The sequence below is a fragment of the Heptranchias perlo genome, chromosome 29, assembly GCF_035084215.1.
Source record: "Heptranchias perlo isolate sHepPer1 chromosome 29, sHepPer1.hap1, whole genome shotgun sequence".
Lineage (NCBI taxonomy): Eukaryota > Metazoa > Chordata > Chondrichthyes > Hexanchiformes > Hexanchidae > Heptranchias > Heptranchias perlo.
Genome location: NC_090353.1, coordinates 30,540,642 through 30,684,820, shown reverse-complemented (window position 1 = coordinate 30,684,820; position 144,179 = coordinate 30,540,642). Strand labels below are relative to the sequence as shown.

The 144,179-nt window shown below is 43.0% G+C and overlaps 1 protein-coding gene across 1 annotated transcript; it reads left to right on the top strand.

Moving 5' to 3' along the window:
- The first annotated feature begins 36,836 nt into the window (after window positions 1-36,836).
- apc2 (APC regulator of WNT signaling pathway 2) lies at window positions 36,837-134,187 on the top strand. The gene is made up of 14 exons (XM_067968398.1): window positions 36,837-36,989; window positions 64,466-64,556; window positions 71,774-71,966; window positions 75,775-75,883; window positions 78,131-78,244; window positions 84,704-84,781; window positions 111,218-111,298; window positions 112,681-113,059; window positions 118,339-118,434; window positions 119,970-120,109; window positions 121,642-121,719; window positions 122,913-123,029; window positions 124,871-125,085; window positions 127,684-134,187. The coding sequence occupies exons 1-14, from the start codon at window positions 36,849-36,851 to the stop codon at window positions 133,517-133,519; spliced, it is 7,668 nt and encodes a 2,555-aa protein (XP_067824499.1). The 5' UTR covers window positions 36,837-36,848; the 3' UTR covers window positions 133,520-134,187.
- Window positions 134,188-144,179: the final 9,992 nt, after the last annotated feature.

Sequence of the window (144,179 nt, the reverse complement as noted above, 5' to 3'; positions counted from 1 at the left end):
AGACGAACAGAAGGATAATGAATGAAAGGACAAATAATGACAGAAAAAACAAAGGCAAAGAGAGTGAAAGAAATATGAGCATTTTTTTAGTGCCTCTCAGAAATGTCTCAATGCACTTCACATACAAGGGGTTATCTATCCCACCGTCCACAGAGGGTCACCAACTCTGGTTGGACTATTCCTGGAGGTTTCATCAGCTGATCTCCTGCCTCCAACCTGCCCCGCCCAGTTAAACAGCCTTTGTTTCTTAATCCTTCTCTAATATTTTTATAACTAAGAAACGAAAATGAAAATTACAATTGTTTTAATGCCTCGATGATTTTTCCTCCCGGGTTGCTGGCAGCAGTGTCCTGGAGATTAATGTTTAATTCCCGCAGAGTCCAGGGCAATCCGGGAGGGTAGGTAAACCCTAAATCCATACTCCCGGCAGGAAGCTGTGTTTGCAGGGAACGCAGGTCTCTCTATCAAGTAGATTCTCTATCAGGGCTGCAGCGTTGTCTCTCTATCTCTGACCCACCTCTCCACGGCTTCTCCACTGGGAAAATCGATCTCGGGAAGACCCTGACAATGGATTACTTTGAACTACAGTGACTGTTCCGTAGTGGAGAGACGGGTTTCGTAGGAATAACTTGCTAAATTAATAACAAGGCACATCCATAAAAAAATGCCACCAGATGTTATTTTGTTCATTTGCTTGTGGAAAGCTTCATACATTGAGGTTATAGGTCAGGGGTTGCTTGGTAAAGACACTCAGCCTGTGTTCTAAATACTTGTAGATGATTAAAAAAAAATCTGATTAAACCTTTGATATTTGAGATCAGAACTGCGCAGAGGTGGATTTTAAATTACATAACATCTGGGTTAGTGCAGATCTCAGGGTAGCTTCGAATAAATATGAAAGATGCAATGAAATGTTTAATCGTTAGAAAGCTGGATCCTCTCTGAATCTTTAAAAAATATGCTCAATTTATTACATGGACAAAGGTTCCCCCCCCCCCACCTTCTCAGGGCGACTAGGGTGGGCAATAAATGCTGGCCTTGCCAACGACGCCCGCATCCCGAGAATGAACAAACAATCATTTTTAAAATAATGCCTGTTAAGCAATTTGCGGCTCACCCCACATGCTGAAGATTACTAAGAGGATCTAAATGCACAGAACTAAAGATTCCTTCATAAGCAATACTGGCTCTTGGAATCAGGGCTTTAATGTTGTGTAAGACCTTCGGAACCGTGCCCACGGGATTGCTTCAGTCTTGCTGCCTGTGTTCAGAATCTGCCCACAGTCTCACCACATCCCAGAATCACTTCCCCTAGAAGCAGTTCCACAACTTAATGCTCCAGGGATGCGACAATAACATTTTGATAGTGGAAAACAGCACTCAACAACAGCAACAACAACGAATTGCATCTATATAGCGCCTTTAACGTAGTAAAATGTCCCAAGGTGCTTCACAGGAGGGTCATCAACCAAAATTTGACACCGAGCCGCACAAAGAGATATTAGGACAGGTGACCAAAAGCTTGGTCAAAGAGGTAGGTTTTAAGGAGTGTCTTAAAGGAGGAGATGAGAGGTAGGGGAACGGAGAGGTTTCGGGAGGGAGTTCCAGAACTTAGGGGCTCGGCAGCTGAAGGCACAGCCGCCAACGGTTAAAATCGGGGATGCGCAAGAGGCAAGAATGGGAAGTGCGCAGACATCTCGGAGGGTTGTAGGGTTGGAGGAGGTTACAGAAATAGAGAGGGGCGAGGCTATGGAGAGATTTGAAAACAAGGATGAGAATTTTAAAATCGAGGTGTTCCTGGACAGGGAGCCAATGAAGGTCAGCGAGCACGGGGGTGAAGGGTGATCGGGACTTGGTGCGAGTTAGGATACGGGTAGCAGAATTTTGGATGAGCTCAAGTTTATGGCCAGGACAGCACTGGAATAGTCAAGGCTAGTCTTTCAACACTTAACACTCAGAATCTGAAAGAATGTGTTTCATTGTGTATGAGCTTCAAGGCTCTCTCTACATTCCATTTGTACGGGGCTTCATAGTCCAATGTTACGGCGTCTCCGTGACATTTCCGCCTACAGTTCTTTCTACATCCCTACATTTTTGCTGTAGAACGTTTCAGAGAGTTATCTTAAAGAGATAAATTGGTTCTCTCACCCGTTGACTGGCCAACGTGGAGGAGAGCGACACAGACTAGAAAGGTTCCAGGTTTAGACCAGTGTTGAAATAGCTGATCTCAGCTGAGGTTGGTAGTAGGGGCCACTACAGTTGGCCTCATTGCCACCGTGGTGGGCAGGGGTAAATAAATCAACCAGGTTATCAAGTAACTCCGGCTAGAGAGTGTGAGTGTGGGGACTCGGAGTGCGGATGAGGTCACGCTCAGTTGAGTAGTTTGCACTCGGAGGGGGTGAATTTCCTTGGGGTTTTCTGCCGTAGCTTTGGTGGAAGAGCTGTGGAAAGCCCAGAATAATGGTGTAAACGCTGGTCGCGCTGATTTTTTTCCTGGGGTGTCAAGCGGGGGAACCCTCCTCCCCCCACCCCCCCAGAAATTCACCCCCTTATTTTCTAAGCTCCTACACGAATAGCCACTTGGGTGAGACGCTTTAAAGTGCCTGGTGGAACCAGATCCCAACAAGAGTCTATGCCTTCAGGAGAGGAGGGGAGAGCATTGATAAGGACCATTGACTACAAGGATCTTGAAGTGAGAACCTACCTGCGATCTGAAACTGTCAATAAGTTGCTAAAATCAATGCGGTGTTCAGTCCAGTGATGGAAATAAATCTGTAAGCATTAAATGGAACAATGGAGATTGAAATCACAATGATGAAATGTTTGTATATATTAAATCTAATCAAAATCTCTGCTAGTCTGGAAAAGAATTATAAAGTCTTGCCTTGCATACTCATCTCCTATTTGTACACCCCTCGGGGTATTGTATCAAAAAGGATGTTACACTCAAGACCATTACTGTAGCCTGCAAACACGTAGCCGTTCATTGGAAATGTCTGATCTAAGTACATAATTCCAATATATCAAGTCAGCATGGATTCATTCCTGTCAGATACAAGCAGAACATCTCCTAGGCAAATCAGGTTTGCAGACAGACGAGGGAGTCAGATGGTTCAAAAAAGCTGACAGAGCCGTTGGCATTTGTATCAAGACTTCCTTGCCAGGCTGCAGCTGAAGTGATGAACCCCACGCTGTTAGACCTTACTCAGAGCGTGTGTCGTGAGTGTAGGCTGGAGATCTGTGCGGAGCAGGGCTCGTTAAAGTAGAAAGGTTTACTGTGGGGACTTAGCCACGTGACTGAAATCTTCAGTGGAAAGAAGATGCTGTCGCAGCCGAGTGCAATACTATCCCCAACCATCGTCCACTTCCCAGCAGAAATCACTGGACAGTGATTTTACCCTGGTAAAATAGGCCCCCGCCTGCCCAGAGCGTGCCCCCTCCACCGTCGTCTTATGCCCCTCCCCCGCTCACACACCGTTCCCGCCAGGCGGAGGGAGGTGGGTTCAAATCTACCCCTACCAGTCTCAAAGAATGTAAACCAGCACTGCTCGTGCAGAGATTGCAAAATCTACTAATTTTGCTGTTGCCTTATTTTTTACAAAATGGAGGATTATTGATTTAACACACTTAAAAACAAAGGATGGAAGCTTCAAAATATTTGGGGAATAAACTAAATGATCATTAATATTTAATAGCGCTGAAATGTAATTGTGATAGTAATCTGTTTGATTTATGTAAGCAAGAGAGCGCAGACACTTTAAAGGCCTGCTGGGACTGAACATGTCACTCTTGTTGCCATGGTTATGAAAATCCCATGGCAGTGAGTGAAGGTTGTAGAACCCTTGGCTGTAATTCTTTATGACAGAATAATTGACATTTGCCACAGGTTGAAAGTCTGTGTGTTGAGTGCGTGGAACCAGATCGTTAAAAGTCATTCAGTTCCATATGGTCTTGTAACAACCTAAAGCGAACCTGCAGTTTTAATCAGAGATAGATTAAAATTGGTTCACAATGGAGGAGACTAAAGCTAAACATCAAACCTTAACCAACTGTTAACTGTTCACACCAGAAATTGGTTGATATTCGCTCAGTGAGCTTGGCTCATTTGGGTATGAAGAGATGGTAATTTTCATCCAGCTTGCATAAATAGAGGATGCAGCATAGGAGAGGGGATGGTCTCTGCTGTACCGCTATTTATATTGCTGTTGAAATTATTCCATAACATGAAGGGGGAAAGAAAATCATGTCATATTAGTGTCACAAGAAAGAAGTGCTTGAGGAAAACTTCAAACAAAATGTCTGTTGTTGTGTCTCTCTGAGTCTGAAGCGGTAGAAAGCCTGTCAGAATTATGCAGGAATTCCCCGCAGACAATCACCGATCATTCTTTATAAGGGAAAACTTTAGGATATACAGACACCTACACTGTGTACGTGTTCTCCTCTTCAGTTTTCTCCTTTCCTCTCCTGAAGACACAGGTTGGGTTCTAAGATTTTAAAATTTAAAATTTTAAGCTTTTAAATTCTCATCCTTGTTTTCAAATCCCTCCATGGCCTCGCCCCCTCCCTATTTCTGTAACCTCCTTCAGCCCTAAACCCTCCGGGATCTCTGCGCTCCTCCAATTCTGGCCTCTCGTGCGTCCCGATTTACATCACTCCACCATCGGCGGCCGAACCTTCAGCTGCCAAGGCCCTAAACTCTGGAATTCCTTCCCTAAACCTCTCCGTCTCTCTGCCTCTCCCTCTTCCTTTCAGACACTCCAATAAACTTGCCTCTTTGACCTAGCTTTTGGTCACCCGTCCTATTATCTCCTTATATGGCTCGGTGTCAAATTTTGTTAGGTAACGCCCTTGTGATGTGCCTTGGGGCGTTTTACAACATTAAAGGTGCAAGTTATTGCTGTTGTTGTGTATGCTTTCTTCTCTTCAATTTCCTCCTTTCCTCTCCTGAAGATACAGGCTGGAGTTCTCTGTTTCTGCGCTCACCCAACCCACAGTTTTCTGTCCATTAAAGTGATCGGATGGAAAATCGGGGGGGTGGGGGGGGGCAAGTGAACGCAGAAGTGGAGAGCCCCAGTCACTGACTCTCGCTGGAACACAATTCCATGGATGCCGGTCAACTTCCAGTAGCTCGCCCAACTGGTCATTCTTCATGTGTGAATCCAATTGGTGAATGTTGGTAGGTTATTCAATCATTAAGGGGCATCACGGTGAGCCCAAATTATTCCTCACCTGATGTCCACTTTCACAAAGATGTCATGGGGCAATGACCGAGAACTTAGCACAGACTGGGGATTGAATTGATCTGTTTGGTTCAGTGCCATGTATTGACTTATCTGGAAGGTTCCTGCCAAAATAACTAATCTTTTAACGTGGATGCCATTACGCATCAACAACATGGAGCACATTGGCCATTGGTGTCTGTCATGACAGTTCCAGCAACAATTCTTCTACAGTATGTATGTTATAAAATATAGACGCCATGGTAGTTACAAGGCTAAAGAAAGAAAGACAGAACAGTACTGAGTGAGTGCTCCACTGTTGGAGGTGCCGTCTTTCCGATGAGACGTTAAACCAAGGCCCCATCTGCCCTCTCAGGTGGATGTAAAAGATCCCATCCCACTATTCGAGTTCTCCTGGCCAATGTTTATTCTTCAACCCAGCATCATTAAAACAGATTATTTGGTCATTATCACATTGCTGTTTGTGGGACCTTGCTGTGTGCAAATTGGCTGAGGCATTTCCTACATTACAACAGTGACTACACTTCAAAAAGTACTTCATTGGCTGTAAAGAGCTTTGGAAGGTCCTGAGGTTGTGAAAGGCGCTATATAAATGCAAGTCTTTCTTTTTATGTCGTACGATGTATTCCTGCCATTTTCTTCTTGTTATAACATGTTTTTGGGTGGATGTATTATACGCTCAACATCGTTTCCAGCAGAAAATGCCAGTCAGAGGAATGCAATTGGATCAGATTAAGTCATCATTCACCAAGATCATCAACAGTAATTTCTGCTGTAAAAATTTGTATCAATGAAATGGTTAATCTTTAACAAAGTCTCCACTGTAAAGTGCCTGTCAACCGTACACAGACAATCTTTCATTAACCAACATTTCTAGTGGCTCCTAATGGCTCTCAGATTTTGAGGGCAGATATTCTACACTTTAAGTGACATATGATTATTCCATCAATAGCCACAATATCATTATTAAAGACCCTTGCTCTCGGCACTGGATTTAGCTGCTGGAACTCCCATTAAGCTAGACCTTTAATTCAGTTATGGAGCATGAAACTGAAATCTGATGGAAGCCCCTATTCAAAAAAAAAGGTCTCACTAATACAAATAGAGCAGATGCGCGATGAGGCTGTAAAATCTTCCTGCAAAGGTGAAAGGCAATGGTAAGAATCATCGGTTTCGTTGGTGGGCACACCTTATTTCCAACAATGTATCTGCCAGACTGAGTGCAAGCATCTATTGAAATTGAAGAGTTTTTCCCCCTTATCATTGAGTGATAAAGCACAGAAAGAGGCCATTCAGTCCATCATGCCTGTGCCGGCTCTTTGAAAGAACTACCAATTAGTTCCACTCCCCTGCCCTTTGTTTGGGGAGTTTGGAGGGAATGCCACAAGCTATGTTTTCCAATAAGCTGGTTCAAAACAATTGTTACAACTCCACATAGAGGCTGGCTATCTCGATAGCTCAGTTGAGAAATTCACTGCTTGGCATGGATGTGAGTTACACCAAATCAGGAAGATCGCAGATTCGATCCCCAAATTGGTGCTCAGTTAACTGGGACATCAGCTGGGGCCGCTGCAAATGGCCTCATTTTCCATGGACTGGAGACAGAAAACAGATCAGCCAGGAGCCTGCTCCTGATTGCTATCCAGTAACTCCTGCTAGAAATGTGGGTATGCCGGGGGTGGATTGGATTTTTAATTCTGGGGATATTGGCATCATTAGCGAGGCCAGCATTTATTGCCCATCCCTAGCCGCCCTTGAGAAGGTGGTGGTGGGCCTTCTTCTTGAACCGTTGCAGTCCATGTGGTGAAGGTACTCCCACAGTGCTGTTAGGAAGGGATTTTGATCCAGCGACAATGAAGGAACGGACGATATATGTCCAAGTCAGAATGGTGTGTGGTTTGAAGGGTAATTGGAGGTGATGGTGTCCCCACGCACCTGCTGCTCTTGTCCTTTTAGGTGGTGGAGGTCGCAGGTTTGAGAGATGCTGTTGGGTTTGGGCTTAGCTGTGATCTCCACTCAATCAAGTAGCCAGCTGATGCTTATCACTGTTGGTACAGTACAGGAGGAGGCCATTTGGCCCATTGTGCCCGTGCTGGGTCTTTGAAAGAGCTATCTTTGAAAGAGCTTAAGGTTAGATTTTATGAATTTGTAATTTAATTTTCTGTTTGGAAAATCCTGCTTGGCCTCCTGAGCTCCAGGCCTGAATTCCTGACATGGCGCTTGGTGTGAAAACTTCCGCGCTGGGACCTTTTAATGCCTAGGTTCACACATGAACGATGGCCTCTTAGGCAAGGGACTGCAGAATTGCCCAGCCCCATGGAGCTTTACCCCTACGTGAGTCATTGCCTTCAGGAACTGAGCAGAGAAAATTGGAGATAGAGGCAAACTGCACAAAGGAAGGATGTTTCAAGTTTGCACTTCATAATTTTACGATGTTGTAAAAAAAACTCAAACCTCGTGAGCTGAGTTTACAAATTTCCAACCAAATTCTCACTTGGCATAAATCCAAAGGCCCCAAACTATTCCGATACCTTAAAGAGATAAAAGGACTTACATGCGGTGGGTTATTACATCCCTCCTAAATGTTTCAACGTGCTTCAGAAGCAATTATTTACTGCGACTATTGTTATGTAACCAATCTCTTGACCATTTTGTGCACTGCAAGATCCCATAATCTGCAATTAGATGAAAGACTGATTAATCTATTTTTGATGGTGTTGATTGAGAGGGGAAGCTGGAAGGCTGCTCTTTTTTTTGCTGTCACAGGGTTTTTAATATCCACTAGAACCACCTAAGTAGGCAGATGAGACCTTTATTTAATATGTCATCAGATGACACCTCCAACAATGAGGCACTCCCTTGGTACTGCACTGAAGTATCAGCCTAGATTATATGTTCAAGTCATGGAGAGGGGCTTGAATACGCAGCTAGTATTTTACTGATCTGATTGAATTGTTCTCAAAGAAGGCATGAGGGTGGAGACTATGGGTAATGAGACTGCCACACTGATGCAGTAGGGACTACTCTTTTGACTTTGACATATGGCACACTGCTGGGGCAGCGCAGAGAGAATTTGTATTGTGCCAACTTGATATGTTGCTCGTCTAGGACATGGTTTATGCTGCCCAAGGAAAAGTATTCAGTTTTCCAGCACCGCCATCCCTCACCTTGATGATCCGACACACACACTTGAAAAGCCCTGTTGAGAATACACAAAACATGTAGGCAAGACTCAGTGCAATCATGATTTAAATTTCTGTAACAAACTTAATACAGCAGCAAATCATCTGAGAAAAGCAATAATCATCATATCATTTACCAGCATAGTGAGGGATTAAATTACACTCCTGTCTAGACTGGAAGTAACATTTTAAGAGACTCATCACCAGAATAAGTAGAAGCTGCTTGGTGCGGCTACCATCAGAACCCCTCTCGTTCAGTTCCAATCACCTGAATGGAATGATTCTACTCACTAAAGTAAATTTATTGTACCCAAAATGTTTTTTCTAATTACCATCACAGTGTGCAGTTTCCTCTTTTCCTCCCGTGAAGGCTTTTATCCCTGCTGCGATACATTTCCACAGGTATCTGGAGACTTCTTTGGCCCAACTGGCTATCTTCACTCGTGTGTCAGGGGAGTGAGTGTCAGGAAGCTATTCAACCACAGAGGGCATCACTCTTTTGTCCTCTCATAATGTCTACACATGCAAACTAGGCAACGATTGGGATTAGAAACCCTGGCAGTGAACACAATGGTAATATCCCAACGGATGTCTGGGTTGAGATCAGCAAACTCGAGATAGATCAGAAATCAAACTTTGGACCTTTGTGTCTGTATTGCATAATATAAACACTGGGTGATTTCCCATTATAAATATGTTTTTTTCTTATCTTTTAGGTTCTGAAATGGGGGTAACACATTAAAGTTGTAGTGGATAATTCCTTAAACCTGCAATATAGAGGAATACAATAATTTAATCCTAATCATGTTTCTTTTTATTGATTGCTATAAATTAGATTCTGTATCACTCCTAGGAGACAGAGTTAATGGTTGTTTTGTTTGATTGATTAATTGATTGTTTGTGAATTGTTCCAACAATGCCTTGATTTTTAAATTCTCATCCCTGTGTTCAAATCGCCCCACGGCCTCACCCCTCCCTATCTCTGTAACCTCCTCCAGCCCTACAACCATCCGAGATCTCTGCGCTCCTCCAATTCTGGCTTCTTGCACATCCCCGATTTTAATCGCTGCACCATTGGCGGCCGTGCCTTCAGCTGCCTAGGCCCTGAGCTCTGGAATTCCCTCCCTAAACCTCTCCGCTTCTCTACCTCTCTCTCTCCTCCTTTAAGATGCTCCTTAAAACCTATCTCTTTGACCAAGCTTTTGATCACCTGTCCTACTATCTCCTTATGTGGCTCGGTGTCAATTTCTGTTTGATTACACTTCTGCGAAGCACCTTGGGACATTTTTACTACGATAAAGGTGCTATATAAATGCAGGTTGTTGATCCAATTATGAAATTGGGATGAAGAGAACTGTTTTGGAGAGGGAGAGAAAATGTAGACAGCATAACAAAAACTGGATAAAGGCAAGTGACACCAAATCTGGTTAATGCTCAGAGTATTCCAGATTAGAAATATGTTCCACATAAAATGGTATTCTGTTAAAATATTCAAATATATTCATGGAATATCAAGTGGAAGGTTTTAACCTGTCATTCATCCGAATAACTTCAATCAGAGTTTGCATTAAATTGTGTCCCAACCAAATTTGTCAAAGATGCATAAACCAGTCTAAGTAAAAGGCTACAGTCCCAGTGTATAGGGAAGCTCAATAGATAGCTCGCTTCCTTCCTTCAGATTGAACAGAGCCATAGCTGTAAAAGGCTAAGAAGATAATACCGTGACAAAATGATGCATTTTTGTCTAGCTTAAACTTGGCAGTGGTTCCTTTAATTCAATCGCATTACGTAAGGGTGGGGGGAGGGATGAATTTCCTCACCATTTTCAGCATATTTCCAGCACATAATCGGGACAAATAAATATTTGTGGCAGGAAATTTGCCACTAGTTGTTTCCACCAGTTTTCTGCCATTAAATCACTTACCCTGAACTTCCCTCACGCTTTTTGGCTCTACCCCAAAACAGGTTATAACGAGAGGAAAATGGCAGGAATACATCGTACGACGTAAAAAGAAAGAAAGACCTGGGGCTAATTTTAACCCCCAAGGACGGGTGGGTTGGGGACGGATGAGAAGGTAAAAATTGTAAAAATGTTTTAACGGAGGCGGGTTGAGGGGCGTGCCTCCATTTTAACAGCATTTTTATTTTTAACTCCTGGGGGTGGGATTCCCGGGTCTTGTGATTCTTGCCACGTAAGAGGAGGCAAGAAGGCCCGGATCAGCTGGTAATTGCCTTAATTGCACTGCTTGTGGGTCAGGAGGAGCAGGAGTGCTTCCCCCCGGCCCAACAAGCTTACCTGCCACGATCCCACACACTCGATCGACTGACAGCCCTCTCATGTCCGACCCCCCCCCCCACGATCTCCGACCCCCCCCACGATCTCCGAACCCCCCCATGACTGCTGACCCAGATGACCGACTCCCCCGATATCCGACCCCCCGATAACCCCCCCCCACTGATGACCGACACTCTCCCTCAACCTGATAATTGGCTCCAAGCCCCCCGATGTCAGACTTAACCTGCTGGCATCCGCTCCCTGGCTCTTTTCCCGTCCGAATGACGCCAGCCTGTCAAACTGGCTGGCTGTCGCGAGGGAAACCTACAGAAAAAATTTGAAAGATAACCTTACTTCAAAATTGTAAGGGCGTCCAGGAAAACCATACTTCTGAGTGTCCCGTCCAGAAATTCCACCCCCCACCCTCTTGCTGCTCCGAGCAAATATCGGGACCTTGCATTCGTATAGCGCCTTTCATGCCCTTAGGATGTCCCAAAGCGTCTTACAGCCAATGGAGTACTTTTGAAGTGTAGTCACTGTTGTAATGTAAGAAACACAGCAGCCAATTTGCACACAGCAAGCTCCTACAAACAGCAATGTGATAATGACCAGATAATCTATTTTTTTAGCGATGTTGGTTGAAGGATAAATATTGGCCAAGGCACCTGGGAGAACTCCCCTGCTCTTCTTCGAAATAGTGCCATGTGATCTTTTATGTCCACCCGAGAGGGCAGACGGGGCCTCAGTTTAACGTCTCAGGTTAACAGACTGAGAATGATATGGCGCAGTCGTTGCCAGGATCAGCGGATGTGAAGAGTTTCTGAGTCTGGAGAGTTTGACCAGCAATTTCTGTAGCTGGAAATTACTTTTTGCAGTGATTTTCTTTTGCCGTTCTTCCTACACACACCTGGACCTGCTTCTCACTGCATCTGACAGGGTCAAACCACTAGCAGATTTTCACCTCCCACCCCCTGCCACTTTGGGGGCTCCTCAAGAGCTGGAATGGCATTCCTTATGGGCATACCCTTGTACTATATTATCATGGAGGAGGTGGGGGAGGAACAGCACATGATGGAGGATAGGAGAGTCATGCAATGTTTAAGAAGAATGCATCATCAGATAGTAATTGCCGTTAGATCATCTGGGTAGCCATTGTGCAAGATCCTGAGTTTGAGCCCCTGTAACTAGAGTGCACTGTGACAGGTTAGTTGTACGTGTTCCTTTAAGAGGATAAAGAGGAAATCCAAAAGGCTAATGGAATGTTGGTCTTTATCTTAAGGGGATTGGAATTCAAAAGTGAGGAAGTGATGCTTTAGTTGTATAGAGCCCTGGTCAGACTGCATCTGGAGTACTGCGTTCAGTTTTGGGCACCAAACCTCAGGAAAGACATATTAGCCTTGGAAGGGGTGCAGCGCAGATTCACCAGGGCTTAAGGAGTTAAATTATGAGGACGGGTTACATAAACATGGTTTGTATTCCCTTGAATTTAGAAGGTTGAGGGATGATCTAATTGAGATGTTTGAAATGCTAAACGGATTCAACAGGGTAGATACAGAGAAACTACTTCCTTGAAGGGCGAATCCAGAATTAGAAGACATAATCTTAAAATAAGAGCTAAGCCATTTAGGAGTGAAATCAGGAAGCACTTTTTCACCCAAATGGGTAGTGGGGTTGAATTGCCTACTCCTGATCCTATGTAAGAGTGCGCTGATGGCCTAGGAAGAAAAGGGAGACTGTCTGGTGTGTTACCTTGCCTGCCCTGGTGAGGTCATTGAACTTATTGCGGAAATGACCTGCACTACTGGGGGTGAGCGTTTGCACTCAGTGCCTCCTCCCTCTAGGTAGCACGAGAGAGATTCCTGGCAGGTTACCTGTCCCGGAAACCCAGCAGTCTGTGCCTCCTTAGCTCTAGTTCCTCGATAAGGCCTTGGAGGTCAAGTATGTGAAGTTCTGGGTCCTTCTTCTATGCCCGGGCCATGTGGCCGAAACTTGGGCTGTAAAAAGACCTCGGGATGAAATTCGACTTGGGCGGAGATACAAAATGGGCGGTATTGCATCTGCTGCCAATTATATTGAAACTGAATATTGAATGGGGCATATAATGGGCGGTAGATGTGAAATTGCCCGTAGTGTCCCCTCCCTAGTTGAATTTTATCTCCCTCACCCATTATAATGCACTGACTTGTTAGTCCATTGACATTTCCCAAACTCATTTTACTTAAGGCCACTGTGGCAGTCAGAGAGAAGAGAATGGTGTGAAAAGTGTTTGAACGCAGGTCCAGTGAATAACAAAGCAATATTCTAATCTATGATATCGCTTAGGGTAGGTTTCGGGAAAATGCACCATTTGCAACTTCTGTGAAACCTTTCATAAGATGCTTGATAACCTTTTTTCCGTTTCTTTTTGTCAGGTTGTCTCTTGCTTTAAAACTCAATAAAATCCTACCTTACAGAACCTAAGTTAGAGCTTTCGTGCAAATCGGGGTTCATGGACTTTCTGTGGCCTGATCCGTCACAGATCAGCAGTTTCTCTTTTCCTGATGCTCTTTATAGGTCGCTGAGTTTAATGAAGGTCTCTCTGCAGATTATTAACTGTCTTCCTTCAAATGCCAGGAAAATCAAAATGAGTAATTTCACAGAGCTAATTGCCACTTATTCTGATTTCGGTGTTGTATGTGTACATTGTGTTAACAGGGCACGTACATTGTGTTAACAGGGCAGAGAGGAGCATGTATATGCGTAATTTGATTATTATACAGTGTGACATTTAAAACTCAGCTGTAAATTTTGAGATGGCAGGAGTAATATTGTTGAGACACTTTCTTTTAAGGTTTTGAACGAAGGGGTTGAATCAAATCAAATTTACACCTCAGCATGAACGCATTGCCTCTGCTAAATGACTCAATTCTTTGTGTACTTGAATGATGAAGCTGCTGTGAAAATTACTGTGCATTGGGTTAATCACTGGCCTTTGATCTCTGGGACCCGGGGTTCAAATCCAGCCTAAGCTGATGAGACAAAAATTCTCTGCCTGCTGGTTCTGACTGTCCTTTGTGAAATGTGTCTCAAACCCCAGTGGGCGTTGGTCCACCACACTCATTTGTCAGTCTCATTCAGAAAGGCCAGAGCATTGTAGGAAATGGGGAAACAAAAGTCACACTGGTGCAGTAGGAAACAGTCTACTGAAATCGGGGATGAGGCAGATTGTTGGAGCAGAGTAGAGAGAGTCTCACATCTGACTGTGCTATTCTTGCTCTAGAATTGCATGCAGCTGGGAACGGGGTTGCTTGAAATGGAAAGTGCTGGCATAAAATTCACAACAAAATTGTATGATTCATGCACTTTACAAGCATTTAGAAATAAGAACAAAATACCATTAACAGTTTTTTTCCCAACATGTCACCGATGAGCATCAGATCCGTGGAGCACTCATTTTTAATTCCTCCGCTTTTAATTGCACAGCGTTCAGCAAAGTATTAACCAAGTGCAGCTACTTGGGAGAGATCTCCAGCTGTAACCAAAACACAAAGATAACGGGGATTAACGTTCGTCAATGAGTTGCGCCGCAGAGTGGCGCCTCCCGATTTTACAGAAAATGGCTTTTCAATTTGTAGTGGGATGTTTTACTACGTTAAAGGCGCCATATAAATGCAACTTGGTGTTGTTAGGCTGTGAGTGGAGGTTTGGTGTTGCAGTACAGAGTGGGACGTGGGGAGAACTGTGGGATTAGTGACCGAGGGCCTGAACTTTGGGTTTTTAATAGAATGGTTTCTCTCTCAATTGTTTCACAGCAGTTTCTGCAAGTAAATCTTGTTTCCCATAACCCAGGAGCTTTATCGTCTCAGTAATCTGCCCTTGCAGTGTTACGTGGTTGTAGGATTCAAACTGAGCTATTTGCAATAACCTTTGTACTGGATTAACTATAGCCTCACACTACGGTATCACGCTCTTTGAATTGGCAATACATTAAACTCAGATCAGATTTTGTACAAACTAAAGTAGCTAAAATATTTATTTACAAAAAACAGATGCATTTAAGGGGAAGCTAGATAAACACATGAGGGAGAAAGGAATAAAAGGTTATGCTGATAGGGTTAGATGAAGAGGGGTGGGCGAAGGCTCTTGTGTAGCATAAACACTGATTGACCTATTTCTGTGCTGTACATTCTATGTAATTCTATGTAAGATGAGCATAAACAAATTGGGGGAATGCTAAATGGTGCAACGTGCAAACATCAAAATAATGGGTTAATTATCCTTTTGGTTAACTTCTCCTGAAACACTTTAAAAGTCTTTTCCATCTTGAGAACCAAATCTTAAAAAATCCATTGTAACAGCAATCTTTGTTCTCTTGCTTTGAATACATTCTCAATTGCAACCAATTTTTAGACGGCCCTAATATTTTTCCAGTCTCCTGTTCTTTAACTGCTCGATGCTTTTGAAGTTGGGTGACCAGATGAAACTTAACGTCCTTAAATACAATTAACAATGCTCGTACCACATTATCTGAATAAATCCCTACTCAAGTGCAGTTTGATAACATTTGCAGGATCCAATTAGTATATTATACAAATCTGTCTGCGAAGGGGTCAAACACCTGTAAAAATTTCCCATCAATCATTAATGGAAATGAGTCATTTTGAACTTACGATCAAACATCCTTTTCATTTCTCAAATGAAAGTTCCCATCTGAACTCTTAATTGAAAATGACCCATTCCAATCCGCACATTTGTGACAGGGTCGGTTATGGAGTAGCATTGACAGTGCTCTCTAGCCTCTCAAATGGGCAATTGTATGTTGTGTTGTTCCTCAGGTACAAATGAATTAAATAGTCTCTCTTGAGAGTGGACTAACCACTACAATACACAGCTATCAGTGCACCATTCTGTTATTATGTACACAATAACAGGATCATCCGAATCATACAGATAAAATTTCAAGATTTTGAATTATATATCACTGAACTTATTTTTGCATGCTCAATTATAAAGGCTGGTGGCTGATGTGGTGAGGAGGATTTAGGATCTGTTGAGCTAGTCATTGTTCTTTATTTTAATTACAATGCCCAGAGGGATTTTCAGCTTTTAGAAAGACTTGCATTTATATAGCGCCTTTCACAACCTCAAGATGTCCCAAAGTGCTTTACTACCAATTAAGTACTTTTGAACTGTATTCACCATTGTAATGTAGGATACACAATTTACACACAGAAAGCTCCCACAAACAGCAAAGTGATAATGACCACATAATCTGTTTTAGTGATGTTGGTTGAGGGATAAATATTGGCTAGGACACCAGGGAGAACTCTCCTGCTCTCATAGAAATAGTGCTATGGGTTTTTTTATGATCAATTGAGAGGGTAGACAGGGCCACAATTTAACATCTCATCCAAAAGATGACACTGTCTCAGTACTGCACTAGATTTTGTGCTCAAGTCCCTGAAGTGTGACTTGAACCCATGATCTACTGACTCAGAGGTGATACCACTAGGCCACAGCTTCATGTCTTCAGGATGGGAATTAGTCACAGGAAGCCTTCACTGGTTGCAGTGCATGGAGGGTGTAACCTGTGGCAGGGAGTGGGACTGCGTGTTATTCAGGTGTCGTACATTATTATCATTTTCACTGGTGTGTGTCAGGAATTGTAAAAATAGCATTCGTAGATGTTCAATGCAGTGAGTGCCAATCTCGTCACAAGAGGTCAGTCTTGCTCCATGTCACGTTAAGACAGTGAGAGTCCTTCATTGGCCCATAACAAATAGTAAGAACCAAAAAAAGAAATTGTCCCATCAGCACTTTTAATTTTCATCTTAAATGTCTTTGAAAGGATACCAATCTATTTGAACCATGCAGTTTTTATTAGAAAATAGAAGGCGGAATGTTATTGATCTGATATCACTCCATGAGGGAGTTCAGATATGTGGAGAGACTGGAGAAGCTGGGGTTGTTCTCCTTAGAACGGAAAAGGTGAAGAGATTTGATAGAGGTGTTCAAAATCATGAAGTGTTTTGATAGTGTAAATAAGGAGAAACTGTTTCCAGTGGCAGAAGGGTCGGAAACTAGAGGACACAGATTTAAGGTGATCGGCAAAAGGGCCACAGGAGACATGAGGAAACATTTTTTTATGCAGTGAGTTGTTCTGATCTGGAATGCACAGCCTGAAAGGGTGGTGGAAGCAGATTCAATAGTAGCTTTCAAAAGGGAATTTCATAAATACTTGAAGGGAAAAAATTTACAGGGCTATGGGGAAAGAGCAGGGGAGTGGGACTAATTGGATAGCTCTTTCAAAGAGCCGCCACAGGCACGACAGGCCAAATGGCCTCCTCCTGTGCTGTACCTACGATGATACTATGATACACTCTGAATGTTGCAAAGGTGGATTTGATCAGTCTGTGATGTTACACCTGACCATTCCATCTCATCGTACGAAGATACAAAAAGAAGCATGAGAGAAGATTGCTAAGGCCACCCTATCCCACTAGATGGTGCAAACTTATGCCCCGCCCTCCTCAACCATTAGTATTGTTAATTCCCGGGAAGGAAATGAGGCCAATTTTAGAAAAAACAACACACCTGAAATTTTCTCCCTCACTGCAGTGGGTCTCCATTTTAACTCCCGGGTGGGGAGTCTGCAAAGTGAGCCAGGTGCCCGTCCGGGAGTGGCAGCAGGCTGGAACAGCCGATTTTAACGGCCCAGCCTCATTGACATATTGACATTTCCCGACCAAAAGTCCGGGAGGTTGGCGGTTAGCGGCTGCACAGCCGTTAAAATCGGGCGGCAGGAGGAGGCCGTCGCCGGGGACCCAGGGAAACAGTTTCCGGAACTGGGAGGGGGAATCCTAGTTGGGGGAGGGAGTTGGGGGGGGGGTGGGGAAGCCCTGATAGCAGGGGAGGTGCCATGGTTTCCTTGTCAGGCCCAGAGGAGCACTCCTGCTCCTCCTGGCCCAAGAGGAACCTGAAGAAAAATGGTAGGCCTCTTCTGGGCCTGGCTCCTGTTCCTGGTGGCGAAGCCATCACTGCTCCCCTGCGTTCAGGCCTCAGGTTAAAATACCAAATCGAGCCTCAATGACATAATTGGAGCACGATCCGCATATTTAAAGAGGACCCTGCCAGCTTTGGGTGAGTGACCCTTGCCCATCTGCAATTCAAAATTGCTGTCGGCCAGATCGGGGTGAGAAAGGAGTGGGTAAATCCCTAAATGCCTGGTTTCTGCCAATCTACCCCGTGAAACAATCAAAACAATTTTGCTTTGCTCTTTCTGCAATGCCATTTAACTCCCATAACAAAGGAACTTGCATTTATATAGTGCCTTTCACGACCTCAGGATGTCTCAAAGTGCTTTACAGCCAATGAAGTACTTTTGAAGTGTAGTTACTGTTGTAATGTAGGAAACACGGCAGCCAATCTGCGCACAGCAAGATCCCACAAACACCAATGAGATAAATGGCCAGATAATCTGTTTTAATGATGGTTCCATGCATATCTATCCAGAATCATTTGCCATGGCTTCTCTTCCCGCTCCCGCACTGTTACCTCTGGTGTCCCCCAAGGATCTATCCTTGGCCCCTTCCTATTTCTCATCTACATGCTGCCCCTTGGCAACATCTTCCAAAAACATAACGTCAGGTTCCACATGTACGCTGACGACACCCAGCTCTACCTCACCAACACTTCCCTTGACCCCTCCACTGTCTCTGATTTGTCACACTGCTTGTCCGACATCCAGTATTGGAAGAGGAGAAATTTTCTCTAACTGAATATTATGAAGACTGAAGCCATTGCCTTCAGTCCCTGCCACAAGCTCCATTTCCTAGCCACTGACTCCATCCCTCTCCTTGGTCACTGTCGGAGGCTGAACCTGACTGTTCGCAACCTTGCCGTCTTATTTGACCCTGAGCTGAGCTTCTGACCCCATATCATCTCTTACTTCCACCTCTGTACCATCATCCATCTCCGCCCCTGCCTCAGCTCATCTGCTGCTGAAACTCTCATCCATGCCTTTGTTACCTCTAGACTCAACTCTCTCAATGCTCTCCTGGCCGGCCTCTCATCTTCCACCCTCCGTATACTTGAGCTCACCCAAAACTCTGCTGCCTTTATCCTAACTTGCACCAAGTTCCGTTCACCCATCACCCCCACGGCTCGGTGACCTACATTGGTTCCCAGTCTGGCAATGCCTCGAATTTAAAATTCTCATCCTTGTTTTCAAATCCCTCCATGGCCTCGCCCCTCCCTATCTCTGTAGCGTCCTCCAGCCCTACAACCCGCCAAGATCTTTGCGCTTCTCCGATTCTGGCCTCTTGTGCATCCCCGATTTTCTTCACTCTACCATTGGCGGTCGTGCCTTCAGCTGCCTTGGCCCTAAGTTCTGGAATTCTCTCCCTAAATCTCTCTACCTCTCTCCCCACCTTTAAGTTGCTCCTTAAAACCTACGTCTTTGACCAAGCTTTTTGTCACCTGTCCTAATATCTCCTTATGTGGGTCAGTGTCAAATTTTCTTTGATAATCGCTCCTGTGAAGCGCCTTGGGACGTTTTACTACGTTCAAGATGCTATATAAATGCAAATTGTTGTTGTCGTTGGTTGAGGGATAAATACTTGCCAGGACACCAGGGAGAACTCCCCTGCTCTTCTTCGAAATAGTGCCATGGGATCTTTTACGTCCACCTGAGAGAGCGGACGGTTTAACGTCTCATCCGAAAGATGGCACCTCCGACAATGCAGCACTCCCTCAATATAACAGTGAGGAATTGCTGGGTGGCTGCTTTCGGAATAGAGGGGTTAACACCACATATCTACATCAGGGAGAAATTGATCAGTACAAATGATCAATTTCAATGCTGTTTACAACCATTTCTCTGGGAGTTTCCGATTATCTTCGGCCGAGGTTACAGTGGATAATCAGGAGAACTCCTGCAGAAAAGCAAACCCCTAAGTATCTCATATATCTCTACAAGGTTCCCCCCCAGACATCTCTTTTTTTGAGGTTGAAGAACCCAAAAAGCTTATCTAGACTTCACCGCAAAAAAAAATAAAATGTTGTTACTTCTGATAGGAGACAACGAACCTTTTGAAATTAAAGATCCAACTTGTTTGCCAAAGAGGAAATTATGGGATGGTTCTGAAGGAGGTGAACCAAGGTGTGACCTTTTTTTGACATCACTAACATAATTCATGGTGACCTCTCACTCTCTAGCCTTTGAGGAGGCTTATATGCCATCTGTACAGTTTTATATTTCTGAAGGCTGTTTTGAAGCAGTTCATGCAGTGCTTATTATGAAAGCTACTGCAGATTGTGGAGGTTTTTATTTGCATGAATTTTTGCACTTATCAAGGTGAGGGGTGTCAGCGTTGGGTAATAGAACACTGTTCCATTTTGGGAAGTGCAGTGTCAGCATCAAGTACAGTATTCCCACGTCGGGTATAGCATAGCCATATAGGTAGTCAACCTTCCAGAACTCTGCCCCTACTGCAAACACAAAGGGCATCTTAAACCTACGATTGTTATTCCCTCTCTCTGTTCTTTGGCTTCAGTTTATTCGCGCTGTGAAAATCTGTGCAAGGACAAAGAAAACAAGAACGCTTATTGATTGCAGTCTTTCAACTTAAAAGATAAGTTTGTGCTATTCAGTGACTGGGCACAAATGTTACTATTCCAGTGAACAAGATTAATCTTCTCGGACAGCTGAAGTTACATTACCCAGAGCTCTGGGCTAAGGCCGAGATTGCTTTGCTGTTTCTTTATTCCAGTGTACTCATTAACCCTTCCATGTGACTGGGATGAACAATGGGATTAGCTCTCTTACTGCTAATTTATCTCAATTGGCGTAGTGCGTGCACGAGAATCAAAAAACAACATTTCTTTTGTAGTAACATAACGGCTATGTAAGGTCCTATTGGGTAAGGTTTGGGGCACCACCTGATGGGAAGACTACAAAAGCAACGGAAAAGGTGCAGCATGGATGTTACCAGGGAACAGGGATACACTTATGAAGGGACACTTGAGAAGTTAGGACTTTTTTCACTACAGCAAATCTTTGAGGGTGGCAGAACAAGTTAATAAAGCTGTTCAAAAGCATATTGGATCCTTGGCTTTATAAATAGAGGCATAGAGTACAAAAGCAAGGAAGTTATGTTAAAACTTATAAATCACTGGTTAGGCCTCAGCTGGAGTATTGTCTCCAGATTCATGGCACCACACTTTAGCAAGGGTGTCAAGGCCTTGGTGGGGGTGCAGAGGAGATTTTTCAGAATGATAGCAGGGATGAGGGACTTCGGTTATGTAGAGAGACTGGAGAAACTGAGATTGTTCTCCTTAGAGCAGAGAAGGTTAAGGGGAGATTTAACAGAGGTGTACAAAATTTTGAAAGGTTTTGATAGAGTAAATAAGGAGAAACTGTTTCCACTGGCAGGATAGTCTGCAACCAGAGGAAACAGATTCATGATAATTGGTAAAAGAACCAGAGGGGAGATGAGGAGAGAATTTTTTACGCAGCGAGTTGTTATGATCAAGTCCATCGTGCCTGTGTAGGCTCTTTGAAAGAGCTATCCAATTAATTTCCACTACCCTACTTTCTCCCCGTAGCTCTGAAGATTTTTCCTTTTCAAGTATTTATCCAGTTTCCTTTTGAAAGTTATTATTGAATCTGCTTTCACCACCCATTCAGGCAGCGCATTCCAGATCACAACTCATTGCATAAAATTTTTTTCTCCCCATCTACCCCCTTGTTCTTTTGCCAATTATCTTTGCAGGAACAGGCTGGCTGTAATTGCATACCAGATTCGTAGACCCACTGTTTCGTTTAGCTGACGGCAGGAGACCCAAACATCTGCAGTCAGCTGCACTCCTATAATTAAATATTGCTAATGCCCTAACCCCATTGCATATTATTTGAATAGCAAAGTGTTCATGTATTGGTACTCTTTATACTCTTGTGAAAATAATGACAATCTCTGCCTAACAGTGACTGATTTTTGCAATTCTCAAAAAAAAAATAGCTGGGCCTACTTTCTGATTAATTCACCTTTGAAAATGATAATTTATAAAACTAGTTGACCTCCTGTGGTGATGCTCATTGGTAGTCTGGAGCATGGGTGTTTACATGCTGAGCTGCAGCTGTGTTTAACCTGGCCTGACCCTTTATGGCCACTATTCAGGTGCTCCTTGTGGGGAAGCGGTCTACATGAGCACATCCTGAGGTCAAGTTGCAGCTAATTGCTGAGGGATGTTTCTGTAGGATGGCAGCTGCTTGTATATCCCTGCTCCTGACCTTGGGGAGAGGCCAGGTTATCAAGGTCAGAAAAACCAATAGGAATTAACTAAATGACTGGCTTTCTTTTACTTACATTTTTCATATTTAGAGTGTGAGGTCTGAGGTATGATGGGCCAGACATATCTGGGTGTGTTTGTAAATATTATAATATATATATATCGCACCCACATGTAGATATATATGCTTATATATATAAAAAGCAAGAAAGAATTGCATTTACATACTGCCTTTCATGACATCAGGACACCCCAAAGCGCTTTACGGCCAATTAAGTACTTTTTAAAGTGTAGTCACTGTTGTAATGTAGGAAACGCAGCAGCCAATTTGCGCACAGCAAGATCCCACAAACAGCAATGTGATAATGACCAGTTAATCTATTTTAGTGATGATGGTTGAGTGATAAATATTGACCAGGACACCAGGGCAAACTTCCCTGCTCTTTTTCGAAATAGTGCCACAGGATATTTTGCATTCACCTGAGAGGGCAGACAGGGCCTCGGTTTAACATCTCATCCGAAAGACGGCACCTCCGACAGTGCAGCACTCCCTTGGTACTGCACCATATACACACTTTTTACTGTATTTTTGTACGTTGCGAGAGGCCTGTGTTGCTGAGAATCTGCTCTGCATATCTTATCATTTATTGCACAAAATCATCCAGAGAATAATAAAACACATGACAAATGATTGTGGTAGAATATTTTCCCCTCAGATCACTGTATTGATATTAAATGTGTAATCATTTCCTCAGCTGCTCTGCTGCATCCACCAGCTAATTTCAGCCTCATACATTCTACATGAATTGCACAGGGCAGCTTCCCATGTTGTCTTTGAAGTTTTTATTGCTAATCTGAGAACATAAACATCGAGAAACCATGGCAGTCGTGCTATCACTGGCAATTATCTTTGCACACACTACTTGTTTCGACAGTTTCTCTTTTATTGGAGATATTATAAATCAAAATAATTGGTAATAAGATCTGGGGCTAGTAGTCTTTTTAGAAAGTGTTATTTTCCCAGCTCGATTTTGTGACACCACTATTCCCGGCCAGAATGGAGATGATTGTGTAATTGCCCCGTCAATCACGCAGTCGCATTGCTGTAAGTGACTAGGATTGATTTCATGCACATATGTAACTATCCTCCAGTCACTGCATTTTGCTGGAGAAATCACCCTGTTATTATCGAGAGAAGTTGCTGCAGTTTCGGTCATGCGTTCTGTTTGCTGTAGTTCGTAGAGACTCTTTTTAAATAGACTCTGTAGACTGTTTGCTGTAGTGCGCTGTTTAAACAGACTCTGTTTGCTGAGTAAATAGACATTGTTTGCTGTAAAATACACTGTTTGCTGTGAGTCCAGCCATAAGTCCCACCCCATCTCCAACTTATTGGCTGACATGGTGGTGTCAATAGACACTCTGTATTTTCTCTGCTCTTAGAACCGCACTTCTGTTAGTTTAAAACTGGTGCAAGTGACAAAACTTATCAGAACAAAGGGAAACTCCTGGAGGCATACATTTGAGAGTGACAGTGAAAGTAATGTATAACATTATGGTGTGGCTGAGTACTGTTAATGCCCATCTATGACAGATAAGTGAGGACACTGACCAATGCAGGAAATTGTATATAATACTACAGAAGGCTTTCATATCTTTATATATCACTATACATTGTTAATGACCTTGGTTAATGCATGTTTCAAATGCTTAAAGCCTGCATGATTCATCTCCTCTAGTTTATCTTGTCAGTCCCATACATTTTAAATGAACCCAGCAGCTACTCAATATACTTAGATTGATTAAAGAACTACATCCCCAAATGGAGCACTAAGTTAACATTTAAAAAACATTTAACCCTGAAAACACCGAAAACCATTGAGAATTCTGGTTTGTTCATTATGGTTAGGTTTAATAGGAAGAAAAGGATGGATAAGTGGGAATAATTGGACGGGTGTTTTTCCCCTCATCCTCGTGCCCTGAAGGAGCTGACTCTGGGATATGATTCCATAGGCAGCAGCAGTCCTCCTGTACCTCACCCAAATGGCTATTCTTTGTGTGTGAGCCTAGGCAGTGAGTATTGACAGCCTATCAACTGGGACGGCACCACGACCAAACCCGATCCTGTTCTCATTCGATGTCTGCACGCGTATGCCTTCCAGCAGGGGCCGCTAGAGCAGGAGCTTTTCCTCTCCTCCTACCCGGAGGCACTGAGTCCAATTGTACTGTGTTGACTGCTGCCGTGGCGGACATACAAGTGAATAGCCTAATCGGGGTGTTCGGATGCTCTGATAAACTAGGGGAAAATAAAACAAAAACCCCGAGCAGTTCGTACATAACCTTACACTTCAGATGCTGCTGACACTTAGAGTTACATTATGTAAACTCCTCCACATACAACACCTTGTAACACATCTGGAAATATCTGTTACCCTACATGTAGCAGGTCCCACATTCAGTGTTCATTCCATGCAAGTCTCGTAACTAAAGATCCATTCTTTCAGAGCAAAGTGCATAGGATTAGAAATGAATCATCTTATTATGATTCATACTAGAATTTAATTAAAGTGCTGAAGGAGTGTTGGTGAAAGAGGTGTAAGGCTGAATAGGGTCAGAAGGTAAAAGCAATACATTAATCATAGAATCATTGAATTATAGACAGGTTACAGCATGGAAGGAGGCCATTAGGCCCATCGAGTCTGTGCCGGCTCTATGCAAGAGCAATCCAGCTACTTCCACTCCCCCACCCAATCCCCGTAGCCATGCAAATTTTTTCCTTTCAAGTACTTATCTGGTTCCCTTTTGAAAGCCACGATTGAATCTGCCTCCACCACCCCCTCGGGCAGTGCATTCCAGGCCATAACCACTCGCTGTGTAAAAATGTTTTTCCTCATGTCACCTTTGGTTCTTTTGCCAATCACCTTAAATCTATGTCCTCTGGTTCTGGACCCTTCCGCCAATGGGAACAGTTTCTCTCTATCTATTCTGTCTCGACCCTTCATGATTTTAAATACCTCTTTCAAATCTCCTCTTAATCTTCCCTGTTTCAAGGAGAACAACCCCAGCTTCTCCTGTCTATCCATGTAACTAAAGTCCCTCATTCCTGGAATCATTCTAGTAAATCTCTTCTGCACCCTCTCTAAGGCCTTCGCATCTTTCCTAAAGTGCGGTGCCCAGAACTGGATACAATACTCCAGTTGTGGCTGAACCAGTGTTTTATAAAGGTTCATCATGACTTCCTTGCTTTTGTACTCTATGCCTCTATTTATAAAGCCCAGGATCCCGTATGCTTTTTTAAACGTTTTCTCAACCTGCCCTGCCAACTTCAACGATTTGTGCACATATACCCCCAGATCTCTATGTTCTTGTACCCCTTTTAGAATTGTGCCCTCTAGTTTATATTGCCTCTCCTCATTCTTCCTCCCGAAATGTACCATTTCGCATTTTCCTGCGTTAAATTTCATCTGCCACGTGTCCGCCCATTCCACCAGCCTGTCTATATCCTCTTGAAGTCTATCACTGTCCTCCTTACTGTTCACTACACTTCCAAGTTTTGTGTCATCTGCAAATTTGGAAATTATGCCCCGTACAACCAAGTGCATGTCATTAATATATGTCAAGAAAAGCAGTGGTCCTAGTACTGATCCTTGGGGAACACCACTGTACACCTCCCTCCAGTCTGAAAAACAACTGTTCACCACTACTCTCTGCTTCCTGTTACTTAGCCAATTTTGTATCCATGCTGCTACTGCCCCCTTTATTCCATGGGCTTCAATATTGATGACAAGCCTATCATATGGCACTTTATCAAACGCCTTTTGAAAGTCTATATAGGCCACATCTAAACCCCAAGAGCGGGAGGAGAGTCCAAGAGGTAAGCACAGTGTAAAAGGAGAGTCCAAGAGCGAGAATCTAAAGCCCTCCCTCCAGCACCATCTCTCCAGCCACGCATTCATCTGCTCTATCCTCCTATTTCTAAACTCGCTAGCGCGTGGCACCGGGAGTAATCCGGAGATTACTAACTTTGAGGTCCTGCTTCTTAATCTCTTTCCTAACTCCTTAAAATCTGCCTGCAGGACCTCATCCCTTTTTCTACCTATGTCGTTGGTACCGATATGGACCACGACCTCTAGCTGTTCACCCTCCCCCTCCAAAATGTTCTGCAGCCACTCAGTAACATCCTTGACCCTGGCACCAGGGAGGCAACATACCATCCTGGAATCACGTCTGCAGCTGCAGAAACGCCTGTTTGTTCCCCTAACTATAGAATCCCCTATCATTATTGCTCTCCGGACGGACCTTTCTCCTCCCCCCTGTACAGCTGAGCCACCCATGGTGCTATGGTCTTGGCTCTGGCCACACTCCCCAGAGGAACCCTTTCCCTCAGCAGTATTCTGGTTAGAGAGTGAGATGCACTCAGGGGACTCCTGCACTACCTGCCTGGTCCTCCTTGTCTGTCTGGCGGTCACCCAGTCCCTCTCTGTCTGCACTCTCTTAAGCTGTGGAGTGACCACTTCCAGAAACGTGCTATCCACGAAACTCTCAGCCTTGCGGATGCACTGTAGTGACACCAGCTGCTGCTCAAGCTCCAAAATCTGGAGCTCAAGCTCCTCCAGCTGACAACACTTCTTGCACCTGTGATTGTCCAGGACATGAGAAGTGTCCTGGAGTTCCCACTTGGCACAGGATGTGCATTCGATGGGACTGAGGTACCCTGCCATGCCTCGATTTATTTTATTATTAACTAAACTTAACTAAAATAAACTTAAAGACTTAAAAAAAACTCACCAGAAAAAAAACATTCACCAACTACTCACCAATCAGCTCCTTCCCTTGTGCTGACGTCACTGTAGGTGTTTTTTTCACCTCTCGCCCTGACTCTCACGCTCCTTCCACTCTCGGGGCCTCCTTTTAAACTGCGCTCATCTCTCGGACTCTCCTCCCGTTCTCGGATTTTCCTTTTACAATGCGCTCACCTCTCGGACTCTCCTCCTGCTCTAAGGACCCCCTTTTATACAGTGCTCACCTCTCGGACTCTCCTCCAGCTCTCGGACTCTCTTCCCGCTCTCGGACTCTCCTCCCACTCTCGGACTCTCCTTTTACACTATGCTTACCACCCGGTCTCTCCTCCCGCTCTCGGCACCTTCTTTTACACTGCGCTCACCTCTCAGACTCCAAATGCTCGGAATCCTAACATTTTCTCCCATGTTGTTCAATTTGAGTTGTTCTCAAATTGTCATTGACCGGGAGAGATGTAAAATATGTGGCCGATTCGCTATCGCCTGTTTTACACTATCGCCCAAAGTCAAAACAACCCCCTCTGTTCCTACTAAAACTGTTCCTTTTCCTCTTTCTTAAGCTCTGACTCAGTAATTTCTTCCTAACTCTGTTCTGTTTATGCCACCCTGGCTGTATTCCCTCGCCTCTTAGTTTGGTTTGTCCTCTATTCTTCTTGGAATAACACCTGTGCTAATGGTCTCTCTTTCTCTCTCTCTGTACAATATCCATTTGTCAGTAAAGCCTCTATACACAAAAGAAAACTGCAAGAAATAATCCTTCTGACAGGAGATAAATTATGGCCAGTGATGCGAAACTACACATGACAGTAATTCTTCCAAACTACATTATAGAGTCTATGTAGTAACTGAAGCCTTAACAGGATATTTGTTTCTTCAATGCTTCCTCCTCCATGCTCTCTCCAGAAGACCCTTCTCCTGCCTCCTGGATTGCCACCCTACTCAACTTCCCATCCTACTCCCATATTGGTTCCCTTTCCTCAGGCATCAACCCCCTCTTCAAAAACTGATCCTCATCCATCCCTCCTTTCCAGTTACTGTCTCAATCTCTACCCCTCTCCCTTTTCTCTCTGAGTTTCTCAAACACGTTGGTGTCTCCAAGCTCTACGCTCATCTCTCTCAAGATTTCCCCTTTAAATCCCACCTCTCCTCCATTGTCCACTCCATGGGACTGCCTTGGCATAATTCCACTCCAATCTATCTCCAGCCGTAGCTTCTCTCCCCACCCCCATACAGTCAACTCCAAAGCCCAACAAGCTTCTATTCTTGGTCCTCTCCTTTTCCTCATCTACTTGGCAACAATATCTGGAGACACTGGGGCAGCTTTCATGTGTACGAAGATGACACCTAACTTTACCAATTGTAGCATCACCTGTCTCAGTCCTGTGACCACCTCCATGCTGTCAGACTGCTTGTCCGACATCAAGTGATGAATGAACCACAGCTTTTTCCAACTGAATACTAGGAAAGCTAAAGCCATTATTTTTGGTCCCTGTCAAAAATGCTGCTCCTTTGGCAATCATTCCATTCCCTTCCTTTGGCTGCTTTTAGGCTGAATCAGTCAGTGTGAAAACTTAGCATTCTGTTCAACGCTCAGCCGAGTTTCATCCCCCACATCCAACCCATCACCAAGACTGTCTATTTCCATCTGTGCAACATTGCCCACCTCCATCCATGCCTCAGTCTCTCTGCTGCTGAAAGCCTTAGCAAGCTTTTCTCACCTCTGGAATTGAATATCCCAATGTCCTCCTTTCTGGCCTCCTATTGTCCACCCTGTGCAAACTCCAACTTGTCCAAAATGCAGCCGTCCATGTCCTGTCCTGCACTAAACCCCAGTAGCCCATCACCTCCTGTCCTTGCTGGCCTACACTGGCTCCTTAACCCAAACATATTAAATTTAAAATCCTTATTGCCCTCACCACTCTTGCTCCCCCCCCAACCACGTGGACCCTTCAGCTGCCTTGTACCCACTCTCTGGAACTCCTACCCTAAACCCTTTTGCCTCTCCACTTCTCTCTCCTCCTTTAAAAACCCATCTTTTTGACTAGTCTTTTGGGCACCTCACCTAATCTCTCCCTCCATTTCCTTTGCCTATTTCCATTCGTGAAGTGCCTTGGGGTTTTTTGTTATTTACGTCAAAGGGTGCCATATAAATGGAAGTAGTTGACATCGAGAAAGTTTTTGAAGGCTGGCGGCCATGTAGCACACCAGAGGGATTTAGGAAGAGAATGTTCGAGTGCAAGCAGCATGTTGAGGCTGACGGCTCTTCCATCAGTGGTGGAGCAGAGGATCGGAGGACGCACGACAGACCACTGTGGGAAAAGCAGAGGGTGTGATGTAGGACTTGGGCTGGATGAGGTTGCAAAGAAAGGGTGGGATTCTTAAGTAATAGAGAAGGATTTTGAAATCAATGTACTGGGTCCCACAGAGAGCTAGTAGAGGTCAGTGAGGGCAGGAGTGGTAAGCTGCAGGTGACAGGGTTTTAGACGAGTTGGGGTTAATTTAGTGTAGAGCTGGTGGAGCCAGAGAGGAGAGCGTTGGCGAAATGTAGTAGCTAACGGAGAGATCAGGACAGATAGAAAAGATGCCTTTAATCAGACTTTGATCCATTATGACTAACTGGCTCACTACTTGCTATGTGACAAATACATTGCCATTTGGCACCAATTTGCATAAATCAGGATTGGATTTGACTATAGTTACTCAGCAACATTATACTACTTTCCAGTGCTAATCTCCACTGGAAAAAAAAACACATTTACAATATTGCAGGTTTTTATCAAAGAGGATATTACTTTCCCCTCTTTGTTCAGTATTTCTTGGATACTGCAAGCAAATGTAATGGTCGGGAAAATAATGACAGATGTAAAGCAATATTTGAATTGCCTAGTTGGTATCTATTTTGCCTTCTATCAAATGATGGAAATGTTTGAGTCCCACAGGTGGCCAGTAGTCAAATCATCCAGCAACATGTATGATGAGATAGAATCATAGAAAGGTTACAGCATGGAAGGAGGCCATTCAGCCCATCGAGTCCATGCCAGCTCTATGCAAGAGCAATCCAGTTAGTTCCACTCCCCCGCCCTATCCCTGTAGCCATGCAATTTTTTTTCTTTCAAATACTTATCCAGTTCCCTTTTGAAAGCCATGATTGACTCTGCCTCCGCCACCTCCTCGGGCAGTGCATTCCAGATCATAACCACTCGCTGTGTAAAAAAGTTTTTCCTCATATCACCTTTGGTTCTTTTACCAATCACCTTAAATCTATGTCCTCTGGTTCTGGACCCTTCCGCCAATGGGAACAGTTTCTCTCTATCTACTCTGTCTAGACCCTTCATGATTTTGAATATCTCCATCCAATCTCCTTTCAACCTTTTTTGTTCCAAGGAGAACAATCCCAGCTTCTCCAGTCTATCCACGTAACTAACGTCCCTCATCCCCGGAATCATTCTAGTAAATCTCTTCTGCACCCTCTCTAAGGCCTTCACATCATTCCTAAAGTGTGGTGCCCAGAATTGGACACAATACTCCAGTTGTAGCCGAACCCATGTTTTATAAAGGCTGATCATGACTTCCTTGCTTTTGTACTCTATGACTCTATTTAGGAAGCCCAGGATCCCGTATGCTTTTTTAACCACTTTCTCAACCTGCCCTGCCACCTTCAATGATTTTTGTACATTTTTCCCCAGATCCCTCTGTTCCTGTACCCCTTTTAGAATTGTACCCTTTAGTTTATATTGCCTCTCCTCATTCTTCCTACTGAAATGTATCACCTCGCATTTTTCTGCGTTAAATTTCACCTGCCACGTGTCTGCCCATTCCACCAGCCTGTCTATATCCTCTTGAAGTCTATCACTATCCTCCTCACTGTTCACTGCACTTCCAAGTTTTGTGTCATCTGCAGATTTGGAAATTGTGCCCTGTACACCCAAGTGCATGTCATTAATATATATCAAGAAAAGCAGTGCTCCTAGTACCGACCCCTGGGGAACACCACTGTACACCTCCCTCCTATCCGAGAAACAACCATCACCACTACTCTCTGCTTCCTGTTACTTAACCAATTCTGAATCCATGCTGCTACTGCCCCTTTTATTCCATGGGCTTCAATCTTGGTGACAAACCTGTTTTGCGGCCCTTTATCAAACGCCTTTTGAAAGTCCATATACACCACATCAACAGCATTGCCTTTATCTATCCTCTCTGTTACCTTATCAAAAAGCTCTATCTAGTTAGTTAAACATGATTTGCTTTTAATAAATCCGTGCTTGCGTTCCCTATTCTATCCACACTCATCCAAGTGACTGTTAATTCTGTCCCGGATTATCGTTTCTAAAAATTTCCCCACCACTGAGGTTAAACTGACTGGCCTGTAGTTGCTGGGTTTATCCTTACACCTTTTTTTGAACAAGGGTGTAACAGTCACAATTCTCCAGTCCTCTGGCACCACCCCCGTAACTAAGGATGTTTGGAAGATCATGGTCAGTACCTCCGCAATTTCCACCCTTACTTCCCTCAGCATCCTAGGATGCAGCCCATCCGGACCGGGTGACTTATCTACTTTAAGTACAGCTGGCTTCTCCCATTCTCAGTCACAGCAATGTAGAATCGGGAGTAGGCCATTCAGCCCCTTGGGCTTGCTCTGCCATTCAATTAGATCATGTCTGATAACCTATCCATCTCAGTCTTGATAGCTGCAAATATCCCAGCACTGACAGCCTTTTAGGGCGGGGGCTATTCCAGATTTTTACTAGTCAGGTGTGAGTGGAGATACCTTGTGGAAGGAGGGCTTCCTCCTCTAGTGGAAAGTGGGCACCTTTTGTGCATCTCTACCAGTAGTAATTGGATACCTGCTGGCTGCTTATAGAGAAGTATTGGCATCGGAAGATAAGGAGGAACTGGATCCTCCTGGCTGCCAACGTTTATAAATAACAGTGATGAAGGTGGCAAGGGAGGAAAATGGACGAAAGTACAAGAGCTACCTTCCACATGGATGTGGCTGTACAAAAGTTCTCCGATCCTTACTACCCATATATGTGAAAAAAGGTAGAAAAAGGTGTGTCTTGTTCTACTTCACCTGGTTGTCAGTATTCCTTGTATCTATACACTCGCTGTAACATTTGCCCGTCATAACCTGAAACACACCTGTGCCAAATCCAGGTGAAATTTCAAAGCCCTTCCCGTATAAATCGCATGTGTTGACCCCTCCTCACACAAACACAACAAGAAACAAAGCAGACCATTCTCCCCTCTCCCTGGTGTTAGTCATGGCTCAGTGGTAGCACTCTTGTCTCTGAGTCAGAAGATTATGGGTTCGGAGTTCCACTCCAGAGATTTGAGCGCATAATCTAGGCTAACACACTTCATTGCTATTTTAAATTCACAAGCTTTCGGAGGCTTCCTCCTTCCTCAGGTGAACGTTGTTGGTTTTTTTACCAACAACGTTCACCTGAGGAAGGAGGAAGCCTCCGAAAGCTTGTGAATTTAAAATAAAATTGCTGGACTATAACTTGGTGTTGTAGAATTGTTTACAATTGTCAACCCCAGTCCATCACCGGCATCTCCACATCACACTTCATTGCAGTATTGAGGGAGTGCTGCACTATTGGAGGTGCTGTCTTCCGGATGAGATGTTAAACTAAGGCCCTCTCAGGTGGACGTAAAATATCCTGTGGCACTATTTCGAAGAAGAGCAGGGGAGTTCTCCCTGGAGCCCTGGCCAATATTTATCCCTCAACCAACATCATTAAAACAGATTATCTGATCATTATCACATTGCAGTTTGTGGGAGCTTGCTGTGCGCAAATTGGCTGTCGTGTTTTCCACATTATAACAGTGACTACACTTGAAAAGTACTTCTTTGGCTGTAAAGTGCTTTGGGACGTCCTGAGATTGTGAAAGGCGCTATATAAATGCAAGTCTTTCTTTTGCTTTCTTTCCTGTCCCACTTTGAGCTCTTGTAGCCAGGATTACAATGAGTGTCACACCACAACAGCAATATACACATTCAGGGAGCATCAGTGGAACTATCAGAATCATTTGAGTTTCCTAACTCATTTCCTGATGATGAACTACTCACTAAGAAAGTTTACATTGCCTATTTATATGCAAACAATATTGCTCTAGGAAAATGTTTGATTTATATACAAGTGCCCCTGGTAAATATGGTCATTGCATCTTCATATAAGGGTTTTTTTTCTTGGCTGGAGAATTATGTTCTATTTCTTATTAGCAGTTGCTAAGGAGATCACTGCACACCAGAGGTCTCTGGTCTACTCTGGGCCACATAGTCACCTTGGCCATCGTGATTCATTGGGCCTGAGGGAAATCTGCGCTGATTACCTTGAGCAAAGGATTTGTTCTCCTTCACATAAATCATTTCTATAGATTATGTGTTGACTTTGAAATGAAATCAGATTCATTTACCTTCTCTCACATTTGGACAGCATGGCAATAAAAATGACAAGATTTCCATTCTGCTTGTTATGTTGGAAGATAAAAACAGGCCCTATTATTCTGGAGGAAAATTAATCTATAGTTCCTTATAGCCGTGACTTAACCCTCTCCATTCCATAGGTTTTTGGGAATATAGTAGGGGCCCAGCGTTCAGCATCAGAATAAAACAGGCAGATTCTCTCAGGCGAAGGAGCAAGCCCAGTTGCGTGGGGCACCACTCATTTTTGAAAAGGAGAAGAGAAGAGATAAGAGTAAAGCAAAATTAAATGATTGAGTGACAGCAAACCTGTGTTTGTAAGTTGTAAAAAGAAAGACAATAAGGAGATGCGGCTTTGAGGTTATAATGTTACAAGATAATTATGGGTGGAGAAGGCCTTTCGGCCCAGGTCCTAAGAAAGAAAGAGATAGAATAGGAGAGAGAGTGAAGTCCTAATTTCAGCGCACCGAAGATTGAAGGGAGGAAGAAGAGTGTGCAGGACATCGTATTAGCAGTTTGGAGGCAACAATAAAAGAAAATTCAGAGATGTATTAAAGCCTGAATGGAAAAAGAAGAGATTTGATAAAAAAGGCAAAAAAGTTTGTTTTAAAACCAGCCATATCAGAGATATTGCTGAGCCCCCACCCTGCATGTATAAATTGGGTCGGGTTACAGGGAAGGATAGGACCAGGAGGAGGTCCTGCTTCCAACAGCACTCCCACCCTGGAGGAAAATCCAGGCCATTGCGTTTATAGGATCTTGGTGCACACAAAATGGTTGCCGTGCTTGCCCACACAACAACAATCACTGCACTTCAAAGTCCTCCATGGCATGTGACGCATTTTGAAATGCTTCTACCAGAGACGATAATACACTATATTAAAGCAAGTCTTTCTGTCTATAATAATTTCTAAAACCGTGCACCTTTTTGATCAGTAACCTGGCTTGTTCCAAGTAATTGGGGATGGTAGTGTAGTGGGTCATGTTACTAGCACTAGTTAATACCAACAAACATGAATTCAAATCCCACTATGGTAGTTGAGAATTTGAATTTAGTTAAAAAAATCTGCAAATTAAATAAAAAGCTAGTGAAAGTGACCATGAATCGGATTGTCGTAAAAACCCAACTGGTTCACTAATGTCCTTTAGGGAAGGAAACCTGCTGACTTTACCTGACCTGGCCCATATGCAACTCCAGCCCCACACCAACATGGTTAACTCTGAAGTGGCCGAGCAAGCCATTCAGTTGTATCAATAAATGCCGGCCTTGTCAACAAAGCCAAAACATAAGAATGAAAAATAAAAAAAAACCTGGTTTGGGTAGCACCTGCCGATATATTCCGGGTGTCTCGGACGTTGCTGGGAATAGCACATGATGCACATCTGCATCATTGCCCTCTCGTGCAATGGTGATCTATTTACTGAGTGATAGAATTTCTAGGATATCTGCAAATTTGCTGATGATAGCAGGTTGCAGCTTTCTATAACCGCAAATGGTACATGTGTCATGAAGATCTAGCATGAACACTGTAAAAATAGCTTGCTCACACACCCTAGGAATACAGAAGTTTAAAGTAATTTTTTTCTGGGTCGTTATTTCCTCTCCTTTTTAATAGCAAGATTTGTTTTAAGAAAATGCTGGACATCTGAAACAGTGTCAGAAAATGTTGGATTTAGACAACAGGACTATCAGCATCTGTAAAGACAAAAGACAGGCTGAGGTTTCAGGCACAGATCCTTTGTCAGAGTTCTGATGAAAGATCTACAGCTGAAATATTAACCGGTCCTTGCTATTTATCGGTGCTGACAAACCTGCTACATATTTCCAGCAATACCTACACTTCTTCCCTGACTGAACATTTAAAGGTATTATGGTATTAATAGGAATTTAAAAAGGAGTAACAACAACTTGCATTTATATAGCACCTTTAACGTAGTAAAACGTCCCAAGGCACGTCACAGGAGTGTATTCAGACAAAAACTGACACTGAGCCAAGAAAGGAGATATTAGGACAGGTGACCAAACGCTTGGTCAAAGAAGTAGGTTTTAAGCAACATCTTAAAGGAGGAGAGAGAGGTGGAGAGGCAAAGAGGTTTGGGGAGGGAATTCTACAGCTTAGGGCCTGGGCAGCTGAAGGCACGGCCGCCAATGGTGGGGCGAAGGAAGTGGGGGATGCACAAGAGGCCAGAATTCGAGGAAAGTAGAGTTCTCAAAGGGTTGTAGGGCTGGAAGAGGGTACAAAGATAGGGAGGTTCCTTGTTTAGAATATACCCATCCCTAAAGGCGTTTTATATAAGAGGTTGAATTCATGATACATAAGTTGAAAGCTTTGATACTTCGTGTCAGGTTTAAAGAAGCAACATCTGGCACTGAAAGGCAGCAGTTGACTGGTGTACAGATGTTGCGTTGAGTGTGTTCACCCCAGTGCTAAGAGTGTTAAAGGGGCCGTGCTGTCTTCCAACTGATTTGGTGTATGATGCCTTTGGATAATGTTTTCTTTCGTGACAATCGTTGCCTTGGAAGGCCATTCTAGACCAAACTGTCCCTTTAAACTTGCAATGTTGCACAATCATGTGTTTTCAGAAATACTTGTGTTTTAAAAAAAGTTATAGGATGGTATTGTTACGCCTAAAATCCCATGTATTGTTTCCTTCCAATTGTAAAGCATACTTGTCTCATGGTGGCTCGGTGGGTAAATGGACTGCCTGTATCGGTGCTAAGGGATCTATTATGTTCACTTGAACAGGCAGATGGTGCCTCAGTTTAACATCTCATCTGAAAGTCTGTACTTCCAGTAATGTGCCATTCCCTTCACTACCTGTGCATAGCTATGTCCACTACAATGTATAAATTTACATGTGCTGTATAATTGTAACTTTAATCACTGAATTTTGTAATATGTGACTAATCACACGTGTACCGACAACACCACTCAGAAACAGTACCCCTAAATATTCACTAAATTGGTTGCTACAGTTGACCTAAAGCCTCAGTATCCCAGGCTTAGTAGGGATACTGAGCTGGTTCCCATCCCTGATTAGTACCCAGTGATTCCTGCTATAAATTGTGCGTTTGGATGATGGGTGAGAGGCATCGTGTGGTACTGTGATCTGTGCTCAGTTCTCTGATCTCAACTGGGGTGAGCGAGAAGCAGCGACCATTATCTTCAATGTCCTCAGACTAGATGGATTAAAAAAAATCATCCAGGCTTTCCACTCCCGATAGCAATCCAATGGCCATTGTTGGAAACCTGGATTTGTGGATGTTGGATGAGAATTGGATTAGCCTTGGTTGTGATGGCCACCATGGTGAATAGTTCATTGGCATTCAGTGAATAATCTCACCCATAGAGAATGTCACTCAGGTCAGGTAGTGGAAGACTATCAGTGCTTGTGGAATTGCACTGCTACATAAGTCACTACTTTCAAGAGAGAAACCAAAACCAACTCAAATTTGCAGTCAAGTCTCCAATTCATGAACTTAAACTATAGGGTGAACTACATGAGTTGAACGGCCAGCCTTTGTTCCTATCTTTTCATGTTCTTGCATTCACTCCAAATCGCCCGTGTAATAATTACATTTCCTTTCCCCCAACCCCTTTTTTTTAAAATAAGTATTAAAAAGATTCTCTTGTTTAGGTGTTGGAAGAACTCAGGATGTCTGGGTCTACATCTTCCTACGACCATCTGGTGAAGCAGGTTGAGGCGCTTAGAAAAGAGAACTCTCACCTACGGCGAGAGTTGGAGGACAACTCCTGTCATCTGTCCAAACTGGAGACAGAGACCTCAGATATGAAGGTGAGGATCTTGTTACTTGGTCCTGTGATGATTTGAAGGTTTTTTGCTGAAAGTTTAACAGAACAGCCTGTTGAAAGTCTGACCTGAGTCTAAAATCTATTGAGATTGTAGGAGTGAAGGAACAATTCATGCAGATAGTAGAAAATTGCCCAGGTAGTGATTCTATTGAAATGTCATACAGTCAATGTAGCCTCAGGTGTGACTCTCAGATATTTTCTTATCACACTAACTGAAGTTGGTTAACCGTTTTGTACCAAAGAAGTTTCATGTTGTTGTTTACTTTGTCACTGTCCTGGGAATGTAAGGAAGTATTTACTTTAAGCTATAGTGTCAGTGCAAAGTGGTTTTAGACACTGCAGATACTGTGTAAATTCAGCCAGAATTCTGAGTCCTGTCAGCTCAGGCCTTAACACCCGATTTACACAACACGGCCCTGAAATTCTGTGTAACCAGGTTAAGCAGGGCCTCCGCTGTTTTTGGGGGGGTTTCACCAGTCTTCTTTTGGAGTTACAGCAGGAGAGCAGGAGAACCTCCAAGGAATTTCAGGGCCCACAGGTTTAGCATCAGCACTAAACTTGTGTGAATACACACTTAAAGTGCCCTTTATGTCATTTGATCAAGACTCCAGTGCTATAGGGTCTGTTGTTTCCTGTTTACATTGTGTGTGTGGGGGGGTGGGATGTGGGGGGGTGGGAGGTATCCACATTATTGATAGCAACAGATAAAGATCTGTACGTGCATGAGATTTGTGACTTCTGATTTGAGTTGACTATTTTTTTCTCTCCCGATTTCTCCCCTCCCTTGCTGAAGGTGTTAACTGTCTCACTGGGGAACGGTTCCACAAACACCAGTCACCTTCTCACACCCTGCCCAGTGTGAGACTTGACAGTGAGTGTGGCTGTCTGAACATGGAGGCTATCATAGCCAAGCCTGATTCTCTCTTCACCTGGCCTCCATACGCATGCACTCCCAGTAGGAGTTGCTCTACAGCCATCAGGATATTTTTTCCTTCCTTAACTCAGAGACACTGGAGCCAACTGCAGTATCCCATCCCACTGAGATCTCATACTGCTGGTCGGTATGGCTCAGAAACAGAGGGGCCAAATTTCCAGAGGAGGCCTTTTGGGGGAAGATCTGGAACGGGGCAGAAGATCTGCCCATCCACAGGCTACACCCCTGACCCTGCTCCGTGTTCCAGGGTCAGGGCCATTTGCATGGATTGGGTGGGTGCTCGCATCATTAATGGCCTTATTGGGGTGCCTGCCTCAAAGCTCGAAGTGGGGCCCAATTACAGCATAAAGATACCAGACCGAAGAAATTTGGAGAACAACAATTGGCCCTTTATTTTTTGAGAAGCCAACTTCCGTGCTGCAATCGACAATCGATCCATTTGCAACTGATTTCAGCAGGGAAACCGTGACCTTTTAAAATCTAATTGCCTCTGCTGTCCTTAGCAATGATGGAGACCAAAGACGCACTGATATCCCGTGTGCCTAATGTTGCTATGGCAGCTAATGCGGGAATAACATCACCTGACGTCATTTCCTCTTTCACATGCACCCGCTCCCAGATGAGCTGGGACTCGGCACAATTGGGCCCTGCTTCAATTTCCATGCCCCTCCCCAATGCAGCCTTCTTTTGCTGGGAAAGCCAAGGATATTGGGCCACAGACTTTACATCTGAGCCATTAGGATACCTCTAACTTGTGACTTTCTTTTATGGTTATGACACTGTCCCCAAGGGGCAGGGAGGGTCCATTCACGCCAGCAATGGGAGAGAGGTGGGCTGAATAACTAGAAAAAAGAGGGCCAGTAGCAATGATATTTAGATCTTCTGGCAGTATCACCAGTACCTCTGGAGAGCACAGGAAGGACATCTTGTGATGTGGGTCTCTGCAATAGCACCGTCCGATTTATATTACTGTGCAGCTACTGAAGTGGAAATTACTGCGAGCAGGAGCGCTAGATAATTGAGCCATTACTTTCACATACTCTGTCTTTCGAGAATGGCCACACTGGCTGAACAATTCCATTAACTTGCGATCACACTAAGTGGCTTCTAATGCTAAAACATAAATTGTCTTTTGCCAAGCCTGCCTTGTGCGTATGTTGGGAGGGGGATGGGAAACTCTACCGCAATGTATTAAAGGAGTCCTAATCCTGCCTCTTACCTCCAAACGATGCCTGATAAGGAAATGACTAGCTTTAATAAAACATTTGACACTTGCAGTGGATTTCAAACTTTTCTATGTCGACCCTCCTCCACTTTTCGCCACACTGTCAGGGACACCCCTCTAAACATCACCACATTCTCAGGGACACCCTTCCAAATAGCACCACGCTCTCAGGGACATCTCTCAAAATATCACCACATTCTCAGGGACATCTCTCAAAATATCCCCACACTCTCAGGGACATCTCTCAAAATACCACCACACTCTCAGGGACATCTCTCAAAATACCACCACACTCTCAGGGACATCTCTCAAAATACCACCACATTCTCAGGGACATCTCTCAAAATATCCCCACATTCTCAGGGACATATCTCAAAATACCACCAGATTCTCAGGGACATCTCTCAAAATATCCCCACACTCTCAGGGACATCCCTCGAAATATCCCCACACTCTCAGGGACATCTCTCGAAATATCCCCACACTCTCAGGGACATCTCTCGAAATATCCCCACGCTCTCAGGGACATCTCTCAAAATATCACCACATTCTCAGGGGCATCTCTCGAAATATCCCCACACTCTCAGGGACATCTCTCGAAATATCCCCACACTCTCAGGGACATCTCTCAAAATATCCCCACACTCTCAGGGACATCTCTCAAAATATCCCCACATTCTCAGGGACATCCCTCGAAATATTGCCACATTCTCAGGGACATCCCTCGAAATATCCCCACATTCTCAGGGACATCCCTCCAAATATCCCCACACTCTCAGGGACATCCCTCCAAATATCACCACACTCTCAGGGACATCCCTCAAAATATGCCCACACTCTCAGGGACATCCCTCCAAATATCACCACACTCTCAGGGACATCCCTCCAAATATCACCACACTCTCAGGGACATCCCTCCAAATATCACCGCATTCTCAGGGATACCCCTCTAAACATCACCACACTCTCAGGGACATTCCTCAACACATCCCCTCACTCTCAGGGACATCCCTCTAAATATCACCACACTCTCAGGGACATCCCTCGAAATATCCCCACACTCTCAGGGACATCCCTCCAAATATCACCACACTCTCAGGGACATCCCTCAAAATATGCCCACACTCTCAGGGACATCCCTCCAAATATCCCCACACTCTCAGGGACATCCCTCCAAATATCACCACACTCTCAGGGACATCCCTCCAAATATCACCACACTCTCAGGGACATCCCTCCAAATATCCCCACACTCTCAGGGACATTCCTCCAAATATCACCACACTCTCAGGGACATTCCTCCAAATATCACCACACTCTCAGGGACATCCCTCCAAATATCACCACACTCTCAGGGACATCCCTCCAAATATCCCCACACTCTCATGGACACCCCTCCAAATATCTGGGATCATATCATGGATCACCTGGGGTCCAGGGAGCCCTGTTTAAAAACCTGTGCTGTAATGCTAACAGAATTGAGTGGACACTACTCAAGTAATCTGATCAGTTGAAGAGAGATGAAAAGAAAAAATATCTTCAGAGTACATGACTTTATTTCATAAAGTCAAATATGTATTAAAGGTTAATTGCAGCAATCTGACCAAAAATTGGTGGCGTAAACAGAACGTGAGGGAGCTTGTAACACACACTATGAGCTATGGAGCTGAGAACATGTTGAGATGGCTGTCCACCTGTAATCCAAGGTGACCATGCTGTGTGGCCAGTATTTATTAACAAATTGATCGTGGGTTTTCATCTGCACAGACAGTTCCAGCACAAGGACAAAGCTGAGTGAGAGTTTTGAATCTAAACTAATGCCCACATCCTTCTTAATTACTACTTATTACTGTACATCAAAAACATATTTAGTACTTATTTTATTTAATTGCTGTTTGTGGGAGCTTGCTGTGCACGAATTGGCTGCCGTGTTCCCTAAATTATAACGGTGACTATACTTCAAACGTACTTACTGGCTGTGAAGTGCTTTGGGACGTCCTTTATTAAATGGTGGGGACTAACTGACCATTTCTACTGGGTTTTAGCTAGTTATTTTAAATGGTTTAATGTCTCCATTAAAGTAGCAGACGGAGGAGTGGAGTATGAGTATGTCTCCACCAATGTCGCCAACATGAATTACTAGCCCAATATCAGTATAAAAAAAAGTTCTGCAGGGGAGAGGATGTTATAGTGGACTATATGGGGCATTCTGTGATCCCACATTCCCAGTGGGAACCATGTTTTTGTAGTGTGTGTGGACAATCAAGGCGACAGTGTTGTAACTGTACCTCCAACCTACACTCCCTGTGAGCATGGCTCCCTGTTGGGAGTGTATGATTATGGAATTTTTTATTCTGTCTTTAACTGTATTATACCTGACCTGGGGAATGCTTGGTGTTGACACAGGGTGCGTGAGGTGGAACAATGTTCCATTCCCCAACCACTAACATCCCTGACCTCGATCTGCAAAACGTTAATTAAAATTATATAGAATTTATAGCACAGATACTGGCCATTCGGCCCAACTGGACTATGCCGATGTTTAGGCTCCACATGAGCCTCCTCTCGCCCTACTTCATCTGACTCTAATTCTAAGAAGCAAACTTTGAAGCTTCTCCATGATGAAGATTTCTGCCTGTGAGCCGTGTTTGATTTCTGATATTTTCCAGCAAAATCCTCTTCGGAGCAGTGGATTAGTTTTTGCTTAGTCCTCTGTCAGTGAGATGATCGTAACTAACCCGAATCTCACTTGTAATATCTAGACATTTAAAATAATGCTTTTCAAAATTTATGTTGCTCCCCATATGTTATAAAAATGATTCCCTTGCCTAACAAGTATAATAAAAGCTGGGAATGTTGAAATAGAAACAGTATATGCTGGTGGCTGTGCCTTCAGCTGCCTAGGCCTCAAACTCTGGAATTCCCTCCCTAAACCTCTCCGCCTCTCTACCTCTCTCTCCTCCTTTAAGATGCTCCTTAAAACCTACCTCTTTGACCAAGCTTATGGTCATCTGTCCTAACATCTCCTTCTTTGGCTTAGTGTCAATTCTAGTCAGACTACGCTGCTGTGAAGCGCCTTGGGATGTTTCACTAGGTTAAAGGTGCTATATAAATGCAAGTTGTTGCTGTTGAAATACACAGCAGGTCTATCAGCATTGGAAAGGTAGGCTAATGTTTGGGTTTCCCCTTTCAAACAGTTCCTGTGATGGGTCCCACTCAAAGTTAACCTATCTTTCTCTTTCAGATGCTGTGCAGTTCCTGCGATTTCCAATTTTAGGGCAGGTAGATTATCTACTCCCGACTCTGTCATTGTCTGACTATCACTACCCATCAATAGGTGCATGAGGGTGGCCTGTGCACTCTCTCTCTCTATCTGTCGCTTTCTCTTTCTGTCTGTCACTCTCTGTCTGCCTACCTCTTTAACGAGAGAGGGGGCGATTGAGAAGGAGGGCGATCAGGAGGGAGGGGATCAGAGATCGGGAGGAAGGGGAACGGCGATAAGGAGGGAAGCGGAGCAGCAATCGGGAGAGAGGATAGCAGTAGCCAGGAGGGAGGGTGGTATCGAGGTCACGATAGGGGGGTGGTGGTGAACGATGGCTGGCAGTGGCCCGCATATTTTCACAAGGGGTCGGAAGGAGCACTCCTGCACCTCCCAGCTCCACATTCAGGTAAATATTTTTAACAAACATCTTTTTGGTTTGCAGAGGTCCCTTTAAGGAGGGCCTGTTAGGCCGCATATAGACCTGGTTTTCCTGATTGCAGCTGGCACTGGCTGCCTCAAGGCAAACCAATATTGCAGAGGGGGCCTCAAACAGGTGCTAGGCCCCTTATTTGAATTTACAAAGGGGCTACCACCTGTTTGAGGCACGGGTCCTGGACGTCTTTTTTTTGCCTACACCAATATGGCGGACGGGGCACTTCTGGCTCGTAACGAGCGTATGCTTCTTGCCCGCTCAATTGGAGGCTCAGGTGCCCGTTTAGCACCCGAAAAACGGGCGCAGCGCCATCGAATTTCTGGGCTGTGATCATTAACATCCACCAGAACAGGTAGAGGAGATCTAAGTTTATTGTCTCATCTGAACAGTAGCACCGCTGAAAATGTAGCACGCCCTCTGTATTGGAACATTGCTTTAAAGCCCAAGCTTTTCTCTGCTACAGTAAGGCAGTTGCACTAATTCCTTTGTTGGACGTCAATCAATTAAGCAAAGGAAGGCTCATACTCCCCAATACAAGGGTTCACTGTCATTCCATTACAGCATTTCGGGCATTGCTTAGCGCATTTCTGTGGGAATTTCTGGTTTTGTTTTCTGGGCACTGCAGATTACTTTATCAAGTCAGGCTGTGGGATGCTTAGTCGTTGCCATGGATCTCTGTATTCATTCCAGTTCACAAAACTAAATGTTTCGTGCATCAAAGATTCACTGCCCCGTTCACAGGACTCTTTATTGCTGAGAGATTAATTCTTTTTGGACCATGGGAACCAAACCATAAATGCTGATCTGTGTCGGCTGGTTTTCTATAATACTCCTGTTTAGGTTGTGGCATTGGGTTGTCTGATGGTTAATGTGGGGAGAAAAGACAGCTTCTTGTTCCCTGCCGTCTCATATATCTTGAGGGATCGGAACAGAAAACAGGAATTGTGTGTACGTGATGAAGCGGTTCTATTTCGCAAACTAGAGTTCGGAAAGGCAAGAAGAAGCTCTGGGGGCTTTGAAACGTCATAGCAATACCATCCAGGTTACTCTTGTTCATCTCAGGGCTGAAGCAATCTGGCAGAGTTTCAGAGTCTTGAGAAACTCACAATGAGGTGCAACATTCAGATCTGAAATCTTTCCCATTATCAACCAATTCTCAAAAATTAGAATGATACCTTAGCGTTTATTGCCCGTCCCTAGTTGCCCTTGAGAAGGTGGTGGTGGGCCTTCTTCTTGAACTGTTGCAGTCCGTGTGGTGAAGGTGCTCCAACATGATGAAGAGCTCCCATTTTAAGGTACAACAAATTACTTTTGAAAGGTCCGTAACAATGCAGCCCTATACTAGTGTTTCAGCCTAGACAGTAAGTCCAATTCATGGTTTGGTGTTCAATCCCACCATCTATGACCAAGGGGTCCTAGTGTACCAGACTAAACTTGTCACAACTAATGTTTCCAAACTGCTCCCATCCAAGCATGACACTTACAAAAAAAAAGAGTTCAGGCATTTTTCAGAGAAGCAGTGTTTATTTTAATATTTATTCTTGGGATTATGGGCATCGCTGGCAAGGCCAGCATTTATTGCCCATCGCTAGCTGCCCTTGAGAAGGTGGTGGTGGGCCTTCTTCTTCAACCGTTGCAGTCCGTGTGGTGAAGGTGCTCCCACATGATGAGGAGCTCCTATCTTAAGATACAACAAATTCCTTTTGAAAGATCTCTCACAAAGCAGCCCTATACTAAAGAATCAGTCGAGACAATAAATTCCATTCATGGTATGGGGTTCCAACCCACCACCCAAGCTGATTTTAAACAAAATAAACTGACAAAAGTAATAAAATTAAAGCAAAAAAATGGTAAAAATCAGAGAAAATGAAAAAAAATATTCCACGCAGTGCTCACTGGTCCAGAAAGCATCCAGTGTATGAGCATGTTGGTGCTCAAGGGTCTGCCAGGCGTGAACTATAGCTTAAACACGGGCAAGTAGCTGGAACATGATGAAAGAAAGGACTTGCATTTATATAGTGCCTCTCATCACCTCAGGAAGTCCGAAAGTGCTTCACAGCCAATGAATGCAGCAGCCAATTTGCGCACAGCAAAGTCCCACAAAGAGAGACAAATGAACAAAAAAAAACCCCTGTTTTTGGTGGTAATGGTTGAGGGAAAAAATGTTAACTAAGATCTCCCTGCTCTTCATCGAAAGGTGCCATGGGATATTTTACGTCCACCTGAGCGGGCAGGCTCAGTTTAACGCCCTGCGTTGTAGATTTTTGATTGTCGCAGCGCTTCACTCGCCACATGCTGAGCTCGCACAGCACGATGTGGCGCTAACCGGCAGGAAGGCACCCCCATAGTTACCTGAACGTGGAGCCCCCGGAGCAGGAGCGCTCCTCCCGACCCCACAGTAAAATAACGTGGGCTGCGTCCTGCTCACGGCCACTGATCCCCTTGGCCTCCCCACAGACAGTGATCGCCCCCACTCCACGGCCAACAATCGCTCGTACACTGGATGCTTTCTGTGACCGGTGAGCACTGCACGGAATATCTTGTTTCAATTCCTCTGATTTTACCAACAAAAGCCACTGATTGCACCACACCCCACCCGGCCACTGATTGCCCCCTTACCCCCCAGCCCGAGGCCCAATTGCCCACTCTTCCTCATTTACCCGAGGGCCGCTGTGATGCCAGCTGCGCCCCGATCTTCACTGACGATTTGCCGGCGGCAGCTCTGCGCAGCTCGCCATGGAAATGAAGCCCAATGTCGGGGGCATCTTGGGCCTCACTATTCAGGTGCAACACCTGTGCACCACACCCAAATTCCTACCGCTGTGCCTTCAGGAAAGCAGGGAAGAAGGCTGGTAAAAAATGGATGTCAAGGGGCCAGTTAATTGCTCCCAAGATTTTTCTTCCAACATTCACTACATTTAACCAAAAGATGTAAAGGATGATTCCACCCTCCCGTGCTACCAGTCACGTCTGAAAGCAGAATGGGATGGAGATAGGGCCACAACGCTGTAGCTCTGATTTGCTGATCTGTGCTACCATTGAGTCCGATTCCCCACAACCTGTGTAGGATGGAAGAATCAGCCCGACACTTTACTTGTAAAGTTAGTGGATAGGTCCCAATCAATTATCATAAATTAACCAGTCCGGAGAAAGTAATAGAAATGGATGCTGGTGAGTTTATTCTCATGAAAGTTGACCTTGTTCTGACTCGGGATTATGATATAAACAGGGGTTGTAGAACAATGCCTTTGAAACTCATTAATCATTTTCAGAACAATAAACAGAGCCATTTCTATATTTTTGCTTTTGTGAGATTTTTTATGACATCGAATTTGCATTTACAAAACGTTACACAAGCATTTAACATTGATGCAACACCATTAAGAGATGACTTTAATGACACACTGCAGCTAATGTTAATGACTATCTGTGATAGTGTTGGGCTGTATGCCTTCAGGGTGCCATTGTGCTTGAGTTTGCCCCATTGATTACCCCTCTTACTGTGCTTTCAATAACCTTTTTCCAACCTTGCAGCGCTCCTGTGAATAAAACAGCAATGAAGCTAATGCAATTCAGCAAGCACCTGCTGAAAAAATAACTGAAAGTATCACTCAGATAGCCAGCAAAATTGCACTCAAAACTAAGGTTCATACCAGCCTTTCTCAGATTTTGTGCTTTAATCAGCACAAGATTTTCTTCCATTCGAAAAGAGAGAAACAAAATAGTCATTATCTTCTTTCCAATGTATAAATGTCATGATCGTAGTGTCCATCACACCTCGAAGTGTCACACTTGGAAGTGTCACACATTGCCTTCAAAATTATGGAAGGTTTTGATAGATAGAGAGAAACTGTTTCCACTGGCAGGAGGGTCGGTAGCCAGAGGTCACAGAATTACGTTAATTGCCAAAAGAACCAGAGGGGAGATGAGGAGAATTTTTTTTTAACGCAGTGAGTTGTAATGATCTGGAATCCACTGCCTGAAAGGGCAGTGGAAGCAGATTCAATAGAAACTTTTGAAAGTGAATCGGATGAATGTTTGTAAAGGAAAAATTTGCATGGCTTTCGGAAAAGAGCAGGGGATTGGGACTAATTAGATAGCTCTTTCAAAGAGCCAGCACAGGTGCGATGGGCTGAATGGCCTCCTTTTGTGCTGTACGATTCTATGATTCTATGATGCGGAGTATGTGCCACACTTACACCCGATAGGTTCAATTATCATTTAAAGCAGCAACAAATCACAACCGCTGTGATTGTGTTGTGAATCACATTCATGAAATTATTCATGAATTAATTATTTATGAAAGGTGAAAAAGAGAAACTGGGAAATTATAGACCTGTTAGTCTAAAATCTGTTGTGGGGAAGTTATTGGAATCTATAATTAAGGATAGGATGACTGAACACTTATAGACATTTGAGAACCTACCAATGAACAAGTAGAATCTTAAGAAAGTATATATAGTTTCCTTCTAATTTTTTCCGACATTGCTAAGGAGACAAGGATTTACAAGCAGCTGCCAATCTAAAGACAAGATTCTCCAGCAAAAACATTTAGGCCCTGAATTTACTCGCGACTTTATGTCACTGTAACTTCCTGGGTAATTTTAACCTAAACCTGCCCGCCGGGAAACTGACAGGATCGGATCGGCTGTCTGATTTTACACCCCGTCTGATTTTACTTTCCTTTGACTTGAATACTGCACCCGGCTTTGAAGAGGCTCGCGTGTCTATTTGATCAATAATAATATGGTTATTAGTGCAGCAGTGCTTTTAATCAATACCACCAAAGCCATTCATCTCAGTTACTAAGGCTGCCCTTGCTATTTTCCTACATAACATCAATGACTATATTTCACTGGATGCGAAACACTTTGGGACATCCTGAGGACATGATTAGGTGGAATGCAAGCTCTTTATTTCATGGTGTTCTGAACTTTTGTCTCTCGTTATCTCAAATGCACTTTTCCACATGGGTCTTCTTTCATTCACACTATATGGAAATCAAAACTCAATGCGGGCTCTCCCAATCATTCTGTGCTAGTGTTCTATAAATAAGACATCTCCTCTTGCACTTAATCTCGTTAAAATGAATAATCTTAGTTCCCAAACAGAGTCCTCAGAAAACAATGGTACAAGTCTAAGTTCAACACCCTTTCCAATTAAATCATATACTGCTTCTCTTTTTTTTGTTTCCTATTTCAGAATGGCCTTTGTGCATTTCTCTTCCCCTTTTACATTTAATAGAACATAGATTCTAGATTCTAGAACGGTCCCAGCGGATTGAAAGGTAGCAAATGTAACCCCGCTATTCAAGAAAGGAGGGAGAGAGAAAACAGGGAATTACAGACCAGTTAGCCTGACATCAGTCGGCGGGAAAATGCTGGAATCCATTCCTAAGGAAGTGGTAACAGGGCACTTAGAAAATCATAATATGATTAAGCAGAGTCAACATAGTTTTATGAAAGGGAAATAGTGTTTGACAAATTTATTAGAGTTTTTTGAGGATGTAACTAGCAGGGTAGATAAGGGGGAACCAGCGGATGTAGTATATTTGGATTTTCAAAAGGCATTCGATAAGGTGCCACATAAAAGTTGTTACCCAAGATAAGGGCTTATGGAGTTTGGGGTAACATATTAACATGGATAGAAGATTGGTTAATGGACAGAAAACGGAGAGTAGGGATAAACGGGTCATTTTCAGGTTGGCAGGCTGTAACTAGTGGGGTGCTGCAAGGATTAGTGCTTGGGCCTCAGCTATTTACAATCTATATTAATGACTTAGATGAAGGGACCGAGTGTGATGTATCCAAGTTTGCTGATGATACAAAGCTAGGTGGGAAAGTAAGCTGTAAGGAGGACACAAAGAGTCTGCAAAGGGCTATAGACAGGTTAAGTGAGTGGGCAAGAACGTGGCAGATAGAGTATAATGTGGGGAAATGTGAGATTATTCACTTTGGTAGGAAGAATAGAAAAACAGAATATTTTTTAAATGGTGAGACACTATTAAATGTTGGTGTTCAGAAAGATTTGGGTGTCCTCATACAAGAAACACAAAAAAGTTAACATGCAGGTACTGCAAGCAATTAGGAAGGCAAATGGTATGTTGGCCTTTATTGCAAGTGGGTTGGAGTACAAGAGTAAGGAAGTCTTACTACAATTGTACAGGGCTTTGGTGAGGCCTCACCTGGAGTACAGTGTACAGTTTTGGTCTTCTTATCTAAGGAAGGATATACTTGCCTTAGAGGCGGTGCAACAAAGGTTCACTAGATTAATTCCTGGGATGAGAGGGTTGTTCTATGAGGAGAGATTGGGTAGAATGGGCCTATACTCTCTGGAGTTTAGAAGAATGAGATGTGATCTCATTGAAACATATAAGATTCTGAGGGGGCTTAACAAGGTAGACGCTGAGAGGTTGTTTCCCCTGGCTGCAGAATCTGGAACTAGGGGGCATAGTCACAGGATAAGGAGTCGGCCATTTAAGACTGAGATGAGGAGGAATTTCTTCACACAGAGGATTGTGAATCTTTGGAATTCTATACTCCAGAGAGCTGTAGATGCTGAGTCATTGATTATGTTCAAGGCTGAGGTAGATAGATTTTTGGACTCTAAAGGAATCAAGGGATATGGGGATTGGGCGGGAAAGTGGAGTTGAGGTCGAAGATCAGCCATGATCTTAATGAATGGCGGAGCAGGCTCGAGGGGCCGTGTAGCCTAATCCTCTTCCTAATGCTCCTATGCTTTTAAAGTTGTCCACAATTGCAGTGTGTACCATCCACAGGATGCACTGCAGCAACTCGCCAAGGCTTCTTCGACAGCACCTCCCATCTTGTCCATCTAGAAGGACAAGAGCAGCAGGCACATGGGAACAACACCACCTGCACGTTCCCCTCCAAGTCACACACCATCCCATCTTGGAAATATATCGCCGTTCCTTCATTGTCGCTGGTTCAAAATCCTGGAACTCCCTTCCTAACAGCACTGTGGGAGAACCGTCACCACACGGACTGCAGCGGTTCAAGAAGGCGGCTCACCACCACCTTCCCGAGGGCAATTAGGGATGGGCAATAAATGCTGGCCTCGCCAGCGACGCCCACATCCCGCGAACGAATAAAAAAAAACACTCCTTGAATGTGCCGTTTTAAGTGCGGGCGAGCAAAATTGTAACATGATATTCTAAGTGTAGCCTTACTGATGAATGATGTAGTCAAAGGCAGACCATTTCACTTGTACAGAAAGAGTAGGGCATTTCTCCTCTCCATTGATTCTGTATTAGTGAAAGGAATGTCCACTTTAAGTAGGTTAATTGTTCCTGTTTTATCTTGGCTATGATTAATCAGTTACTGCCACCATCCATTGCTAGTTGTCTACCTACATGGATTCTGTCAGACTCATGCTGTTATATAACATGATATCAGTGGTTTTACTTTCACTTCTATTAGAATAACTGTGGTTTAATTTCATTCCTTTGAATGTTTTATATGAAATTTCCTTCTCCTTGAGACTCAATCACACACACAGACTTGAAGGTTCCTAATCCTAAAGGCTGGAAATGCACAGTTGGTCATTCAGCCTCTGGAAGAGATAGGCAGGTTAATATTTAGGGTGTGAGCATTGATTGAAAGTCTTTCTCTGTTCAGATGCTGACTGGCCTACTGTGGAAAATTTCCAGCATTTTCAGTTTTCACTTCCAGTTTATCCCCAGGCTCACGCAGCCTGTCTCCAGCAACTTGATTCAAATTATAAGTGTACATGTATAAAACTTTGATCGCCAAACTAGCGGACAGAAGCACAGAAGGAACAAGCCTCAAGCAAGATCACAGATGAGTAGTTACTTATTTTTCCTGCAAAGTAGGATGACACATTAACCGAGGCCCCATTTTGCTTGTTCTAATAGTTCGGGTGAATGTTAACCATTCCATGGCACTATTTGAAAAAGAGCAGATGGTTTTCCCAATATCCTGGACAACTCACCTCCCTCAACCAAGATACAGGCAGATTGGGCGTTCATCCCACTGTTATTTGTGGGATCTTGCAGCAAGTACGACACTTCAAAGTAATAAATTGTATGCGAAGCACTTTGGGAAATTTGCGAGAACTATGACAAGGTGCTTTGTAAGTACAAATCTTTCTTTAGGCAGAACAGACTCCCGGAAAAACCAATTAAAACTTTGTTGATTAATTTGGAAAAAAAACTGGTCAAATACCTGGATGATTTGGAAGATATAAGGATAGAGATAGGCACAGATGATTAAACAGAAAATAAAACTGAAATTATATCAGAAAATGTTGGGAAAATATGGTTCATCAGCATCTGATAGAGAAAGATAGGTTAATGTTCCCTTCAACTTGATGTGCTGCCTTTGGAAAATATCTGACCAGAGTTGTAAGTATGGGTGATAGGGTTGGATTAGTATTTTGAAGCTTGGTTGATTTTCTTGGGGTAAGAGAACCAGGGGGGAGATGAGGAGAAGTTTTTTTACACAACAAGTTGTTATGATCTGGATTGCACTGCCTGAAAGGGTGGTGAAAGCAGATTCAATAGTAATTTTCAAAAGGCAGTTGGATATATACTCGAAAAGGAAAAATTTGCAGGCCTATGAGGAAAGAGCAGGGGAGTGGGACTAATTGGATAGCTCTTTCAAAGAGCCGGCACAGGCACGATGGGCCGAATGACCTCCTTTTTTGCTCTGTGCAACTATGATTCAATGATTCTATGAAGAGGATTGGAGGAAAATTCCACTGAGATTTACTTGTCGTTAGTTCTCTCACTGAGGTTATTGAGAGGGTTGTATAAGCCAAAAAATTACTGTTGGCGATATTGGTGGATTAACACACTTGTAAGATATTCTTATGTCTGCTATTTTAACGCAGATATGAATGCATTAATTGGGGTAACTCCTGTGCCAAATTACTACACTGACGAATGTCGTATGAATGTGTTAAGCGTTCATCCCCTAAAATCACCAACAGCAATTTCTAGGTTCTAGAATCTGTGACAGCTCAAATTGTACTGGGTCTGTGAAAGGGAATGGGCTCGAGGGACAGAATGGCTGCATGTTCCTTTATGCTTGGAGGGTTAAATTATGGGGACAGGTTGCATAAACTTGGCTTGTATTCCCTTGAGTTTAGAAGGTTGAGGGGTGATCTGATTGAGGTGTTTCAAATGTTAAAAAGGATTTGATAGGGTAGCTACGGTGAAACTATTTCCTCTGATGAGGGAGTCAAGAACGAGGGGACATAATTTTAAAATTGGAGCCAGGCCATTTACGAGGGAAATCAGGAAGTACGTTTTCACACAAAGGGTAGTAGAAATCTGGAATTCTCTCCTCCAAAAGGCTGTGGATGCTGGGCCAATTGGAGCTTTCAAGACAGAGGTTGATTGATTTTTGTTTGGTGAGGGTATCAAGGGTTATGGAGCAAAGGCAGATAAATGGAGGTAAGATACAGATCAGCCATGTGAATCAGTGAATGGCGGAGCAGGCTCGAGGGGCTGAATGGCCTACCCCTCTGTTCCTATGTTCTGGTGTTACTTGTCATTCTTGTTGCAGTGTACAATCCACCCATACTAACGTTACCCATCTTAGTTACAGCATCCTGGCTGCAGTGAATCGGAGCACTTAGAAGATAGGGAGCAGCAGTGAAATATCATCGTATATCAGTCATAGATATTGCGAGCAACCACACAACGAATTAGTAGCAGGTTAAAAAAAACACCATTAACTTCAAAAGAAAAGTAAATTGGGAGGGGTGTAAAACGGGCTGCAGATTTGCTATCACCCGTTTTTTCCCTGGCGATAAAAGTTAAATGACCCAGGTGCTATGCTTTTCAGTCTGTCTAATCAAAATAATCTATCACTTTATACAGTAGTAATAATAGTGAAAGTAATCTATTAACTTGTGTGCCAGTAACACATTGATGGATCAGATGAAACTCAGAGGTTACACAAAGGCCTCATTATGTAGGTGTAGATGTGCTTAAAACTGCAGCACTGATTCAAGATTTATTTAACACTGAATAAATGAACAGTCAGATTAAAAACAAGTTTTTTAAAAATCATAGCCTTAAATTAGAGCACATGAATTAATATTAATTCCAGCATTGTTGTTTTCTTACTCTTTTAGTTCATACGCTGCCTTTCATTTTTGTCCCTTTCTCTTCCAATTTTCTACCCTGCCCCAACAGTCACTGACTCCTTAATGGGGTGGGGTGCAGTTCCTCGGACAATAGTCACTCTTCTGTACCTCACCCAAATGGTCACACTTTGGGGTAGATTTTCACATTGTGCGATAGTGAAAAGCAGGTAATAGCAAATCGACAGCCCGTTTTACATCTCCCTGACTTCAATGGAAATAAAAATGGGGAACATAGGAACAGGAGTAGGCCATTCAGCCCCTCGAGCCTGTTCCACCATTCAATGAGATCATGGATGATCTGTATCCTAACTCCATTTACCCGCCTTTGCTCCATATCCCTTAATACCCTAGGCAAGCAAAAATCTGTCTATCTCAGATTTAAAATTAATTGAGCTAACGTCGACTGCTTTTTGTTGGAAAGGGTTCTGCCGACTCGCATCACCAGTTTTACACTATCGCACAAAGTCAAAATCTACCTCTTTGGGCCCGATATTACCATGGCGGTGGGGGGTCGATTGGGCGTGAGGGTAACGCGCCCGGTGAAATCAGCCTGCTTCGCGCACAATTGCAGGCTGATTGGAGCCACTTACGTGCTGTACCGGGTTCCTCGCTGCTAAGCTGCGCGGCGGGCAGACTGCGCATGCGCAGTAAGGTCTGTCAGCTGGAGCAGCCCTATTTAAAGGGGCAGTCCTCCACTGACTGATGCTGCAAGAAATAGGAAAAATTACAGCATGGAGCAGCCCAGGGGGAAGGCTGCTGCTCCCAGGTTAATGATGCCTCACCCCGGCTCTTATTGGATGGGGTGAGGAGGAGGGGGAGGACAGAGATCTTCCCCCCGGCGGGCGGGAGGAAGCGGCCTGCCTCTGCCACTAAGACGGCCTGGCTCGAGGTGGCAGAGGAAGTCACCTGCACCACCAACATATCGCCCACCTGCATACAGTGCAGGAGACGCTTCAATGACCTAAGTGGGTCAGCCAAAGTGAGTACACTTACTCATTCCCCTACACTCCGTCTGCCACATCACCGCCCCCACCCCACATCTCCTTCTGCACAGCCAACACCACTCTGTCACATCACTCCTCACACCCACTCAAACCTCATCCTCATCTTACCTGCACTTACTCACCTCGCCAGTACTCATCCCGCCACTACCACTCAACCCAATCCTCATACAATCTCATGGCTCTATCTCATACTCACCCTCTCATGCATCTCTTTCACAGTCAGCCTCACTCAACCTGCCACTACCTGTGCTGCAGCCACAGGGCATGCATCACATACGTGCAGTAGGCAGCGTAAGGCAAACGTGTCGTGAGCCTGAAGGGGATGCACAAGGGTGTTTGAGGGTTTGTCATGGTTTTTACTTATATTTAATTCCTGATCAACTCACATTACATATTATATTGGCACCACTACTGCCACGTCTTTGCGAATCTTGTCTGGTTTGTGCAATAATGCCCTTTCCTGAGGATCACCATGAAGACCCACAACTGATGCCACCCATTGTGTCACTTCAGAGTGGGTATAGGTGTATTTGCAGGGCTTTTTTGTGCAGACGACTGAGAGACGTCGGCGATGTCCCCGGTGGCACCCTGGAAGGATGCGGAGGAGAAAATGTTGAGGGCAGTGGTGACTTTGAGAGCGACAGGTAAGAAGATGCTGTTCGGGCCAGTTGGGAGCAGCTCGGCATGAAGGAGGCTGCGGATGTCCACGACTACATGTCGAGTGACTCTGAGCCTCCGTGTGCACTGCTGCTCAGAGAGGTCCAGGAAGCTGAGCCTCGGTCTGTGGACCCTGTGGCGAGGGTAGTGCCCTCTGCGACGCATCTCTCTCTGCGGTTGCCCTCCCTCCTGCTGTGCAGGTGCATGTGTCACAGTACTGTGTTGTGGAGCTCCATGTGTCAGAGGTGGACAGCGTGGCCGGCGAGGCTGGTGATGCTGTTCGCCCTCCGAGGAGGTCATGACTGCGGCTACAGCGGCCCCCATCCGGAAGATGTACATCTGAGGGGGTCAGCAATGTAGGTACATGTATCTGGACACCAGGGTAAGTGTGCAAGTTGGTGAATTTTATTGTTAGGAGGAGGGTGGTGGAGGCCAAACTTTGTCCAAAGTGACAGAGTGGCCTCCTGCAATGAGTGAGGGTCTCCCCCCCCATATCGGTCAAATGGACCTTTGCAGCTGCCACAGGCTGATGGCTGCAACACGTCCATTTGAACTGGGAGTGTTTCCCCCAGTACGGGAAACAGTCCCAGTTGTTTGCAAAATCCCAACCCTCCTAAAATATCATGTTAATCAGGTCTCTAAACGACCTGAAATACCTAGATAAATACCTTAAGTGGCACCCCGCCGGCTTTAATTGCCGGCGGGAGTCCCACATGCGGGGGCTGCGCGCGCATGTCAGTGCATCAGTGGGGAACCCGGAAATGGGGCGGGTTGGAGCCGGGCTCCAGACCCGCCCCGGGAATCCCCGATTTTCTTAACCCCCACCCCCCCCCGCCAGGAACGCACCCGATTGCGGGTGCTAAAATCGAGCCCTTTATGTTTAAGTTTAAAGAGTGTGTGTCATTGTGCTATTTGACCACAGGAACTATCACAAAAAAAATCACTCCTTCCCTCACCCAACGTCTACACAAGAACATTGTAGCAGAGGTTGCTAAAATAAGAATGGGCACTCTCTAAACCTTTCAGACCATAACCTCAGGGATAGTGAGGTCAATTGTAGCCCTCCCATCACCCTGACTGAGAAGAGGAAGGTCAACACAACCCAGGTATTGAACCTGGGACCTTCTGTATGGCTCACCTGCTCGCTACCTTAATCAGCAGAGCCATCAGCACAGCTCCTACATGTACCTGTTGAAGACTCTGTCAATTTTTTGGCATTATAGAGACAAAAACGAGAAATATAAAATAAATTAATTCGTGGCACTCTTGTTTCTGAGTCAGAGGACTGTTGGTTCGAGCCCCACTCCTGGATTTGAGCGCTTTATCTAGGCTGACACCTCAGTGAGGGAGTGCTGTGCTTTTCAAAATAAAGAGGTAGAAATTGGACCTCGTTGTGTCCATAAACAGGTGCAAAAAGGCCCAATTTTGGGGACCCGACACCCTGCGCTTTAAGGACGCCTGAAAAACATCCAACCTGAAATTGGGAATAACAGGCTAAATGATGGGGATGTTGCTATACGGTAAATACAACTGATGAAGGGTGTAATCTGAACAGTCTTTCAGCCTTTCTCTATTACTTAAACTGACAATAAAAAGCTGGATCTTCTTGTCCAAAAACAACAGGTGGCAATTTGAAAAGGTATCTTGCCGGCACTCATAAAATGGTTTACTTTGGTTGTCAGTGAACCATATGCATTATCTGTAAATTCAAACTAATATAATTGTCTCTAATTGGCAGCTGTACAGTATTTTATTATAGTTCAGCAGTAGGGAGTTGAAAGTTGTGCTTCAGTTTTAAGCACATCTACGTCTACATAATGAGGCCTTTGTGTAGCTTCTGAGTTTCATCTGATCCATCAAAGTAATAAATTATTTTAACTATTGTTACTATTGTATAAAGTGATAGATTATTTTGATTAGACAGACTGATAAGCATGGTACCCGGTTCATTTAACTTTTATCACCGGGCAAAAAACAAGTGATAGCAAATCTACAGCCCGTTTTTACACCTGGGCCAATTTACTTTTATTTTGAAGTCAATGGTGTTTTTTTTAACCTGCTACTAATTCATTATGTGGTAGCTCGCTATATCTATGACTGATATATGATGGTATTTGACTACAGTACTTCTCCCTATCTTTTAAGTGCTCCAATTCACTGCAGCCAGGATGAGCTACACAGACTAAATGTTCTTTGTTCATAGGTTATAGTGAATTATTGCGAATTAATGTTAGCAATTAAAGACGGAGTCTTTCAGAGTTAAACTTCTGTAAAAGGGGCCCTGGTCTTGAGAGAGCCTTTGGGAGAGGGGGTCTGATGGTGAGACTGCCTCTGGGAAAGGGGGCTTGGTGGTGGGACTGCCTCTGTAAATTGACAACAGATTTGCAGCATGTTAGAAATAAATACTGTGCAAAATTCGCAAAATACTACGACAGCGTCGAGATCGTATTATACATTCCATTTAAATCACAATTCTTAATACATCATTGCCTGAGGTAATCCATTAATAACCAACTAACTGTGATTATACATTAATATATGATAATACATTAATAAGCCACTACCTGTGATAATCCATTTTAAATTCTTCTAATTTATTAGTTTTTAATATTGTGTTATGACTGTGAATGAATATTTCTTTGCATTTATGGAAATAACCTAAATTATTATTTTGCTTTTGTGTTGTATTATTAATTATTGCTAATAAACTTGTATTTATTAACCATTTGATTTTAATAGGCATTGCTCTGCAGCTTGTTAAATGTATTGTAATGTTGTTAATAAACACTGTACAATCCTTATGCCAGCGCTTTAATAAATCTTGATTGATTGTCAATAAGTCTTTAAAAACCCTGGTGTGATTGGTATGCGGTGGAGTTACTTAGAGTCTACAGCAGAGAAAAAGGCTAATTGGCCCAACTTGTCTATGTCGGCGTTTATGCTCCACAGGAGCTTCCTCCCACCCCTCCGCCTACTTCCGATTCCCGAGTCCAAATCATTAATGTAAATTGTGAAAACAGTGGTCCCAGCACCAATCCTTGTGTAACACCACTTCCCACCTTTTGCCAGGTTAATACCTTTTTTATAAATTGATAAACCAAATTTAAAGGCAAGGCCCAAAATGCATGACACCACCGAGGCTGAAAAGGGTAAAAGAACGAGTTGGAGTAGGAGTGTACATGATGAGTCATGAATTTCACACAATGAAGATTTAGGAAGAAAGAAGAATGTGTCGGATGATGTAGTTGGAGCTTAGAAGAGAGGAAAGTTCAGAGGGGTTACTGACCAGAGTAGTAGTGATAAAATAAAGAGAGACAAGACAGGGTGCAACAAAAAGGGAGGTTTGTGGCTCGAGATGAAATCACAAGTCTTTACAGTTCAGGCTTTTCAAACACTCTTTTCTTGTTCAAGTGACCTGACAACAATTTCCATGAGAGGATTGCATCTCTTACAATCTGAAACCTGTGCCTTTTACGTTTTGTTCTAGGGATAGCGTAGGTTGGGTCTCATGAATGTTCCTGACTGTGGAATGCTAGAATTTACACATGGTTTCCCACTTTGTCTTACAGTAGAAATGACTGCTGCTGCACTTGCATTAACGCTTAATCCCCTCATATTAAATTCCTCTCTGTGCTATTTTAACACAGACATTAACTAATTTGAAATAAATAGGCTAATGCCTGTGTTGAGACAGTGCAGAGAGGAATGCAGCATGAGGGGGGTTAAGGATTGAACAATGTGAGTCTCTGGTGGCTCCAAGATTCTGTATTCTTGCAAGAAGAAGCATTTTAAAGACAGTAGAGGTGGAGCTCACAAGAGTGTTAAAGTCACAAAGCGATCGGCTGCTGTAATAACTGTACTCATTATGGAATAAGGCCAATCTATGCCTCTCTCTACTTTCTCCTACCAGACCTACTGGTACTGAACCATAGCAGCTCGTCAATGCCACAATACCAGCACCCCCCCCACCACCCCACTCCAGTGGTACCCCAGCCTCACCAATACTGGCACGGGTGCCTGCCCATTCTGTGTAAATCGCCTGACCCCCATACCGCCGGATTTCAGGGCCTTTAGTGTAGGCAAACTCCAGAAACCCAGAAAGAACTTTAGAACATTGAAAGATCCTCTTGTTTTAAACCCTTAGGAAATAGTACTGTCCAGCAATCCTGATCAAAGCAATAATACAATTCTGACATGAAAGAAAGACTTGCATTTATATAGTGTTTTTCATGATCTCAGGATGTCCCAAAGCACTTTACAGCCAATTTTTGAAGTGTAGTCACTGTTGTAATGTAGGAAATGTGGCAGCCAATTTGCACACAGCAAGGTCCCACAAACAGCACTGTAACAATGACCAGATAATCTGTTTTTCAGTTGGTTGAGGGATAAATATTGGCCAAGACACCGGGGAGAACTCCCTTGCTCTTTTTCAAAATAGTACAATGGGATCTTTTACCTGACAGGGCAGACAGGGCCTTGGTTTAACGTCTCATCGGAAAGATGGCACCTTCGACAGTGCAGCACTCCCTCGGTACAGCACTGGAATAGTGTGAATTCTCTTCATATTTCATTAAATTTAAGCAATAATGTCATGACCCAATGGAATACAAACTGACTGGAATCTTAATAAAAATATCTGTAAACAACAGTGGTTGCATTTACGACTGATTGTTTAAACAGGTGACACTCACATGAACACAAGAGTGAATTTATATAAAATAAAATGATATGATAGACTGAATGATATGAACATTTTAAACACATCCTTGACATTGGTACCACACTAGGCTGTTTCAGTAAGTGGCACCTACTGGTTTCATACATCCCAATTAAATATTATTGATGTGAAATGTCAACAAAAACACATCCGTCTGATATCCGTCCATGACAAACTTCTCATACACAGAACTCCAGACGCACAAATTTGAGAGAAGTTACAGGATATGAGGTTTCACATTGCTGAGAACAATTTATTATCTTCAAAGAGAATGAATGAATTATGTTAATTAGTATAAGGCAGTTGAGTCTCTTTGAAGTGTAGCCCATGGGCTAAAAACCATTAACTAATTAACCCCTCACTGCCCACATCCATTAAAAAATATACGCCGTACTTGGAAAAATTAAACAGCACAAATTCACAATTTGTGATTATAGAATCTTACAGCAGAGGAGGCCATTCGGCCTATCGTGCTTGTGCCGGCTCTCTGAAAGAGCTATCAAATTAGTTCCACTTCCCATGCTCTTTCCCCATAGCCCTGAAAATTTTTGCTTTACAAGGAAATTCCCTTTTGAAAGTTACGATTGCATCTGCTTCCACCACCCTTTCCAGCTCATAACAACTCGCGGCAACAAAACAAATTCTCCTCATCTCTCCTCTGGTTCGTTTGCCAATTATCTTAAATCTGTGTCCTCTGGTCACTGACCCTCCTGCAGCGGATAACAAGCTTTTTCCTATTTTCCTGTCTAGGAGCCTCTCCGGCTATGGAAGCACAGAGTTGGGCTTTATAAAGAATTAAGAATTTTTGAGATTATAAAGATATTTTTGGTATGAAAGAGAAAATGATACGTCTTGGAGGCAGATTTAGCAATGGAGGAGATGTGGAGGCTCCATTTAAAGTCAGGAGAGATAATGAAGCCAAGATTGTTGATGGATTAAGAAGGATTAAAGGTGTAGCGATCAAATGTATGAGTGGTGGCTGCTGGTTAGACTTGTGAAAGACATGAAAATAATTGTGCCTTTAAAGAAATGAAAGAAACAAGATTTTCATTGGTCAATTGGAGGACATGGAGGAGATCACAAACTGCGAGATCTGGAGGTTATGAGCACTGAGTGTGCAAAATCTAAAAGAAGTTGGTTAGTGTAGAGTGGAATCGTCAGCAAAACAGTGGATCAGGTTGGAGGATGAGTGGAGAGGTAACTGATAGGAAGAGGAAAGAGTTACAGAGAAGCAAGGGGTTTGGAGAATCCCTGAGTTAATGGGAAAAGAGTCAGAGATAGAGCCATTAACTACACCAAACTATTAACCATACTTGCGAACATTGATTGAGCCAAAACATTCAAAATGATGGATAATTTGAGAGTTAACAGCACCTTTAGAAAGTAAAAAACAACTTGCACCTCATTATGCCTCTCAGAAACATTCTAAATTCACTGTTGTTTGTAAGGATCCTATGTGAAGTGAACTTTGACAGCTTCAAGGCAGATCTTAAGGGGCACAAGTCTACTGCATGAAAGTGCCAATAACTCAACTCTAGCTGGCACTAAAATGGCATGTCACACCGACAGCCCACAAGAATGGCTGGTCTGGGAAATATATATATGTTTATGTATAAAAAAATTGACCCGCTGGCTAATATTGATACCATTGTCCCATAAGATTAGATTTTGCCAACTGTGATTTATGAAATTGCTGAAAATATGGATTCTGCTGTTAGGAAATATATTTCAGTGATTTCTTCAGTTGTAAGGCCTCATTTATAGCAAATTTAGTGTGGTGGTGCTCCTGAAGTGGAACCATGTTTGAGGGGGGGGGGGGTCAGAGAATCAGCGCTATGGTGTTTCACCCCTATCTTAGACTCGCTGAGATTTCTCTGCAGCTCCTTTAAAGGCAAAATGAATATATATTTCTGAATTAACCATAAAGAGCAGGGGTGGCCTTTCAAAGATAATGAACTGGGAAACACGATTGTACACCAACAAAGAGCAGCCAGTTTTAAACGCAAGTCCTGAGATTGTTTCCAGCGCACACAGTCCCACTTGAAGAGAGCGTAGATGAGAGAATTTGGCACGGAGGTCAGGGTGCACGATTTGCAAGACTCCCCGCTCTTCTGTACATTCAAATCAGCGGCCAGAAAATCAGGAGTGTGGCGATTTTGACACATTAACCTTCACGTGCGATTCTGCGCTGGGAGCAGGCTCTCGTAATTTCAGGGCTGTAGTGTCCTAGTATGTTGACTGACGTTCTCACTGTAATTACAAGTACATCTTGTACGAGATTTTTTAAATGAGCTCATCAGTGTTACCTCTGACATGATTTGTTTCCAACTATATGCTTGAAATCTGGATTTTACTCACTCTATCTTGTTACCTCACACACCAGCTGTTACACACTAGACGTTATGGATACAAAATAATATTAAAAAACGGAAAGAAAATCAGCCTGGAGCCTGAAATTTACAATCCGTTACAACTGTCCTATGAATGATGCCAGCAGTTTACCACCAATTACAATTATCTAGTTTTGTCTATTTTGAGCAGTACAACTTACCTTTATATAGCACCTTTAAGGTAGAAATACATCCTAAGATGCTTCACAAGAGCGTAGTCAGACAAAAATTGACACCCAGCCAAAGGAGATATTAGGACAGGTGACCAAAAGCTTGGTCAAAGAGATAAATATTAAGGAGGATCTTAAAGGAGGAGAGAGGGAGAGGTCGTGAGATGGAAAGGTTCAGCGAGAGAAAACCCAGAGCTTAAGGGCTAGACAGCTGAAGGCATGGCTGCCAATGGTGGGGCAAAGGGGGTGCCCAAGAGCCCAGAATTGTAGCTTTAAAAGGACTGGCCAGTTACATCACAATCTTACTCCAAACTCCAAGCTACTCAAAGCCACAAGAGATTTATTGGAATTATTTGATCTCTTTAAGGTGTTTTGTTTACAGCCTCCAGCTGCCTTGGCTCTGCTCTCTAGAATTGCCTCCCTAAACTCCTCTGCCTCTCAAACTCTTTTTCCATTTTTAAAAACCTACGGAAAAAACCCATCTTTTTGACCAAACTTTCGATCTTCCTTTATAATCTCTCTCCACATGGCTCAGCATTCCCTCCTCTATGTATTTTTGGTGTGAAACACTTTGGAATATTTTTTTATGTCAAAGGTGCTATATAAATGCAATTTGTTGTTGTTGTCTGACTTCTTAACCTACAGAAAGAGTTGAGCTTTGTTTGCTTTGACCGGCAAACCCCATTTCAGAAAACAGCAACTGCTGTTTGCATGGTTTGTAAATCCCCAGCAGCCCCTGCTTCCCGCATCGGCATTTAAAGGGCACCCCCGCAGTCTGTATTTGTTGACTGAAGTCTCCTTCTCTGTCATCATGCAAGCTTCAAACAATTACTTGCTTGATTTTGTGTCCGGGAAGGACAAAGGATTAACCAAATTGACACAAGGACACACAAAAACAAGTGCAGGAACGTTTAATGGGATGATGCTTTTCTGCTGGTGTTGCAGTTTGAGCGGCGGTTCGCTGTCAGGTGATGCCAGCATGATGCAGCACTTCTGGTATTTTATTGATGCGCTGCATCAGACTTCCGAAATTGCATTTTAAATCTTTCCTGTGCGCGTGCTTATGAGAGGCCTTGAGCTCGGTCCCCAGTCTCAGAAGGTCTGTTGGCTGCTGCTTTTGATGTAGTGTTGGGAACGGAGCAGGATATAGGACTGATTGCAGCTGCATCTTGTTCCGACATGGCAAGCCTTAAAAAGACCTGAATCTCTGATTTAATCACGCAGAACAGGGACCATCTGCAGAATAGCAAATGGGAGCCAAATGTGGAAAGGCCGGAGACTCCACATTTAGCCGTGCTTTGAAGTGACTTCCCTTCTGAGTTAAATTATAATGGGGCAGGATGCAGCTGATGGAAGCTGATGTCACGAGCCTGCCCTTTCCAGAGTGGTTGTTTCTGGGGTGTGAATATTGGATGTACAGTGGCGATGCTGTGGAATTAGACCAGTCAATGTGTCAGTCCTTGGTGTCTCCAATACATACAGCATAATGCTTTTGAAGTGATCCGATGGGATTCACGGGCACAGGAGCTAGGTGCATTAGCGGCTTTTTAAAAACAGAAGAGAGCAGCATCATCTTCTGGATACTTCTCAACTGGAGCGGCTAGCTGAAAAAAGGATGAAGGGTAAAAATGCCTTGAAGTCTGGTCTGTGGACACATTAATGTTGGTTTTGGATTTTACTGCTAACAACTCTGAATTGATTACTGCTTTCAATAACGTGTGACTCAATCTTTGAAGTTAAGACCACAGGGTATTTGAAGGTGAATGGCCAAGTAATGCTAAAACCCACATACGTATTGCAGCAATATTATTACAGCAGGAACTAAGCACTCCCACTTCCTTTTATACGATGTCTAAGAGAAAGGGCCTGCTTCATTATTTCAGCATAGCAGGTTAACAACAGAGCTCAGGAAGAGAGTACTGTGCAGTGCCTCTGTGACAAAGGACGGATTTAGTCTTGATTTGTTACAGTAATAACGGTGCATGGCATATTTAGAAGGGAGTGAAAAAAAAAAGCGAAGGATCACTGGATCAATAAGAGGACATTTGCATTTGCAAGGGCATATCTTTTTATTACAACATTGATTTTGTACTGAGTCACTGGGAACGACATTAAGGCTGATCAAAGTGACCTAAAACAGACATTCACCAGCAGCAGCTTTCATCAGTGAAAGATACAGTGGATTTGAGGAGATCACCAGAAAAAGCCTTATCTCACAGTCTCCTTTATAATTTACACGCGCTCCAATTAATGCCCCTGTTCAGTGCTGGGTGCTATAAACTCACAGAAAAGAGATTGACGTCACAGGTTCGGAGAACATAATGAAATTAGCCCTTGACGTTTGCAAATTTGACACGGATTGAAAGGAAGAAGAAAATGAAAGACACTTTCTGGAGCAGTCTCAATACCGTAGGGCTTCTTAAAAAAAGGTTCTTCTAAGTGTCCAGTTTTCCTGTGTGTGTCTGTGTGTGGGTGTCACACCGGTTGTAGCAGGATGTTGGGTGTACTGATTACCCTTAATTACCTACTGCAGGAAATGCTAAAGCAGCTTCAGAACAAGCTGGAGCAAGAGGCTTGGAACTTGGCGTCTACTGGGAGGATCGAAATTCTGGACCAGCTGAAAGGTAGGACGCAAACTAATATCTTAATATACAACGTATACGTCAAGGACCCCTCTCAGAAAGTATTTATTTTACTTATTTAAAAAAAAAATCCATCAAATCATCTCCTCCAAAATGGAGAATGGGTGGGATAAAGATCCAAAGAAATAAGCTTCCGATTTGCTGAAAACCCACCCCAAAAGTCATTTGGTGTCAGCTGTGGCACAGAGGGTAGCACTCTCGTCTCCGAGTCAGAAGGTTGTGGGTTGAAGTCCCACCACAGGGACATGAGCACAATATCTAGGCTGAGCTCCAGGGCAGTACTGAGGGAGCGCTGCACTGTTGGAGGTGCTGTCTTTTGGATGAGATGTTAAACCGAGGCCCTGTCTGCCCTCTCAGGTGGATGTGAAAGACCCCATGGCACTATTTTCAAGAAGAGCAGGGGACTTCTCCCCGGTGACCTGGCCAAAATTTATCCCTCAACTAACGCCTATAAACAGATTACCTGGTCATTATCACATTGCTGTTTGAGGGACCTTGCTGTATGCAAATTGGCTGCCGCATTTCCTACATTACAACCGTTCAAAAGTACTTCATTGGCTGTAAAGCTCTTTGGGACGTCCTGAGGCTGTGAAACGCGCTATGTAAATACGTATCTTTCTTATTTGAGGTGTATAAATGTAAAGAGTGGCTGAATGTGACATGAACATGACAAAGTCAACGTTTGGTGCAACTTTTCTCAGGTTTAAGTACAGGCCCGTGACCATTGGCTGAGTTACAATCTCTTGCCCACGATAAGGTAGCAGAATCGCACCAAGGCTGGATACCCATCAGTGGCGCGGCTGAGGTTAAAATGCCTGCTCCTCGGTTTAATTTACATGACAGTAATTTCACTAAATGAGTTGGGATTACAACCGTGCTCTGAGTCGCAATGACACCATCGTTCATTGTTATAAATATGTTAGCATGTGAACCTGGGCCTGATTTTAAAGGTAATCCTTTTATCTTATCTCGACTGTTGAGTGATATTATCCAAATCCTGTTTTCTCAGTTCTCGATTTTACCACCTCACGACGGACAGATCTACCGTTTCTCATTTGGATTCTTTCCTTTGGGTTTTATTATTGCTGTCCTACCCTCTCCGCCGCCCCCTTGAATATTACTCTGATCAATTTATTGCCTGCTCTCACTCTCCAAGCTTCGAGCAATTGTTTTCCCTTTGAGGAGTAGGACTCCTTTGATTCCTCTGTGAGAGAGCATCCTGACTAAACTCCGACTACAGTCAACAATGTTTTAATTTAGGCTAATAACCCAATCACTTCAGTTGAGAAATGAAGTTTGCTCACTGACTGCTGGGGTTGTAATTTGGAGCTGATTTATTTTTCTGTACATTGCAGAGCTGATGTAAAGAAAGTCTAGCATTTACACAGTGCCTTTCATGACCTCAGGATGTCCCAAAATGCTTTATAGCCAATGAAGTATGTTTGAAGTCAGCCTAGACAGTGAATGTTGGCAGATCCGACTGTCAGTGGATGCGTTTGGGAGGGAGGAACGTGACAATCGCAACTAAGCCCACTCCTGTCCTCGCACAATGCACGGGCAATGAGCCTTTCCAGCAGGAGTCACCGGATAGCGATCAGGAGGGGAAACTCGGGCAGATTTTCTCCTCCTTAAACCAGGGATGTTGAGCCAATTCGAGCACCCTCACAGCTGCTCTGACGGAGATCATCTGGGATGGGATGGGACTTGCACTTTCCTGGTCTGCATGGCCCAGATCCATACTGTCCTTCCGGGGTTTCAGTCGAAGTTGCGCCAGGAGATCAGGCACAGCCTGATCTCTATGCAGCTGCAACTGTTTATTCCTATTGCAGTTTCAGGAGATACACATATGGTCATGTAGGCATGTCTGCAGAGAAGATTAGACCATGTGGGTACGTAATGCACAGAAATGTCATATCAGTACTGCCCTAGTCTATGTTGATGTATTTTTCTAGTTGACATGTAGTTAAACTAATCCCATTAACTCTGCTAGTGAGTTTTTGTTACACCTATTTGTCACAACAACAGCTTGCATTATATAGCCCCTTTAATGTAGTACAGCATTCCCAAGACGCTTCATAGGAGCGATTATCAAACAAAATTTAACACCGAGCCACATCAGGAGATATTAGGACAGGTAACCAAAAGCTTGTTCAAAGAGGTAGGTTTTAAGGAGAGTCTAAAAGGAGGAGGTAGAGGTAGGGATGCAGGGAGGTTTAGGGAGGGAATTCCAGAGCTTAGGGCCTAGGCAGCTGAAGGCAAGGCCGCCGTTGGTGCAGCGAAGAAAATTGGGGAAGTGCAAGAGGCCAGAGTTGTAGGAGCGCAGAGATCTGGGAAGGTTGTAGGGCTGGAGGAGGTTACAGAGGTAGGGAGGGGGTGAGGCCATGGAGGGATTTGAAAACAAGAATAAGAATTTTAAAATCGAGGCGTTGCCGGACTGGGAGCCAATGTAGGTCAGCGAGCACAGGGGTGATGGGAGAACGGAACTTGGTGCGAGTTAGGGTATGGGCAGCAGAGTTTTGGATGAGTTCAAGTCTACGGAGGGTACAAGGTGGGAAGCCGGCCAGGAGAACATTGGAATAGTCGAGCCTAGAGGCAAAAAAGGCATGGATGAAGGTTTCAGCAGCAGATGGGCTGAGGCAGGGGCGGAGACGGGCGATGTTATGGAGGTGGAAGTAGGCGGCCTTGGCGATGGAGAGGATTATGGGTCAGAAGCTCAGCTCAGGGTCAGATAGGACGCCAAGGTTGCAAACAGTTTAGTTCAGCCTCAGACAGTGGCCAGAGAGAGGGACGGAGTCGGTGGCTAGGGAGTTTGTGGCGGGGACCGAAGACAATGGCTTCGGTCTTCGCAATATTTAATTGGAGAAAATTTCTGCTTATTCATTACTGGATCTCGGACAAGCAGTGTGATATATCAGAGGTAGTGGAGACACAGATATTCTCCTGCAACATCTGTGGTGCATGTAAACACTATTGAAGCCCCAACTACCGCTAAATTTCTAGCACACGTCAATCTCACTCCAGATGTCGCACTTCAAAGTGTCACGGTATTTAAAATAAAAGAGAAAGAAAGGCAGTCAGATAATGCTGGTTTCTTCTGACCTGGTGCCAGGGATTTACAAGCAACTGTTAATCTGCTAATTTCTCTCACAAATAGTATAAAGCCTTTAATTGACCTCAAGATGTGCCCATTTACAGCGATTAGGTTTTTTGGCCTTAAAGCGACAAGCCAGTTAAACACAGGTTAACCTTAGCAGAAGAATAGTAAACTGCATATCACATGGTATAACACTGTTGTCCTTACAAAAAAGCTTTGTCACCTGAATTACCAAGAGAAACTCCACATGAGATTTGCTAGTTTAATTAAAAAAGCACATACAACAGAGAAGTTAATTTCAAACTTCCTTGGGCACTCGATCATCCACAGAATTCTACTACACACCAGGGGATGCCCTTCACTTAGTGGATCCGCAGGCTTTCACATGTATATATGTTACGCACCATTAGAGGTCCCTACTTGATAATTTAATGGTGACCTGATACAATGAAAGTTACAGTGACTCCTTTGAAATGCCCTCTCTGTTCTGTGGTAGCAAACATCACACAGCTTTTCCTCTTCTCATTGTGGGATATTTCTAGTGGTCATAATCATGATCTGATCAAGCATTATGGCTGTTAGATTTGAGAAAGTTAAAAACTGTATGGCCATGACCAGGGTCTGCAGGGTTAGCTGATCCCACCTGGAACAGTGCCATGGGCACTACATCTTGACTTAATGCTGCTAGGACAAGGAAGAGAAAATCACTGAGGGCCCCGCTTTTTGTTATTATCCAGTAACCCACTGTAAATGTGTGTATGTGTGTGTGTGTGTGTAGTGAGGACAGAATCAGGCCCACCAGATAACCCACTGGTCAAATAGCTTGCCTACGCTAAAGGGTTGAATTTCTGCAGGGGTTCTCCTGAACCTCCATGGAAATTCAATCCCTAGGTGTCTCAGCTTATATAAGAGGAATCATTACTTGGATGAGATACAACACCCGTGGAATCACACCCCAGTGAGGAGAGGAGAAAAATTGGAAGCATTACCCACCGACCGTGCATATTTGGAAATTGCATGTATGTGGCCTTTGCTTTTTCATCCATTAAAGCATATGGTTGGCAAATCTTGGGCAGCATGCCTGTGAGTTCACAACTAGTGGGCGAGACTCCTAGGCAGTAGTGTGAGCTTGGTAAACCAGTCCTAATATTTTCAGCAACACGTTAAGACAGTGGGCCCGATGTTAACAGGGCTGCGGGTTCTCGGCGGGGGGGGGGCTATCAGGCGCGTGGGTAACGCGCCTGGTGAAATTAGTCAGTTTCCCGCGCGATTGTAGCAGACAATCCACTAATTGGATCCACTTACCTGCTCCTCCCGGTTCCCCGCTGCTGATCTGCGCGCCGGGCGGGCTGAGCATGCGCAGTAAGATTTGTCAGCTGGAGGAGCTCTATTTAAAGGGGCTGTCCTCCACTGACAGATGCTGCAACAAATAGCAAAAATTACAGCATGGAGCAGCCCAGGGGGAAGGCTGCTCCCAGTTTAATGATGCCTCACTCCAGGTATCAATACATGGGGTGAGGAGGAGGGGGAGGACAGAGATCTTCCTCCCGGCGTGCGGGAGGAAGCAGCCTGCCTCTGCCACCAGGAAGGCCTGGCTCGAGGTGGCAGAGGAGGTCACCAGCGCAACCAACATATCGCCCACCTGCATACAGTACAGGAGGCGCTCCAACGACCTCAGTAGGTCAGCCAAAGTGAGTACACGTAGTCTTTCCCCTACACTCCGTCTGCCACATCACTGCCCCCACCCCACATCTCCTTCAGCACCGCCAACACAACTCTGTCACATCACCCCTCATACCCACTCAAACCTCATCCTCATCTTACCTGCACCTACTCACCTCGCCAGTACTCGTCCCGCCACTACCACTCAACCCAATCCTCATACAATCTCATGGCTCTCTCTCATACTCACCCTCTCGTGCATCTCTTTCACGGCCAGCCTCACTCAACCTGCCACTACCTGTGCTGCAGCCACAGGGCATGCATCAGATATGTGTCTGAGGGTTTGTCATGGGTGTTACTTATATTGAATTTCTGACCAACTCACATTACATATTATATTGGCACCACTACTGCCATGTCTTCGCAAATCCTGTCTGGTTTGTGCAATAATGCCCTCTCCTGAGGATCATTATGAGGACCCACAACTGATGCCACCCATTGTGTCACTGCAGAGTGGGTGTAGGTGTATTTGCAGGGCTCTTTTGCGCAGACGACTGAGAGACATCGGCGATGTCCCCGATTGCACCCTGGAAGGATGCGGAGGAGGAGTTGTTGAGGGCAGTGGTGACTTTGACAGCGACAGGTAAGAAGATGGTGCTCGGGCCAGCCAGGAGCAGCTCGGCATGAAAGAGGCTGCAGATGTCCACGACTACATGTCGAGTGACTCTGAGCCTCCGTGTGCACTGCTGCTCAGAGAGGTCCAGGAAGCTGAGCCTCGGTCTGTGGACCCTGTGGCGAGGGTAGTGCCCTCTGCGACGCATCTCTTTCTGCGGTAGCCCTCCCTCCTGCTGTACAGGTGGATGTGTCACAGCACTCTGTTGTGGAGCTCCACGTGTCAGAGGTGGACGGCGTGGATGGCGAGGCTGGTGAGGCTGGTGATGCTGTTCGCCCTCCGAGGAGGTCATGACTGCAACTACGGCGGCCCCCATCCGCAAGATGTACATCTGAGGGGGTCCGCAAGGTGGGTACATGTCTCCGGACCCCGGGGTAAGTGTGCAGGTTGGTGACTTTGACTGTCAGGAGGAGGGTGGTGGAGGCCAAACTTTGTCCCAAGTGACAGAGTGGCCTCCTGCAATGGGTGAGGGTCTCCCCCCACCACCTGTCAAATGGACCTTTGCAGCTGCCACAGGCTGACAGCTGCAACACGTCCATTTGACCTGGGAGTGTTTCCCCCAGTGCGGGAAACAGTCCCAGTTTGCTCTAAAATCCTATATAATCCTTTAATCAGGTCAGTTAATGACCTGAAATACCTAAATAAATACCTTCAAGTGGAACCCCGCTGGCTTTAATTGCCTGCGGGATTCCCACCAGCGGGGGCTGCGCGCGCATGCCAGCGCATCAGCGGGGAACCCGGAAGTGCGCGGATTCGGGGCGGGCTCCGGTACCGCACCGGGATTCTCCGATTTTCGGAGCCCCCCCACCAGGAACGCACCCGATAGCGGGTGCTAAAATAGAGCCCAGTGTATCGATGTGAGGGTTAAGGCATCTACAGTTTCCAATGTGGTGGGCTCCCTGACTCAGTCAGGCCATCACTGGAACACCAAAAGAGAAAAGGCTCTTCGAAAGTACAACAAAGGAAAAATAATCAGTAATCTCTTAGTGAAGAACTGTGTGTGACACAGGGAGGCCTATAAGAAGCAAAATTAAGTTGAAAAATATTTTGTTAAGAAAAAATAGTAGATGAGGATGTTAACAACAACAATTTGCATTTATATAGCACCTTTAACATAGTAAAATATCCCAAGGTGCTTCACAGGACCGTTATCAAACAAAATTTGACATCGAGCACATAAGGATAGGCAACCAAAAGCTAGATCAGAGGTAGTTTTTATGTAGTGTCTTAAAGGAAGGGAGAGAGGTAGAGAGGCGGAGTTGTTTAGGGAGGGAATTCCAGAGTTTAGGGCACTCGGCAGCTGAAGGCACGACCGCCAATGGTGGAGCGATGAGAATTGGGGATGTGCAAGAGGCCAGAATTAGAGGAGTGCAGAGATCTTGGGAGAGTTGTTGGGCTGGAGGAGATAGGGAGGGACGAGGCCATGGATGGATTTGAAAACTACATAAATGGGCAGCTATGAAGGGAATTGCCAAAACTGATCCGTGTAAGTTGTTGACTATGAATGACAGATTCAAATATAAGAGGACTCAAGTTGAAAATTCGAAGGATAAGAGTATGAAGGGAAGTCAGGTGGAACTTTTTAACCAAAAAGTAATAGAATTTTAAAATAGGTTACAAGAGAAGATTATTAATGTGGAGAGTTGGAGAGAGAAACGATTAATTATGAAACAAACTGGTTTGTTGAGTTGAATGGCATGTTCGAAAATAAGCTTATATTTTCAATACAACAGGATTCAAGGTAAAATATTCTTCTGTTTTCTTCCATAGAGTTGAACACGGATGTTGCCAATCTATGTGACATAAGGTGGCAATCAAACATGGTGTGCTCAGGACATGGTGGGTTTGTACTGGACCAGACATCTGAGAGAAACCAGGTGCACCCTGGAGTACTACAGACACAAGATCACTTGTCAATGGCGAGAGGAAGTATGGAACACCTGGAGGAACTTAATGAAGAAAGGTAATTCATGTAACAGCATTGGGGGGTCCATCAACAGTTACTGTAGATGCCGTGTTTCAAAGGCATTGCAAGTATGAGTGAGTTAAGATGGTCTTTCCTCTGTTGAAAAGAATGTCCAGAAGTCGCCAAGATATGAAAGTGAAATAGAAAGAAAAAACCTGGGAACGCTGGAAATCTGGAATAAAAATAGGGAATTCCGGAAATGATGAAAGATTAGAGAAACTCAATCTGTACAGTTTAGAGAGAAGGTGATTAAAGGGTATGTTCACATAGATACAGGCCCCAAAATTTTTTTGGGAGTTGTCCTAGTCTCCCGTGGTATCTTCAGCCCCACCAATGGGGCCCAAACCAGGGTAGGGGCCTGAATCCCGGAAGAATTTTTAAGGTAATTTGTAGAGGTTGGCCCCTTCCCCGGAGGGTGGGGGGCTGAAAGGAGCATGTTGGGGGATCCTGGGCAAACGTGTCCCATTCCCCCCCTCCCCCACATAAGGGTGATCGGGTGCCAGTATTTCTGGCTGTCATGGACTGGCCGGTGCCAGAGATGTGGTGCCTGAGTCCACTTCTCCCATGGTAATTAGGTGCCCTCCTATTGACCTTGCAGATTCTGCCGTGCTCACCAATGGAGGGCATCAGCGGGCGTGAACCCAATGCAACTGCTGGGATCACCACCCGAAGATTTTCGACCCCATATGAAATGGTGAATCAGTAACAAGGGAGCATAAATTTAGGATTAATTGTTATGATCTGGAATGCACTGCCTGAAAGGGTGGTGGAAGCAGATTCAGTAGTGACTTTCAAACGGGAATTGGATTGTATACAACAACAACTTGCATTTCTATAGTATTTTTAACATAGTAAAACGTCCCAAGGCGCTTCACAGGAGCGATTATCAAACAAAATTTGACACCGAGCCACATAAGGAGATATTAGGACAGGTGACCAAAAGCTCGGTCAAAGAGGTAGGTTTTAGTACTTGAAAAGGAAATTTGCAGGGCTATGGGGAAAGAGCAGGGGAGTGGGACTAATTGGATAGCTTTTTCAAAGAGCCAGCACAGGCACGATGTGCCTTTTGTGATGTGTGAATCTATGAATACTAGAAGCGTAAAGTAGGTTAGCAAGAACTTTTTTATGCAAAAGGTTTTTAGACTATGGAATGCATTACCACAAAGGCCAATTGAAGTTGAGTCAATTTCAACATTCAAGAGAGAATTCGTTAAACACTTGAAGAAAATATTGAAGGCTCTGAGGAACGAGTAAGGATGATGAGCCAAGTAGCTTCCTTCTGCACCAAAATTTCTATAAAGTATTAAACGGTTTAGATAGGGCGAGCCTGAACAGTGTATCAATGTAGGACAGGCTAATAGGGTCAAAGGATGTAACAGGTGAAAAAGAAATTTACAACGGATACATTAGGAAGAACTTCTTTGCACAAAGGGTGCTAAATGTTTAGAATAATTTGGCAGGGAGGGCATCGAGACAAAATCAATAGGGGCTTTCAAAGTGAAATTGGATGCTGTATTGGGAGAGTTACTAGGGGTAAATTTCTGATGTCATGTTGCCAACAGGGAGCGTCACCCACTGAGAGCACACAACAGAAACTTGGGACACGTGCAGTGCGCACCGGATTTTCCCCACCAGCAACACCAAGTCAGAAAATGACCTTTTGGGTGCCAGGGGGATGAGGTTTAGTCGGCTAAATGGCCTCTTCTCATCCCGGTGTTTCCTTACGTTCTTATAAAATGCACAACAGGCCGATTAGCACCTGAAAGTGGAACTAGCTCAACGTTTGTGAACGTTAACCTTCATCAGGAAATAGAACGTGTTCTAATGAAGGGTCTCATCTGAAATGTTAACATAGTCATCCCTTGCAGACGCTGATCGAGCTGTTGTGCCTTTCCAGCTCTTGTTAAGTGAAATATTCTGCTTGTTCCACGGGAGTAAGCAGTTCCAGAATTTTGGATTAATGCTGGGTTGTTATGCCATCAAATCATAATTTACAATTGCGCGATATTGATTTTATTGTTCAGTGGTCCAGATGATAACATTTACAGAGAAATCAGAATCGCGTTTCACTGGGATGGCATTGCAATGACAAAGCAATACCTGTGAACAGTTTCCCCTGTCTCATTTTGTGAAGACATTAATCATATAAATATATGAATATATAAATATATCTACACACATAGAGTATGAGGTTCCCCTGCAGAGAAACAATCCTGACAACACTGCACTTTAAGACTGCAGCTATACTGCGGCTGCCAATGCGAGGTCACAGCTGTCAGAGCCCAGTTATACCGCTGACTGACCTCAGTCTGACTGGCGGCCAAGGCGCAGTGACAATGGAGCCCTGCGCAGAAGTCTAAATCCCAGGACGCTAGTTGTTAAGCTTTGGGGAGTGGATGGGAAGTGTCCACTTTGTCCCAATGTTTATAAGATCCCATCAGAGTTTAAAAAATGTTCCCAGGCAGTCCAAAAGACGTTTGAGCTACTTTTGAAATGCGGTTTTGGAACAGGCTGGAATTACAAGGGTAAATTCTGAGCCTTGCTTGAGGGGGAACGAGCGTGGGTGGGGGTGGGGGGGGCGGGGGGGGGGGGGGGGGGAGGAAGAGGAGGGCAGCCTGGCCAATTTGCAGCGCTCCTGATTTCATGGTCATTATGACCAATCACAGAAAATTGGGACCACTGTAGATTGGATGTGCTGACCTCCGCACCTGATACTCCAATCCCTGTTTCCAACCAGCGGGACTCACGAGGTTTACCTTTATACAGCAACCCATGCAAACTTGGCATGTAGTGAGACAGATCCTGGGGGCGAGGTCTATCTCGCCCTATCTTGGCTTTGGTGGGCTCGGGTGTCAGATCGGATCTGACACTTGGGTTTCCCACCACTTGTGTACCTGAAACCACTTTGTATTGACACCAAAGTGCAGTATAACCACACCCCTAAATCACAAGGTACAACAACACTACAATTCGAATCATGATTATAGGATGTTGCTGCCTGTTACCATCCACCATTGGTGGGAAAAAGAAAGAATAAAATTGCACCAAGTCCTACTTATATATGGTTCATAAAATAACACATCAAGGGTGTCACATATCTTGACTTGAGATGATGTTGATTTGTGACATTGTAATTTTTTGATGCATTACTGCCTTGTAACACAGCTCAATCTGTGCATTCTACTATGCTTTTCACTGATGGCACGGTGTATTGTCTTTTAATCCCCACACTAACTGTACCACCGATTACACTACTAAACCTCCTCACTGATCACATCTCCTATTACACTACAGAACCTCTTGTTTTTCGAAGTGAAGAGAATTTCACATTTATATGTGGACGTTTCTGAAAAATAATAGCAAATGATTAACTTGGGTTAGGGAATAGCAAAAACCAGCCCGGATTCCCGCCCTTGATTGCTATCCATTGACCCCCCCCCCCACCCTGCTGGAGAGATTGTGGGTGAGGGCCGAGCCGGGCTCAGCTGGGATACCACCTGCAGTCGAATAGCATGCGAACACTCACTGTCTGGGCTCCCATGTGAAGAATGGTCCCCTGCTTGAGAATGGCTGGTGCCAATGGAGCCAGACTCTAGCATCACCTTCAAGAGAAAAGAAAATACAGGGGAGAGAAAAAACACAAGCAAAATAACTTGCCCGAAACGGGATGCAATGACCAGCTGAAGTAAGTTTGTTGATGCACGGGGAACTTGCACATTGAGACTGGCAGCAGAAATGTTTGATCTTCTGTGGAAAATGGCTGATTTGTTGCTGATGCTAAGATATTTCATCTCTTCTCACACAGGTTACTGCTCCTTTCTGAGATTGAAAAGGAAGAGAAAGAGAAAGTCTTTTATTATACTCAAATCCAGAATCTTGGCAGACGGGCAGATGAACTCTCACAAATCAGAAATGTGAGTATCACTGGAACAGAAGCATGAAATGAGAGCCTTGATTCAATCCCAATTTTAAGCATGCATATCGTAGGAATATAAGAACAACACAAGAATTTTTCAAAAAATTCTTATGTTGTTCATTAGGCCTAAACAAGGCACTATAAAAGTCGTATAATTTTCCAGCCAAAATGATAACGATATTTTAGTTTAAATTTACTGATATTGTCCTCCCAGCAGGGCGCCATGTTTGAAAGGAGCACGGGTCATAGAAATGGCGCTGCAGTGTCGTAAACCCATCTCAGAACCATACACTCTTTGAGCATGGGATCAAGGAATTTAACATTTATTTCGATTTTACAACCTAACACAAAGGAAGCTAAAGAAACTATTGTGAAGTTGCCTAGGCTGACAATCCCAGTGCAGTACTGAGGGAGTGCCGCACTGTCGGAGGTGCCGTCTTTCCGATGAGACGTTAAACCGAGTCCCCTTCTGCCCTCTCAGGTGGACATAAAAGATTCCACCGCACTATTTCGAAGAAGAGCAGGGGAGTTCTCCCCGGTGTCCTGTCCAAATATTTATCCCTCAACCAACATCAGTAAAACAGATTATCAGGTCATTGTCACGTTGCTGTTTGTGGGACATTGCTGTGCGCAGATTGACTGCTGCATTTTTCCTACATTGCAACAGTGACTACACTTCAAAAGTACTTAATTGGCCGTGAAGTGCTTTGGGACGTCCTGAGGTCGTGAAAGACATTCCATAAATGCAAGTCATTCTTTTAATTTGTATGAGCTAGTTTCATTTCTAGATTTTCCGCCCATTTACAGTCAATATCAAAGGCGACAGTGGGATAGATTTCCCATATTAGCATTCTTGGCGCACAGCTTCACGTGATGGGAGTGCATATCCGAATGCAGGCAAGGAGTACAGTGTGTCCCACATGATTTTCCTCCCGAACACTATAAAGACCTAAATCTGTCAAAGACTTTAATACTGCGATGTTTTAATTTGCTCCCGATCCCATTGACATCCACGGAAATAAAAATTGGGAGAGATGTAAAACGGGCTGCTGACTCGCTATCACTCGTTTTACACTACCGTACAAGTTAAGATCTATCCCTCTGTGCCTGGCTTACACCCAGGTGGATGATGGGGCTGAAAAACAGCCCGAAGGAGTTTCATAGCTTTGCAATCTTGTGAAAGAATAACATTGAGTAGGCGTCCTTGCAATAAATCTTGATTTCAACTCAACGAGGACGCAGGAATAAGGAAACATGTGTAGGGCAACTAATCTTGAGCTCAGAAGCAACAGGACAGGAGCATTCAGATGAACGGTAACCATAGTAGCACTGATTAAATACAGAGAGGTTGAAGACTAGAGGTGAGAGATGGTTTGCTTTTTCCTTGTATCCTGTGTAGTATAAGCTTTTTAATAAAAAAAAGCCCCTTTTATAATGAAAATATTCACATCCACCCACACATAGGTGTCCCATTTTTTTGGGGTGGGGCAAAGTAAAGAGGACGTGTAACCTTGAGCCATCTGCTCTAACCTCTGACCTTATTGCAATGAAATAAATGCCACTTGTCTTCACATCAGTTTTTTGGACCTTTGACAATACAATCTTTGTGCAAAGTTTTCAATGGAATGGTATCCAGTTTTTTTAGCAACAGTAGTTTCTAGCTTGCAAGCTAAAAAGTTCTTATGATTTACCATACAAGCAAGTGTTATGGCTATTTCAATCAGGAACAACTGAAAAAATAAATAAAAGTGCACCTCTAAAAGCGATAGAATCACAGAATCTTACAGCACAGAAAAAGGCCATTCGGTCCATTGTGCCTGTGCTGGCTCTTTGAAAGAGCGATCCAATTCGCCCCATTCCCCTGCTCTTTCCCTACAGGCCTGCAAATTTTTCCTTTTCATGTATATATCCAATTCCCTTTTGAAAGTTACTATTGAATCTGCTTCCACCACTCTTTCGGGCAGTGTATTCCAGATCATAACAACTCACTGCGTAAAAAAATTTCCTCCTCATCTTCCCTCTGGTTCTTTTGCCAATTATCTTAAATCTGTGTCCTCTGGTTACTGACCCCCTTGCTACTGGAAACAATTTTTCCCTATGAACTCTATCAAAACCTTTCATCATTTTTGAACCCCTCTATTAAATCTCCCCGTAACCTTCTCTGCTCTTTAAAAATAAACAGAATTTCACTTCCGTGTCCCCATTGGTTTTATTTCTAAATTTATCTGTTTTATTTTTCGTCCAGGTTTCAAAGCATATGGATTTGATTCGGCAGCAGCTACAGTATGAAGCCCATCAGATCAAAGCCATTATTGAGGAGAGATATGGGACAAGTGACAACATGGCAGAGCGAGCCCGGGTAATATCTGAAATCTACATTTTTTAGATCAAAGGTTTTATCCTTCAGCAGTAATTGAGAAAGGCCCAGAACAGATATTGTTCTGTCTAAACTATCGGTAAAGAAACTTCTTTGGCCTTGTACTTAGATCTTGTTGCTCTCTTGGCTGGACCAACAACAACAACAACAACAACTACTACTACTACTACTACTCTCATTTATATAGTGCCTTTAACGTAGTAAAACTTCCCAAGGTGCTTCACAGGAGTGTTATCAAACAAAATATGACACTGAGCCACATAAGGAGATTTTAGGAGAGGTGAGCAAAAGCTTGGTCAAAGAGGTAGGTTTTAATGAGTAGATTGGGACTCTACTCATTGGAGTTCAGAAGAATGAGAGGCGATCTTATTGAAACATATAAGATTGTGAAGGGTCTTGATCGGGTGGATGCAGTAAGGATGTTCCCAAAGATGGGTGAAACTAGAACTAGGGGGCATAATCTTAGAATAAGGGGCTGCTCTTTCAAAACTGAGATGAGGAGAAACTTCTTCACTCAGAGGGTGGTAGGTCTGTGGAATTTGCTGCCCCAGGAAGCTGTGGAAGCTACATCATTAGATAAATTTAAAACAGAAATAGACAGTTTCCTAGAAGTAAAGGGAATTAGGGGTTATGGGGAGCGGGCAGGAAATTGGACATGAAGCTGAGTTCGGATCGGTCAATGCCCTGTGGGTGGCGGAGAGGGCCCAGGGGCTATGTGGCCGGGTCCTGCTCCGACTTCTTGTGTTCTTTAGATTTGTGGTTGGGATCAGATCAGCCATGATCTTATTGAATGGCGGAGCAGGCTCGAGGGGCCGATTGGCCTACTCCTGCTCCAATTTCTTATGTTCTTATGTTCTTATCTTAAGGGGAGGAGAAGAGAGGTGGAGAGGTTTAGGGAGGGAATTCCGGAGCTTAGGGGCTAGGCAGCTGAAGGCACGGTCGCCAATGGTGGACCGATTAAAATCAGCAAGAGGCTAGAATTAGAGGAGCACAGAGATCTCAAAGGGTCATAGGGCTGGAGGAGGTTACAGAGATAGGGAGGGACGAGGGCATGGAGGGATTTGAAAACAATGTAGGTCAGCGAGCACAGGGATGATGGATGAACGGGTCTTGGTGCGAGTTAGGGTACGGGCAGCAGAGTTTTGGATGAGCTTAAATTTATGGAGGGTGTAAGGTGGAAGGCCGGTCAGGAGAGAATTGGAATAGTCGAGTCTAGAGGTAACAAAGGCATGGGTGAGGTTTTCAGCAGCAGATGAGCTGAGGCAGGGTCCATTAAAGTAACAGCAGTCTGATCTCACGATAATGACTAATCTTACAACGGGTTCTCTCATGTCTCTGCAATCAGAAAAAACACAGCTGTCCTCGGCCAGCATCTACGTCACAATTCCTGGAGCACCACAGAAGTGGCATCTCCATCTAACAAGCTGCATAAATGAACATCTTTGAACTTCTTCCCCATAGAGGAATCCTTTCAGCAGCAGTTAATTTTCCTGCAGACTGTGTCTATCTTCCATTTTGTAACTTAGAGAAAAGAGGGCACCCTCCATTTTAAAAATAGCGATTTCGACATCATATGAAATAAAGACCGAAAATGTCAATTTCCGTCATTGTTATAACCCCGCTGAAATCAGTTGAGATGAAATCTGATGTAAGGTCAGGAATTAGCCTTAACTATGCTCCCTGCACTTACATTTCCATCTTTGGTGTTTTAAATCAGTGCACTCACTGTATGTTCACTTGTACAAACTGATAGCATTTGACAATGCATTTGCTGCAGGCGCTGCATGACCTAACAGAGATTGGCAAGTCCTGTGTGCATAAACTGATGAGGAGATGAGGCATAGAGGGGAAACTCAATCGAGTGTATCATTTTTATTTTAATTTGGGCTGTTAACTTATCACACACCATTTATTCACTGGTCAGATCCATTTTAAGTTTTCTGATCTACCTCCTTTTTTATGATGTGGAGATGTCGGTGATGGACTGGGGTTGACAATTGTAAACAATTTTACAACGCCAAGTTATAGCCCAACAAATTTATTTTAAATTCCACAAGGCTTCCTCCTTCGTCAGGTGAACGGTGTTCCTTTTTTATGATTCATGTACACAGTAGGTGAGGGTTGGTGTCAGATTCCTTAACTATGCCTTGTCAGAAAATGTTCTAATTAGCTAGTCATGATCTCCATGGTGATGCTCAATCATTCCTGGACCACAATGTCAGCAATGACCTACAATAACAGATCTAGAGGGAAGAAAAATAATTCAGAGACCAGATGCTAAGGGATATCCAGCATTGTGTTTGCGCTTATGCTAATTTAAGATATTCATATGGGTGAATATATCAACATAGCAATCTTGATTTTCTCCAGGCTACATGCTACATGTGTTATACAAAGTTATTGTTACTGTAATGATAACGGAGTGTCGGGTCACAACTGTCTAAAAAGGTAGCCTTGTGGAGGAAAATATCAGGCAGGATGCAGAGTAGCTCTGCAACGTTTTCCCGCCAGTATGGCCCACTTGACCCATCGAGTATGCTCCTTCCAAAAGACTGTACCCTTCATAGAATCTGCCAAGTTATTTAATCAATGGGCAGGTTCCAGTATTTCAGTAAGAATGGAAGAAAGCTGATGTCAGTGTATTCCCTGTCCTTGATTACTTTATTATTAATAATACTTGCATTTATACAGTGGTCGATCATGGTGCAAGTGTTTAACAAACTATGATTACTTTGACTGTTACATAAGCAACTGTTGTACACCAGCAACATCCTACTAACAACAACGAGAGAAACAACTAGTTAATCTGTTAATTGGCAGTATTAGTTGAGAGTCTAATGTTGGCCAGGGCTCCATGAGAATTCCTTACTCTTCAAATCATACCAGGGGACCTTTAATGCCCTCTTGAACCACAGGAAGATGCAAATTCACTGACCAGTGAATAAATGGTGTGTGGTAAGTTAACATCTAGCTGCACCTTTGACAATGCAGCACTTGCTAGCACTGCACTGGAATGTCAGCCCAGATTATCTGTTCAGGTCCTGGAAGGGGGCTTGTACCCACAATCTTCTGACTAAAAGATATCCTTCAGGGAAAGGGGTTACAGTGAATACCTTACACTGTCAGGTGGCATTATCAAATGCCTTTTGGAAGTCCATACAGACAACATTCAAAGACACTTCCCTATGCACCATGTTAGTGACCGCCTCAAAAAAATCAACTAGATTAGTTAGACATGACCTACCCTTCACAAATCCATGCTGACTCTCTTTGATCAGCTCATATTTGTCCAAGTACTCAGTCACTCTATCTCTGATGACAGATTCCAGTAACTTCCCCACAACTGATGATAAACTGACAGGTCTATAGTTACCTCCCTTCTTAAAAAATGGAGTCACATTTGCAATTTTCCAATCCAACGGCATAATTCCTGAATCTGGAGAGCTTTCAAAAATTATGACTAAAACATCTTAGAAAGGATATTGAAAGATTTGTGGCTGATGGAAATTGAGGTACATCTCGGAGTACTGTATCAAATTACATGGATTCTAATATCCCAGACAGAAGTTGGAGTGGAACTAAGGCATTGGAATAGTGGGCTCAGTTGTCCTCGTCATAATGCATGTCCAGACTGGCCACAAATGATGGAATTATACTTTATTAGGATATAAGGCCCAATCCATTGACCAACGTGGAGACCTGGGATTCTACATGGTTATGAGGTCTTTTTCATTTCTCTATAGAACTATTTCATATTCCAAAACTAAGTGTAGCTCTACAGTGCACAAATGAAGAGCAAGACAAGACTTAAAGGGATCTTCCCTTAGATTAAGCCATTGTACAGCTAATATATCTGACATAACTAATGGAACCACTGCAACTGATAGAGACAATAGAGTGAGTTTAGTGACCATGCAGTGAAGGAGTACATGGAAGAGATTCAGTGGGATGCTAATATCACCGTGAATCCAAACTGGCAGTTATACAATTAAATCACTCTGCTTCCTCTTTTGAGCCTATGGGTCTAATTCTTCCACTTGAAATGACCGCACAACATTACAGTAATTCAAAGGTAAATTTAAACATTAAAAGTAAGGATAAAGAGGCTTTCATGAGGTGATGAATAATAGTTTCTTTAATTGGAATTCTTTACCTCACAGTAGGAAAGTTCCATTGGAACATCCCTCGTCTGAAATTTTGATAACTAATAGCTATATTTTTGTTTCTCTCAATACTGCATAGAAAACCAAAGGCTTAAATCTCTGATCGGGCATTCCTGGTGTTGAACGGAGCTCACAGGAAGTGTTGGTTGGGAAATCTTGGGCCAGCAACACATGATGTTCCATCCATTAATTTAAATGTACGGCAAATCAGAGGCTTAGGGCCTACAATTTCCTACAAGAGCCATTCCCCAGTAGGGAGAATCAGCCTTCAGAAAAGTATAGTTTATCCTACTCAGGCCCAAAATATAGTAACCTACTCTGCACCCTTATTTAATTATTAAAACTTAATCATTCCAAAAAACCTGTATAATTAATTTAGTTTGTTAAGAGCAAATTCAGTTATTCAATTACAAACTTAGGATATCATTACTTATAAATCAGTATTAAGGAATGATTATCGAACTGCTGATGGCTTTTGATACAAATAATAGTGATTGTTGCAACCACTGCGCAATGTGACTATTGAATACTTATTGCTGAGACTTGGAGGATAATATTGGGAAGATTGCATGTAGCTTTTCATTTATTCAGAAATGACTGCAAGTGGGAGGAACAACGCTCCTGCAGTCAGCATCATGTACGGGTAAATCATTTGCTTCTTCCACCATGTTGGAATACTGCCTGAGAGCCACACAGGAAATGGATTCCCATGATGTTGGTTCCTCATCCTAGCAACCATTCTTCATTGTAGAGAGATACTTGAGGGATGATAGGACAAGCAATTTGTTACCATTAAGATCCACTCTCAGCCATGCATTCCCATAGCCTCTGGGTCTTTATTTGTAAAATTGCTTGGTCAGCAAATCGTGCTACACATGTTAAGTGCAGAAATTTGCAGGATTTGTTGCAGGATGTCATGTTACACTGCACCAATTCACCTACACAATTATAGTTACGTGTTGCAGGCACTGACCATCGAGACACTGCCAGTAAAAGACGGGCAGTGTTCTTTACCTGGAAAGATACTGGAATCTAAAGTCAGTTCCAAACAGCTCAGTCACTGTTAAAGATTGGTGTCATCCCCAGTCCAGAAAAGATGCCAGATGGTGTTTTTTTTTAATTGGAGATAAGCAGACTGGATTTGAGCTGTAGTAAGGGTTTCGTGGTGGCAGTACGTGGGGAGTGAATTAGTATTATAATCCATTGTAATCATCCAGTGGGAACTCATTTTAAAAGGCAATTGGAGTAGGGTAGAGTTTCCAAGTCCCCCCCACTAACACGTATCAGATAATCACCTATGTGTTTTGCCCATGAACTTCTGATATGCACTGGCAGCAGGCCAGAACTCAGAAATACTACCCTTATATCCCGCTAATTATACACAACTTAATATATAACCTGTGAACATTACCTATCTGATTATTTAACAGAGCATACTTTAGTCCGAAGGTATACAAGACCTATTGGCTAATTTTCTTTCCTCCTTTCCTGAAGGCAAAGGTTCTTCCTAGGGATGTGGTCGGCAGATTTCTGGTACCTCACCCAAAGAAAGACTTGCATTTATATAGCGCCTTTCACAACCTCAGAATATCCCAAAGTGCTTTACAGACAATAAAGTACTTTTGAAGTGTAGTCATAGTTATAACATAGGAAATGCAACAGTCAATTTGCATACAGCAAGTGATAATGACCAGATAATCTGCTTTCGTGATGTTGGTTGAGGGATAAATAGTGGCCACAACGCCCCTGCTATTCTTCAAAATAGTGCCATGGGATCATTTACATCCACCTGAGAAAGTGGACAGGGCCTAGGTTTAATATTTCTTCCAAGAGATGTTACCTCTGACAGTGTAAGACTCCCTCAGTACTGTACTGGAGTGTTAGACTAGATTTTTATGCTTATGTTGCTGGAGTGGGACTTGAACCCACAGCCTTCTGATTCCGAGGCAAGCTTGATACCCAGTGAGCCACCCAAGTGCCCATTCTTTGTGTCTGTGCTGAGGCAGTGAGTATCAAGCACAGTCCTATCCTGGTTAGATGTTCATACACAGGGGTCACTGGACAGCAATGAGGAATGGGAGCCCTGGATGATATTTCCCTTCCTAGCTGAAGGACACTCAGGCCAATTGTAATGTTTATTATTGTTGTCCATGGCTGAGATCCCCAAACAACTCAGCACAGACCGGGAATTGAATCTGGGACTCTCTGCTTTAACATCTTTGGCACATTAGAGAAACGGGCTTAGTGAACTGATGGGTTTATGCTTTTCTCCTGATAGATGCGAATGAGCCGGATCCAACAGATTGAAAAGGAGATTCTGCAGTTCCAGCAGAAGGTGCATCAGACAGAGACAGAGGTCAGATTCAAAGACTTTGCCAGAGTTTATAGCGCCTGTTACAAAGTAATAACTAGAGGATAAAAGATATCCATAAACAGCAAGGCAATAATTCAATTGAAAGGCTATCTGACATCAGGTACAAAGCTCGAGTGGTTTATGATCCAAAGTCTGAATCTGGAGACTGGATTACAGCATTCGATTAACTGAATGCAGTGTTTATTATTTGCATTATACATCTTGAGAGTTGTTAAAATATTTCCCCACCATATGGTGTCATATTTCTAGTTCCATTGTCATATTAAGTTGCTGTGTGATGAAGAACTCCAAAATATATCAATTTTATGAGGTGAGATCTAAAAGTACATTAAATTTGTGTCCTGTAACTTAGGGATATACTACGTAATACTGAGTTTTAGTTGGGAAACCTTTAGTGCTGACAAGTTTTTTTGTACAGTTACAGTTGAGTTCTATAACATCATTTTACATGTGCAATTCCTATCTGCCATACTTCAGATGGCACACACTGTCTAATGCAAATTTCTATGTCACAAATCTCATAGTCATAAAACACAATTCAAGTAATTTGCAAATTACCAATCAACAATCACAAGAAATGTTATTGGGTGTTAGCTGCAAAGCCTGAATGCTTTGGTGGTTCCCAAGCAATAGTATTGGGAGTGTGGGATAACGTGCGTTTCCTGATCGTTTATCACGTTGCAGAAAATTGCTTTTGAGGGTTATTGGCTTCTAATTGGCATTAAAGATGTGTGTTACATAGAATTACATAGAAATTAGGAACAGAAATAGGGCATTTGGTCTAACTGGCCTATGCCAGTGGTCATGCTCCACACAAGCCTCCTTCCACCCTATTTCACCCACCCTATCAGAATATCCTTCTATTCCTTTCTCCCTCATGTACTTATCTAGCTTCCTCTTAAATGCATCGACACTAATCATAAGACATAGGAACAAAGGAGCAGGAGTAGGTCAATAAGCCCCTGGTGCCTGTTCTGCCATTCAATGAGATCATGGCTGATCTGTGACCTAACCCCATATACCCGCCTTAGCCCCATATCCCTTAATACCTTTGGTTAACAAAAATCTATCAATCTCAGCTTTAAAATTAACAATTGAGCTAGCATCAACTGCCATTTGTGGAAGAGAGTTCCAAACTTCTACCACCCTTTGTGTGTAGAAATGTTTCCTAACTTCATTCCTGAAAGTCCTGGCTCTAATTTTTAGGCTATGTCCCCTAATCCTAGATTCCCCAACCAGTGGAAATAGTTTCTCTCTATCTACCCTATCATTTCCCCTTAATATCTTGAAAACGTCAATCAAATCACCCCTTAATCTTCTAAATAGCATGGATTACAACCCTAGTTTGTGTAATCTCCCCTTGTAATTTAACCCTTGGAGTCCAGGTATCATTCTAGTAAATCTACTCCGCTCTCCCTCCAAGGCCAATATATCCTTCCTAATGTGCGGTGCCCAAAACTGAACACAGTACTCCAGGTGTGGTCTAACCAGGACTTTGTAAAGCTGTAGCTTAACTTCTACCCCCTTGTATCCTAGTCCTTTAGATATGAAGGCCAGCATTCCATTAGCCTTTTGATTATTTTCTGTACCTGTCCATGACATTTTAATGATCTATGTACATGGACCCATAAGTCTCTTTGGACCCCCACTGTTTTAAGCTTTTCACCATTTAGAAAGTACTCTGATCTATCCTTTTTAGGTCCAAAGTGGATGACCTCACACTTGGCTACATTAAAATCCATTTGCCACAGTTTAGCCCATTCGCTTAATCTATTAATATCTCTCCATAATATTATGCTTCCACCTACACTGCTTACAATCCTGCCTATCTTTGTGTCATCGGCAAACTTGGATATGTGGCTCTCTATCCCGTCATCTAAGTCGTTAATAAATGCAGTGAATAGTTAAGGCCCCAACACAGATCCCGGTGGGAGACCAGTAGGCACAAGTCAGGAGTGTGATAGAATACTCTCCACTTGCCTGGATGAATGCAGCTCCACAACACTCAAGAAGCTCGACACCATCCAGGACAAAGCAGCCCGCTTGACTGGCACCCCATCCACCACCTTAAACATTCATTCCCTCCACCACCGGCGCATAGTGGCTGCAATGTGTACTATCCGCAGGATGCACTGCAGCAACTCGCCAAGGCTGCTTCGACAGCACCTTCCAAACCCACGGCCTCTACCACCTAGAAGGACAAGGGCAGCAGGCACATGGGAACAGCACCACCTGCACATTCCCCTTCAAGTCACACACCATCCCGACTTGGAAATATATCGATGTTCCTTCATCGTCGCTGGGTCAAAATCCTGGAACTCCCTTCCTAACAGCACTGTGGGAGAACCTTCACCACACGGACTGCAGCAGTTCAAGAAGGCATCTCACCACCACCTTCTCAAGGGCAATTAGGGATGGGCAATAAATGCTGGCCTTGCCAGCGACGCCCACATCCCATGAATGAATAAAAAAAAATCATGCCAATTTGAGTACCTGCCCATTATCCCTTCTCTCTGTCTCCTGCCACTCAGCCAATTTCCTAACCAGGTCAATAATTTTCCCTCAATTCCATGAGCTTCAACTTTAGCTAACAGTCTCTTATGAGGGACTTTATTGAATGCCTTCTGGAAGTCCATATAAACAACATCCATAGACATTCCCTGTCCACCACTTTAGTCACCTCTTCAAAAAATTCAATCAGGTTCATCAGGGATGACTTACCCTTTACCTCAACTTCTCCATACGGTAGCAAATTCCACATTCTAACCACTCTCTGGGTAAAGAATTCCTTATTGGATTTATTAGTGACTATCTTATATTTATGATTCCTTGTTATGGACTATCCCACAATGGAAACATTTTCTTTACATTACCGTATCGAACCCCTTCAGAATTTTAATGACCTCTAAGAGGTCGTTCCTCAGCCTTCTCTTTTCTAGAGAAAAGAGCCCTAGCCTGGATATTGTACTCAGTGCTCCCCAATTGCTGCATTTGGCTGAGGAAGACCAGCAAAAGCAGGGAAGGGCTGCCAGAGATGCAAAGCGTACAGTCTGGTTCCGCCATTACACACCCATGAGGTCAAATGTTCCAGTAACAGTTATCAAAGAACAGATGGCTGTGGCTTAGCAAGGAGGCAGTGACAGAGCTATGCTGTGTCTTTCAGGAAGACCTCCAGGCATGATCACCCATGCTAGCGTTTGAATTAAGTATTCCATGCTGATGTGGTTAGTTAAATACAATGTTACATAGTGTAAATTAGTTGCTTCTTTGTTTTCAATGCTAGATTGGTTGCTTTGCTGATTCAAATTGCTAATGGCTGCATCAATGTAAATTGCAAGGGTTTCCTCCAGTGAGCTAATGGTTGGTTTGTTGTATTTTGCCTGGAAATCCTATATGTCGAATGAATCCGCGCTGACAAAAATGAATCTTCCTGAAGTGGTGATTTGAATTTTATCTGGTGCCCCACTTGTATCTGTGCAGAAAAACAGAAAATGTTGGAAATACTCAGCAGGTCAGGTAGCATCTGTGGAGAGAGAAACAGAGTTAATGGGCCCGATATTACCAGGGCGGCGGGTTCGCGGAGGGGGGGGCGATTGGGCGCGGTGAAATCAGTCTGCCCCGAATGCAATCGCAGGCTGATTGGATCCACTTACCTCTTGTGCCGGGTTCCCCGTTGCTAAGCTGCGCGTCGGGCGGACTGCACATGCACAGTAAGGTCTGTCAGCTGGAAGAACTCTATTTAAAGGGGCAGTCCTCCACTGACTGATGCTGCAAGAAATAGGGAAAATTACAGCATGGAGCAGCCCAGGGGGAAGGCTGCTCCCAGGTTTAATGATGCCTCACTCCAGGTATCATTGGATGGGGTGAGGAGGAGGGGGAGGACAGAGATCTTCCCCCCGGTGGGCGGGAGGAAGCGGCCTGCCTCTGCCACCAAGAAGGCCTGACTCGAGGTGGCAGAGGAGATCACCTGCATCACCAACATATCTCCCACCTGCATACAGTGCAGGAGGCGCTGCAATGACCTAAGTGGGTCAGCCAAAGTGAGTACACTTACTCATTCCCCTACACTCCATCTGCCACATCACCGCCCCCACCCCACATCTCCTTCTGCACTGCCAACACTACTCTGTCACATCACCCCTCACGCCCACTCAAACCTCATCCTCATCTTACCTGCACTTACTCACCTCGCCAGTACTCATCCCGCTACTACCACTCAACCCAATCCTCATACAATCTCATGGCTCTATCTCATACTCACCCTCTCATGCATCTCTTTCATGGTCAGCCTCACTCAACCTGCCACTACCTGTGCTGCAGCCAGAGGGCATGCATCACATATGTGCAGTAGGAAGCGTAAGGCAAACATGTCGTGAGCATGAAGGGGATGCACAAGGGTGTTTGAGGGTTTGTCATGGTTTTTATGTATATTTAATTTCTGACCAACTCACATTACATATTATATTGGCACCACTACTGCCACGTCTTTGCGAATCTTGTCTGGTTTGTGCAATAATGCCCTTTCCTGAGGATCACAATGAAGACCCACAACTGATGCCACCCATTGTGTCACTGCAGAGTGGGTGTAGGTGTATTTGCAGGGCTCTTTTGTGCAGACGACTGAGAGACGTCGGCGATGTCCCCGGTGGCACCCTGGAAAGATGCGGAGGAGAAGTTGTTGAGGGCAGTGGTGACTTTGACAGCGACAGGTAAAAAGATGGTGCTCGGGCCAGCCGGGAGTAGCTCGGCATGAAGGAGGCTGCAGATGTCCATGACTACATGTCGAGTGACTCTGAGCCTCCGTGTGCACTGCTGCTCAGTGAGGTCCAGGAAGCTGAGCCTTGGTTTGTGGACCATGTGGCGAGGGTAGTGCCCTCTGCGACGCATCTCTCTCTGCGGTTGCCTTCCCTCCTGCTGTGCAGGTGGATGTGTCACAGTACTGTGTTGTGGAGCTCCACGTGTCAGAGGTGGACGGCGTGGCCGGCGAGGCTGGTGATGCTGTTCGCCCTCCGAGGAGGTCATGACTGCAGCTACGACGGTCCCCATCCGGAAGATATTCATCTGAGGGGGTCCGCAAGGTAGGTACATGTGTCTGGACACCGGGGTAAGTGTGCAAGTTGGTGAATTTTATTGTTAGGAGGAGGGTGGTGGAGGCCAAACTTTGTCCAAAGTGACAGAATGGCCTCCTGCAATGAGTGAGGGTCTCTCCCACCCCACTTGTCAAATGGACCTTTGCAGCTGCCACAGGCTGATGGCTGCAACACGTCTATTTGAACTGGGAGTGTTTCCCCCAGTACGGGAAACAGTCCCAGTTGTTTGTAAAATCCCAACCCTCCTAAAATATCTCGTTAATCAGGTCTGTAAATGACCTGAAATACCAAAATAAATACTTTAAGTGGCACCCCGCTGGCTTTAATTGCCGGCGGGAGTCCCACATGCGGGGGCTGCGTGTGCATGTCAGCGCGTCTGTGGGAAACCCAGAAGTTGGCAGGATTGGAGCCGGGCTCCTGACCTGCCCCGTGAATCGCCGATTTTCGGAGCCCCCCCCGCCAGGAACGCACCTGATTGCGGGTGCTAAAATCGACCCCAGTGTTTCAGGTCGATGACCTTTCCTCAGACCTGAAACGTTAACCCTGTTTCTCTCCCCACAGATGCTGTCTGCCCTGCTGAGTATTTCCAGCATTTTCTGTTTTTGTTTTAATTTTCCAGCATCCGCACTGTTTTGCTTTTGTATACGTTCGTGTTTGGATTGTGGCTTTTGTATTGATGAATTGGAATTTCATTAAGTTCTTCTAGAACCTAATTTCAAAAGAATGAATTGCTTAAAAACAGGTTATTGGAGTTTTTCCAAAATTCTGGTGACTATTTCAGACAAGAAACTCATGTTGGTGGCCCCACTGGAGGAACAAGGGGCAATAAGAGGCATTGCTATTAAATGTGGAATGAGAGGACAAAAAGCAAACAGAATTTGCTATTCAGAGACTTTCTGGTCCTGAGTTTCCTTGTATCCTGGGGTACAATGGTGGGTGGGGGTGGGGGGAGGGGTTAAAGCAAGCACAAAAGGCCCAACAAGGGTGGAAGATCAAAACATGTATTGGAAATACTGGATCTCCACCAAGAGTTTCCACTGGGTCTGGGGTGGGTGGAATTCCATCCACCCTATAGAAAGCCCACAGCATCACAAGGAGGCTGGACCATTGAGATGGTTTCCCTTGGCGAAATTCCCAAGGCCTTCTTTCGCGGAGTGAGTGGAACGCTGGGAAGAAGCCGATGCCCAGGTCCTTGTAGTGGTGGAGGTGGAGCCCACTGAGGTCTCCAGATTGGGATCATGATCTGGAAGGCTTTGGGATTGACTCTTAAATGTTTTTTTTTAGATCGGCCCTCTTACAATGGTGGTCGATCACATTCAGAGCTGGTGAGAGCCTGCCAGCGGCATCCCTTAGGAATTATACGCACCTTTTCTTCCTCCCCCGATCCAATGGATGCCCAAGATGCGTTGGCACCCACCAAAAATATTTAAATTAGATGACCCCTCCCTGACCCTAAATAATCCAACAGGGGCAGGAGCAGCGGTCAGCAACAGAGTGGGCCGAGGCCTTTCGGGACGTCTAAGTCTATCTGACGATGTTCCTTATGAAGGACAATCGACCCTTTACAGAGTTGTTGTAGTCTATCTGTCTGAGTTTAATATCACCAATCTGGAGTGAGTATAATGGTGTAGCATGAAACTCCATTTAAAAGAAAGAAAGACTTGCATTTATATAATGCCTTTTATGACCTCAGGATGTCCCAAAGAGCTTTACAGCCAATTATGTACTTTTGAAATGTAGTCACTGTTGTAATATAGGAAACGTGGCAGCTAATTTGCCACAGCAAGGTCCCATAAACAGCAATGTGATAATGAGCAGATCATCTGTTTTTAGTGATGTTGGTTGAGGGATAAATGTTGGGCAGGACAGGGAGAACTCCCCTGCAGTTCTTCGAAATAGTGTCATGGGATCTTTTATGTCCACCTGAGAGGGCAGACGGGGCCTTGGTTTAATGTCTCATCCAAAAGACAACACCTCAGACAGTGCTGCACTCCCTCAGTACTACACTGGAGCATTAGCCTAGATTTTGTGCTTTAGTCTCATGGAATGGGGCTTGACCTCACAACCTTCTAACCCAAAGTTGAGAGTGCTACCTACTGAGCCACGGCTTTTCAGCCTTTAATTTGGTAAAGGATTACTGTAATCAGGGATAACTGTTGGCCCTGACGGCCAAATAATGCTGCAATAGATAGATAGATCATTGATAAAAATACAGCTTCTGGATCACAGGGGACATGGTGCACTTAAAGGCAATGCTTCGAATCTGTTGGGAGAAAAACAGTTCAGTAAGACGCCAAAATTGTAATGCAGGGTCTCAGAAAGTTCCCATTGTGAGTTGAGGTGCTTTTCCAGAAGGAGGGAAATGTTCCAGTGAATCAACATTGCTCTCACATAACTCCCAGCAACGGGGTGAAGAATAGCACAAGCAACAACACCAATGACAACAACTTGCATTTACATAGCGCCTTTAACGTAGTAAAATCTCCCAAGGCGCTTCACAGGAGCGTTTTCAGACAAAATTTGACCCCAAGCCACGTAAAGAGATATTAGGACAGGTGACCAAAAGCTTGGTTTTAAGGAGCTTCTTAAAGGAGGAGAGAGAGGTAGAGAGGCGGAGAGGTTTAGGAAGGGAATTCCAGAGCTTGGGGCCTCTTTGTGTCCTCCTCACAGCTTACTTTCCCACCTAGCTTTGTATCATCAGCAAACTTGGATACATTATACTTGGTCCCTTCATCTATGTCATTAATATAGATTGTAAATAGCTGAGACCCAAGCACTGATCTTTCCATCACCCGACTAGTTACAGCCTGCCAACCTCAAAATGACCCGTTTATTCCTACTCTCTGTTTTCTGTTTTTGTTTGGAACAGTGCAGGAGGCAGGATGTGGGGAGCTGAAGAACAGAAAAGATGATGGAATAAAAATTTTTAAAAACTATTTCTGAATTATTTGCATTTTGAAAGTATGAATGATAGAGATTTGTTTATCCTTTAACAGGTGTTATCACAACTTGAGGAGTTTTTATAGCCAGTAAGCTTCCTGAAGCAGCTGTAGGCAGCCCATTCCATCACTGCATAAATAATATTTCCTTATTTAAGTGTGAGCAATAAAGTGATTTTTTAAAAAAGCAGCACAAAATGTTGGGTCAGAGACAACCAGAGAAATTCAGCCTTTACATGAAATTATTTTATTGGCTCTGATTATATACAGAAATAATTACTGCATCTGTATTATTCAGCTAATTTCAATCAGCTACTGAGATATCTACCACTGTCCATGAGAGATCATTACTGGTGACAAAGAGGCATCTTAATTGCTATGTTAGCTATACAACACAGAGTCAATTCACATGACATTGCTGCACACTGATTAAAACGTAAGTCTGGAAATTACTCTATGGGTCTATACCAAATTCCTCGCTCCATTATTTTAATGGAGGTGATGACCTGTTTATTTTAAATAGGTGAACACCTTCACTAAATAACAGACAGCACAGTTTGATATGAACATATTAAGTGCTCATGAAATAATAATTCCCAGGCAATAGGTTAGAGATCACAATTGTCGTTGTACCTTTAAGAACACTTAACTTGCTTGTACCAAATTTTCTCTGTTATTTTGACAGAGGTGTTAATATGTTTATCTTAAATGAAGTGTTGAGCATTTGTAGAGAATAGTGCCAATTGTGATTCCTAATCTATTTTACAGTGAAGGATCTCCATCTATTTCGGCTCACAATGTATTTTCTATTAAAAATATTTTGATATCGGATTATAAAATGGAAAATCCTGGTTTATACTCATGTCAACTTTTCACTGAAGTTATTCACCCGGGAGTTTACATGAGGGATTTTATACCAATTATACTGCAATACATTGGCTGTGAAGTCTGTCAAAATGTACTCTGCTGCACTCAGCTATAAGAATGCCTCGTTTATAAAGCTCCTAATTTGTGGTTCCTGTTCAGAACAGTTCCTTTTCTTCATTTTCTTCCTTCTCCAGGCTTTCCAGTTACTTTCCCACTTCTCACACTCTCTCCGGATCTCAATCAAACCCCTGCTCACACCCTGGCCTTGATATTAACCCCCCCCCCCCCCCCCGACAATGGGCGGGAGATGGGGGGGGCGGTGAGGGAGTCAGGGGTTAAAGAGTTAAATACAGGAAATGCGCCTCCAACATGCTGCTTATGCGCCCATCAGCTTTTTTATGGCGGTGGATATCGGGCGTCTGGGTTCCCCGCCGTGGAGAGGCGGGTCACTTCATTAACATATTTAAATCGGGTGCCACAGTGCAATTGGGAGCCCGATTTAAAATTTGCTGTTGCTGCGTGGAATTCCCAGGGATCGGGAAACCCGGTCGTGAACGGGAGGCCGGAGTAAGTGCCTTTTCTAGCAGTCCTTGTGGGTCAGGAGGAGCAGGAGTGCTCCCCCCCTCCAGCCCCTCCAGGAAGCCTTGCGCCTCCCCTAGCCCCGATTGCCAGCCTCCCCCCCCCACTCCAGCCCTCCTCGGCCAGCGGCCTCTCTCCCCCCCTCCCGATTGCTGGAGATCGTGCCTAAGCTGACAGCTGCCAGGCGGGAAAAGGAACAAAAAAATATTAATGAGGTCCTACCGTTAAGTTCAGCAGGACCTCCATGTCTCTGGCCTTGCTGGGTTCTTCATCCGTTTTCAGCCTCCCCTGCACCCTCCCCATCTCCCCATAAATATCCGTATCTCAATCTGTCCCTCATTCTCAAACCCTCTCTGTACCTCAATCTGACCTTCGTTCTCAAACCCTCTGTACCTCAATCTGACCCTCGTTCTCAAACCCTCTCTGCACCTCAATCTGACCCTCGTTCTCAAACCCTCTCTTCACCTCAATCTGACCCTCGTTCTCAAAACCTTTCTGTATCTCAATCTGACCCCTGCTTCTCACACCCTGTCTCCATATCTCAATATGACCCTCGATCTCACAATCTGTCTCCCTGCTTCTCACACCATCAATCTACTTCTCCTTTAACCTGGAGGTGAATGTGGATCAGAGGGTGGAGGAGTGTTTGAGGTGGGTGGTTGAAGAATGAGGTTACAGCTGCAGTGATCAGGTGGGAGTGGAGGTGTGGGTGGGAGAGGTGCATCACTTAGAATCATAGAATGGTTACCGCACAGAAGGAGGCCATTCGACCCATCGAGCCTGCGCTGGCTCTGTGCAAGAGCAATCCAGCTAGTCCCACTCCTCTGCTCTTTCCCCGTAGCCCTGCAAATTTTTCTCCTTCAGGTGCCTATCTAATTCCTTTTTGAAAGTCACAGTTGGCCCTGCTTCCACCACACTTTCAGGCTGTGCATTCCAGATCCTAACCACTCGCTGCGTAAAAAAGTTTTTCCTCATGTCGCCTTTGGTTCTTTTGCCAATCACCTTAAACCCTCATCCCTGGAACCATTCTAGAAAACCTTTTCTGCACCCTCTCTAAGGCCTTCACATCCTTCCTCTGTCTCGACCCTTCATTATTTTGAACATCTCTATCAAATCTCCTCTCAATCTTCTCTGCTCTAAGGAGAACAACCCCAGCTTTTTCAGTCTATCTACGTAACTGAGGACCCTCATCCCTGGAAACATTCTAGAAAACCTTTTCTGCACCCTCTCTAAGGCCTTCACGTCCTTCCTAAAGTGCAGTGCCCAGAATTGGACACAATACTCCAATTATGACCGAACCAGTTTTTATAAAGGTTCAAAATAACATCCTCGCTTTTGTACTCTTTGTCTCTATTTATAAAGTCCAGGATCCCGTATGTTTTTTTTAACCGCTTTCTCAACCTGTCCTGCCACCTTCAACGACCTGTGTACATATGCCCCAATACTCTCTGAAATCTAAGCAGTTTGTGAAAGCCTGAGGTTGTGTCAGCTTGGCTCAGTCAGTGTCACTCTTTGCTCTGAGTCAGCAGGTCATGGGGTTCCAGCCCCACTGAGGATTTAAGCAGTCCCTAAATCAATTGTTTTCTGGTCCTCCGCGTAAACGGTGTGAACGGTGACTCCAAAAAGCAGGCGTTGGCAGCTGTGCATACGTGAGGCCATCGGGTTTCAGTTTCTCACTGAGAAAAACAAACTGAATGGCAGAATGTGATCCCAAAACATCAGAAAGAATCCCTAATAAAAAGGAATTTAACTTATTCGGTTGCCTAGAATGAGTGACCTTGGTCATAGGCCTTTACTCAGGGCTGTTTCTCAGTTATAGGTTATTTTCCGGGTTGTCTACTTTTTTGAAGCTGTTCATCAGCCTCCCTAAGCTTTGTAGATTGGCATGTAAGCTGTGGACCATAAAGATCTCAGGTTTAACCCCTGGTCTGTGCTGAGTTGGATGATCTCATCTGGAGTACAGTCGGGGTGCTGCAAGTTATGGGATATGGTAATAGGCAGATTTTCCTGCTGTGGAGGGTGAGAGCAGCAGCGCATCTGAAAAATACTGCTCCTATCCAGGCCCAGGAGTGCCAATATTTCCTGTCCTAGTGCAGGCCTGACCCAGGCAAGGTCTACACCAGCAGAAGGGGGACGATCTCTCAGGTCTGTAGCTGCATATTGGGCCTATGAGATCAGGTCCTTCTGGCTGCAGATGGGTCCCAGTTGGCTCTAGACATCCAGAGTGTGTGGGTCTTCAGTCTTCGCCCTGGGAACCGCCCCCCCCACAGATCTTGCGTTGTGAAAGAGCGCTTGACAAACATTCCTCCAGGAAAATGAGGCGGAAGGTCAGGAAGGTCCCTGTCCCACATGGCCTTGCCTGCTATGGGTTTGTGCCTACTGTGGGAAAATCCCAGCTCTGCTCCCCCCATCCCCTCCCCCCTGACAACCCTGAAATCCTGGAGCCACATAAAAGGGGCAAAGACCCAGCAAAACTAGTTTCCGTCCCTTTCTCCTGATGTTTGGGCCTAAGGAAATGGATGTGTCCCAAGGGCAAGGGTCAGGAAAATCTTCCCTGATATTTCAGAGCCATTGTGGACCACAGTGGTCGTTTATGGCCCTGCACATTCATATGTTCCTATGTTCAATTGGTCTCTTTCCCGGAACGCCTTGATTTTAAAATTTACACCTTGTTTTCAAATCCCTCCACGGCCTCGCCCCTCCCTCTCTCTGTCACCTCCTCCAGCCCTACAACCCTCCGTGTTCTCTGCGCTCCTCCAATTCTGGCCTCTTGCGCAGCCCCGTTTTTACTCGCTCCACCATTGGCGGCCGTGCCTTCAGCTACCTAGACCCCAAGCTCTGGAATTCCCTCTCTAAATCTCTCTGCCTCTCTAAACCTCTCTCTCCTCCTTTAAGACGCTCCTTAAAACAAACCTTTTTTGTCCTAATATCTCTTTATGTGGCCCGGTGTCAAATTTTGTTTGATACCGCTCCTGTGAAGCACCTTGGGACGGTTCACTATGTTAAAGGCGCTATTTAAATGCAAATTGTTGTTGGGCCAGGGAGAAGAAAAATCAGCCAGGCTCCCCGCTCCAGACTGCTGTCTCGTGCCTCCTGCTGGAAAGTCAGTGGGTCAGAACATGATCGGGCTTGGCTGTGCAGCCTTCCGTGTTCGAATAGTCTGCTGCCACTCACTGTCAAGACCGATGCACGAAGAACGGCCACTTGATCATGGTAACGGAGGGCGACTGTCCCCTTTGGACCATTACCCCAGCACCAGTCCGTTTTTCAAAACAGGAGGGGAGAAAGAAATAATTTAAAATATTTGTTACGAGTGATGGAACATTCTGCATGTTTTCTCTGGTCCTCCTTCATTAAGAACCAGTGTACAAATCAGCAACAAAAATATTATTTCCCAGCCATATCAAAATGGAAAAATATTAAGTCTTGCAAAGAAAAATTCATCTCCTTAAGTAAATAAAAACACAATGAAATGTCCAGTACCTGAAAGACTCCAGCACTGTTTCTAAATCTAATGTTAGTTTTGAATAACGTCTTGCATCACTTCTTTCCTCACTAGAGAATAAATAGCTTTGGTTCCCTTCAATGCAAATTTCTAACGCTGCATAATTTTACAAAGCAGAATTAAAGCTGGTGTTACGACTGAAAATGCACAAATGTTTAAAAACAAAAAGGGGGCCACTAGTGAAGGGAACACTACAATCAGACCGCAAATGTACAAAAAAAAATTAATAATTGAATACTGAAGCAAGATACCTTCTAAGTCACTACATTTTACAGACTCTTTTGCATTTTGCGCTGTGTTGCTAGGGTGAAATGAAAATGTAGTTGTGAAAAGATTAACTGCTTGCTTTGTGATTGGGTGTTGCAGATGACATCAGGGATGTAGCAGACAGGCAGTGGCCGGTCTCTCTCTCTCTCTCTGTTCTTCAGCTGTCATCTTGAACAGATTGAACCGGAATTGTGAGGAAGCTCAGGGACTGTGCACTGGAAGCAAGTGAAAAGGGGGGGGGGTCTCAGTAAAAATCTTGTGATTAGTCGGCGGACGGGGGTTTTAAAAAAACATATTCCCCTGCTAGACTGGGGAGGGCACAGTCATTTTCATCCTTGAGAGAGCAACAGTGCATTCTGTTTCTGGGAGGCTGGCGTGGTGTCTGGGTGAATGTGCTTTCGATCCTGTAGACAGACCTCAAGGCTTGGTGTGGAAATGTTCGTCTTGAAGGCTCAAAGGAACGGGAACAGGGTTGCTGAAAGCTAGGACAAGGGATGTCGGAATCCATCCCACGCTCCCAAGAGGGGAGTCAGGTAGGAATTTCAAATTGTTCAGTCCTCTAGGGTGTACCAAACATGCAGCTTAAACCGCATACTAATAAGCAGTGGCTGACGGGTGCTGATGCTGGTAGCAGCTCTGCTGGTTGGCGTCTGCCTTTGATTTTTTTTTTACCTTTTCTTTGTTAAACGCCAACATTTAAAACAATTCTGTTTGGCCCAGACTCTTTTCCATTAATTCCATATATTCCTGGCCAGTCTTTGCACCTAAATGTCACGCTTGTCAACAATTCTTCTTATTTGGCTTGCAACCTGAGCAAAAATTGGGATCCCTCTACAGTATTAGCTTAACCCTCAGGAAACGGTGTCTGCTTAATTTTTTTTCTTCATTTTAGTGAAAAAAGATCTTGCTAAACGCAACGGGTTCACAAAATGATGGATGAAGAGGGAGCATGTCTCTCTCTCTCTCTCTCTCTGCTATTAATATTTAAGAATTTTGCAGCAATCATGTTTTTTTTCCACCTCGCCTCTCTTCCATTTTGCTTTCCTTTTTAAAAAAAAAACATTGCCGTGACACTCTACAGCAGAGAGACAAACACTTCGCCTGAATGTAGAATTCAGTCCGTGTGCCAGATCATTTTCCATTTGTCCCCATTCAATAGAATTCATGATGCAGGTGTTAGCTGCATTTAAAATGCTTGACACAGGGAGAGCTCTGCATAATTCTGACCATTTCCCCATTCTGTTCTTGTTTTGCTTTCAGTGCTTTAATTCTTGGTCTATTGTCCAATAAGCCAAGAGACTACAGACTGCTCTCATCCTCTGCACATTAACACCATTTTGAAGAATAGTGTAATGTAATTTACAATTTTACTCTATGGTGCTTGACACTTTTTCGTACATAATGAAAATCAATTAATTTTTAATCTGCAGACTGCAAAAATTTTGATTCAAATCTGATCCAAATCCAGTTTTTTTTAAATGCCCCCTTTTAAATGCCTTTTTTTCAAATGCCCTTTTTATAAATGCCACTTTTTAAATGTCTTTTTAAATTCCTTTTTTAAAAATGCCCCATTTTAAAATGCCCTTTGTTCTTTCTCCGTCTCCCATTTTTAAAGCTATTTTCCTGTTGGTCCCTGAAGTGCTGTTGAACCCTATGCTGGGTGGGTAGGTGAACCACTGGCCTCTGCCCATGCTTGAACCTGTCACTGACAGGTGTGCATCAGTGACAAGGGTAGGCCTACCATCCTGATATTGCTCTTTTGTTAACGGGAAGCACCTTAGCAGCAATCAGCAACTCCCCGGAATGGAGAGCAGAGATTGGGAGCTCACTGTATGGAGAATTGTTCTTTTTTCCCCTCAATTTCTCTCTTTCCTTCTCTTCTCTGCCGAGGTATTACGTAGAATTACATGGAAAGTTCAGCACAGAAACAGGCCATTTGGACCAACTCCACATGAGCCTCCTCCCACCCCTCTTCACTAACCTTTCATCTATAGTTCCAAGGGTGCTACCAGTGTATTTGTACAAAAACTTTGCATAAATGGCTAATCTTCACATGTGAGGCGAGGTACTCTGTGACAATGGGCTATTCATCCATGGGGGCAACATGGACAAACATAATCCCTTCCTCACCCAACCTCCACGACACTACTCTCCTGTGCTCAGGAGCAAGAACTAAGGCTCAATTTATTTTCCCTTTCCGAGCCCAGGGCTTCTGAGACAAAATGTAAGACTCTTACCACTGCCCTGGCTGAGATCAGATACCCCAGCCCAGACTGGAAAGTGGACCTGGGACCATTCTTATCTGTATGTTTCAGTACCACTCCAACAGCGCACTGTTCTACCATTCTCCAGCACAGTGTGTTACTGTGCTGATGTGCTAACACCACCCGCCGTTTCTAACCTTTCTTTCTTGCTGCCATTCCACCTCCTTCAGTAGAGGGAGCGACATGATGCGCTCTCCTCCTTTTCCATCATTAACATACCGTGTAAGGCAACGAGAGACATGATCTATGGAACAGGTCCTGCTGTCACCTTCTCCTGCCATGAGGTGAGCCAACTCCATTACTGTGATGAGCTCCGCATAACAGTCAGAACAAGCGTATAGAGAGTTGGGGAATTCAAATGCCATTTTAAAGTGGTTTCACACTACTGTTCCTGCTTCAACAGAATGACGTCAACACACCGAACTCCCCATTTACATTCGCCATTGAGAGTCCTTCTCCATGGACCTTTTTTTCTCCATTTATTCTCAGAATATGGGTGCTGCTGGCAGGGCCACATTTATTGTTTACCCTCTCGTAGCCCTGTGAAGTTGGTAGTGGGCCACCTTCTGCATCGCGATTATTTTTACAACTGAATGGCTCCCTAGGCCACTTCAGATGGCTTAAGAATCAACCAGGTAGTGTGGAATTGGAATCACATGTAGGTCAGATTGGGTAGGGGTGGCAGGCTCCCTTCTTTGAAAGACAATAGTGAACCGGTTGGGTTGTTATGACAATCTGGCAATTCTTATGGTCACTTTTTTTTCTGGTGCCAGCCCGCAAATGACCAGATTTATTAAACTTCACAACTTGTCGTGGTGGGATTTGAACTCACAACCTTTACGTTGCTAGATGTGCTGGAATCCCATATATAATACAGAGACCTAAACACAGGAGACCAGAGCCTTGCGTTTACTGAAAGAAAGAACTTGCCTTTATACATTTGAGCCCAATAGGCAGCCTGAGTCTAATAACATGTTTGTAAACTGACGTTGAATGGCTCTTTGATGCCCGCACGACGGGTCATTTATACTAAGGAATGGAATGAATGGAGGGAGAAGAGCGCATCTGCTATTGGATATACATGAAACTGGGGCTTGAACCCAGGCCTGCTGAATGGGAGCCTCGTGCTCTACAAACAAGCACTAACATATTGCCTTAAACATCGTCTGATGAAATCCCGATCCATTCTTTAGTATCAACTACATTTGAAGGGATTGACTGCAGATACATCTAAACTGGCAGCCTTTCTAATATGGCTATGGGGAGGCAAAATCTCATTGCACCAAATCACTGCAGCATTGTTGAGAGAAACACTTTTTTTTCTTCTTCTGTCTTCTCCTGTCCTCGCAGGGAGGGGCTCGTGTGTGAATCTACTCATTCAGGCTCAGCAGTCGGGTTGTCAGCTGGCCGGGTTTTTGAAATTGGTGCCAATTACTAGTTGACCACTTTTAAGCTGCGATTTAAAAAAAAATTGCGCGCTGGCTTCAAGGTGAATTGAAAAAAAATAAATGGCTACTCAAAACCGTTAACCAACAATTTCGGCTGGGCCAATGAAAGTTTGACCAGCTAGCAACCTTAGCTGGCAAACTACTTGGCTGTGGAAGAACTTCACAGCAAACTCCAATTCCTGTCCAAACCACTAGCCTGCACAAGGGTCACTGATTAGTAATTAGATGAAGGATCTTCGGCTGATTTTTTTTGACGCAGGGCCATTGAGTCCAATTGTGGTGCCCCCACCACTGCCCCGAGTGAGATCAGCTAGTCTAGCACATACCAGGAAATGAAACCTGGGCCCTTCTGGCCTCTGTGGCTTATTGCTGTACTGGATGGTGCCTTTACTCACCAGGCCATTGAGGAAACTGGAGAAGCAGTCTTATGTTTGATATCATTTGCTAAACTGAAATTGTTCCAAGTAGGAATATTTGCTTGAGCCGTCTGCATTAAAATTAGAATGGTCTAAAATCAAATTAAAATTCAAGTTCAAATATCAAGGTTACCCCTCCCCCAAAAAATAATATTAATACTGCACTAGGGCAGCAGGTAAACAGTCCCCAGACTTCAAGCAAAATGGATAACTTGGGTGTATAGCAGCAAATGTGTAGCGGCGTTGTGTTTATGTTGTTGGACTCGTAATCCAGAGAATGCGAGTTCAATTCCCACCGTAGCAGTAAAAGTGACCATGAAGCTGTTGGATTGCTGTTAAAAACCCAACTGGTTCACTAATGTCCTTTAGGGGAGGAAACTGACTGTCTTTATCCAGTCTGGCCTATATGTGACTCCAGTCCCACATCAACATGGTTGGCTCATGACTACCCTCTGAATGGCCTAGCAAGCCACTCAGTTGTATCAATTTAAGGATGGGCAATAAATACCAGCCTTGTCAATGATACCCACATCCCAAGAGTTAATAAAAAAACGGGTGGAAAGCAAATGGATTAAACACATCCAACAACACAAAATAATATTTAAAGACTTTAAAAAAAAATACAAGTAACCTTTCTACCTGTGTATTACCTCAACCAACATCAGGTGACTGGAAAGACAGAGACTTTTCTTAAAGGGACAGGTCTTACAAATCCAGATCACTTGAATTAGGCGAACATTTGGATTCATTCAAATACATCTAAATAGATTGACTTTGATTTCAAATTCTGTGCAGAGTTTACTCTTTGTGTCAAACAGTAAAAGTATGAATTGTACTGGCCTTTAGGCGGTATCCTTTCCATGAATAGCCAGACACCTCAATTTTTTAATGGTCCAGAAGTGGAGTACAATGTGTCACATGTGACAATATATATTTTTTGCAAGGCAAACCGTTCAGGTTGATTGTGGATTTAAGTATGGCTGGAATAAAGCTGTTTGAAAACAGTGTATTTTGATACGGTGATTACAAACATGCCGAAATCTAAAGTAAAAAGGAAAGAAAGCCATTTGCTTGAAAGCTATGTACACAGACGTGTATTGAAGTCTTTATGGACAATTCCTGCCCTCACTGATGTTGACTTCTTTCGCAAGCAGAAGAACCAGGTCATGGTTGGCAATAACAGGTTCCCCTTAAAGGTGACCATAGGTGCTTTTATGGTTAAAAACTGCAGGCGAATGCAAACACTCAGTTCCCTCACCGTTGGCTGAAGTCAGAAGTGTGAACACCCCAGTGGTATCAGAGACCCACCCTTTTGTGGGTTTCACAAGCCGCCAGCAGATTCGGTGGCACCCAGTGGAGAATGATGCCGGATTGAAATGTACATGAGGGAGCATGGTATAAGTGCTGCTTTCCCAAAACCAGCACTGCAGTACAAAAACTTCAGACTGATGCCGACTACATTCTGGACCAGAAGAACAGTCTAGGACCCAATTGGTCCTAATGGCTTAGCTCACCAGACACTTCTTTACCCAGAGAGTGGCTAGAATGTGGAACTTGCAACCACATGGAGTAGTTGAGGTGAATAGCATTGATACATTTAAGGGGAAGCTGGATAAGTACATGAGAGAGAAAGGAATAGAAGGATGTTTTGATAGGGTTAGATGATATAGGGCGGGAGGAGGCTTGTGTGAAGTATAAACACCTACATAGACCAGTTGGGCTGTAAATTCTATGTAACAATCAATGTTGCTTGCTTCTGGGGCCTGGTCAGCATTGACCTCCTTTCGACAGGTGCCCCAGTTGAGATTGATTCTATCTCTGTATTTTCCGTACCCCCTCTGTAGTTTCCATACCCCCTTCCCACTGAGTCAAAGTTGGCTCCTTACCCCAACAGACCCCAAAGATGATTGATCTTACATAGAATTACATAGAATGTACAGCACAGAAACAGGCCATTCGGCCCAACAGGTCCATGCCGGTGTTTATGTTCCAGACGAGCTTTCTCCCATCCTTCTTCATCTAACCCCATCTACATAGCAAATCTTGTTAAATCAGAATCATGTTCTCTCATGTCATGTCATGTTATGCCTCATATAAGCTCAAGGAAATGTGACAAGAAAGAGGGTAACTCCATTTATTGTGGAATGACAATACACTGAAGACCTTTTTTAAGGGAATGTGAAACATGTACACCACCTGATAATTCATAAATTCTTAATTTTAGGGACATTTCCAATGTACATTGTCTGCCAGCATGACAGTCACTTCACTGATGATCACAAAAAGACTCGTATTAACAAGGCAATAGCAATTAAACCCCCACATAATTAACACTGGACTGTTCCATGCCGCTGGATAAATAGTAATTAGGCAATTTGTATCCATTTCTGTCCTGCGCAGGGTGACAAGAAATAAATGGCCTCACATTGCAGACCAAAGAAAAACCTGAGGCCATTTTCTCACCGAGATAGAAACCCAAGGGAAAATATTTATTAAGAAAAATGATTTTTTAAATAAAAACAATATAGTCCTTTGAGTATATTGGGCCCATTAGGGTTGAATTGATTTTTAACAAGCAAAATATAAATAAAGATATAGACTCCTAGGAAGGTTCTGCATCTCATTGTTCTGATATTTAAAATTAATGGGATTCTGCTGGTGGTGCCTGTGTGGTGGAATCATTGCATTTTTTTGTGTTGCATTTGCGTTAGAAAATGCAATATGAATGTAACTGTGCTTTGATGTACACTGAATAAAAATTTGACTGTTAGTCACTTTTAGTGTTGTGATGTCTATCTGTTCCTTGTTGATGATTTGGGAGGAGCCCTCGGCAGCTAAAAAGCCATATAATTTTTACGGTTAATTTTATTGAATATAAAGCAGACCTGGAATTAAATACGGGGAGGAGGAAACCATAGTTCATACCTGGTTGCATCTTCTCACTGTTGTGGACCTAGATTTGCATTCATTCCACCTCACTGGTTAGGCCTCAGCTGGAGTATTGTGTACAATTCTGGGCACCACACTTTAGGAAGGATGTCAAGGCCTTGAAGAGGGTTCAGAGGAAGTTTACCAGGATGATACCAGGGATGAGGGACTTCAGTTATGTGGAGAGGTTGGAGAAACTGGGATCGTTCTCCTTAGAGCAGAGAAGGATAAAGGGAGACCTAATCGAGGCATTCAAAATTATGAGGGGTTTTGATTGAGCAAGTAGGGAGAAACTGTTTCTTCTGACAAGTGCGTCTGTAACCAGAGATCATAGATTTAAAATAATTGGCAAAAGAACTAGAGGGGAAATGAGGAGAAATTTTTTCACACAGAGCGCTGTTAAGATCTGCAATGCACCACCTGAAAGAGTGGTGGAAGCAGATTCCATAGCAACTTTCAAAAGGCAACTGGAGATGTACTGGAAGCAGACTAATTTGCAGGGTTATGGGGAAGAAGCTGGGGTGTGGGATTAAATTGGACAGCCCTCTTTCAAAGTGCCGGCATAGGCACAATGGACTGAATGGCCACCTTCTGTGCTGTAGGAGTCTATGTAATTATGATTAGTCTGATAATATTCCAAATTGGAGGTTTAATTTAACTGTAAGAGCTGGGTGCTCCTGTTGTAAAATGAGACCCATTTTGGTGGGTCGGTACACAAAAAAGCCTCTTTTAAGAAGAAAGCAGTAAGAGTCAAGACTTTGTGACAGTCACTGATAGAAGTCATTGCTGTCAGAACAAAGGTAGATTCTCCATTTACTCAGGACTTTGTGTCTCCATTAGAGGTTGTTTTTATTCTGAGGTCTCGGTAGTGGAAGCTGTTTGAATTGATGAATTAAGAGCAGCACAATGTTTGCATTGATGTAAATACATTTTCTCCTATAGCAAATTCATACCATAGAACCACCTAAATTTACAGCTTGGAAGGAGGCCATTCAGCCCTTCATATCTGTACTAGCTCTTTGCTAGAGCAATCCAAGACTAATCCCACTGCCCTACTCTCTCCCCATAGCCATGTATCTTCCTCTGATTCAAATATTTATCCAATTTTCTTTTCAAAGATGCAATGACCTCTGCCTCAACATTCCATACTCCATCAACCCACTGCACAAAGAAATTTCTCCAAACCTCTCTCCTCACTCTCTTGGAGATAATTCTAAATTGCTGACCCTTCGTCACTGACTCCACAACCAATATTCTAAACAAGCCTGTTGACAACACTGTAATCGATATGTCATAAGAAAAGAGATGTACTGATGTTATGCTGAGCCCCATATAGTGATCTCTGCTCATTTTCTCTCACATTGTATATGTAAAATTAATCTTCTTCAAATCTTAATCTTTAACACGCCCTTCACCTGAACTTCAGCAAAACAATAGGGGCTAGATTTTCCATCCATTGATTATATAAGGCTGGAATTGTCGATAGTATTGTTTTATTATTGTATAAGTAAATGAGGATTTTGAGATCTTAATACACAGGCATTAATGGGCCGCTATAATATGGAATGGAATCTGACGCTCAATGATTAAAAATTGAGGACAGACTAAAATAGTGATTCTAATGTTAGCAGATTTAGGAGGGACCTGGATAGATAGTTGGTTGGAAAAGCAATTGAGGGGTGTGATAGATAGCATAATGCACAATAATTTTCAAACTTTGGAACCGGCGACACAGATTGTAATAATTTCTCTGGTCTTGTACATGCCTATGTTCCTAATTAGATTATTGATGCAATGTAATGACCTTGGAAATCATACATTGCAGTGAATAATAATGTTTTATCAATAAAATATCACCGTAGGAGGGAATTTCATAAAATAGAATTTATCTAAATTGGGCACATATAAATGCTAATGGATTAAGTGGCCCTCTCCATAGCCCAACCACCTACTTGTTTACTTTTATCTTTCAAAGTTTACAGTAAGCCACCAAATAACAATTAACTTTTACGTGAAAAGGAATGATTAGCAAGTGAAACAGTCGCGTGTACTATTCCTCTTCATCTGGTTCTGCACATTTAATTTCATTGCCTGGATTGTCTGCTCCAGGTTTTATGGTGAACCTTTTCAAGGCGAGGGGCTCTCTGTGGCTGGTATTGCTGCTGGGAATGAATGTCACAGAACATTAAGTCTTTGCAGTTGAAGTATCCCAGGAATGGACTTCGTATTTTATCTAACTGTCAGAGGATACCCTGGAGCCTAAGTAGCAGTTTTCCCATTATTAAATTGGACCATGGAAGGATATAAGCACAGACTGGAAATGAAGGTCCATGTGAGGGTTGTTAAGCACAGCAATTCAAGAGACATTGTAGGGTTGTAGCAGGGTTTATCATTTGTAGGTTAAGACTGACATTAGTTCGTACAACCCCCCTGGTGTTCTAGACTGAATAGAAGAACTTAATCAACAGACTGAACATCCCATTCACCAACCTAGGGACCGGCAGAATGACCTGCTCCCTCGCTCCTGCACTGTTCTTTTATAACTCGTTGCCTATTGATGTGTAAGAGAATCCTGAAATGACTCAGCAGGCCAGTTTCTTACCCTCTCTTCTTATGAAGAAGCATTTTGCCTGGGCTTGACATTTCCCCTTAAAATGCCCTGCTGAGATCTATAAACTGCTGGCTTGAACCAGCATCCTGGATGGATCCGATCTCTTCGCAATTTATGCAATCTTTAAAATTACATTTTCATTAATTTTCTATATAATGTTAGAAATAACAACAGTTTAAGTGAAAGTCCCCTCCGCAATCTTGCTGTTCCTCCAAGCCTGGCCTCTTGTGCACCCCTAATTTCCTTTGCCCCACCATTGGCGGCCGTGCCTTCAGCCTTCTAAGCCCTAAGCTCTGGAATTCCCTCCCTAAACCTCTCCGTCACTTTCTCCTCCTTTAAGACGCTCCTTAAAACCTACCTCTTGGTCACCTGTCCTGATATCTCCTTATGTGGCTCGGTGCCACATTTTGTCTGATTACACTCCCGTGAAGCACCTTGGGATGTTTTACTATGTTAAAGGCGCTTTATAAATGCAAGTTGTTGTTATTACTGTTTTTTTATTCGTTCATGGGATGTGGGCGTCGCTCGCGAGGCCAGCATTTATTGCCCATCCCTAATTGTTCTTGAAAGTAGCCCCTCTTTTAGCTTATACTTTACTAACAAAATCTGTGACACTCAGTAACCCCTCCACCCACCTCACATAAATGCGTACAAATGTATTGCCCAGCATCGAGACCATGTGAGACCAGGAGGGACCACCTCCTTCACCTAAAGGTCCTTTGCCAAGTTAGGCCATGAAGGCAAACACATTGAGAGACACATTTATGATTTAAACATTTTAATATACAGCAACTCTATAGTCTTGAAATTATATTAGTTTTGAACATGTTAACATGCTCATATGGAATTCATTTGTCCGCTATTTCAACGAATGTGTTAACTCACATTGTTAAAATAGCAGGCTGAGCAATTTTGGTGTAGTCTTTAAGAACCAGTGCTCCCACCACAGAGTCTTGCGTGACGAGAGCACGTATGGAAAAAGACACGGGGTGCAAACTCACCTTCGCACTCAAATTCTCGATTTGCATTCCTGTCGCACAAAATTCTGCAGTGGGTCTTGAGTGTGTGAATTCTTAATATTTGCCCCTCCATACAGGCCCACTAACGCACTTGTTAGTAATATCGCCCAGTGCAATTTCAAGGCCTATTTAGGGAGGGAGGGTTCACCTCTGACAGCAGCTTTGAGATGACAATTAAACTACCCCAAGTGAAATCACATGACTAGAGCACCATGTTCTACCATTCCACATACAACAAACGTACAACAAAGGATGAGAAAAGATTGTCAGATCCATCTAGCCCCACCCCATCCAGACCTGTTCATTGATTCAACTCCCTCTTCCCCCCCCACCTGTCTCATAATCTGTTTGGAGAGGCACAAAAAAGAGAAAAAAAAACTGAGGCCAATGTAGGAAAAACTTTCAGAAATTCCTCTCAGACTCCTTAAGGCAATCAAGCAAAGCTCCAGGTTGCTTCTAATCCCAGAGCCTGAAACTTACTCTGTCTAAATGGAAATGTGCTCCTCTCTCAGGAACTTGTCCATCTCCCTCCTGAAGGACTGAAGGGAATCCACACATCCAAACTCTTCCAGAAGACAGTGACTCTGTGTGAACATCTAATCTAAGTACATCAGTGAACGCATTTACTGCACCACTGCACTTCATCGCCCAATTGTGTTGATTTTCCAGAATCCACTTTATAGTTTCGAGAGAGTAACAATGGTCTTTGGAAGGGAAGCAACCACCCTTATGACCATAATTTTATCCACTTATAAGACCGTATTTAATAAAAGTCAATTTTGGTGGATAAAACTAGAGACTAGTCTTAGCAGAATTTACCCTCTTAACTTAATCAGCAGGCAACATGGATGTTACCACAAGTTTGCAGTTTATTGACCGAGCACTGTAGGTAAACTACATTCGGAAAGATAATGAGAACTTGTGGAACTGAAGAGCTGCCATTGAGTTAAAGGCCAATGGAAAGGAAATCAGGCGAGGTGTATAACGGCAGCCAATCCACTGCTGCCAGTTATTCCTCCAATGCCAAAAGTGAAAATCTACCCTATTATCTTTAGCGGCTGAGCCATCAAAATGTATGCATTTAAGGGGAAGCTAGATAAGTACATGAGGGAGATAGGAAATAGAAGGATATGCTGATAGTATTCTAAATTCAGCAGCATCCAGTTATAGCTTTTGCCCCCCCAATTTTCTCCTTGCACCTCCTATTCTGAAGATGTTGAATCCTTCGGGGGTGCAGTTTCCCGGGTGGCGGTGGCCCCCCAGTAGCTCACCTAAGTGAGCCTTCCTGTTGAGATCAGCTAACTTATAACGGACCATGGAGTTGAGGTGAACAACATAGATGCCTTTAAGGGGAAGCCAGAGAACATGAGGGAGAAAGGAATAAAAGGCTATAGATAGAGTTACATGAGGAGGCTCGTGTGGAACATAAACACCGGCATAGACCAGTTGGGCCGAATGGCCTGTTTCCGTGTGGTACATACTATGAAATACTATATATGGGTGAGAGGAAGACAGGAAGCGAGTGAATTTTTGCGGGAGTTCTGATCAGGAGAACCTCTGCGGAAATTCGCCCTCTACATCTCCCAGTTGTTAACATCTGCTTGTTAGCTTGATTGCAAATGTTGTGCAAATATCGTTGTGTCTTTTAACATGGCTGACAGACAGCTCTATTCAAAGGCTTTTGTTCTGGGATACATACTGAAGACCTTTTTCAACCTTCAGTTCAGTTTGCTTGTGATGGTGAATTCTATGATGTCGACATTGTGTCGCTCATGTAAAACATTGCATCTGGAAATCCTCGAAAGACTTTTACCCAAAAGTCTTGCAGATTAACAGACAATGTAGGAAATATAGTCCAAAGAAGCTATTTTAATTCCTCATGGACTAATTCCATCTTTATTGTTTTAAGTAGTGTATTATTGTCTTAGTGCTTGTTGTGAATAAATCTATTAATTTTAGTCTGCATACATTGGTGACAAAATGGTATTTGCCACCTTTTGGACAGGACAAGAGAATATGGTGGGCACCCTATGTAATCTCTGGCACATTTTACTGTAATTAAGGAGTAACTGCTAGTCTCGTGTCACTCCATCTCCCTCACAGCATATACAAAGGTTCAGGTTTCCATGGGAGACTTGTCTGTTTAAGGAAACTATGTGTCTGTCATGAGCACAAATTAAAATGTTGGGAGAAAGTCCGAACTGTAACATGGATATTCACTCCTATGTTGAGTACAAAATTCATCAAAGAGTAACAGGATTGTGGGAGAACCTTCACCACACGGACTGCAGCGGTTCAAGAAGGCGGCTCACCACCACCTTCTCAAGGGCAATTAGGGACGGGCAATAAATGCCGGCCTCGCCAGCGACGCCCACATCCCATGAACGAATAAAAAAAAAGTTCAGTTAAATCAATTACTCTTTCTGGATCTAAATAAAGAATGTTCCTGGCAACTAAAAACACAATCATTTGCTCTTGTGTGCAGAGATGTGGAAAATCAAATGATCAAGACACAGAGAGTACAATGAATAATTTACCTCAAGGACTGAACAACTTGGGCAGTAAGGTAAGTGCTTGTAATGACTTAAGGAAACAAGTATAAGATGCAGAGTAAATAGACTTCCACCCCTATATGCATGCATACGTACACACACTAGTACACCCATAGTTATGCATCCCTGTATGCATGATTGCATTATACACTTGTATATATGTACATACACTAATACATTTCTGTACAACTACATACACTAATATGCATAGATATTCCTCTATGCATAAATATGTAATACACTTGTATGCACACAAACACATAGCACACTTGTATACATAGATGTACACAATACAACCATAGTGTGCATTTGTATACACATATGCAGCATGCAGTCATATACACATGCCTGGACTAATGCATGAGTACCTATAAATCCTATATCTGGTGTGCCATTTACTAAAGTAAATGGTGCCCACCAAACCAGTAATATTTTATAAATCCTGTAAGTGTGTTGTGTCACTGGAGTGACCAGCAGTGTCAAATAATCGCAAGGTTGTTTCTACTTTTTTTCCCCTAGTGATTGCAGTCCATATTTTACCTCAAGCCTAGCTGTTTCGCCTTTAACATTGTACTAGCAATGTTGATTTTTTGAGGCTTTAAAAGCCTGAATATTGCAGCAGTAAATTAAAACACGCCCGCAATTTCCCAGTATTGCTCCCAGAGGGTCATGCTCCTCACCAGAAGCACACAGTCTGAAAATTTGTCCTTAAATGCAATTTTCTATTCACATCCCAAGTTTCATATGCATAGCAAAATGCACAAGTTGAAACCATTGTAGCCGCGAGGATACATAAATTGATGGTAAAGGAGTAGCTTAAAAAAGTATTTTTACACCAAAAAGGGGATAAATACAATGATTCAACTTACAACTGAGATAAAATTAATAAAATACTAATTTCCCAATGGCTCAGTTGCTAACTGCACTGCCTGGTCCCAGTTTCTTTAATGGTCTGCGCTAAGTTAGCTGCTCTGGGCTGGGCTAGCAGCAGGGGCAGTCAAGCTGACTTCAGCATTCCTGGATTATTTTTCCATTCCCTGCTAGAGAAAGGAAAAATAATCCAGGATTCCTGCTCCTGATGAATCAAGCGATCTTTGCTGGAAAATGCATGTGTGAGGATATCAGGTGAGGACAGGATCAAACTCTACTGTGTGGCCTCCTACAGTTGAATAGCCCGGTGACACTCACAGTCTAAGTCCACACGTGAGAAACAGCCAATGGGGCAAGGTACCGGCACCTGATTAACTACACTCCAGCTTGAAAGCCCTCAATGGAGAGGAGAAAATCAGGTGAAGGAATTAGTTCAAGAATTGTTACATGTACCGTAAAATTGTAGTTGGATGGGAAGTAAAGAAGTAAAAAGAAAATGAAATCCTTTCTGCATTTCAATCTGCAGGTAGAGATGGTGTTCTGGCTGCTTTCCATGCTGGCGACCCGTGACAAGGATGACATGTCGAGGACATTGCTCGCCATGTCCAGCTCCCAGGACAGCTGCGTTGCCATGCGCAAGTCTGGCTGCCTTCCTCTGCTCATTCAGCTCCTGCATGACAGCGAGAGGGACTCGGGACCAACCAGGAATTCCTGCGGCAGCAAGGAGGCCCGAGCTCGGGCCAGCGCAGCGCTCCACAACATCGTATACTCCCAGCCCGACGAAGGGCAGGCAAAAAGGGAAATGCGTGTCCTTCATGTGTTGGAACAGGTTCGCTTGTATTGTGAGACGTGCTGGGAATGGCTGGACACAAACAGACAAGGCGATGGGCCAGAATCTAACAACTGTAAGTAAATAAACAATGATTCTTTTATCTTTCCAAATAGACAACAGTGATATCGTGGGGGCACTACCTTAAAGAATTTAAAGATTTGAAAGGGCAGAGAGAGAAACTACTTCCCCTGGTGGGGGAGTCCAGAACAAGGGGGTATAACTTTGAAAATACAGCTAGGCCGTTCAGGGGTGATGTCAGGAAGCATTTCTTCACACAAAGAGCAGTGAAAATCTGGCATTCTCTTCCCCCAAAAAGCTGTTGAGGCTGGGGGTTAATTGAAAAATTCCAAACTGAGATTGATAGATTTTTGTTAGGTGAGGGTATTAAAGGATATGGAGTCAAGGTTGAGCTACAGATCAGCCACCATCTAATTGAATGGCGGAACAGGCTCGAGGGCCTGAATGGCCTACTCCTGTTCCTATGTCCCTAACTTCCATTGCCCTCACTCGATTTATCCACATTCCTGATTTACCTACTAGAACTTTTGTAGGACAAAGTCTTGCGCAAAATGCTGCTCCACTGCACAGCCTATTATTGCCAGTCTCCAATTTGACAGATTATGGGACTTCCACTGTATATCCGCACCAAATACTTCGGGGTAAATTTTAACGAGGAGCCCAGGGAGAGAGTGGGGGGATATGGATTCCCTGATGGGAATCCCGGAAGTAGGGTTTCCAGGACGTCCTTACGATTTTGACGTAAGGACGTCTTTCAATTTTTTCAGTGGGTTTCCCATCCGACAGCCAGCTAGATTGACAGGCTGGCTGCCATTCAGACGGGAGAGCAGCCAGGGAGCGGATGCCAGCAGTTAAGTCTTAGATCGGGGGAGTGGGGGGGTCGGTCATCAGGGGGAGTCATCAGGGTTGGTGGTCATGGGGTGGTCATCGGGGTGGGGGGGGTCGGTCATCAAGGTCTCAGTCATGGGGGGAGTCGGACATCGGGGGATCGGAGCTTGTGGGGGGTCGGAGATTGTGGGGGAGTTGCAGATCATGGGGGGGGGGGTCGCAGATCGTGGGGGGTGGTCAGAGATCGTGAGGGGGCCGGACGTATGGGGGGGGGTCGAAGACCATGGGGGGATCATAGATCATGGGGGCATTGGACATGGCAGGGTCGGAGATTGTGGGGGGGATTCGGAGGTCGTGGAGGGATCGGAGGTCGTGGGGGGTCGGAGGTCGTGGGGGGTCGGGGATCGTGGGTGGGTGGGAGATCGTGGGGGGGGGGCGTCGGACATGGGGCGGGGGCGGTCGGTCGATCTTGTGTGTGGGTTTGCAGCAGGTAAGCTTCTTGGGCTGGGGGTGAAACACTCCTGCTTCTCCTGGCCCACAATAAAGACACTTACCCATTGATCTGGCCCTTCTCACCTCTTACGTGGCATGAGGCGGAAGGTCCGGGGTTCCCGGCCCCCGAGAATTTAAAATAAAAAGCCTATTAAAATGGAGGCCCACAGCCTCCTTAAAAGATTATACTGACCAATCCGCTTCCTGAGAGCGGGTTGGTCATCCATCCCTCGAACCACCTCCATTAAAACCGGAAGTGGGCTGGTTGGGGTCAGTTTTTACTTTTTTTACAATTTTTCAGCCCCCTCGTCTCCAACCCACCCGTTTTTGGGGTTAAAATTTATCCCTTTATGACAATTTAAGTGGGTGTGCAGCTCCCCTTGAAAACCGGAAAGTCGTGTTTGGCAGTGGTGCAATGCAATGACACTGTTCAAATCATTAGTGGCTCAATGAATACATGGGTATAGTAGTGAAGTGGTTACACGAGCATACGAAAATGATGGGCAGGAAAAGACTGGCTGGTCCATCAAACCTACCTCACACTCATGATGCCTGGAGCATCATAACTAGAAACTTCCTACCCCCAGTAGCCATTTAAGCAACTGGGTGAGGCAAAAAAACAGAAATAGAAACCCAGGGTCAAAAAGGGAAATAAATTTGGAAAATTCCTCTCCATTAAGGATTGGATTTCCGAATGTGTGGTCCTACCTCAGAGGCATGCCCACACACTACTACTAGTGTAGTGGTTATATGAACGTACAAAAATCTGTAAAATTCCTCTCCTTCTTCCTCAGGCGATCGAAACCAATCCAGGAGATCACACTGACCATGCTTATGTTATGTGGTACATAGGAAGTACATAGGAAGTACATAGGAACAGGAGTAGGCCATTCAGCCCCTCGTGCCTGCTCCGCCATTTTATAAGATCATGGCTGATCTGTGATCTAACTCCATAATATCTGCCTTTGGCCCATATCCCTTAATATCTTTGGTTGCCAAAAAGCTATCCATCTCCGATTTAAATTTAGCAATTGAGCTAGTATCAATTGCCGTTTGCGGAAGAGAGTTCCAAACTTCTACAACCCTTTGTGGTAAGTTGCTTACCTTTTATAAGATGCGACCTCAACCCCCGCCAAGAACTGGTCCAGCTCTTTTTTCAAGATGTGCAGAGTCAGCACACACTGCACAAACTTATTCCAAAGTTATGGTACCAGACTAGCAACTCTCAGGTTATGGGTTCAAACTGAATTCAATAAATCTGATAACCTGTGGTCTAGTGCCAGAAAACTGACCAGGGAAGCTAACAGATTGTTGTAAAAATCCAGCCGTTTCACTGATGTCCAAATGGGAGCCTGGCCTGGCCTGGCCTACATCTGACGACAGTCTCACACTAGGTGGCCTAGCAGTTGTCAGGGCAATTAGGAATGGGCTGTAAATGTGGTCTTGCCATAGTCACCAACGTCCCAAGAACAAATAAAAATATCCCTGATGCGGTTCTGAACCACGCAATTCAGGAAAGACCTAGGTTCAGTTTTCTTTCTGTGTTGACTTAGCAGGTCTCGCTTGGGATGCTACAATTGACCTCTCAGCCCCTGAGCTAGTTAGGGGAAAATAAGCTGCCGATTGCCATCCAGTGATTTCTGCTGGAAAGTTTATGTGTGTCCATTTTGAGGTGAGGACAGGTCAGGCACAGCTAATACTGCTCCTCCACAGTGAAATAACCTGCTGACAAATCACCGTTCAGGCTCACATATGAAGTGGGGAGAAAAACCCTTACAATCTTTGAAAGTCTATAAATCTATATTGGGGTTAAGAAAGGAGCTTTAAGCAGCAGTGGTAATGAGCTGGAGCTAAGTGCATGCTCTCTGGATAATGTTGCAAAGATGCTGTTGTGAGGAAGATTAAGCTAATTGTTCCGTGTTTCACAATAATGGCTAAACCACCAGTGGGCATCCCATGCACTTAAAGGCTATTATACTTGGATGTACAAAGAACATTTTATGTCTCACAGAGGTACTGGACCTTTTATTTATTTATAAATGATTCCTGTTTGGAAGTTCTGCGTTAAAATGAATCTCATTGGCCACATTGTGATTTTTATATTGCTTGCATTTTCAACTGAGATGGGACAAAGGATCTAAATGCAGTTTGGCCCTGTGCTATTGTCTGAAGGTGTTCAGTGTAGATGCACTGAGTTTAATAATTGGTTTAATGCCTTGAGCACTGATTTTTTTTTATTTTGCAGCTTTTCAGATCTCAAATCCTCCTTTTTACTAGCTTTTAAAACTCAAGCTTGTCACCACTTAATCATTGCTTCTTGATTTATCTCATCTTTTCTTAGAATTGCAGAAATTGGTTACGTTGGCACAGAAGGAGACCATTCTGCCCATCATTGCTGCTAGCTCTGTATCAGAGCAGTTAACTCCAGTCCCATTTTGAAAGGAATTGATAGGTTGGATAGAAAGAAACTTTTTTAACTGGTGGGGGAGTCAAGGACAAGGGGACATAACCTTAAAATCAGAGCCAGGCCATTCATGACAGAAGGTAGGAAACACTTCTTCACTCAAAGGATGGTAGGAATGTGGAACTCGCTCCCACAAGAAGCAATAGCTGCTAGATCAATTCATAATTTTAAGCCTGAAATTGATAGATTTTTGCTAGCCAAGGGTATTAAGGGATATAGAGCCAAGGCGGGTAAATGGAGTTAGGATACAGATCAGCCATGATCTTATTAAATGGCAGAAGAGGCTCAGGGGGCTGAATGGCCTACTCCTGTTCCTATGTTCCTATTCCCTTGTTCTTTTCTCGTACTCTTTAATACAGTATTTTTCTTCTTCAAGTGTTCATCTAATTCCTTCTTAAATGTTGAAATGTTGTGAATGATTTGGCTTCAACAACCTATTTAGCACCTGTTTTGAACCTTGATGGTGTTCTGCATTCAGGTAGGTTTCTCAGTATAAGAAAAGGATCATAAAAAGAATTTCTGTAAATTTACGATTCCAAATACTGCAAAGTCACATCTATAGAAGCAAATGATAATTTAAAGTACGGTAGTGTATTGGTTACGTTACTGGACTAACAACCCAGGGGCTGAGAGTGCCAATCTCACCATGGCCTTTTATGAAACTGAATTCAATAAATCTGGTAATATGTGGGCTGGCACCAGACAAAAATGACCATAAAAGTTGCTGATTGTCGTAAAAATCCAACTGATTCGCTAGCGTCCTTCAGGGAAGGGAACCTGTCACTTCTATCCAGTCTGTACTACATGTGCCTTCAGTCCCACATTGCATGGTTGACTCTTAATGTCCTCTGATGTGGCCTAGCAAGCTACTCAGCTGTAAAACGCTATCACCATGCAAGAAGAAAGCCCACCACTACCTTTTTAATGTAACTAAGGATGGACAGTAAACGCAAGCTTGCCAGTATCGGCCATATCCCAAGACACATTTTAAAAAATAATTTACACAATTCTCCAAGTAAGCTAAAAACACTGGGCCTAATCATTTCCTAAGGAGTACTCTGTAAAAGCTATAAGTGTGCCTCCAATGGCCTAGTATTTAAAGGAACTGCTCAATGTAGCATTAAGCTAGACCGACAAGAATTACATAGAATTTACAGCACAGAAATAGGCCATTCGGGCCAACTGGTTTATACTCCACATGAGCCTCCTCTTACCCTACTTCATCTAATCCTATCAGCATATCCTTCTATTCCTTTCTCCCTCATGTACTTATCTAGCTTCCCCTTAAAGGCATCTATGCTAATCGCCTCAACTCCGTGGTCTGTTATAAGTTGGCTGATGTCAGCAGGAAGGCTCACTTAGGTGAGCTATTGGAGAGCTACCACCACCTACGGAACTACATCCCAGAAGGAGTCAACGTCTTCAGAATAGGAGGTGCAAGGAGAAAATTGGCGGGGGGTGGGGGGGTGGTGGTGGAGGAGGGGCAAAAGCTATAACTGGATGCTGCTGAATTTCGAATCTAAATGCTCTGCTCTTCTTTTCTCTTGTAGTGCCACTGCCCATTGAGCCCCAGATCTGCCAGGCAATGTGCGCAATAATGAAGCTGTCCTTCGATGAAGAGTACCGACGCGCCATGAATGAACTTGGCAAGTTGTAAAAATTGTTCTTTAGGTGTTCTCTGAGTGTCCCCATTAATTCACCATTTTAGTTAATGGTAACTTCTGGAGGAGGGATTGGTTTTGAGATTGGAATTTATGGAGCATTTCAAACAAACTAGCCCTTAAGAAGGGAAAGTGAGAAGTAAAGAACCTAAAGTTAAAGCCTAATATTGACATACATATTCGAACCTCAATTATCCACGCTTCTACTACAAAAGCATACAGGATTTAGTGCAAGCACGTTAAACATTCGTATGGGAACAGCATACGGTACTAAAAATATATCTTCTGGCGTTTTATCAATGGACCAGAGTTCCAGCCAGAGACAGATGTTATTAACGACAATAACAATTTGCACTTATATTGCGCCTTTAATGTAGCAGAACATCCCAAAGTGCCTCACTGAAGGTGGGGTGGGTGGGGGGGTGGGGGGTGAGGGGCAAGGAGCGTTGGACTGAGAAAGGAATTGAAGAGATTACGGATGGTGACCGAAGGCGAGGTCACAGAGGAAGGTTTCGAGAAGGTGAAGATAAATGTAGTGAGATGGAGGGATTAGGAAGAGAGTTTCAGATTGCAGAGGTATGGTGACTAAGGGCTGCACCACTGATGGTGGAGCAGAGTGAGAGGGGAGCAAGCTGCTAATATTTTTTGCTTTAACATAATGGTAGACGTAGGGCCTGAGCAGAGTCACTGGCCGCCTCTCCCCAGATTCACTCAGCGGGAATGGCTGACCCCAGCATGGAAAGTTGTTTAGTGGACGCTAACATATTTACACTTTCCTTTTCTACTTCAGAGGGGAATAATCTAATTTTGGGGCAAAAGTACAAATCTCCTATTGCCTCCATGGGGCAAATTGTTCATCTAATGACTAAAGTCTTGATTTCATATCACTGTGGTTATGGGTTTGATTTTAAATGCAAATTGTCACTCAAATCTGCCAGCTAACAAGCATGATGTGTTTTGTCCCTTTTCAGTTCATCTGCTAAACCACATGCTCCATGTAGGCAAAGCGTCTCATCATGAAGGCAAAAGCCAACATTATTGATTTTATTTTACAAAAGTGCAGTCATAGTCAGTAAAACATAACGTCCTACAAGTGTAAGCATGTCTTGGGATCAGAGACCTGCTCTCCTAGCTGAAGGAAAGCATGACAGTGAGCAGTCAATCAGAATTGTTCAGCTGCTTTCCACTAGTCTTAAATGTAAACCCCTTGAATGCAATTACAGGTCTACTAGACTTGAGTGCCCAATTCTAATCCAATTCCAAACAGATTTGGTTCCACAAGAGAAGTTTGATGAAAGAATTTGAATCTGCAGATGAGATCTGGAGACCTGAATACAAATTTAGATTTCAATTCCAATTCACCTGACTGTGCTCATCTCCATTGACTAACAGATGTTCCAGGTTCTGTGATTGAATCATTTTGAATCATAACTAGTTGAATAAAAACATAGTTTAAAGCAGTTCCTTCTGTTGCAAAATGAATATCTTACAGCTGTTATTTTTTTTCCCCTCCAATACAGGAGGTTTGCAGGCAGTTGCTGAACTGCTTCAGGTTGATTGTGACATGTATGGGCCCACCAATGACTCTCTGAATTCAGCCCTTCGTCGGTATGCCGGAATGGCCCTGACCAACCTCACCTTTGGAGATGTAGTCAACAAGGTGAGTGACTGTACCTGCCCGCAAATTACTGGTCAAGATAAAAAGGGAAGGATTTGTATGGTAAATTTTGCTCTTGGCACAGGAACGCAGATCAGAGAATCATAGGTGGAGGTGAGCATTCCTAACCCGAAGCACTACTGATTTTACAACTGTTAATATTATCTTTAGAATGCTTGTGGGTTGTGTGTCATACAAGAGTGGGGGAATTGGGGGTACATAGTATGGCTGCATACTGGGGGGCAAATGGCCGGTTCTCAATCATGTGGATGGAATGCACGGTCAGTGGTTGTAATGGTGCTGAATCTTTTCCCCATTATAAGCAGCACAAATTTCAATGCATGGTGTTTAACCTCTTCTATTAGGATATAAATGGGTATCAATTGTTCTCCATCAAACCTTCTGCTGTGAAATTAAAAGAATCACAAAGAGTTACTGAAAATCAATACAGTAATGTAATTTGTATATATTTATGATAATGACAATAATGAACTCCAGGAATGAGTATATTTAGGGAAGGGAGGAAACAATCATTCACTCAGCATTGGTCCAGTGGGAGTTCCCAATATATTCCATCTTTCAGTTCATTCTTACCTAATTACAATATTCACATCAAGAGAAGATTAATGTAAGCGAGGTGCTATTCAGAAGCTGGTGTCAACAGAAATAAAGGTCAATCTGATTGATAACAATATTTCTTTCAATCCCTTTAGTTGTGAGGAGATGAAAAGGGGATGGATTTGTGTACATTTTGTCAATATATGTTAATGAATCTGTTAAGTATATTAATTAATATCTATATCATGTAAATAATTGCTAACCTGATCTGAGACTCATCTACTACTGAAACACGAGCTTTTATGTCAAGGGCGGACTGTTTAACCTCTTGCAAAGCAGTCTTATTGATAGATACATCACAAGGAATGTACAATCTGCCACTGGTCAATAACCATGGCTGTTCCTAACAGGAATGGCTCTTCTCTCTTTTCCAAAAATTTCCTCCCCTTTTCCCCCTCTCTTATGAAGCTGACACTTATTGAGATATGGTTCCATGGATTTTGGCACCCTCCAGAACCTCAACCAAATGGTCTTTCTTCATGTGTGAGTCTAAACAGTGAGTTCAGTAGGTTATCCAACCTTGGATGGCATCACGGCTGATGCATGTTCCAGCAGGGTCCAGTGGATATCCTCAGGTATGGGAATTCCGGCTGATTTTTTTAGACCGTTCTCTAGCCCACGGCGCTGAGCCCCATTATAATGCCCTGACTGCCTTCCAGATCAGTTAATTCAGCACAAAGAATCAAACTAACTCAACATCACAAAACCAGTCCATTTAAAAATAGTCTGTTTTAAGATATTGCCGTAGTGAATCGCTTTCTCAGCTTTCCAGTGGGTTGACGATGTCCCATAAAAGAGCCAATTGCAGGTGTGAACCCTTGTACAGCCTGTTTGTCTTGGTCAGAAATATCTCAAGGAGAGAGGATCAAATTGCTTGGTAAATTGTTCAGCTTTCTGTGCCTATTTTCTTCTTGCAGGCTGCACTGTGTTCCAGAAAAGGCTGCATGCAAAGTATTGTGGCCCAGTTAGAGTCTGAAAGTGAAGACATACATCAGGTTGGTGAATTATGAAGCATTTTGTTTGGATACTTTGTAAAAGTTTAAAGGAATATTTCAGGAGCCAGGAGATGCAAAATTTAAGGCCCTACTACAATGGTCTTTATCTTGCATATTCATCTAAAAACATCCCTCATTTATGTGTGATATCAAATATTTTTTAACTTTAGAACATTAATACTTGGCCTCCCCATCAAAACTGCCATCTTTAAACTAATACAGAGTCTTAACTTGGACTATTCCTTTAACTGCACAGTAAGTGCAGCATGGATTCAAAGGGGGAGAAATTGTTCCTCGTTACGCCCGACTTCAATGGAGTGTAATATCGGGCGGTGTGTGAAACGGGCATCAGGCCCGAACCTACCTGTTCTCGCCAGGCGGGTTAGGTTAAAATCAGGCTTCAGTGTTTGAACAGCCTTGCTTTGAATAGCTAGTCAGGATTTCAACACTCTTGTAGCCAGGTTACATTTTCCTTAGGGTAAATGCAACTGTGTGAATGTATATACATCTGCATGTGTGCACACAACTATGTTCTCTCACACCATGTCTTTACACACTTGGTTATGGCACCAAAGACTCTCTGGTCCTCATGGTTGTAATCTATATGATTTTACGACATGTTGAAGAGATGTCATTGGCATCAAATCTATTTGTGGGATTTTGGAAATATGGATTCCAATCAGGATGTGTTCAAAATCTTGTTATTAATTGAATCACTCATTCTTACACATATGGGAGGAAATCTTCAGGTAGCCATTTAGCATTACAATTAGTTTTGCCTTTGTCCACCGTGGAACTCAGCATTAGAAGCATATATGAATGTGCATATAAAGTAATGATGTGTGTATGTGTCTCTCTGATAATGTACTTGTTAAAGGGGGAATAATTGTTGTCTTGGAGAGGAATCTATGATTCTATAAGAGCAGGTGAGTGGGACTAATTGGATAGCTGTTTCATAGAGCTGGCACAGGTCTCCTGTGTTGTAAGATTCTATGATTTTATAAGAAAGACCTAGAGGATAAGACTGAAATTCATCCTTGGGATGGGGGGGGCGGTGTCAGGCTGAGGCTGAAGAACAACTAGGGAAGTCAAATTGCTACTGCGTGCCGCAGTTCCCAGCCTGCATCTTACAGTGTAGCTAAAGAAAGGCGTGCTCTTTTGGTTCAGTGTGTAACGTTCATGTAATGTTCCAGGTTGTGGCTAGTATTCTGAGGAACCTGTCATGGAGAGCAGATGTCAACAGCAAGAGGATTCTACGGGAAGTGGGAAGTGTAAGCGCATTGATGCGATGTGCTCTGAAGGCTAAAAAGGTGCGTTCTCAATTAACTGGTTCATAATTTATTGTTAATCTAAGATTCTAGCGAAGAATATTGATGGAAAAATGTATTCAAGCCACTAGATGTGGGGAGCAGAAAGAACCATCTCATGGGACTGGCTGTCAATCCATAAAGCGTAACATGGATTATGTTCAATAATTTAAATATACAAATAGATTTTACTTCAATTTCATATGTGACTTCCTCTCTTAAACCTATCTTGATATGTTGATAGGGTGAGATGAAGTAAGGTGGGAGGAGGCTTGTGCAGAGCATGAACACCAGCATAGACCGAATGGTCTGTTTCTGTGCTGTAAAATTTCAAGTAATTCTATGTAAAACACTTCTCAGGGAATAATTGGATCTGGGCATGCAGTTGTAATTCATTCCCCATTTTAAAATCATGCATTTTGTCCTTATTTTTATATAATACTTTAATTTTATATTATTATTTATTGTTAAATAGAAAAACTTATGATAATTTGGGAGCAGAGAAGTAGAGTTGGTTGAAGCAAAGAAAATTTTCTTCAGTCTTAGAAGCCAGGAGATGCAAAACTGACGTGATACTGCTGCCAGTGGTGGCACTGTGTAATTACAGTGTGACAAATTTACATAGGCATTAAATGTGGGCGTAGGGATTTATAATGGAAAAAGTTTACACATAAATGCAACAAAAACAGACAACGGGAAACAAGGGTTTGTAGATAGGAAATGCACAAAACATTACTGTAAGATTTTTAATATATTATAGATAGATGTATAAACAGATAATGCAAGTTACTGCATACTGGAAGAAAATACATAATCTATGAATCGTGTAAGAAATAGCTGACGGTGAGGTTGAAAGAAATCTGCAAGTGTTAGGAGACTTAGCATTTAATATTTCACGGCACTTTGCAGCAGCAATGCAAAAGGATCACCGAGTTATCTCGCCAATTAGTAAAGTATAATTCAGAGTGGGTAATGCCAAGACTGTATAATGCTCTGGTGAGACTACACCTTGAGTACTGCATCCAATTTCGGTCATCAAGACACAAGGGTGAGATTTATGCTCTGGAAGCACTGCGGAGAAGTGGCACAAGGTTGAACTCCAGCATTGGAATGCTGTGTTATGAGGATAGTCATGATGTGGAGATGCCGGTGATGGACTGGGGTTGACAATTGTAAACAATTTTACAACACCAAGTTATAGTCCAGCAATTTTATTTTAAATTCACAAGCTTTCGGAGGCTTCCTCCTTCGTCACCTGACGAAGGAGGAAGCCTCCGAAAGCTTGTGAATTTAAAATAAAATTGCTGGACTATAACTTGGTTTTGTAAAATTGTTTACAATTATGAGGATAGATTAGAGAAACTGGACTCTTTAGGCTTTGAAGAAGGAAGATCTTATGGATGTAAATAAGATATAAAATGGTCTAGAAAAGTTAAATTTGAATTAAACAATGACAGTAAGACCTGGGTATAAAACCGGTGAAGGGTAAATTTAAGACTGGTGTCAGAAAGAATTTAATCATATAAAGAATAATAGAAAGAAAAAAGAACTTGCATTTATATAACACCTTTCATGACCTCGAGATGTCGCAAAGCACTTTACAGCCAATTAAGTACTTTTGAAGTGTAGTCACTGTTGTAATCAATGCTTAGAATAGAGTTCTAGGAAGAGTAATGAAGGCAAGAGCCTTAGAGTTATCCAAGAGCTTGTTGGGTGGTGCGATGAGGGGAATGCAGCTTCTTCTTTTCGGATGGATGAGCTAAGAAGGATTGAATGGCCTCTTACATCCCGGGTGATCTTGTGAATTGACATTCTGAGTGTTGTACTTTTGCTTTCCTCTCAAGGAGTCGACGATGAAAAGCTTGCTGAGCGCTCTTTGGAACCTGTCAGCTCACAGCACAGAGAACAAGGTGGCAATCTGTTCTGTTGGAGGGGCGCTGGTTTTCCTAGTGGGTACTCTGACCTACAAGTGTCAGAGCAATTCACTCGCCATCATTGAGAGCGGAGGGGGCATTCTGCGAAATGTTTCCAGTCTCATTGCAACAAATGAGGAGTACAGGTACAGCAAAATTAATGATTTTTTAAAAACCTGTTACTGTGCACCAGTCACAAGCATCGTCTAAATATTGTAATATTGCCTGAACATAACACGGCATGGGTATAAGTACAAACTGCGGCAATTCAATAACCTTCGATGATTCAGCTTTATGATCCCTTTAGACACCAACAAATATAACATGGATAACATTATAGATTCCCACCAGGTGGAATTACAAGTTAAATTTCAAGGGATTTAAAGCAAGTCTCTGCTTACATAAGAATTTTTTATAAAATCGAGAAACTTGGGTGGAGGATAGTACCAACACTGAAAAGAGCAGGAGAGTAGTATAGTTAAATCAAGACAATGTGATTGGGTGTTAAAAGCCTGAAGATTGTAGGAGGAAGGGAAGATTGAAAAAGGTAAAAGTTCTACAGTTGTCAGGTCCTGAAGAATGAGCTGGAGCAGAAGGTAATGTGATGAGTCTTAGTTTCACACTGTGAGAATGCAGAGAGGAGGAAGAGTATGTAGGACAGTGTTTTTGGAGCTTAGAGGGAATAAGAGAAGAAAGTTCAATAGAGCACTGACCGCAGTAGTATGATAAAGTAAAAATAGGCAAGAAAAGTTTCTTGGAGAGAGAGGTTGAAGGTCAGTAAGAGAGGGATCATCTATTAGACAACAAGTTTTTTGCATAAGTATGAGTGCTCTAGAATGGGCCTTTCAGGTGCTCAGCAGTTCTCTGGAATTTTACAAGCTGGGGTCTATTAGACACTGCAGGATGTACAGAGCTGGGTTTGATTTGTCAGCAACAAAATAATTCTTAGTGAACCAACATACATTATATACTTGAACCAATATACATTATATATCTGTACCAACATACATTATACACCTATACCAACATACATTATACACCTGTACCAACGTATGTTATATACTTGTAACAATGTACAATATAAACCTGTACCAACACACATTATACACCTGTACCAACACACATTATACACCTGTACCAACACACATTATACACCTGTACCAACACACATTATACACCTGTACCAACACACATTATACACCTGTACCAACACACATTATACACCTGTACCAACACACATTATACACCTGTACCAACACACATTATACACCTGTACCAACACACATTATACACCTGTACCAACATACATTATACACCTGTACCAGCATACACTATACACCTGTACCAACATACACTATACACCTGTACCAGCATACACTATACACCTGTACCAGCATACATTATACACCTGTACCAGCATACATTATACACCTGTACCAGCATACATTATACACCTGTACCAGCATACATTATACACCTGTACCAGCATACATTATACACCTGTACCAGCATACATTATACACCTGTACCAGCATACATTATACACCTGTACCAGCATACATTATACACCTGTACCAGCATACATTATACACCTGTACCAACACACATTATACACCCGTACCAACACACATTATATACCCGTACCAACATATATGATACACTTGTAACAACATACATTACGTGTACCAACATATTATATGCATGTACCAACATACATCATATACATGTACCAACATACATGATGTACTTGGAGCTCCAGTACAGATATCAGTTATGATAGTTTAGTTATATTAGCATGTGGATTATAACTTGATTATTAATACCAGAATATAGTTAGTGATGATATTTATAGTGTTTTGTTTGCTGACATGGGATGATGTAGAATAGAATAAATTTTACTTCAGAGGCATGTCCACGCAGTTTACTGGGAATTAAAAGGGGTATTACACTACCTACTAAAAGGAAAATAATAACATTTATGTGGAAATCACTTAAATTGCACTAGGCCATATGCCTGGTTCAGGGCAGAAGTTCCTACTTCTTGCAAATTTGTTTTATAAGCAGCGCTGTGACGGATGCTGATATGGTGATACAAATCCTCCTTCCCAAGTAACATCGTGCTAGTGGTATATTGATGGGTGTATAAATAGGGATATTGCTGCATTGCTGGTAAATGGTAAAAGATGCATGTTTTAATAGTGACAACCACAGAATCATTAATGCTACTAAAACCACTGCAAAGGGAACACATATTGTGCCTGAAATCTGGTAACATTGAGCTTGATTCACTGCATGTCTGTCAATAGGAAGAGATACAATATTAGGCAGATTTTCAGCATTATCTAGGTTGGATGGAGCCAGTCAGACATCTATTGTTATTTTGTGTAGTGGAATTGTAATGGATATGAATAGCAATACAGCGAACTTCTAAATGAAGCAAAACATTAAGACAATGAGGAAATTGTTGAAATTACTCAAGAACATAAATGACTTTATATCGGACCATTAAGTTCTATTTAATTGTATCTTGTGTTATATACAGTACAGTACTTCATAAATCTAAAATTTCTAATTATTATTAATGCATACTATAAATACACATTATTTAAATTATTGCAACTGTTCCTGCTATCTCATAACAACCTTTAAAAAAACCCACACGTTTGGATTTTATTTTTCCTTTATCTGTTTTATCATAAAAATAAAACTGTTCATTTTTTTTAACACACTCATTTATCTTTTAGGCAAATTCTACGTGACTACAACTGTCTGCAGACCTTGTTGCAATACCTGAAGTCCCACAGTTTGACCATTGTCAGCAACGCCTGCGGAACCTTATGGAATCTCTCAGCTCGAAGCTCAAAGGACCAAGAACTGCTGTGGGACCTGGGGGCTGTCAGCATGCTGAGGAACCTGATTCATTCCAAACACAAAATGATAGCAATGGGAAGTGCAGCTGCCCTGAGGAATCTGTTGACCAACCGGCCAGCAAAATACAAAGATACCACCATGATATCCCCAGGTTCTTGCATGCCTTCTTTATATATGAGGAAGCAGAAAGCCCTGGAGGCTGAACTGGATGCTAAACATTTAACAGAGACATTTGATGGTATTGAAAAACTTAGCCCTAAGCACCCAAATATCAACAAGCCCCTCAGGCATATTGAAAGTCTGGCCAAGGATTATGCTTCAGACTCTGGGTGCTTTGATGACGATGAAGGTCCCAATATATCAACTGGATTGGAATCTGGAGGCTTAACCGTGCTGTCTATGTATCTGAACTCTTCCTTTCTTCAAGGACAAGCCTTGTCCAGATGTCGTAGTAGTGGAAGATGTTCAGAATCAGAAAGGGATCTTGATGGAAAACATTCAGACCTTCAAAAATTCAATCCCTCCACTGATAATGTGTCTGTTGCAGCAGAGAGGTTGGTAAACCAAATATCCACAACTGTAGCTAGAATTGACAAAATAGTGGAAGATATGTCTAACATGCACACATCCTCAGAAGACAGCTTTAGTCTTAGCTCTGAAGACCAATGCATTGACTGGCAGAGTGCATTAGATGACTTGAATGAACCCAGGGCAAAGTCTTCATCCCCCTGTTATCTTACTAATGCTGTTAATTCAGGCAAACATGAAAATCGTAGCAAAGTTCATGCTATCTTGGGTGCAAGAACAGACTACACAAACTTATCAAGTGATAGTCTAGATTGTGTTAATAACACTGGTGAATGTGACACAAAAGATCAAATTAACTCAGCTAAGGAATCCTTAATTACAGACCAAAAGGACGAGCTTCATATGTATCAAAAAAGACCAACCAATTTAGACTTAAAAAATGGAGAGAACAATCAGCTAGAAAGAAAGGATTCTGATGGACATTTGAGTTCTAGAGAATCAAAAACCACATGGAATGAAGCCTGGGGGATAAGAAATGGCGAAGAGATAAGTAAGAAACGATTCTCACCTTTTTATGAAAAGATCCACGCAGCTTCAGTCACAACAAGAAGCAGTCAAAGCCCAAGTCCAGGAAATTCTCTGACTCCTCAGAGTTTGATTGGTAGAAAGCAGGCATGGGTACATCCTGGATTTTCACAGAGTAGTAGAAATTTGAATCAAAGCCTCTCTGGCACATCTGCTTGCACACCAATTTCCAATGACCAGGAAACTTTACAAACCTACTGTGTGGAAGACACTCCAATTTGCTTCTCAAGATGTAGTTCACTGTCATCTCTGTCATCTGCTGAAAATGTCTTGGAAGTACAAATTGGTAGCGAAAATGATGATGATAGTGATTCTTCTCTGGAAATTATTGGCATAGAAGAAAAAGAATCACCACTGCCTGTTGAGAAGACTATAAACGATGAGTCTTTTGCCTCAGAAGATATGCAGATCAAATCCAACAATCATTCATTTAGCAGTGCATCTCAACCTATAGAAATACCTTGCCCAAAACATGAAAAGTTTTTGATAAGGAAAAGAGTAGCTTCTAGAAATGTGGATTCCAGTCCATCAAGTCCATCAGATAATTATTTGCAAGAAACCCCATTAATCTTAAGCAGGTGCAGTTCAGTCAGTTCACTTGGAAGTTTTGAAAGCCCATCAATTGTAAGTTCCATTCAAAGTGACCCATGCAGTGAAATGATAAGTGGTACAATCAGTCCCAGTGATTTACCCGACAGTCCTGGGCAAACTATGCCTCCTAGCAGAAGTAAAACCCCATTGCTTGAACAACTAGAAAAAGATGCCAGTCAAGTCAATAACCAATGGGATGGCGATATGAAAAAACATATGGACATCAATGATTTTAAGGAACGATTTCATCTTCCTCCAGATATTGATACTATGCTCTATTTCACTTTAGAGAAACCTAATGAAAACTTTTCATGTGCTTCAAGTCTGAGTGCTCTCACTCTTCATGAGCCATATATTCAGAAGGATATTGAGCTAAAATTAATGCCTCTCCTCCAAGAAAAGAACTGTTTTAATTGTATAGCACAAGAAAAGGGAGAAGACATCAGAGAGGAACGGAATGTAGATGGAATGGAAAAAGTTGATAAGCTGGATAGTATCCTGGAAAACTCTGATGATGACATTGAGATCCTGAAAGAATGTATCAATTCTGCGATGCCAACCAAATTTAGAAAAGTGAAGACTTCTCTCATATCTGGTTTGTCCACTCAGGTGCTGGGTTCTCAATCCAAGAATTCGCTTCAGCTGCCTGTTTACATGTTACTGCCAGCTCATTCCCAGTTAGAGCTATCTGGGCACAGTACCTCAAAAAATGACACTTTCAGAGAAGATTCCTCATACTCGGACTCTGTTGAAGGAACTCCAGTCAACTTTTCCAGTTCAGCCTCCCTCAGTGATGAGACCTTAGAGTATCCACAGAAGGAATCACCCAATTTGACAAATATTAAGTCTGAAGTGATTGAGAGGAGAGAGCTACTTCCTGCAGAAGGACAAAATACTGATGACTTAGAAGTACCTATAGCTGTAAGAATGCATGACAGAAGCCTTGAACAAGGGAAAAAATACAATTTAAATGGAAATGAAGTACGTGTCCTTCCTGGTTCGATGCCAGTTGTTCAATCACATTCGCTTAATCTCAACCAAAGGGACGTACTGAAAAGGAATCAGAACTCTCTACCTCCACAGCCACATCAAAGCCACAATGTTCAGAGTCATTTTTTTCAACCAGGAAAGGTTGCAAATATCTTAAGGAAGGACCAAACTACACCAAGACACATGGTGGAATTGGATTCAAAGAAAAGCGCCTGTAAGAGTTCAGAGGATGGTCGGCAAAGAATGGAAGTTTCCTGTGGAGAATACATTCATGGAAGCTATGCCTTTCAATCAATGCGCCATACTACACCTACTGAAGAAGCTGTTTACTGCTTTTATGAAAATGACTCCTTAGATATGTTAGGTGTCCCAAAAGATACAGCGAAACAGAAAATTGAAGTAAAAAATGATTATGAGGAAAAAATCATCAGCCAAAATGGAGTAGCAAGAAATGAACCAAACCATAACCATAAACCAAGCACAAAGTTCAGAAATGCCAGTGGGGTTGATGAAATTGAACGAAACCTGATAACAGATGAAAGCCCTCTTTGCTTTTCCTTTAGTTCTTCATTAAGTTCTCTGAGTGACATGGACTTGGAGGACACTCAAGGGAAAACACGGAAAGCATTTGTAAAATCAAGGAGACAATTAGAGAAAAAATCTCAGAATTCTACATCTGCTTCAAAATCTTTTAATAATGGATACTCATCCATATCAAGGGATAGTTCTCCTAGTTCTTTAAGCTGTGACTCGGAAGATGACCTCCTGAAGAAATGCATCAGCTCAGCGATGCCAAAGAAAAGGAAACAGTCTTCAAAGCGAAAGTCTGAGAGGTCTGCAAAGCAAAGCCTGAAAGGTAATGTGCAAAACAATGCTGGCATGAATATGGCTTGGGATTTGGAACAAAAGAATGATGAAAACCAAGATGTTTATAGCTCAATGTCAGAACTAACATCTCCTGATCTGGAAAGTATTGAATGGAAAGCTATTCAAGAAGGTGCCAACTCAATAGTCACCAGCTTGCACGAGGCTGCAGCTTGCCTTTCGAGGGAACCCTCCTCTGAATCTGATTCAATTTTGTCATTTGTATCAGGATTGTCTATTGGATCGACATTTCATTTTACTCTTGAGCGGAAAGACAAAAAAAGAACTCAGAAAGAGGAAACACGTAACGTAGAGGGTGCAGAGGGTGCTGTTAAAGAAGGAAAGAAACTGAATGAAAGCAAGGCAACTGGAGGTAAATCTTCTAATACTGATAAAGTTTCGAACGCACCCAAACAGCCATCTCGGGCAGTGAGCTTACCAGTAGTCTTTAGAGGAAGGACTGTGATTTACATGCCTGATATGTGGAAAAAGTCCACTAATGCTAGCCCTGCTTCAAAGAAAACAGCACCTGAGAGTAATGCTGCTTCCAAAAATTCTAACCAGACATTTAGGTCTAGGAGCTTGCACAGACCTGGAAAAACAACAGAAAAGGTTGACAGCACTTTACCAAAAAGAAGTGTGACTCCACCAGCAAGAATAGCAAGAGGTCCTTCCAGGGGATCGTCAAGGAATTCAACACCATCTAGACAGCCCCAAAAGAATTTAACCGCATCTGTACAGTCTAATAAACAAGCAACACCACATGCAACAAAAAACAGTAGCAACAAGCTTGATCAGAAACCAAGGCCTAAAGTGAGTTCTACACCTTCTACTCCAAATATCAAATCTCCAGCTTCAGGGAAACAGTCTCGCAAATCACCAGTCCAACCATCAAACATTCAGACACCAACTAAGCAGGTAACTCCAGCAAAGAAAGTGACCTCTTTTCAAAGGAATGAGGCGTCTGGACCAAATAAGAACCAAGGTTCTAAGAAGGTAATGCCACCAAATAGGCTGGACCTGGTCAGAATGTCATCAGCAAAATCAAGCGGCAGTGAATCTGATAAGTCCAACTTTGTGCGGCAGCTGACATTTATCAAGGAATCCTCAAGCCTTCTAATGAGGCAGAAGTCAGAGGCTTCTTCATCCGAATCAGTCTCATCGTTATCTCAGTCTGCTTCGCCAAGGAGAAGCAAGTCAGATTTTCAGACGGCCTTCTTACGTTCTTCTCAGTGCCAAAAACTAAGAGTTGTTAAACCAGCATCTAACCCGAATACAAATCAACGGAAAGCCATGTGCAATGAAGAGGGACTGCGAAATGAAAAACTGTCAAGAAGGCCAAGCTCTGAAAGCCCCTCAAGACTCCCTGTGAAAAACAGTGCCACCTGGAAGCATGAGCATTTCAAACGATATTCATCTTCCCCTCATATAAATGTATTACAGAGGGCGGGGAGCCCATCTTCCATTCGTTCAGTATCGTCAGAATCCAGCGACAAGACAAAAAGTGAAGAAGAGCCTCGAATTAATCAAAAGTTTGCAAAACAAACAGAACAACAAATGAAAAAGAATCAGCCAAGCTTAAAAGGAACGTGGAGAAGAATCAAAGATGAAGACATTCCATATTTTCTCAGCAACTCTCTTCCACCTTCAGCAATGGCACTGGTAAATAAATCGGACTCTGAACAACAGTCAAACAAAATGGGTACTGTGGAAACAAAAACTAGTGATGCTTTTGTGCAAACTGAAGACTTCCCCATCACAAAAACAAATTCAAGCACATCGCCAACATTGGACCTAATCCCTCACCTTGCACAGGGTATTCCCAGGAATACCACGAGCAAACCGTTTATAGGGAAAAGTACAGAGACTATGTACGGTGTCTATTCAGACAATGAACAGGAACCTGACACAGTAACGCTAATGAGGAATAATATGGCCATTTCATCTGAGCCTGAAAGCTATATTAATGTCCCAGGACATATGCATTTCAATTCAAGTAGACATGGTTCTCCAAGCAGAGCTGCTCGAGTGACCCCCTTCAACTACATACCTAGTCCCAAGACAATAAGCTTAGACAATGGATCTCTCCAACCACTTCAGATTCGAGCACCTATTATTAATGAAAAAACAGTGGGAAAAGTGCAAAGCTGAAAGCCAAACTGATCAGTGGACTACTTGAGTTTAAGTACTTTGTTGCTTTGCAGTTTTCACTTGAAGAGTGGTAAAACCCATGAAAGATATGCTCATTCATAAATGTGCCTCAAGCACAGCCTTAATTGGGGTACAAATGCATGCATCATCTAATTTAGTTCTACCACTATCTATCTGATTATGGGACTATCATTTGACTAAGACATTACAAGGTGAGGTACCTCCTACAAAGACATTATGAGCAACGTTAATACACACTTATTTATATTTATGAGCTGACTGCAACAAATGGTGATACACAGTTATAAGTGATTTACACATATGAACATAAGGAAGCATATTGTTCTAACGATAGGGTTTAGTGACTAACGGTAACACTTACTCAAACTTTGATCGGTTTCAGCTCAAGTTGGTTTCTGTTTGGTTAATTGTTAGGCAGATTTGAAAATATTAGTTGAATGAAGAAAAGAATAGTTAGCTGGTTAATGCATTTGTTAATCAGAGATGCTGATACAGTTATGTTCGAGTTGAGTTCCTGCAGGAACTAAGATAATTTAAAAAAATTATAAAGCTAATCGTATTCCTAATAGTTCAATAATGGTTGCAGTTTCAATGAATATCTCAACTTATGATGATAATTATTGCAGTACCTTGTGTAACAATAATGGGCCTGTTTTCAGTTAAGACACTTTTGATCAAATAAGAATTAAATTAGCCCATATAATGTATATCAAGGTGCTCAATTATATCTCCACTATGATTACTGGAATATTGGTTAAAGTATTGGTGTTCTCCATCCTGCTTGGCAATGTCTCATGAGTTTCCACAACTGTGCTGTTTGTGTGGGAGGAGGGAGAGGAAGAGACAGTGACACTTTGTTGATCTTCTCAATGGAGGCCGAGCACATGCCTCCTGCTTTACAAAGCAGCACTTTCTGACTGTCCAATCTGCAAGTGAAGGACAAAACAGACTGACGTGAGGGAAAAAATAGTGAAAACATTTCACTAATAATTCATTCCTCGTTCGCAAATAACAGACATTGAAATAAATATAAATTTAAGGCGGAGAAGAGGAATATACAATGTTAGATGGGAGCACACAATCAAAAGCAAAACAGAAAAAAAAGTTTTAAAGGGGCAGCGTCACTTTCTAACCAAACCTGCTTAGGTTTCTTCATGAAAATTACATCTTCAGAACTTAGATATATTTCAAAAAATGTTAATTAAAGTTTCATATTCCTTTTTGTTTAATGTTATAAATGATTTTTTTAACTTTTTAAAAAAATTCTAAAGGTTAGATTTATTTCCCTTTCTGATGCTGTACTGGCAATGCTGTTGGTAACTACATTTTTGCAGCTATTGTACTTTGTTGCTAAAACATAGAAGGTATAAGTACTGACAGTTTAACCTTTAGAATTGTTACAATATAAGAATTCATTTAAGTAACTCCATGGAGCTCAGATAGAAATGCATTGCGTTAACTCTTGATCAGCACCAGGAAATGGGTGCTGTGAATTGTTCTTTCATCTCTGGGACCTAGATTTTACTCCAGCTTAGTCTGAAGGAATAAAAGTTTCCTCTTTCTCTGTCAGACGTAAGGGTCTACAGCATATAACTGCCTACAATTCAGTATCATTGGCACAAAATTGACATTGTCACTCAAAGAGGCTGTGAGGATGGCTGGTATGGGAAATTAATATATCGCACTGGGGCATTGATGGCTGCTCTGCTGAGTTTTGGAAACTCAGAGTCAGGATTAAAACTGTTGGAGCAGCATAAAGCACTTTACATTTAATCTGTGCTATACCTGATCTGGAAGTATTCAGACCTGACGCTTGGCTTCCAAAAAGTGTCCTGTCCCCCATTCCTCATCTTGATGTGCAAAAAAATTCAACAGAAAATATCAAATGCTTAAAAAAACAATCTTGAGATTTAGTAACAGATGCAGCGTCACACCCAGTGACTGAAAAACATCGACCATGTGTTCTTTTAGAAGGAAAGTTGCAGAAAAGTAAACTATAAGGTTAAGTTAATTTAAAAAAAAATAAAATTAATGTCATTGTAATGTAATCATTTTCACTTAAGAGACTTGGGTCTTCAAATGACACTGTAAGCAGACAAGCACTTAATGTGCTCCTATTAATTCCTTTATCTAATGAAGATGTCAATCTGAGTTTGGCTCAGTTGCTAACAGTCTCACCCTATCTGCCTGATCTGGGTGGACGTTAAAGGCCCCATGACAGTATTTGAAGAAGAGTAGGAAGTTTTCCTTCCAACCATTCCAAGTCTGCCAAAAAACAGATAAACTGGACATTCATCTCTTGCTGTATGCAAAATAGCTGCTGTATTTGTCTACATAAGAATCACTGCACTTCAAAGTAATTCATTGTATGAGTTTTGAGAGACATAATAAGGTGCTATATAAGCGCAATTTTTATTTTGTTTCTTTGAACAATTTAACAAAGATAGGGGGGTAATTTTAACCTAACTTGCCTTGCCATACTCGTCTTACATCCCGATTTTACTCTGCTTTGAAGTCAATGGAGAGTAATATTGGACGGGGTATAAAACCAGCATTCCGCCCGATCCCATGAATTCCCTGGCGAGTTATGTTAAAATTACCATTGAGTTTGTATGCTAATCTTTGCACAGTCATTTCAAGGCTTTAGTCTTGTATCTTGACCATATGTAACTGTGTACAGCAGAACTAGAGGGATGCTGCCCCTTTAAAACAACTCATGATTTGCTAATGCCATCCAGTCTAAGAAAGAGGCAGCTTTTATGTAGCTATGTAAAAAGATTAATTGTGTTAATCAGTGGGTAATGTAATTAATTCAGTTTCACTAAATTTAAATTATTACAAGGGACAGAATGAAATATTAGCACAACTACCACATCTTTTATATACTTTGTGCACCAGTCGAGTCGGTCACTTTAATTTACTAAACTCACTAAATAAGCTTGGATCGGTTGCTAATTCACAGCAGTTCGCTGAAAACTGAAATTCTTAGCTGTGCTTTCAGTTCATGTCATACTTGAATAGTAACCCTTAGCTCTCACTGTTCCACATAAAACAAAATGAAGGCTTTTAGTGGGGAGAAAAGTAGACCGATGAGGGCAAAGTGTTTTGTTGGAGCAATCCCACAGATGGAATACTCCTGTGAAATGCGCATTGTAAAAATTATCCAGTGTTTTATTTTATTATCAACATTTTGTTTTAGGCCTATATTGAAAGCTGTATTGAAGGATTGAAATAACCATTGTTCCATTCATTTTGTTCTAACATGACAATTTCACACAAAAAGTGATAGACATATGGAGTAAGTGACCAGGCAAGGTCATGAAAGCAAAAGGTTTAAATAAGTTCAAGGGACCACTAGATGTGTTTCTAGACTCATTTAAGAAACAGCTGGATGCAGTGTGGCTGTCATTCTAGAAGGAAGATGAAATATTGAACAAAAGGGTCTTCTTCATCCAAAACTATTTTGTGATCTTGTGGAAAAAGGAAGGATTGAGGAAAATGATGAAAAGACAGGACAGTGGGGCAGACTTTTAGCAAGAAGGCAACAGAGGGGCCAATTTTCTCCTGTTATATAAATGTGCTATCTCCCTATTGCAATGCTCCTGTTATAGTAAGATATGTTGATAAGTGGATAAAGAGAATATTCAGTGTCAATCCGATCTCTCCTGATATTCTCCACTGATTCTTGCTGGAGTATGGTTCTACTAGCAATGGCTGCCCTCTGGGACCTTGCCTGAGTGACCACTCTTGTGTGACCATGGGCAATGAGTGTTGATGGACTATTCCATCTTTAGGGCATTACAGTAGAGTCCAATATACTTACTACTGCCTAATAGGTCAGGAACTAAGCAAGATTTCCTCGTCTGTTATTTATAATGTATTACAAAATCTTACATCTGCATGCACTTCCTGTCTACAAAACCTTACTTCCTGTTGTTACATTTTTGTCACACCCGTGTCAATTTTTTCCATTAAAAATTTCTACGTCCACATTTATAATGGAAACTGCCTATGTAAACTTGTCACACTGTAATTACATCCTCCTACCAGTGGTGGTGTTGTAGTACCTTAATTTTGCATCTCTTGGCTCCTTAGCCTGTACTGCAGAGAAACTGCTTTACTCCAACCTACACTACTTCTCCATTCCCAAATTGCTATTGAATTATAAATACAATTGTCTAATTGTTATATAAATGTAAGGACAAAATTACTTTAAAATGCAAACTGAATTACATCTGTGGGCCATGGTCTAATTATCCCCCACTCTCTAACCTGATGACTGCATTTGGTCTTAACTCCCCCATGTGCAATGCCACAGGATATCAAGTAATAGTTTAAATAACTGCAGTTGTAAATTTATATTTCTGCTTCTGGTGCAAAAAGGTTGGATGTCAAAGGTTTAACAAACACTACATTTTTTAATAGCATATTCATATATGCTTCATCTTTGACAGCTATTGCTTAAATTAAGCCTTCTAGGCCATTTAAAACATGGCCTCTTTAAATGTCACAGAAAATCTAGGCCTGTCTTGCTCCTGAGGCTGGTTTCTATGGCAACGGAACTGAAGTCCTTAAATGTATGACTGTTGGTTATTTTTAACCTTCAAGTAGAAACATCTCATTATGAAGGACAAAATGTCATATTCAATATAGGCATGATTGACACTTCTGTAATTATGTACTGTACAAGTAGTATATGTGTTTTTCTTTGGCATTGCACGTACCAGAGTTTGGCAGAAAATATATTTATTTGTAGTGCTAACAGAATGAAGGCGGCAGCTGTTGGCTACTGAAGAAGGCACTAGGGCTAATGAAACCCCAGGCCAACACATGATGCCATTTTATCACTGCCTCATCAAGGACTTTTATGTTTTACTGAACAGATATGCAAATTGGCACTTTCTGCATATCGGAAAAATGTGGTGTATATATTTATAACACAGTCATGTATTTCAACTCTCTGTCTCATTAAAAAAATACTTCAATTCAGATTGTTAATGTACTTTCCCTCTTAACATTTTTTTTCTCCAATTTAGTTGCCAATTTTGGTTCTCAGTTAATTCATTTGTCAAAAAATGAGCTGACAAATAAGTTTAATCACAAATGTACATTTCATCTCCTTTTATATTGGAAAGTTTAGACGCAGTAGTTATTTTTCCCCTTTTCCTTCCCACCAGCTCTCTCGAAGGCGTTGATTCCTTGATCTCTGCGCTCCTCCAATTCTGGCCTCTTACGCATCCTCGATTTTAATCGCTCCATTGGTGGCCGTGCCTTCAGCTGCGTAGGCTCTAAGCTCTGGAATTCCCTCCCTAAACCTCTCCTCCTCTCTATTTCTCTCCCCTCCTTTAAGACGCTCCTTAAAATCTACCTCTTTGTCCAAGCTTTTGGTCACCTGTCCTAATATGTGCCTCGGTGTCAAATTTTGCTCGATAATGCTCCTGGGAAGCGCCTTGGGATGTTTTACTACATTAATGGCGCTATATAAATGCAAGTTGTTGTTGATGATAGGATATGATGCCGTTACGCTCCATTACCTGGTCCACGAGGCTATTCTTCATCTGTGAGCCTAGACAGCAGGCTAGTCATCTTTGGGGGGGATATCATTGCTGAGCCCAATCTTGTCTGCACCCAACATTCAAAGATGCACATTTCTAGTAGGGGTATTAATGACTGGGAACACTGGCCAAATTTTCTCTTCCTAACCTAGCAGCGCCGAGGCCAATTGTAATACCCATTATCACCACCCAACTAAGGTTGCCAACACTGGTTGGACATATTCCTGGAGGTTTCATCACATGATCTCCTGCCTCCAACTGCCACGCCCAATAAAACAGCCTTTTTCCCTATCTCCAATATTTTTATAACTAATATATGAAAGTGTTCAAAGAAATTGAAAAAAAAACATAATTTTTGTAATGCCCCTATGGTTTTTCTCCAGGGTTGCTCGCTGCAGCGTCCAGGAGATTAATCTTCAATTCCTGGAGACTCCAGGGCAATCCTGGCTGGATCGCGACCTTGCACTTAACTGTGATCAGCTCTGTACTGATCAGGGATAAAACCTGGGACCTCTCCTCTGTATGATGTACTTTTATAATTCTGGTCAACTAAGTACAATGGTTAAAAAGAACTCATTAACGAGGTACAATAATGCACTCCACTCTTAACATGTCAGGAGCAGGCAGGCACATTTGATTAACTTTTATAACAAAACTCACGCCAACGTTTTAAACTGAGGGGAGGAGATTGCTAGGGGAAAGCAAATTAGTATTAGTGGCAAGCCACTGTCTGTACCAGGAAACTTGAGATTCGAGAAAGTAAACAATATTAAGGTGTAAAGAATTTCTGATAATCCTTGGGTTCTTCAGCATTTTACTCTGAGTTTGCTTAATTGGTCCGAGAGAAATGTAGCATTGATCTTACTCAGACTTTAATTCTTCAAATAGTTACTCCTTGTTTGCAATTTTCTGAATATAGTGGAACTTCAGTCATCCACCATAGTGGAGGGGATTCTGCCCCAATGAAAACTGAAATTGGTGAATAATCAAGAGCTCCTATATCTCCTATCAATTGATGTTTTAAACGAGCTTCATGAACTTCTCTGTTTTATGATAAATTAAGAGTTCTTTATTTAAAAATAAATTCTGGCAGCTAACCAAGGTTCCACATTTTTATCCAATCTTCTTTATCTTACTGTAGGCTGCTCAGCGTTGCTATAAAATAAAAGGCAAAGGAAAGACATATGCTCACATGTATATGTATTTTTTACATAGATACTAGAGGGAGTACGTTGAACAGAAAGTACTTCACTAAGACTTTCCTTCCCCTTAAATGAAATAGCTTATACAAGTAACTAGTTAAAGTAACTAGTCCCCAGTGTAACACAAACTCGGATATAAGAGCCAATTTTTATTTTGAATTTCTACTTCATACAGACTTACCTCCCATCGCAGAAGGTACAGAACAGCTTCACGACAGTTCTCCTCTACTCTCCTGAAAGGCATTGATTCACACTGGGGTACGGTTCCAAGGATGCTGGTCTCCTTCTGGTACCTCGCCCCTTAAGGTGTGAGCCTAGACAGTTCTCGTTAGGGGATTAGAACATGGAGCATCTCATGGTTGAGCATAATCCTGTCATCAGCCAACATTCATAAGCATGCACTTTCCAGCTGGGGTCACTGGATGGTGTCCAGCAAGGTGTAGCATAACTGATTCCCCCCCCCCCCTCTTTAGCACAGAGGTTCTGCAGCGTTGCTGCACGATTGCTACCACGGCCAAGATGCCCGAACTCAGCACAGGCTTCAGGATTAAACCTGCAACCTTTTGGCCCCTTTCGCCCAGTACCACACTGCGCATTGAATTAGCCAACTGAGCCATCAAGGAAGCACTGTGTAGTTCTTAGAAATAAAGCTGGATAAATACATGGAGAAAGGAATAGAAGGTTATGCTAATAGAGTTAGATGAATGGGGGTGGGAGGTGGCTCGTGTGGAGCATAAACACTAGCACGGACCAGTTGGGCCAAATCGCCTGTTTGTGCACTGTAAATTCTATGAAAATTGACTTGTGAGGTAGATGAAGACCAAGTCAAAAATACCTATCAATATACCTAAACCTCTGCTCATATTTTAATTTTGTTAAGTGTTCAAATCAGTTAGTCTGGTCAAATGAAGTTTTAAAAACATTAATTGTTATTTTTTAAATTTTATCTGGACAACCCTTTTGACTGGTTCTGTTTTCCATCCTTTAGTGTTTGGGAGTAATATGTAGTTTGACACTAAGCTGTAAGATATCATTTCAAAGCACTCCACTTATTTTGTACAACATCTGAAAAAAGTATGATTTGTTTGTAACTCTGAACAGATAAACAGAATGAGGGAAGTACACTGAACCACAGAATATCTTATTTGATTAAGAGCTGAAAAAAAAAATGTATAAAAAGTGGTTTTAAATCAAACTGTTTCCTGCAAAACACTGAACTCAGCAGGGGTAAGGACTCAGTAGGTTAATGTGTCTGTAAATACTAATGTAATCCAGATAGGAGTAAGCTGTGTTTCCTATTTTTGAATCTTTGTGGTTTTCTATAAAGCGCTTTCACACACAAAGGAAATGTATTTCCACCAAAATAAGTCACAATGGTTCTTACATTTGTCCTGTAGAATATTTCAGCACTGAAGGATTTTTTTCTCTTGCAAATATTTCCTATAATCATTGGGATTCTGAGAAGAAAGGGAATACCATGTAACATGACTGTTGTGGCATTAAGTATTTAGACATGGAGCTGGAAATAATCTTTCAGACATTTTAAGGACTTTATTTCCCCATAAAACACAGTACCCACTTTCTCTACTGACAATAATGGATGAACATGAGCACTGTCTTGCTAAACAGGACTTGCATTTGTACTAAGCATACACAATCAATGGTTGCCATGGAGAAATCAGGCATGATCCATGATGTACAATCTCCAACTGGCCTTGCTGAGTTCATTCTTAATCACTGGTACTGAGCCTCCCCATTCAGTGATTGCTATGGAGAAAGTATATAACCTACAATTTATTTTCATTAATAACTAGCTCTATTCAGTTCTTTCTTACTTAGCCACTGCCGCTGAAATCCTCATCCGTGCCTTTATCATTCCTAGACTAAACTTTTCCAATGCCCATCTTGCTGGCTTGCAAGCTCCATCTTACATAGCTTCCAACTCATGCAGAACTCTGCTTCCACATAAAGTCCTGTTCACCTATCACCCCAATCCTTGCCACCTCAACTGCCTCCCCATTCCAGTGCGTCGAGTTCAAAATCCCTATTCTTATCTTCAAATCCCTCCATGGGTTTACTCCTTCCTACCTTTGCACCCTCCTCATAGCCTATGACACTGCCTGAACCTGCCGCCCTTCCAATTCTGGTCTATTACACATTCAACTCTCTCCGTTCTGTCATGAGTGGCTTAGCTGTCGTCATTGTACCCCCTGAGTCTGGAATTTCTTCCCATTTTCCTTGCTACATCTCACTCCGATTTCCCTAAAACCTACCTCCTCAACAGTACTTTTGGTCACCTGCCTCCTTCTCCTGCTTGGTTCTGACAACCAACTATGAGGTGATTTGGGATATTTTACCACATTTAAGGCATTATATAAATGCAAGTTTTCTTTGTTATTGGTCATTGTCACATAGGGTCCCATAAATTTTACTGGTGTTTTGAGGATCACATTCTGCCATTCCATCCGTTTATAACTAAGGCCACAAGCTTATAGTGACTAAATAGGTTGAACTTTGGACTATTACTTGAGATTACAGGACTTTTGTCATTACATTGAAGATTGCATATTGTATTTCCACCCATTTTTCTACAAAAAACAAACCAGTGGCCTGGTACTGTGCCTGTCATTCAGTGGCTTCTGTGGAAATGGCATATATCCAATATGCACTGATCCTAACAACTGCAGTGCTTGTTATGAAAAGCATGCATCTCAGGATGCACTGTCCTTAATTAGTCTCGTTCAGTGATTATTACTGGAGCAACCATATATCCCACTCATTAACCCTCTGAGTACTGGGAGAAAAATGCAAACTGGTCAGCATTCAATTAATATCTTTCATAGAAACTTCTGCAAAAAAAAAATTCCTCTATTGTACTGCACTGATTAACCTTCTAATGATTATAATAAATGCAACTTTGTGAAATGTACAGGATCAAAGAACATTTCTTAAAGGAAGGTGCTGTCAAACTAAACAAAAAGTAATTAGAATCTCATGTTTTTGCTACTGATGCAGAAATACAATTGTACTCCCTAAAGGTCTAATATAATTGTCCTATTGAGGGTTGAGTAATTGAAATTCAGTGTCTGTCCTTTACTTTGCCCTCTGTCAAGACTGCACATCTTGCTAAACACTCAAACACTGAAAGGTATTATTTTTCATATTAATTGTTTTGCTTCATCTTCTCTCCTACTCATTCCAATCTTGGTGCTGTCTTGTATCATCGGTCCTTCATCTAGGTTGTCAATTTTTTTAAAAATGTCCCTTTTAGGCTATGTTTACACGATGCTGGCCTTTTTATGCAGCACCATATTAATAGCTTGTACCTTCGTTCTCTGATTCACTGCAGTTTCATGACCTTGCACTTGAATACAGTGCCCTCTATCAGTCATATTGTAATAGGAATTCTATGGTTATCCATTCCATTCAGATATTCACCCAGAAAACTAACAGATCAATCACTATTAAATTGAACCTCGCACTGGAAATAAACTACTATAGCTTCAGCTGCTCTGCAAGGTGATATGCTGTCTGGGTGGCTATTTAAAAAAAATCTGCTGTATTTATTTATTGAAAACTCTGCCCTACCTTTGCTTTCTGCCCGTTTCTCCTCTCCTAAGTCACTGACCAATGTTTGGGTATTGTTCTATAGGGTGCAAGCAATCTTCTTATACTTCACTCAGGTGGTTGTTCTTCATCTATGAGCGAACACAGTGAGCATAGCCAAGCTATTCAACTACTGAGGAATCACAACCAACTTCAATCCTGGATCTCACCCAACTTCCACTAACACACACTTTCCAACAGGGGTCACTGGATAAGAAGCTTGGCTGATTTTTTTTCCCCCCGTCCCTAACCCAGGGGTGTCAAGACCAGTTGTAA

Coding starts and splice junctions, on each gene's coding strand:
- apc2 (XM_067968398.1), top strand. CDS start 36,849: ATGTCTGGGTCTACATCTTCCTACGACCATCTGGTGAAGCAGGTTGAG. Junction 64,557..71,773: donor AATTCTGGACCAGCTGAAAG/GTAGGACGCAAA, acceptor TTTCTTCCATAG/AGTTGAACACGGATGTTGCC. Junction 125,086..127,683: donor GCAACAAATGAGGAGTACAG/GTACAGCAAAAT, acceptor TTTATCTTTTAG/GCAAATTCTACGTGACTACA.